This window comes from Aedes aegypti, chromosome 1 (genome assembly GCF_002204515.2).
Source record: "Aedes aegypti strain LVP_AGWG chromosome 1, AaegL5.0 Primary Assembly, whole genome shotgun sequence".
NCBI lineage: Eukaryota > Metazoa > Arthropoda > Insecta > Diptera > Culicidae > Aedes > Aedes aegypti.
The window spans coordinates 155840519-155962414 of NC_035107.1; the positions used below are offsets into that span (position 1 = coordinate 155840519).

The 121896-nt window shown below is 39.1% G+C and overlaps 2 protein-coding genes across 2 annotated transcripts; one reads left to right on the forward strand and one right to left on the reverse strand.

The window, feature by feature from the left end:
- Positions 1–43785: 43785 nt before the first annotated feature.
- LOC5575471 (transmembrane protein 120 homolog) lies at positions 43786–87277 on the reverse strand. Its single transcript, XM_001661936.2, has 7 exons — positions 87004–87277; positions 86510–86628; positions 63950–64225; positions 63807–63882; positions 44304–44669; positions 44089–44241; positions 43786–44020 (listed from the first exon to the last, which is right to left on the reverse strand). Exons 1-7 carry the CDS (start codon positions 87070–87072, stop codon positions 43961–43963), a joined length of 1119 nt encoding a protein of 372 aa, XP_001661986.1. The 5' UTR covers positions 87073–87277; the 3' UTR covers positions 43786–43960.
- Positions 87278–89599: 2322 nt separating this feature from the next.
- Positions 89600–119191, forward strand: LOC5575470 (cytochrome P450 315a1, mitochondrial). Its single transcript, XM_001661937.3, has 8 exons — positions 89600–89803; positions 90465–90671; positions 90727–90929; positions 100576–100782; positions 100843–100979; positions 101044–101256; positions 101314–101529; positions 118465–119191. Exons 1-8 carry the CDS (start codon positions 89649–89651, stop codon positions 118576–118578), a joined length of 1452 nt encoding a protein of 483 aa, XP_001661987.3. The 5' UTR covers positions 89600–89648; the 3' UTR covers positions 118579–119191.
- The last annotated feature ends 2705 nt before the right edge of the window (positions 119192–121896 follow it).

The window sequence follows — 121896 nt, forward strand, 5'->3', positions numbered from 1 at the left end:
CCCTTAAAAGGGAAAATCGTCCACTGGCAGCATTAAGGTGTCGGTGTCTCTGAAAAAAAAAAACTAATTGCATAGGCTACCGATTAGAAAACGATCTTTAACAGTATCCGTGCAGTACTGATTCTCAAAATGAAATGAGCCCTCTAAGCCCCATGCCATTACGAGACGTTTTGAAACAGCTGATCGGCGCAACGGCGTCATGAGACACCTGGGATTTTGGTTTTACAAAATTCGGCGTGATTTTTAACAATGCCTCATATTATCAAACGAGGACATGGAGGAAATGGAAAAAAAATCCAAAAATGCTCGTTAACCTATCCATTCATGACCGATTTTTCATGACCAAATTCTCGTGCTCTTTTGGCTTTTATTTCTACAATTTTCAGCAGATTTAAATAACATTTTGACACAACACCACAACACTATTCATGTTTCATCAAAAGTCAAGTCATTTGAGAAATTTCCATAATATGTTTGCACGGTTCAAGCAAAACTACAGTTTTTGTAACTGAAGCCTAACTTGCTGCTGAAAAGCAATCGCTTAAAAAATTTCTCACCAATTCGTCATAAAACGTCAACATCCCACCGCAAAATCGCTAGTGTTTGGAGGGGATTTTAACCTCTAAATTGCCAAATAACCTCTAAATCATCACCTCCAAGTTAGTTCTAATACCCTCCGTTATATGAAATATGGTGGCGCGTCGATCATCGCAAGTTTATCGTTAAACAGTCAATTCCTTGCAGAAATTTTCTACAGCGGCTCCCGTTTGAACAGTAGAAGCATTAGCCGTAGAATGCTAATGTCGCGACTGTTCGTGTGACCAACATCTAGTTTGCCGCGCTCTGACAGCTTTAGTACCGGATCTATGAGTGTCAAATCTAAATTTTCAACCAGAGGCGCGTCCACGTTCTGAACCATGGGTAGGACAAACGTTAACAAATATTTTGTCCATAGTGAAGCAAAGAAAAATTTTAACCCTTTGGAATCCTTGACTGGAAATTGAATGTTTTAATGAGCTGAAGCGTAAAGGGTGCCTGTCGTTACTACAAGATAAAGAAAGTTTTCGTCTTGACATGGCTGGTAGCTACTGAGGACCTTAAAAAAACAAGAAATTAGACTTAAAAGGAATTTAAAGGAGGCCGAAATAAGATTGAACAGGTTTCAAAAATACAAAACGAAACCTAATAGGAGCCAGAAGATAAGTGCTCGATACCATTAGAGCACATATTTATCTAAGATCTAAGACTCCTTTTGTGAGAATTTCTCGTGTCAAGTATGTGTATGTGTTTTTTCATGATCTTCTCTAAAAATTTCATCAGAAATTATTTCAGGTATGTTCCTCCGGAAATTTCTACTGGAGTTCATTAAGTAATTTTTTCGCAAGGAATTTCTACCTATGGAAATTCTCCAACAATTTCGTTTAAGATACCTCAAGAATCCAAGAATGGATTTTCCCAAGGAGTACCACAGAAAAGAAATTTCTCCTAAGATTATCTCAAAAAACTTCGGAATTCCTTCAAAAAATTTTAAGATTTTCTAAGAAAGGCTCTAATTTTTCCAAGATTTTACTCAGTGATTTATACATCGATTTCCCTGGCACAGTCCAAGGTTCCTGGACAGAACATCTCCTAAAATTCAACCAATTACTTCCCAGACATTTCTAGGAATTTCCTATGATTTGAACTGAAGATTTCTCTGGCGATACCTTCAGCAATTGCTCCAGAGATTCTTTCTAAGAGTTCTACAGAAAATTCTACACTAATCCTATGAGATTTTCTAAGGTACATTTTAAAACTTTATTTTTAAGGAATTCTTCCAGGAAAATCCCAAGAAATTTTGTTCAGAAATATAAATCCGTAAGGAACTTCTAAGGAAAATCCTAAAGTAACCACTGATAAAACCTGTGTAAGTTTTCAAGTCATTCTTATTGAACAAGGGTCTCTGAAAAAACTCCTGGACTTTTGACGTTATTTAAGTAGATTTCATTGGTAAAATACTTCAATCTTTCATTGATAAAATCAATGAAAACTCGGGATTGTATTCCGCAGGATTCTCTGAAGGAATTTTTCGGAAAAGGAGGAACTATTGGTAAAAGTTCTATAGTATTAACTGTTGTAAAACTGGTGTAAACTTTTGAAGATTTTTTTTTTACTATTGGAGTACTTGGATACTTGGATGAAATGCTGGAGAAATCCCTAGAAAGCTCAAGGAATTTTGGACTTCTGGGAGGAAACTTGGATGAATACTTGAAGGAATCAACAATAACAGGCGGAGAAATTTTTGCAAGGTTCCTTGAGAAAACCCTTTAGCTATTCGTATTTTTTTTTATCAAACACCTTGAAATTTTTTTTGTAGATTTCTTCGGAAGAAATTCTGTAGGAATCTTTGGAAGATCTCCTAGAGTAACAACTGGAGAATTCGGTTGAGGGAATAGTGAAAAATAAAATATCTGGAGGAAACTCCAGGATATTTTTGGGAAAAAAAATGTTAAAATAATAAAGGAAATTACTGGAAGTAGTAGTTTTAAGCTTCTCATAGATTTCCTGGTGCAAATTGTGGAGAATTTTTTTTTTCTAAATTCTGGAGAAATTTGTCTGCAAATTCTGGGGAAATTTTCTAAAGTATTCCGAAAGTATTCTAAATAAAATCACTATAATAATTCCTTAAGCTTATCCTCGAGAAATCTGAGACAAAATTATTGAAGAAGCTGTTTAACCTGTTATAGTCTCTGGAACCTGTCAAATTTTGCATCAGGATTTTATACAAGTATAATAAGGAACAAATAAGAGTATCCTTTATATTTGAACCCTATCCAACCAAACTATCAAATGAATTCTACAAAAATAGAACAAACTGCTTGCCTTTACAACCAGCGGAATTGTTATAATTTTCTCATCTATCTCTAAATAACGAATGGATGAGCAGCAAAAATTCTGTTAATTTTTGTAGCAATGCTTCAATAGATTATATCAAGAGTAGCATGTTTGGAAAATCGCTAGCACCAACACACTCATACTCATAAAACAATACGATTGATCTTAGTTTAATCTACTACTTTCTTCCAAATATTCTTTGAGTATCTTCTGATAATTTTGTAAGGATGTTTCAGAAACTTCTCGAAAATTACTTCTAGGAATGCACACGGCAATTTATACCAGAACATATACAGGGTTGAGCGTACATCATCCCTAGACTGATAAATGCCAGAGAAGATTGCTCCATTTATTTTTCTAATAGTTAAAGAAATTTCTTGTTACAATTCTTACAATTAGTTTCCCAAGATTTTCATTATAGATATTCTCAAAAGGTGCACAAACCATGTCACGCTTTACTAAGCATGAGAAAACAATGAAAACAATATCGTGTCTTCTATTCTCCTTAAGAATAGGTACGATTTTGGTATATTGAGCCTGTTCAATTGTTTAATTTATGGTTCAAGCTTTCTGCTGATCTAGTTTTTTTTTGTTGGATCGTGAGTAGGACAATACATTGGCTGTCCTACCCAGGTGTTTTTGTGCGTAGTACATGTCCTACCTGTCCTACCCACTTCCCGCGCCACTGTTTTCAACCATAATAAAACATTCTCTTCAACCTGGCACTAAACAGGGGAAGTGGTGGCAAAATGAACAGGGGTGGTAATATGAACACCGTGCGTTTTACCTAGAAAAAAAAAACAATTTTGATAAAATTTATATCACGCACGGACGATTTAGAGCTTAAAACGGAGAGTTGGGGTTGATACGGAGGTCAATTGAAGTGAAAATATCAACGAAAACTAAGATTTTAGAAAACTACGTTTGAAAATAAGAACTGACGTAACTTTCAGCTCGGAAGTCTTGAGGTTTTTCAGTGAGGTAAATATCGTTAGAATATGATGTCAAATCTGATACCCTTAGATTTCTTTTTGAATGGGTTAAAATCATTATCGGATATATTTTCGAGAAAGCAATGAAAATTTTCAAAAATATTTGTTTTGCTCACGTTTTTTGCATAATGTTCATTTTACCACCAACAGCTGTTCATTTTACCCACATAGTGCAGGTAAAATGAACATTTGCATCGTTCTTTGATAGCGATAAAAATATGTGGAAATTAAGCTATTTCAGTCTGACTTCGTGTCGCTGCTATACATAACATCTCTATCTTTGATGTTGTGCGATAGAACCATACAAATTCCTCATTTTTCTATCAGAAACAAGATGATATCCTTAAGGTGTTCATTTTACCACCCCTTCCCCTATTAATAAAATAATTCTGTATTGTGATAACAGCGCCACTAGCGTTCTACTACTTATATTTCTATTGTTCGAACTGACATTTCTTTTCAAATGTGTACTGCGATCAGAAAACAATGGTTTCTTGATCGATTCCTTGCAGGAGTTTCCCATAATAGAAGTAATAAACCAAACCATAGAAGAAAAATGTCGCTGGCGTCGCAGTAGGAACATCTTTTGCTGGCGGAGATAGGCGGGGCTATAAATGTCAACGCGAAAATGTATGCAGTTTGACACTTATGTACCCAACATGTTTCTGAGCGAGAACAAAGGGAACACCAGCGACATTATTCTTCTATGGTTTATTATTTCTATTTTTCCCATGCATCAAGATAGGCCAAGCAATGAATTACCTGCTTTGCTCTTGTTCACAGTTGATCAGCTGTAGTTTTCTCGTTTCATTTTGTATGGGGAAAGACATCTAACTACAAATTTATCGTAAATTAAAGCATTAATCGAAAAATACTTGGTAGGCGTGATAGTCATTATCATCACGTACAACCGGTACCAAATATTTTTCGAAAATAGTTCTCAATTTTGAGAAACAATTCGTTAGATGTTTTTCGCCGTACAAATATTTTTCGCTTTACCTTTTAGAGATTTTTTGCGCATAGACACTAGCGCATGTGCGTTACTATGTGACGAGTAGCGAATAGGGGCATGCATGTAACCCTTTACCTGTAAGCAGCGAATCAGGCTTGAATCGTAAACCAATCGTATGTTCCGAACCATTCTGGCCGGTTCTGGATTTCCTGGAATCGGTTCTTGGGACATCATTTGAGAACCAAAATTTGATCAGCACACATCACATATGCGACACATCAATCTTCAAAAATTTCCACTGGAAGGGTAATTCAATGCGTATTGAGTAATAAATAATTGACTATGCAAGAAACGTACTTGTAAATACTTCCGGTATATTCTGAAACCTACAAGGACCCTACAAAAGAACCTACAAGATAACTAGCTGGCCCTACGTGGCTAGCCACGTTTCAACAGATTTCTAAAACAAAAAGCTGAGCTGAGAGAGAGGAGGTGGCTTAGATTGCGAACTCTCAAAAGTCAAGGGAACATGTCATTAACTGTCACCGGAAAACCCGCACATTCAAAGGGCAGAGCGTGGAAAACCGTCAAAATTCAAGTAAATGTAATTAAAATTTGGCAAAATGGTATTGATTTTTTTTATATTCATATTCTTTTCATAGTGCACAACAAGAAGTGGATATGATTTTGACCAAAATGAGATCATCTGGCCGTTGTGCACAACCCAAAAATTATAGAAAGGTCAAAGAAGGCAAGAAAACATGCCAACTGCCAGTGAGCTGTCTTCTCTCCCTCAGTGCTCTGAAAACTGAGATGTTATGTCAAGAAGTAGAAGGTAATGATTATAATCTTGTTTAAAATAGGTAACGACTATTTATTTTGATCTTAAACGCCAACAGTTGGCACCAGCGGCAAAAAGTACAGACTACCTTTCGAACATTCAGTTTCTCTCGCTGGCCGCCGAGCGGCGACACTGATGTGTGTATTCCACTCACTGATCGCGCTGCGCTGGATTCTCAAATTTCTCGAACTTCAAACACAAGCGCATGGAAGAATGGTAGTCGAGAACTGTCAAAACGTATAGAAAATAATGAGAAACGTAAATTACTAGCAATGGGTTACATGCATAGCCTGATTCGCTACTCGCCACATAGTAACTCACATGCACTAGTGTCTATGCACGAAAAATCGCTAAAAGGCAACGCAAAAAATATTTGTGAGGCGAAATGCATCTAACGAGTTGTACGTAATGATAATGACTATCACGCCTACCAAATATTTTTACGATTAATGCTTTCATTTACGAGAAATTTGATGTTAGATGCCTTTCCCCATACAAAATTAAACGAGGAAACTTCTGCTGATCAACTGTGAACAAGAGCAAAGCAGGTAATCCATTGCTTGGCCTATCTTGATGCATGGGAAAAATAGAAATAATAAACCATAGAAGAATAATGTCGCTGGTGTTCCCTTTGTTCTCGCTCAGAAACATGTTGGGTACATAGTGTCAAACTTTCGTTTTTGCTACCACTAAAAAATAGCCATCTATTGCCTTTTCAGTTTTGCATATCGCACTATTATGCTCTAACCATATTCATTAATGCTGTTGTAAGGTAATGCAATGTACTTATCGCCTGAAATGCTGTTATAATGTTTTTCTTGCAGTGAAATATTTTTAAAGTTCCAGAGCATTCTGCAACTTTCAAGCTTACCCAGTGTGGCTGGCCACGTTCCATCGAAACTTTACAGCGAAGAGCTATGCGTAGTCTTTCTAAGCGCATGACACTAATGACCGCAAAATCGCCTTATTTTATGCTTTGACCATGCTCCATGGAGCACGTGGCCTGTTGTAACTTTCTAATCTGAAATAACTATACACGCAAACAAATTTTGTTGTGTAATCTACCGAATCCATGATAGAATTAACACTTCAATCGTCGCGCTGTTGCATTTTGTACAACACGTGTGAAAAAAGCTCGCTTTTCCTTCACAACAGCAGCGTGGTGGTCCTGACGGCGACAAACCGCGCGACGACTGGAAGATTAAGAACTGCACCAACTATTTTCAACCGACTACAAAAATCTGTTAAGTTTACTATAATCTGATACAAATCACAGAGCAGTGCAGTAAATGTCCATAGTAGCATTCACTACAAAGCAGTGATTTTTTGATTACCATTAGTCTTTTTATATAGTTGACGTGTCGATTGGATAAAACGCCCGTTTCAAGCTTTTTAAAATGAACCCGCATCCCCTCTCGTTTGTTTACTTTGTGTTTTTGAGACTTGCAATTTAGAGATAGTTTACTCTTTTGAATGAAGTTCTTTACCACTACAAAATCAGTAGTGGATTTTTTAGCTATTCGTTTTTCGTTAATAGGTATATTGTTTTCCCTTTCACTAGACAGGTGCATCGTGTTTTTTTTTTTGCTTGATCGAAGCTTGCTTTACGTGATCGTGGTAGCTTATCTTGCAAGTTCCAACCGAACATGAGTTCAGCAGAAGTGAAATTGGTTACTGATTGTGGTGTTGATCGATATGCATGTCTTGTGGGTCGCATTTCCAGTCGCGACCCATCGCAAAGCTGATTTTACTAGATCTCAATAGGGTTCTATTTTGCCTTTCTACTTATTCATTTTGAAAAGCTGCATATGGAACAGAATGTTTACTCTTCAGACGCAAATGGTTTGCCATTATCACAAACTATTTCTTCGGGATATCCAAATCGTGCAAATATTTCTCTGAGTTTTGTGATTATTAGTTTAGCTGTACCGTGCACCCCCGCTGATTTGAACGGTACCTCATACAAACCATCGGGGTTGATTTTTAATTTGAACATCTAGTCACCCTAGAACCGTGTTTCTGGTTACCTCTTTCACTGTTTTGTTTTGTAATCAATTGTGTTCCGTTCCACAGCGTTCCATTTCACTTCACTCCATTCCATGAGCGAAATGACGTTTGAACCATTTTTAATCTGAATGATGGGCAAATTAGCGGGGTACAAATTAAAAAGTGTATATTGATTTAGAGTAACTACTTCGAAATATCTTGAAAAATATACAGTTACAACCAACAAATAGTGTCCTCCTGAGATTTTCAAGAAATCCATTGCAATTTTTCTCTTTTCTTTCTTGTATTTCAGTTCATGTGATTTGTTGTGTCTCCGGATTTGAAACTAAAACGCATTTCCAACCACATTTTCAATCATGGAGTCCATTCCAGACCACCAAACCTTTGATCACAGCCATCGTTTCATTGATTGCTTGCCAAGATGAATTTTGTGCGCTAGAACCAATGTTCGCTTTTGTAATGTCCTAGGGTCTAGGAACAACTACTTTGTTATCCTTCATCACGACTTTTTGGTTAGTCGTAATGCAGCTTGAAAGTTTTTTAAATCTCATCCAATGATAATCTCGAAAGGGGTTCAACTATATTTCCTTTTCTTGGTCTATACATAATTTTGTAGTAGTTTCGTCGTAGTTTCCATCTTTCTATATGGGGGTAACGCGGGTAAGATCACCTTTTCGAGGTGCGTTACAGAGTAAGATCTACCACATTGTACTCTTGTTGTATCTGTTCTTGTTAATACCGTAATCCGGGGTAACATTGATCATTTTTTTGAATATTTCTTAAATATTTCGTTTGAAAATGCAAGTGTTTCAAATTTTATATTTTTAAAACAAGTATTGCCACCCATAGCTCGTGACTATATACTGCATTTTGTTGTTTGAAAGATTTAAGCATGTTTAAAAAAATGTTTTAAGTGAATTTTTGACTTAGCTGATATGGGGTAACATTGATCACCTATGTAAACAATGTTCGGTAATATTGAAAATGAAGCCGAATATGAAAGACAAACGCTTACAAGTCATTTACTTTTTAAGTTATTTTAAAATTAAAAACACCTCAAACCACGGAATACGCCTAAAAGTAGGCAATTCCCTAAGGGAATTCTATATTCTTAACAGTAATTCGTCAATGTTGCCTAATTGAGTATACTTATGAAAGTTTTAACAACGGAATCGTTTTCGGCGATGCCATTTTTAGTAAGAACCGCATTTTCCTTGCTCATATCGTTTGCATAACTTATGTGAGACGTGAATGTTCGGTAGCGTCATCCTTACCCATTGAAATAATTGTTTCGAAAAGTTGACAAATTTACGCATAAGGTAAATGCAATTTGTGCAAAAATCTTCACTTTCATTATCTTATGAATATAAAAAAAAGAGAAGCACCATTCATGATTTGAAAATGTTCTTTCAATAAATGGCGATACGAACTTTTTACGAGATGGGTCATTCCGATCAATGTTACCCCGCTGATCAATGATACCCCGGATTACGGTACTTATAAGTTACGGTCAGAAGAGTATAAAAACGAGCCACTTTGTCCTAGCTGATGAGTAGGTCGAATTGGAAAAATGATTCAAACAGCATCTGAGGCTGGTTTCAATTCATGAGACAAGTTCTTTTCGAGTTCAAGTGCTTATCCATCGATATCCAGGAGGTAAACGATTCCGAATCAGTGGAGTAGCAGACCTCCTGCCTTCTAAAATAAACTTCCTGTTTCAAGGAATCTAAATGACTAATGCGATGAAACCTGTTCAAAGTTTCAAAAAACGACTATGAACCTTACAAGTAGAATCAATAATTTGATAGGGTGATGTGCTAGTAATTAGTATCCATCGTATTAAGCTTTGATCAGTGAGAACCTGCAATTTTCCCAGTATTGCAGTGAATGATACTGATACAAACCGATGCCAAACAATTCTTTCCAAAAACGGCTTTCTCATTGTACAAGATTTTTATAAATCTTGATCGTGTTTTTGGAAGTAATGCAATGAAATTGCATCTTGCCGTATTCTCAATTCGTCGTATCGTTTTCATTTCTGTCGCAATCAGTTTTCAAATTCGTCGCACATCTTACGGCAAATACAGTCACCCACAATTTATGAATCAGCTGATTTCAAATGACAAAACTATTATCAAACTTATCACAAAACATCACAGATTCATTTTTACTGATAAGCAACACATAGTGTTCAGCCATTTCAAGGCTTTTTAGCTCAGTAAAATAGCTTTTGATCGCGGTATGAACCAACAATATTGCTGAGTTCTTTTTGTAGCTATTTGGGCTGTATTTTTAGCCAACTTTGTAAGCCGTGTGCCTATTGACGCCTAACTAGGAACGACGTTTTAAAGTTTGTTTCAATGATTTTTTGTGACAGATTGAGCCCCAGACAACATTTACATATTCAATAAACATAGCTTTGAGAGATAAATGCGTATTGATTCGGATTTGGTTGAGATTTTTGAGTAAAATACTTGATCAATAAATTGTGGGAAATATACACACCAGCCACAATTTAATGATTCTTAGTTTCAAATAATTTCCAATGAAACATTTTGTTACGGGAAGGCAGAGGTGGTTTGGGACCGTTCACAAACTACGAAAATTTCTTTTTTAGTGGAATATGGCATAAAAATTGTAGAGGTTATTTATGTAAGGCCTCAAAGATAATTATGTTGAATAATTTAGGGATAAATAAAAAAATCCCTAATTTGTGAGGAACAAAATAAAACGGTAAAGATGTAAAAAATTTAATTTTTTTTTTGTAGATTTTGAGAAAAATCTACACGTCAAGATTGGTTGTTTAACTTTAGATTTGCGCAATGAGGAAAACCACATGACTTGTGGGGTAGCCATATGGATTTCGTCGTTGACTTCACGGTATATTGCGGCGCTCATTTTAAATCCACATCCAGCGGCGGCGGTAACGCGCAGAAGATTTGCGCGCAATTCAAACGCAACGTCAAAATTCAAGTAGGGTTGGATTTTTTCGTTCTTCATGGACGCAAATGTTTCGTATTTGCTAAATCTGAAACATTTGGTGATTTTCATTATCACTGCGACGGTATATCGACATTTTCAGATTATCGCATTACGTGGATTTATCTTGCAGAGTACAATAATAACATGTGTATCAACATTAAGTTGTCATGTGAAGCAAACATGAATGTCTAAATATTAAACCCTACTGATTTGCTCATTGAATTCGAAATATAGTGAAATATAGATAGCCATGTGCGACAGAGCATGAAACTGAAAGAAAAAAAAATGGTAGAAGAACTCTTGCTCCCCAAAATGTGGATTCATGGCTGCTTGTCGCAAGCAATAAGGGAATATCCATTAATGACGTAGCAATTAAGGGGGGAGGGAAGAGTCATATACGTCATTTATGGACGCTGCCTTAGCGGGGCGCAGCAAATCCTTAATTTGGGAAGCCCTGGATTAGCATATTCCATTTTTTTTTTTCAAAACTGAGATCCAGGGAAATCTGTTATTATAATCCGATTTTTCTTCTAAACCATACATTATATTCTATATTTGTATAAAAAGGTAGAATCCTCTTATATCGGGCATTTTTTCTAGCGAAAGAAAAATCGAATTCACAAATTTTCATCAACACTTCCAGCTTCAAAATTTGCTTCTTCTCATTGGAAGCATGATGATGACTGTCATTCAACACGAGGTTCAACCACAGTTCTGTTCGCTATGGGTTGATCACAAACAATTTAGAAGTTTTAAACACGGAAATGAATAGCAAAGCTCAACGATTTCATCATAACAAATTCATTGCGCAAATCGATTAAATGACCAACATGAACATGATGACCTTGACACAAGTTAACCAAAAGCAAAACACACTGAATCCGTGTTGGGTGATGATCTATGAGTCCATAGGCAGAGGGGCGACGTCCTACTTTTTCACTATGGGATTTGACAGATCAAGTTGTGCCTCCTTATCGGGAGCATAATTTATACTCCACACGGAGAACAAAATATAATGTTCGTTATCATTTGTCCGGTCGAATTAACTATATTTTTAGGTTGTTTTAGAGATAATAATAAATATTGTTGATTTGACAATATATTGTTCAAAATAACTATACCGTACAGTTGTTAGCAACTATATTTTTTATTGAATTTACAAACGTCAAACGTCAAAATTTAACTATATTTTAGTTGACTCAAAGCAAATATAGTTGAGTATACAATATTTTGCAATGTTTACGCAGCAGTTTGCTCTGCTTTATCACATATCCAAAAAGATTCATAGCTGCTTTATCGACTTAAAAAAACGAATGGAAAAATCAAAACAAAGTGCAAACCTAGACTTGATAAGTGGTCTCCTGCGTGAGTGCCGGTTATATTGTCACCTACACTATTTCTCTCAAGTTAGAAGTGAGTAGATTTGTGTGCATGACTTGATGTCAAAAGATGTAAATGTTTTCGGATATTGGTAGTTAGTAAGATTATGATTGAAATAAGCACAAGTGGAAAGCAGAATCAATGAAGTGTGTCAATTTAATTTGACGGTAAACTTGGTGTTGAAGTGAATAGTTTTTCTTTCGAAACAACTATTTGTGCGTAAGTAAAATTAATCAATGGGATATTAATCTCAACATACATAAATTCTTCTCCGTGCAGTATCAAATTCCACTCACACTTGTATGTTTTTCGAATGTTTACCTTCCATACGAGGGAGAACAGTCCAAAACGCATGGAGCGCAACAAAATATGCTAGAGTTGATAAATGATAATAAGCTAAAGAAACCCAAATATTTCGTGACATAATCAAACCACATACAGTAGACAAAACAAAAGAAGTGTGAATCGATTTCTTCAGAACGACACGCGAGTTATGTGTTGAATTGTGTGTTGTGTCATTTCTCCACATTCACCCCAGCTATTTTGTTGATGTTGTGAACAATGCACATTCGTGTGGGTGAGCTCTGCTATCGATTTATAAGAGACAACAAAAAGAGGTACTCGTAGCAATCCCCTGTCCATAGGTTAACGCATACGAATCTGAAAGGAAAGTTTCGGGAACTTATGTGGGAAAAATATGGAATCCCTCTTATCAATGAAGCAAAACAAAGGAATTTAATGTGTAACACACACGAAGTTTGCAAGAAAATCACAGTAAATCGATATGGACGTTCATGAATCGATTTATAATTTTAAGCATACAGATCGAACGTGTGGATTTTTATTAGTACAGTAAGGGCAGTCGAAGAGTCAAGCATTTACGAGTTCTGCCATCTAGATTTCATGATTGTCTGCTACACTATCTGCCATCATCCTCCAAATAAACATGCTCCAGAAGCATATAAATCCACAAATTCAATGTTCACTAGGCCCGATCAGTAGCTAAATTTAAAATCAAGCAATGTCGTGCAGATTCTTGAAATACTTGGTTCCGGGTCACCCCCGGATATAATAGACCATATCCGTTAATTTTTTTTTTATTGGCTTATATGCTTTCTGTCAATTTACTGAACAAACTTTCCTAAGGAACCGATATGTTTTGGAGCCTTTAACTATTAGAAAACAATGAAAAACTTGCGGCACGTTAGTTCACCCCTCGGTCCCTACAATTTGTTTCACCTCGAAAAAATGCAGACCCCTTTTTCCCCTATGGTTTTGCCACCACGTTGTGGTGAATTTACTATCAGCTGGCATGACCAGATGATTTTTGTTTATGTTTTCATTCATCATAATGGACTCCGTTGCGGTTTCGCTCCCTCCTTCCTTCACGGCTCCTGAAGTCTCCGTAATAACCGCGGAAAACACCTTCCGCTTCGGCCGGTTATGACCGCACCCGGCGTACACTACACGGTTCTGTAACGCAAGGATTGTAGTCGACAGATGCCTGATCTCTCTGCTTTGTGCCGACGAGGATTGAAGGGATTGAATATGCCGGAAGATTCCCGCCTAGAGGCAGCAACAGCCGCTCAAAATTTCCTTACGCGGCTGTTGGTGCCTCAAGGCGGAAATCTTCCGGATCAACAGCCAACAGATAGATTAAGGCATTTGTCGGCATGAATAGTAAAAAATAGCCTCTAATAGAACTAGCGGTACCGCAACTGCTGGGTGGATGAGAGATTTGTTGTTAGGGGGTGGTTTTGGATTTTGAATCTGTGGAGGAAAATATATTTTCCTAAAGGAAGACTTGAATCGGGTTGTGGTTGGAACTGTGATTCAGAACGGGTTGCGCCAGTTCCAAGATGGTTTAAAAACGTTTGTTTGAGTAGTTTCGGTGGCGCTCCTGTTTGGGGCGCCCTGACCGGGATCACGGTCAGTTTGAGCGCGCACCTGATTTGACGTTTGCAAATGTAAACAAGCATCCCAATGCAGGGGTGGAATCGAAAAACTGTTGCAAAATCACCACGCTGATACCCATAGGGTTGAACAAACTGTGCCGCATCTCGAATTATTTTTCAAAATGTGGTGAGTATCCATGTTTTCAAAAATTTGTAAGAAAATCAGGAGTGCATATAAACAAAATCTGAAAGCGTTAATATTCATTAAAAATTATTGTCTTTCGAAGAAAAATACAAAAACTGGGGGTTAGATCTGACGGAAATCTATTAACGTTGTCCGAGGCAGTGTTCTAATAAACATATGAACAATATAGCATTTAATTGTAAAATAATTGAAAGTAAACAACTGATTCATAAATCGTGTTCACATTGATTCATATTTGAGGACAATTTTTTTGCCGATTCATAAATTGTGGTTTTAGACAATGTTGAAATAAATGAAAATTTCTAATGTTGTCATTAACTTTAATGACAACATTGTGCATGAACTGCAGGTATATACCCCACTTTACCATTCGGCATTGATATAATAAAAAAATATTGTTTATTTTGCTCTCTATAATTTTTCAAATTTAAGCAGAGCCTCAAATGATTCATAACTGTGGTACCAGTGTACAACATATCAACGCTGTTAAAAAATTTTTTACTAGAATATATAGATCCACGGGTATCTCCCTCCATTCCTTCAGCATGATGAAATATATTAATTTCCTTTGGAATTCATTGTTCGCCATAAAAATCCAGCTCAAAGATATAAACGGTGTCGGATTTGGGCCTCGATGGGCCCGGGTTGGAACTCTTAGGGGACCCTTGGTACAATGGTGAAAATAAAATTTCCAAAAAACTCAAAAAAAAATATTGCTTGAATTCAATTAGAAATTATAAATGCTCCTGTTGAAATCAAGACAACATGATTATTGGGATTTGGATAACTTTAGAAAAAATAGGGTTCAACAATAATCTTTTAAATGCTCAATTTGTTTTGCGTAGGTTGGTAAATGGCTGGGCATGGCGTGCCATTGGTACCTCGCGTACCTGAAAACAAAATAGACCCATCTATGCGGTCCTTAGCCTCCTGCCCAGCAACTGCTATCCCTACCTCCTCGCGGTACTGGGGTATGAGTAACCTTAGGAAAGTTCGGGTAACCAACCCCCGGTGGGAACTCTGGTCGTATGCTGACAGGGAAGGGGGGATTTGCTTTTGCTTCTGCAAACCTGAAGCGTCTGTACTCCATGTTAGGAGCGGTTCACAACAGCGTCTGTTCCCCATGTCAGGGGGCTGATCATCGTCCGAGTGCCAGAGAAGGATTCTAAGCTAAACTGTGCACTATGGCCCTCCGAACATTTAGGGGGAATGGTCCTCCGGAAATCATGGAGGTTGCTGTCAGGCCCTGCAAGCCAGCCGTGAAAAAATCAAGCAACGAATAATCAGCAAGAGAATACGAATCGGGACAATCGGCTAAAACCACAGCGACGTAAAGGGACTAGCGATTGGAAGCTTGGTACGTGGAACTGTAAATCTCTCAACTTCATCGGGAATCTCTCAACTTTGGAGCATACTCGCCGACGTGCTGAAGGACCACGGATTCGGCATCGTAGCGTTGCAGGAAGTGTGTTAGAAGGGATCAATAATGCGAACGTTTCGAGGTAACCATACCATCTACAAGCTGCGGCAACACACCCGAGCTGGGAACAGCTTTTATAGTTATGGGTGATATGCAGAGGAGAGTGATCGGGTGGTGGCCGATCAATTAGAGAATGTGCAAGTTGATGCTCAAAGACCGGTTCTTCAACTTCAGCATAATAAACGTGCACAGCCCTCACTCCGGAAGCACTGATGATGATAAAGACGCTTTTTTACGCGCTGCTCGAACGCGAGTACGACAGCTGACCAAGGAACGACGTCAAAATCATCATAGGAAATCTAAACGCTCAGGTAGGCCAGGAGGATGAGTTCAGACCGACTATTGGAAAGTTCAGCGCCCACCGGCTGACGAACGAAAACGGCTCACGTCATTTATGGACGGCTCCATTCGCATGCACTATAGCTGGTGGATTATCGTGTCATTATCGATCTTCTATGAAAATGACAGGCCCGTGTTAGCACCGGTCCTTCGCTTATGTAAACAAATGCATAGACGGACCTGTTACATGAAAAGGCCTGAGGAGGTACTGTCATAACTAATTAATCTCAATTAATGAATCTGAAGAATTTTAACTGAGATAAATGAACTTCATTGTTACTCAGATTAAAATAATATTCTAATATAAATCGGTCTGTGCTAAAAACATCTTTTTCAAACTTTTTATCCTCAGAGGTTAACACTGATTAGGAGGCCCGGGGCAAATGCCATAATCCCTCAAATCCAGGCCAGCATACAGTTATGTAGTTACAACTGTAATTTAGTTGGAGAATCTCTAAATAAAAATAAAAAAGCCCCGTTGAACGATATCGAAAAAAAACATTTGCAAGAAGCCTTGACAGCATCCAGTAAAGTCTCACCGAGGCCGATGATAAAATCTAGCTATATTTAAACCATTCGTCAGGAAGCAACCCATAATCGACCTACCGATTTGTTATGTTCCCATATAAAACAGCAAATCCATTGAAGAATTTTACCCAATAGTATCCATCGCCAGAGTGCAAAAAAACACCCCAAACTGAGCTGCTGCAAATTTGCAAACACAAATAACCTTATAATTATCATAATTTAGGCCGATTTTGCTTGTCTTCCCATAGAGCGCCGGCGATCTCTTTAAAGCGTAAACTGTATCCCATCCAATGCTGCAACAACGCTTGGGGATCGAGCGGTATTTGCGGTGCATCAAATTTGTTCCAATAAAATGAACCCTATAATTTTTATGATGATTTGCACTGATGAGAAGCATGGGAATGTACAAGCTTGTTATGGGGTAGATATAAAAAAAAATGAATGACGATAAATTCATTCAACTTTTCTGAACAAACTTCGATATAACTTGCTACCGACGCAGTCGACGGTTTCAGTATATTAATTGCTTTGGATGCTTATAATTCATTAGATATTGAAAACGTTAATTTATTCATGTATTGTGCTACAAACATTGACCCTTTTGGCGCTAGGCGAAACTATTAAATAACTACAGTTCTGCTAATTGTAAACGAAACTTCATACATAAGGGGTTCAAAACGACCGCATGGATGGGGTAAAATGTGATTTAGTATGGAGAACGAAGAGTCAGTAACCAAGATTGTCTATGAGTTTGTTCTGTGGCATGGAAACGCTTATTCGTCAATAAAATCATCGGAAAAACTTGCCATTTTGGCAAAAAAAAAGTGAAAAATTGTTGAATTTTATAGGAAAATTGAAGGAAAATCTAACTCTAACATCGTTTGGCAGAGAATACAAATTAAAGCATTCTAGGAATGATCCAATGAGTCGAGCCATTTTACCCCATCCATGGGCTATGTTCCCCTACTCCCCTACTCGAAATACATTTTCAATAGAAAGACATCAAGTTGAAGTTGACCAAATTTTGCGCATCTGAGAGGCAATGAGTCCCGAACTTTTGCACGATGACTTGAATGACTGTTTCATTGATTTTTAATAGTTTCAGATTTTTCCGCCAAAATTTCGTGAGTGCTCTTCAAAGAATATAAGATCTTTGTCTTGTTCCATCAATTTTGAACTAAATGTAATCAATAAATAAACAAAAACCCGAATTTAAGACTGTAGTTCCAATAGACATTGGATCCTCTGACAGATACGCGTATTTCGACCTAAGGCCGTCTTCAGTGTCGTATACTAGACTCGACTTAGTTAAACAAAGCGGTCTATCGATGTTAGATTCAAGGAAATAGGAAAAGCTAAGAAGACGATAGACAAGGGGATGAATCACGATTTCAAATCTAAGGTAGCAGAACAGGTCTTTACAAAAGGTCATTCAATTACGAAGGCGGATATCAAAATTTGACGAAATATTTCTTCACCTTGGAAATTGGATGTAGCTGAGAGCCAGGAAATTTACAAATACGACGCTACTCAACAGAGACCAAGGCAACGGCAATACATAGTTTTTAAATCTTGGGAATGGGTTATGACTATGCTCAAGGATCGGCGATTTCTGCTGATCTAGGAGGTGCGCAAATATCTTTAAGATCAACTAAGGGATGTCCTCAAGGAGCAGTGTTATCACCCTTACTGTGGTCTCCTGTTAGCGTTAGCGTTAGCGTAGTTACGGTATACTTCGTAGATTGGATACTAGCAATATTTATGTTTTTATTTTGATAATCTTACCCAGACTGCTTTCAGGAACAAAGTTTGGAAGTGAGCCTTGATCCAATCTTAGAAAAGAATACCAAAACCATAAATATCGCTATTCCCGGACACGTCCATCTTTACCGTAACTTGGGAAAGGGGAAGGAAATGTTGATGTAGCACTTACTTAATGAGAAGCCATCGACTCAGCGACGCCCTCATAAGTGCTACGGAGTTGGAGATTGGGAGGGATATTAGGTCAGGATTCGCCTGAAAAGCTGGCGATAGACCCAGAACATTTGATGTTTAATTGTTTTTGTTCTAATCTTCTGAATGCCGGCAAACAAAAGAAAGAAGGAATGCTTTATTTACAATGTGAACAATATTGTATCGCGCCAAACAAACAAAAAAGAGAAACGATCACACGTGTAACGCTAGTATTTTTCTGCTAATTAAAATGTAAAAACAGAACCGATCCTTTCAGGGTTATCGGATTGTACAGACGCGCAAACCGAAAAAAAGTCGCACTCCGAAAAAATGTCATCCGAGCACCTACGATGGATGGCCAACTCCTTGAAAAGCGAACGACTGAAACAAGTGTATTGTACAAATATACCACATTCCGAACAAGCGAGAAAAACGAAAACTCACACAGCCCCGTCAGCTTTGTTAACGAAGTATGACGCACTGCGGAACGTGAAAATCTTCGTAACATCTAAAACGAGCTCCGGGTTTTATTATAAAGGAACGAACTTCCCACATTCCAGCAGTCTCCTAAAAATGTGCCCACAGGATCAAAATACTCCTGATCCCAAAACTGCTCTGTCTGCTCCGCAAAAGCGGTAATTCATAGATTCACAAACTAAATTAATGAATTCTAAATAGCTATAACTGATATTATTCTCCATCACAAACAATCTTAATTCACTCACAAACGAGAAAAAAACACTAATACGGGTGGCGTAGAACCGGCCGAACCACCAGCGGAATTATGTACGCAGAACGCGAAAAAAACGTGACAGTACTTCAAAACACAACCGTTCACGTCACAGCCTACTGCGATATTCCGCCCTTACTGTGGTCTTTTGTAGCTTAGCTTAGCTTAGCTTAGACTGACTACACATATCAATGGTTGCTATTCCGTGATTGACCGAAGTCAGTGAAAATGCACAAAGAATCAACTAGAAGTTCGGCTGGGATTGGCCATAATCTTCTTCAGTGTGCATAATTCAGTGCCTCTATTTATACAGGGTCAATAACGGCGCCGGCCACGTCCTTGCAGTCAGGTGGGATTGGGGGAAGGAATGTTAGTGTGTAACCTTTGCTTTTTGGAGACCGTGTTTGCCTCTGCATCTCCACAAAGGTTACTGGGAGGGATGTTTGTTAATGGGGAGGATCGTTGGGTCATAGGATTCACTTTGATAAGCGATTAGACCATGATAAACAATGATTTGTGAGATATATACATGCTTATACGTAAATATAATATTTTCATTTGATATGAACAATTTCTATGTAGAGGAAAATTATGCCGAAACTTGAGGTGACGAACCATTCAAAGTTTGTTGAACAAATACCTAAATGTAACATTCCTACAGCTGTCAGGACGAAAGCATGTGTTATTATATTTTACTCATTTGAAAAGAAACAAAAAACTCGATTGGTTGGGACATCATAGAACACTCTTATTCTTATGCCGACACTTACAGTGGCGAACCATCCAAAGTTTGTTGAATAAAGTGAACCTTTCGCAAGTCTACACTTGTAGTGTCGAACCATTCAAAGTTTTTTTAATTACAAAAATAAAGGTATATAAGAGGTGTTCTGAAAAAAAAATGTTAAACATAAATAAATCATGAATCAGAGTTTGTGTCGACACTCACAGTGACGAACCATTCATAGTTTGTTGAAAAATCATATTTACATCCCACCATTGTAACGATTGAATGTGCAGTCATACATATTTTATAGATTAGAAATAGTAGCATGAAACGAGCTCACCAATTGATCCATTATCCTTGACTGAGCAGCCACAATCCACTTTCGGCTTCACTCGTTTGCTCGGCTATAAAAAAGCTATAAAAAATAAGCGCGCGACCCAAAAAGAATAAAAAAAAAACTGTTCGGGCTTTCTTGACGCACTGCCCAGGAGCAAGCGTCAAGGTCGAAGGATCAAACAGAACTAACCGATCGCGGCACTTTTTCAGTTACTCCAACCGAACTCACCGATCACGCCACTTTTTCACTTACTAGAACAACGCGCGACATGTTTGATCCTGCCCTCGTCGCTCGCCCCGGCAAAAGCAAGTGTCAAGGTCGAAAGATCAAACAGAACTAACCGATCGCGGCACTTTTTCACTTTCTACAACCGAACTCACCGATCACGCCACTTTTTCACTTACGAGACCGACGCGCGACATGTTTGATCCTGCCCTCGTCGCTCGCCCCGGCAAAAGCAAGTGTCAAGGTCGAAAGATCAAACAGAACTCTATTCCGCCCTTACTGTGGTCTTTTGTAGTAGACGAACTCCTTAGAAATCTAAAAGATCAAGGTTTTGAGGTAATTGGTTATGCCGATGATGTGACCATCTTGGTTCGTGGAAAGTTTGATAACCCGATTTCCGATCGGTTGCAAACTGCGTTAAACATTACTCTCAAATGGTGTTGGGTGTAAACCCTTCACAAGTACTATCGTGCCTTTTACCAGAAGGAAAAAGGTAAAGCTTACACAGCCTTCTTTGAATGGAGTTCAAATTCAATTTTCGAAGAAGTTAAACACCTTGGGGTTACTTTGGATAAGAAATTGAACTGCAACTTTCATCTGAGCAAGGTCCTAAGCAGGTCCGTCTTACTCGGGCTCAGATTGGGTACCACTTCTAGTACTGCATTTGGTCCCTCGGTAGTGCAAAAGGTACCTAAGTTTGACAGATCGCAGTACACTTTTCACGGCATTCTAGATTACCTTATGAGCTATAAAATTTTGGGCAACTGCAAGGGATATGGAGGTCTTTAATGTGTCTTTGTCCTAAGTAAGGGTACTAATGCCTTATGGGTCTGCAATAACGCCCTAGGAAAAACTTGTGGACTGCGACCTAATATGGTAAACTGGATTTATTCAGCAATACTTATTCAGCAATAGTCCGACCAAAAATTACTTATGCTTCACTAGTATGGTGGCCCAAGACAAATGAGGTAACCGCTCAGAAGAAACTGGCTAAGTTGCAAAGAGTTGCTTGTATATCAATGACAGGGGCAATGAAAACCACACCATATCGGTTGCCTTGGATGCCCTTCTAAATATACTGCCTTCGTATCAATTCATTAAACTGCAAGCTGCAAAAAAACGCCTTGCAGTGTATTCGTTATAATAAAATACTAGATGGTGATTTGATTGGTCACAGCTGAAGTTCATCAAGGAATTCAATTTGAATTCAGATATGAGAACAATAGAAGATTGGATGACAACGAAGACCAACTATGATGTTCCCTTCAAAGTGGTTAAACCAAGCCACTATATTTGGGATTCTGGTGGGCCAAGTTTACGTCCAGGTTCTATTGTATTTTATACCGACGGGTCAAAAATGGGCGACAATACCAGAGCTAGAGTTTTCGGCCCTGGTATCAGCAAGGAAATCGCTATGGAGCGCAGTCCCACTGTGTTCCAAGCTGAAATACAAGCCATCTTTGACTGTACAAATGTTTGTCTCAAAAGGAACTATAGGTTTGCAATGATATGAATTTTCTCGGACAGTCAAGCAGCTTTGAATGCTCCAAAGGCATTAAACATGTAGATCAAAGTTAGTGTGGGAATGCATTCTTTCTCTGAAGCAATTGGCCAGTAGGAACAAAGTTACATTGTACTGGGTGCCCGGCCATTGTGGAATTGAGGGGAATGAAATCGCCGACAATGTAGCAACACAGGGTGCAGCTTCGAGCTTTGTCGGCCCTGAACCGTTCTGTGGTGTTCGCGAGTGCACTCTCAGGATGAAACTGAAAAATTGGGAAATGTCCATGGTAGAATCCAATTGGAACGCCACGGATACATCCAAGCAGGCGAAAAGATTAATAAAACCCAGTCTAGCTAAAGCCCGGGCTATACTGAATCTTAATGAAGGAAATGTTAGGGTAATAACTGGCCTGATGACCGGTCACTGCCCAAGTAGGTATTATCTTAAAAAGATAGGAAAAATCCAAACCTCTGAGTGTCGTTTTTGTCAAGCTGAAAACGAAACTGCTGAGCATTTACTCTGCAACTGCGGAGCATTGCTTAATCAGAGAATGTTAACATTTGGAAAAGTGTCTTTAGAGCCCTTGGAAATTTGGCAAGGTAGTCCTAATAGGGTAATAGGCTTTATAAAACGAGTTGTGCTCAGTTGGGACAGTGTAACACATCAACCAATGTCAATCACATCTCAATTGTGAAAGGATATTTGATGAGCATCAAATAAAACATGGGTCATACCACAATATTCCTAAATAATGGAAGCAGTGGTTGAAAGGCTCTACAGATGAGGAAAAAAATGTTTTTTTTTTCTCTATCTCTCTGATATGTTGCAATTGATGTTTCTGTTGATCCCTCAATAGAAAGTGCATCAATTGTTCGGTTTACCTCAGACTATGGACATGACCTATATTAACTGCAGCGATTGCCGATAGACTATGGATGTCTCGGGCCCAATCCATCTGACAAGCCATTTAGGCCCTTTGTCACCATAGAAGATGTTGTTTCCTTCCATGTCGATATCCTGGTTTATCTAAACTCAGAAATAAAAATAGTTACCCAAATACTACGCGCAGCGAACTGGACTATCGATGTTCATACATTTTGCCTTATGAATGATGGAACTAATATTGCAATACGAACGCTTTATGTATTGTTTTAGCATCACTCCTCATCAAGGCGTCGACACTCGACAGGCGCGTGGTGTACGCTCGGGCCTATCGATTACAAGGTTCTTGGTTCGACTCCAGGTTGATGCGTAAACATTTTTCGGTTTTCAAATTCTTCATAAGGTTATAAGCAAATAAGGTTTCATAAGGAAAATTTATGAATTTCAACCCGAATCCTTGTGGCGAATTTTCATAAGGGGTTTCATACTTCGATAGTCCATTTATTTGAGTGTAAGGATTATGCATTGACGACTATTTTCTATCTGTCTATCTGTCATTCTGCTGTGCATGTTTACACTAACTGTCATTTCGACTGGGCTGAAGCTTAGCGATGTTTCATTTCAGTAAAATCCATCACATTGGTTTCAACTTAGGAGAACAAAGAGCGTGAAATTCACTGCAGAATGAAATAGAGGCAGATTTCTATCGTAAATTACTAAAATTTACACGCAAAAAAATTGTGCGGTAAAAACTACCATTTTAGGGGGTTAACTTGAGCGCTCGCACCGGCAATTTTCAGCAGACCAGAAATGCGCTTGATTTTACCATGTCTGTAGTCGAAATCAGATTGTTGTAAATTATTTCTGTCAAATGTACTAGTAATGTGGTGGGATGTACCTTAAACATAGTAAATTGGTCTGAAATCGCATGATAGTTTCAAGAATGGGCGTAGTCAACTAAAATAGTAATTTTTACCACAGAATTTTTTCCCGTGTAGTAATTCTGTGACTGCCCGAGTTTCTGAGTATACCATATGATGTGTCATCCCCTGGGTTATTGCAAACGAGTTGTCGTACACTTCATACAACTACGGTGTACTAAATTAAGAAGGTGATATATTCCGAAAACTGACAGCTATTCGTCGACGTCATTCCTATCCACCTTGAACAAATTTGCGAAAAAAAATGATCTAGTGGTCCGGAAGGTATATGGTACGATAGGAGTGACGTCGCATGTTTACAATCAAACTTGATATTAACTTCAGTAGAGTCTGCCTTGTTAATTTTTATGCCGTGTCATACAACACTCGTGCACTGTCTTCCGAAAATCGTAGGCAGTAGGGTAGAAGCACCGGTTTTGACCATATCGCCAGTCGTTGCCATAGAGTTTTACATAGAAAATCAGCGTTTTGTGTTCAGTTGACTACCTTTACGTAACAAAACTAAATTCATTTACTCATCCGAATTGATTCAAAAAATAAGAGATATAGTTAATTTCACCTATAAATTAAACACCTGTCCGAAACTGGTTCAGGTGGCCAGTTTCGACATTGTTAATACATATTATATTGCTGTTTGCTTTTGAGATGCAAATCTTGAAATGCGGTAACACAAAACAATCGAAGGACACCTAGCAACAATTATAGAAATCTCCGCCGCCCTAGCAAGAAAAATCTATCTCTGACATCGCATTTATTGAGAAAAATCTTATCGCATTTGATATTTGCATTTCAAACGCACACAGCAATAGATTTAGAGCTTTCATTTGACGCATTTGGATATAGGACTTCCCATAGCCGAGTGGTTAGAGTCCGCGGCCACAAAGCAAAGCCTTGCTGAAGGTGTCTGGGTTCGATTCCCGGTCGGTTCTGGATCTTTCCGTAATGGAAATTTCCTCGATTTCCCTGGGCATATGTGTATCATCGTACTTGCCACACGGTATACGAATGCGAAAATGTCAACTTTGGCAAAGAAAGCTCTCAATTAAAAGAAGTGCTAATAAAAACACTTCGCTGAGAAGCAGGCTCTGTCCCAGTGGGGACGTTATACCAAGAATAAAAAGAAGAAGAAGAAGAAGAAGAAGAAGAAGATAGGACTTCCCATATATTCTAAAATATTTTCTCTTAGGCTGGCCAATACCGGTGCTACCCTAATACTAACGCTAATCACATCACATGGAACCCATTGTTGTATTTTTTTCAATATTTGCTCCATTTCAGATACCTGTTTGGATATGCTGATTACCGGACGAATGAACTCTTGTTCTCAGCAGACGGCGCGGCTCCGTTTTATCACGTTTGTTTTAGGAATCCGGGTTTGTTTAAATTTATTTGATCAAATATACACTACTCGTGTTCCCGAAAGACGACAAGACGTTAGATAGGGGTCGTTCATTTATTACGTATAAGGTTATCAGAGAAAATTTATTATGCATCATAAATTTCAATTGTCTTAGAAAACATATCCACTATGTGGGAAGAAGGTAATCGAAAATCTCTAAAATTATTGTACACACTTAATTTAGAATGGCGAATTTCGGCTGATTTTAACCAGATTTGCACAGCAGAGTCAGACATTGTCCCATATAGATGCGCTACATCGCGCTTGAAACCGGTCGGCAGGGAGGTAGAGAAGAAATCTGAGTATCAGTAAATCACGCTTCGTAACTTGGAGTTATGTTAGCGGAATTTCGGTTAAAATTGAAATACCGAGATTCGCAAAGCCTAGCTCGTGTAGAAAACTGAGAATAGAGCTTAGTGACATTTGAATACACGAATACTCGCGTACGCTCGTCATACACAGTTTATTTTTGTTTTCTCTCGAAAAACTTGCACACGCTTTCCAGACTCACCAAAATGCATATTGAAATATTACCCAATTTGAAAACTCTATACCTAAATTTTTTGAGTTTTACGAGACAGAGTGCTTCACAAACGGTTCTATTGCGTTTACTCATATTCTCACTAACCTTATAAAATTTTATGTGAATCCTGCTCAGGATGATGTAATCACCCCTTAGATTCTGTGATAATCTTACTCAGGATCCAGTGAAATTAAACACAAGATTCATTCATAAACCGTAGAAGACTTTGTGAGAATGCTGTCCAGTTTTATGAAAATCATAAAATGAAAATTCTAACTGAAACCCATTAAGATTTATGTAATCATTATGTCCCAGATGTATTTCCTTCGATTCTCTGAAATCTGTGATGAAAAACGATTTCAAAACTCAACAAATAGGAAATTCAGCTTTCAATTTAAAAATAGTGGTCCTGTGGATCCTCTGCAGATTACATATATGAATGGACGTATAAAATATACTTAATTTTGCTTATTTCGTCATTAACTTTTAAATGAACTATGAGTACAAAGTTTGACTGATTTTTTTTTTTTATTTCTACCAAATAATTATCATTTTGCACTGTTTTTAAACTTCCAATTTTATTAATTTTGGCAGTTTTTTCAAACGCTACTGAGCCCATATTTGGCCGTCATATGCATTTGTATTGAAGAGCTTTTTGGTGGAAAGATTCAGACAATTCGGCTAAGTAAACCCCTCATGCCAAAAAGAATCAAAACCCAAAAAGGGTAAAAAATTTGGACATGCATATAATTTAGACAGGTTAGTAGTTCTATGTTCATTTCCAATGATATGGTTGGCAATATGTTTACGGAAAACCACGTATTGCATTACTTTGACACTATGCTACTAATTTATGATGATCATTTTTATAACAATCACAAATTGGCTTCAAAATTGTAAATTGCATCAATAGAACATCTGTGAAACCTATGAATCAAGGGCATTTTTTTTAACAAGCATAAAATGCAATAATAGTGCTCAAAATTGGCTTTTATAAAAAATCAAAATGCGAAATGTAATGAAATATATCAAACATTGGTAAGGCATAAATCAGGTGATGTCCAAAATAGATTATTGTTTTTGTGCAGTTGATATAATTTGACCAGCTGAGGAAGCACACAGGAATGTCGCATGCATGAATACTTGCGGGCGTATTTCGGGGATCTGGTGATATTTGCGTGTATTAAATGAAATTATTGATTATCTCTAGAATACACATCTATATGGTATAACCGTAATTTTAAGGAACCATAAATATTGAGATAACGCCCCTGCCCAAATTATATTCACATAGGTAAGAGTTGAACAAAAACCAAAAATTGGTGTGCTTTTTCTCCACAGAATTAAACTCAAAAAATAGTAAGACATTAAGCATATAAGTAACATCACAGAGAACAGACATGGAGGCTCGAACAAAATTTCATCTGAACCATGTGTAAAGGTTCGAATCAACCATGAGCGCCGCCAACGCAGACAGCCCGACATACAAACTCGTTTCGACAACACGATGTCACTAGTGAACGTCAAAATGCATTAGCACACAAAGCAACGCTAGCGACTAGTGGCAATTTTTGATATCGACACTAGCGCCAAAGTGTAAAAAGCGGCAAATTTGTAGCGTTCTCAATCTGACGACAGCGCCACGTAACAGGAGCATAACGATATACTTTGAAATGACCAATACAAGCTTTACACACGCTGACGAGAAAAGATGAACGTCTGTTCTCTGTGGTAACATTACGTAATCATATATTAGTATCTTATGCAGTAAATCGATCGCCGTTTCTAGATTTATCATTAACCTGTTTAAAATACATGATTCGCTCTAGTTTTTTTACCTTATGTTCGAACATAATCGAATATATAAATTTTATCCCGCTTTGACCTAAAACACATCTTGGCACCAGGCCCGGATTTGGGGGGGTGCCAAGGGGGCAAATGCCCCGGGCCCCCGATTAAGGGGGCCCCCCGAGGAACCAAAATGAAAAAACGAAAAACATTTTGAAATACCTTTCAATATTTTTTCTTTAGATATTTGAACAATAACTTTCTAATATTTAAGTTTTTTTACCTAATATTTGAATCTTACTGTATGGTTTCGCCAATGCTTATCCTTCAATGTAGAATAGAATATAGAATAGAACTTTGAAATTTAAACATATTTTCAATTCTATCAGCAACTTGAAGTGTACAGAAATTCTTTTGTGTTTCTGTTTCATATGCCATGATTGATGAAATATTCTTTGAATTCAGTATAGGCTTAGATTTGAATATAATCCATACAATATACAGTACAGGTAAGAAAAAAGTACATTAAGGCCGATCTTCATACAAAATGTTCAAGTTTATTGAACTGTATATTAGCTTCTAATGAATCGTTTGATTTGAAATTTGAATTGCATCTCATGAATAACTTGAAATTTGATTTATGGGAAATTAGAAGAAATACTATTTTGAAAAAATGCCAAACATTTTAAATTGGAATATTTTTGCAATGTGAATATTTAGAGACAGGCGTGATTCTGCATTTTTTCACTTAGAAAAAATGCAGCACTTTTTAGAAGATTATACTTATCGTAAATTATTTGTTTTCAAAATATCTTTGTATCAAAATTTTGACATTTTTGTCGTAATGGGCGAATTTTAAAAGCTTAGACGCTTTTGCATAGAATTTTATTATTTATTCACAAATCTTATTTGAAGTTATTTCCAACATGCAGTTCAAATTTCAGGTCAATCAGTTTGCTAGAAGCAAAGATCCAGGTCTCCAAATTTGACCATTTTGTATGAAAATCAACCTTTGTGTACTTTACTGTTGCCAGTAACTGTTAATACTTTTTCCAACTAGATGCAAACTGGAAACTTGTTGTAAATAGAATTAAAAGGAGCTTTGGAGAAAGACGGCTTAGAAGATTTTTCACTCCATACAAATTGTATAGAAGCTGAAAACAAGCCAAATTTTTATGAATTGTTTTATTTTTCCATTGGACGGAAAAATCAACTAAAATCACTATTGTAAAGCTCGCTTAAATTCAAAACGTTGGTTTGTGGAATCCTCAAACGTGCTGAATTTTGTATAAAAGGGCCCCCTTTGTGAGATCTGACCCGGGCCCCTCGAAGTCCAAATCCGGCACTGCTTGGCACTTTACGTTTTAATGAGCTTTGAGCGTATTAAGAAAATCAACTCACAGATTTCTCAATGTCGTTTTCTTTTTTTTTTTGTTGAAAAGAAGAAATCAATCAATTGCAATTTTTTGTAAGTTTCCAGTGTGATAACAAACCATCATTTTTGCCCCACGTCAATTGAGAGACATTGTTACCCACACCATCAGTTCAGTTGTTCGATACTAACTCTTATTATAGATCTCATAATTAGTTGTTGATACCGGAAAATCGTCATTACCGATTGGATAAAGTCCTAATCGTGTGGGAGTACAATTGCGAAAACAAGTTACGCATCAATACTTCCCAATTATGAATGGCTTGCGATCAAGCACAGTTGCTAGTGGTAATGATGTTTGGTGTTAAATAATTTATTAAACATATTCTTTAATCACGTCAGCAAATACAGAACAGCCTTAACGAGCGAATCAAACCATTAAGAAAACGTTACGCTTATGGAAACTGAAATTCGGGTTTTCCGCGGGGTGGAACGGGCAGAATAAAGTAGTGTTTGGACCACCCCAGCTGAAACATCTTTATGCGAAAATAAAAAAGGCGTGAATGAAGTATAAGCACCGGCTTTGGTTAATCTAAAGGGAAATATAAAAAAAAATATAGGGAAGGTGTACCGGTATTCGTCATGTACCAGTTATTCGCCACCCCGGATTATATACCGTTTTACGACATATGTGATTGCCAATTGTTTAGAGATCGTTAAATTGCTTTAAGATGATACGGAAACATTCTTAGAAATCTCAAAATTTGCTCAGAAAAAAATCATTTTTCTTAAAATGTTTGCTCCTTTGCACCTTGTTTCGCCATGGTGTGCCTGATTCGCCACCCTCCATAAGAAATCAACGTAGATAGCGAATTTAGGAACCGAAATTAAAAACGTACCGTAAAATGGGGTGTCAAGGGATGAAAAAAAATTTCGACTCGAATTACATTCGGCGGATGGTGCTATGCCACGTGCAAATGTTCTGTTTTTCAAAGTGATAAAAGTGTGTTTTTTCGGGAGATGATTTGCTTGCGTTTTGCTCGAAAGTGCTCTGTGATATCTTTAGCAATTCAATTCGTTTCACGCGACTCGTTTTTTTTATCTCCTGTGTGTGTTAAGCGTGTTGATTGAAAAATGGAATGTGAAAAGCGACGGATTGCAGCAGCGCATGATCACAATGCATAAATATTAACCATTTGTCGGCCAGAACGTCTACCAATCGTAACCTATGGCACTACCCTTTCCATCAACATTCCACAACATCCCGTAACATCTATGAAAGGTCGTACAGTTCTCTGCATCTTGCTTAAGTAGGTGTTCAATCAATCATCCTTTCCCATTCTCCAGCTTTAGCAAGGACGTGGCCAGGACAGCTCTCGATTATTACTATCAAATTTAAAGACGATTTAATAAATAAATTTAATAAAACTTTTAATATTTAAACAAAACCATGAAAATATTATTACAAAATTATAAAAATCTGGCGTAAATGGGAAACTACAGCAGAATATGAAAATATCGATTTTTCGGTAAAATTCCAGAAATGTTGGATAGAATAGTAAAACCAAGAAAACGTATGAATTTCCGGATATCTTCGTCTTTTAAGACAATTACAGAACCTAGAGCACTGTAATCATAGTAGCTTTCCAGAGAGCTGTGACAACCTGCTGTATATTAACCCGAGAAGAGTTTTAAGCTTGATGGTTTAAATTGACATTTTTTTTTTAACTGAAAAATTCAGACAAAAATTGTATGGGATTTATAATAAATAACATAACAGCTGTTAGAAATCGAATCGAATTAGTATTTTAGATTTGAAATCATAAATCTAAAAAATAATTCGTTTTTTTCACTACTCGGGGGGCCCGGGGCATTTGCCGCCTTGGCGCCCCCCCAAATTCGGGCCTGACCAATATAGGCTACCATAACCATTATTGACCATGACCACATTCGTAATGTCGATTCCTTATTTCGCCAATCACATTGATTTCTTATGAGAGTGACCAATTTGGGAGTACCATGGTCAAATTAGGTATATGGGAGCTAATTTTATGGAAACAGAGTTATTTTCGTTATCTTAGGGCTGGTAGCAGTCAGACAGTAAAATAATAGTGACTTTAGTGACCAAAATTATCAAAAAAAAAGTGAGCAACTAGTGACCAAAAGGTGACTTGAAAACTACAAGTATTAATAAGATGACTAGAATTAAATTACGTTCTATGTATATAATAATCAATCCACATATTAGACGAATTGATAATGTAGAGAACTGAAGTAATTTCAAATCTTTCTTAACAATTATCTGTCCGAAATTACTATGCTATGTTTCTGATTTCAGTGGAAAAAAAAATCAAACACTTGACCTCCGGTAAACAACCTCGCAATACTGATAGATTTTTTAGTAAAATTCCTGTTCATAAGGAACTTACTGGCAAATATTCATTGAAGATTTTTAAGTAGAGATGCAAAACGAATTACTTGAAGCATTCCTTAACAATTCTGTGCAATAAGGTAAACTTTTGGCGTTTATCGAGAATGAATTGCGACGATAATCGAGAATAGGGGGGTCCGTAGCCTTGAGGTTACGCTTTCGCTTCATAAGCGGAAGATCATGGATTCAATTCCCAGCCCCTCCAAAAAATAACCCGTCCAGCCACCAGAAGACGCTGCACGGAGGACCGTGCATAGGGGAGCACATCCATCCTCCGTCAGTATCAGATGGCAACTGAGACAAACTGACCCACTTCGCAGGCAGCTAGCCTCAAACGACTCAGGAACACGGCAAAACGAACCACCGCAAGAGCAATGGACTATGGCTTATGGAAATCAATTGGACCAACAGCAGAGCACTCTCCTACCTGCTCGGTGTGAGAGCAAAAGAGCAGAAGAGAGTGAAAGCAGATGTAAATATAGACAAGTTAAAAATAGAACTGTATCGGTAAGGAAGATACAGATAAACTTATTCCGGCACAGTAGTGGCCACAAGCACGGAGTGCCTTAAAAAAAAAAAAAAAAGATAATCGAGAATGAATTGCAGAGAATTCTGATAAAAAATCCTGACAGAATTCAAAGTTCAAAAACAAACGAAAAATAGAAACTCATGCTAAATATGTGGCAGAATTTCTGTAAAATTAAACCATTTCTTTCAAATAAACAATAACTCCAGAACACAATTGGTTATTGACGAACTCTAGACAAACCGAATTAGATGGATGCCGTGCTTAAAAAAATATAATATGATTCCATGCGTACTTCAAATAGGTATCTATATTTCAACTAAACGTTTCAATATATTTATTATTGAAAATAATCATCACTCAGTGGCGACTCGTAACCTCACGTTTCATCTGATCTACGACCTTGAAAATGACTAATTTTGCATACCGAAAAATGGGGTGTTAAGGGATGAAATTTCCAATAATTAAACAAAGGACAGCCCTACCATTATATCGTCAAGTACCGTAAAACGGGGTAACTTTGATAGTTTTTTCGAAGAAAACTTGAATATTTATGCATGCTGTTTAAAAGAATTTTTATTTATATTTTTAAAACAAGTACAGGCATCCTAGCTATCGATTGCAGTTGATAGAATTGCCAAAAGATTTATTTAAAATGGATATATAATTTTTCATATAATCGAAAGTCGGTTTTCTGTTTTGGGGTAACTTTGATAATGGAGTATGAATCGAACAAAATTGAATGAATTACGAACATTTGTAGGGCTTTGCATACCTCTAGGCGTTTAACGTTATATGTAAATTTCTGACTTAGATTACAAAAATGGTCCCAGTTTGTGAAAATGCTTTTCGTTAAGAGATTTGAGACCGTATTCAAGTTCTATGATAACTAGGCTGTCAGAGATAAGTGGCCAACTATTCAAAACTACATCAAATAGTGATCGTAGAACAGATTGTTTGTAAGCGTTTCAGTATCAAATTCCAGATAGAATTATGAGGATCCTATGACAGATAGGGTAGGTGTACCAGTTATGGACATAGTGGTTCCCTATTTCGCCATACGTAATAACTTTAATGTCGTCAAATTTTGAAAACTTTTGTGTGTTTTAGTAGTTAGATTTAAGATATATCTTGATGTTAAAACATTCAAAAAGATTTAAAATGTGAAAGTTATCAAAATTTCACATGTGGCCAAATAGGGAACCACTATGGTCATAACTGGTACACTTTCCCTATCTGCGATAATTGTGAAAATGTGTGATTTTTGACGGAAATGCAAAATGGGGTGTTAAGCAATTTGAGTTTTCGTAAATAAAACAATATTTCGCCAACCACAAAACATAATCCTTTTGGTCAATAACTTTGATGCTTTCATTCAATTTCATATGTTATGTTCAACCTTAATCAGATAATACATCAATATTATTGAACTTGGAACTCCTGCAAACGCAAACCGTTTTATTTTAACTGCTAAATCTTTCATAGTTATTGACCTTTTTTGGGAACTATCAATACATCGTAAAACTGTCTTCAAATGATTTTTATACTTATTTGCAACAGGATCATAACCTATTTGCAGTTTAAGAATGCTATAAACTATGCAGAGTAACTTCATAAATAACCTACCATATGAGAATAATTTTTAGGGGCCTTCCTTAGCCGATTGATTAGAGGCTACAAAGGCAACAAAGAAAAAGCCATGCTGGAGGTGTCTGGGTTCAATTCCCGGTCGGTCCAGTATCTTTTCATAATGGAAATTTCCTTGACTTCCCTGGGCATAGAATACTCGTTTTTAAAGTACTGGACGAATTTCTGACAAACTCATTGATTTTTTTGGTTCCTAGCAGTCTGGCTTATATGTATTTGATGATGTTCTGATGATGGAGTTTCGGTGATGTTCTTTCAGAAAGCTGTTTTTTTGCCAAAAAATTATAAAAAATTTCGAATAGAAAACTCCTCTCAAAATTGCCAGAATCTTTTTCAAAAATTTTCCCAGAAAATGTCTACATTTTTCGTTGGAAATGTCTACGGAACATTCTCTTGAATTCTTCCAGAAAGTTAGCCGGGAGTCCATATTTTTCTTGATTCAAGAATCTTGACACTTTGATTTCAAAATCACACTATAGTTGTCTTAATAGTAACAAATTTCTATTTTTTCTGTTTGTGTTTGAAAAGAACTAAGCCTTAAATTTCATTATCATCAGATCACGAAAAAAGTGACTTTAGTGACCATTTTCCTGAAAAAAGTGACTTTAGTGACTTTTTGTTGGAAAGAGTGACTTTTTAGTGACCAGGTCGAAAAAAGTTATCAAGTCCCTGTTATCTTTGGAATTTTCTTGTGACGTTTCAATCCATGTAGCTGTATCATGTGAACGTGATCTATTGAACACGAAGTGATTCATGCTGGTGTGCTTCATGAAATGGTGATAATCCATTAGGGAACATTCCTATACCTAATACATGGTTCGTCACAAAATAGTAGAATTCCTCCTCCCTCCTAAAATGCTGCGTCATTTATGGACGCTCCCTTATGGCAACTACTGGTGCTATGGCCAAAACCGGTGCTTCTACCCTAATATTTTTGAATAATGATTTGATTCGCAAAATATGAACGAAATCGTTCGATTCGAGATCATTTGAGACTTGAAACTCGAATATTAAAAGTTGATGAGATTTTAGCATTTGAGGCTTTATATTCAAATATTAAAAATCATGGGATTTTGGCATTTTTTAAATGTTATTAACAATCCTAGGTTATCAAGTAATTTTACTGCTAGTTAGATTATTCATAATTTCGTAAAGCGAGTTTGGCAAATGTAAGTTGGGAATACAACAAAATTGAAGGAAAACAACGTTTCAGGATTAAATTCATTCAAATTTACATAACCAGTCTGCTTATACATGATCATGAAGGTCAATTCACTTTTATATTCATTCAGCATGGTTATTAAATTTAAAAAAAAATCTTGGGAATGTGGTAAAGATGGACAAGTTATGATGAAAATCCACTTGTTCATGTGGGACCCTATCGTCCCATATGAGCACGTGGGTTTTTTTATAATTTGTCTATATTCACCACGTGCAATGAGTAAATTAATTGGATTCGCTTGCCTAATTAATCCCATTAAAAAGTACGAAAAAGTGTATTCTTTGAAAATATTTGTATTATTTATAAAAATAATTCTTTTTCGCAGCGGTTAGGCTAATTCCTAAGACAAGATGTGCCAAATCAAAATGCAAAATCCAAACCAATTAGGTCGTTTTGTAATAAAAAAAAGTTACTCTTGTTTGTAGCTTGATCTAAAGACTACGTTTAGCTAAGTATTTAAGGTACCCCGGGGCAAGTGGGACCTTCCGTCATAGCTCATTTAGAAACAGTTTTTCAAGTGGATATTCTTCTAGAAAGTTGAAGATTCAGTTATACGAAATGTATTTAGTACAACAAATATTGTTATTGTTATTACCATGAGCTCCATGTGATATTTGTCAATTCAACGCCATTTTTAACCTGCATGATGAATTTTGGCACGTTTCACGTCTTGCATTGGCGCGCAAAAAAAAAATGTGTTATACATCGAATTACCATCAGGAAGCAACTGTTTTAAGTATTATTATTGAGATTTTTTTTCACCATTTAGACTTTAGTGATCTAAATTTTGTCTTTCTCAGATTTCGCTGCCCCTGCAATGATCCTGATGTTCATGACAGTTTTCTCCGGCCGGCTCATGGTTTAAACCCAATAATGACAAAAATAAAATTACACTAAATTTGTAGTGCTTCTTTTTCTTCTTAGCAATGGACCAGTGCACGCGTTCACTCGTTGACTTTTGAGCGGTGCCGTGTTATTTACGTGACCATAGCAACGAGTGAATTCGGCACCGCTCAAATGTCAAATTAGTGGAATCGTGCATTGGTCCATACGTCCCCACTGGGACAGAGCCTACTTCTCAGCTTAGTGTTCTTATGAGCACTTCCACAGTTATTAACTGAGGGCTTTGTTTGCCAAATTTGAAGTGCACAGGTTAATAATTAGACCACGCGACGCTTCTGCGCACAAGTAAACGATTTTTTATGTAAATTGTTATGCGACTTCTGGTTGTCTGGGTGGCCACGTTGGATATGCCTGTAAAAGGGCATCTACGGCTATAGCATCGCTTTCGAGGACAATGTGCGACTTCTGGTTGTCTGGGTAGCCACGTTGAATATGCCCGTAAAAGGGCATCTACGGCTATAGCGCCGCTTTCGAGGATAATGTTCTGCTCTAATTGCCAAAATACGTGAGTTTCTGGCAGGCGTGACGCTATCCGTACCAAAGAAGTGAGGATCAATCTGGTATAACGTGCAGAAACACTTAAGCTGTCACATTTGTCTATCCTTACCACTTTTTCGAACTGCAAGATAACTCCAACTTGTCAAAGACAATCAAGGCAGACTTGATGAAAATCGCTAGTTTTCATTTGGTGTATTCAATCAGAGTAAAAGGTGCTCTCGCGACTGATTCTCATTCGAATTAAGTCACATTTGAGGAAATGCAAAAATTGACCAATTACGAGGTTTCATCATGTTAGTCCATTGTTAATGTTCCGGCTCACAGTGACAGTTCGTGACACCAGAATCTCGGCTCACCTTGACGTACAGAAATTTTTTGTTGGTGATGACGTTTTCGTCGCTTTTCGGGTATGTTTCTACTCGATTACATGTTGAATGCTATTAACAGATGAAAGAAGTTCTTCTCTGCCTGCTGATTTTAATTTACTTGGAAAAATTGAAAAGATCTTTGTACGCTATTATTGAATGAGCTCCTTTCAAATGTAACGCTAGAAGAAACGTACATAAATTGGCCCGCAGGCAAGTTTCAAAGCTGGTAAACGAACTAAAAATATGTGATTCGAAACGTCTCGTGAAATGGCTTATACAGTTTATGATTGATAACAGTTCGTGGCACATCGCATTCGGAGAGCACTATGAATGTTGATATTCGCTCTCCCGTATGGTACGTGATAAGAGAGCGTTAAAGAGCATTAACTCTCATATACGTTGTCACATTTTTTTGTCATTGGTGACTTTAATGCCAAACATCGGTCATGGAATAATTCTCAAAGTAATTCCAACGGCAGAATTTCATTTGATGAGTGCTCTTCAGGATATTTCTCAATTCAATACCCTGATAGCGCTACGTGTTTTTCCTCTTCTAGAAATCCATTAAGTAGCCAATTATTTTCGAGCCGACTGGAATATATATATGAAACATATATTGACTCTAATCTTGATGTTAACATTTCTTTACAAACAAAACTTGAAATTGACAAAGCTCTTGAAACTTTAACAAATTCCATTGTTGAAGCCAGGAGCATTGCAATTCCAAAATGTGAAGTAAAATATGAATCCGTGATTATAGACGATGATCTTAAACTATTGATTCGTCTTAAAAACGTGAGGAGAAGGCAATTTCAACGCACTCGCTATCCTACTATGAAAATTATATGGTAGGATTTGCAGAAAGAAATCAAGAAACGTTTTGCACAATAAAGAAACAAAAATTTTGAAAATAGGATTTCTCGATTGGACCCTGGCTCTAAGCCCTTTTGGAAATTATCTAAAATTAAAAAAAAAAACTCAGAAGCCAATACCGGCATTGAAAGAGGAAAACAAATTATTACTAATGAATTGCGAAAAAGCTGAAAAACTTGCTATGCAATTTGAAAGCGCGCACAATTTTAATTTAGGACTTACTAGTCAAATTGAAAAACAAGTTACTCAGGACTTCGAAAATATTCTCAATCAAGAGAACATTTTCGAAAATTCCTGGGAGACTGATTTGGAAGAAGTGAGAACTGTTTTTAAGGCTAAGTAGCCCGTCATTCGTTTTGGCAACAATGATGATTTTTTAGCTTGCATTTCAAAGTGATAAAACTCAGTCTTGATAGTTTATATTGACTTGAAAAAGTATCACTGTACGCGATTACATGCATTAAGTATGCTAATACTTTTTCAGCTGTGTCAGGGCAAAACCAAATGATTTTCTTTGATATGAATTCGTGAGATGAATTAGCAACAATCATCAACGACGCGTACAAATTTCAATGACGGCCTACTTCGCCTTAAAAAATCAAAAATATATAAGCTCCTGGCGATGATGGAATTTTCTACATCCTCTTCAAGAAACTTCCAGAGAGTAGCTTATCATTCTTAGTTGATATATTTAACAAATGTTTTCAATTAGCATATTTTCCTGACAAATGGATAAATGCCAATGTTGTACCTATTTTAAAACCAGACAAAAATCATGCAGAAGCTTCTAGCTTTCGTCCAATCAGTTTGCTTTCCTCCATCAGTAAACTTTTTGAAAGGGTTATTTTGAACAGAATGATGGTCCACATCAACGAAAATTCAATTTTTGCCAATGAACAGTTCGGATTCCGCCATGGACATTCGATCACTCATCAACTTTTACGTGTAACAAATCTGATCCGTTCCAATAAATCTGAAGGCTATTCTACTGGTTTTGCTCTTCTAGACATAGAAAAAGCATTCGACAGTGTTTGGCATGGAGGCTTGATTGTAAAATTAAAGAACTTTAATTTTCCAACATACATTGTTAGAATAATTCAAAGTTATCTGTCAAATCGTACACTTCAGGTTAATTGTCAGAACTCCAGGTCTGAAAGACTTCCTGTAAGAGCTGGTGTTCCTCAAGGCAGCATTTTGGGACCAATAATCTTTGTTTGCGGATGACACAGGCCTCTCCGCCAAAGGACGAAGCCTGCGTGTCATCTGTAGTCGATTGCAAAAAAGTTTGGATATTTTTTCTTCATACTTGCAAAAATGGTAGATTTCTCCTAGTGCTTCTAAAACTCAACTAATAATATTCCCACATAAACCACAAGCTCTTTATTTGAAACCTTCAAGTAGACATGTTGTCACGATGAGAGGGATTTCAATAAATTGGTCAGATGAAGTTAAGTAGTTAAGGCTTATGCTAGATAAGAATTTAACTTTCAAAAATCACATTGAGGGCATTCAAGCTAAATGTAACAAATATGTAAAATGTCTCTAGTCTCTATGCCCTTATTAATAGAAAATCAAAACTTTGTCCTAGGAACAAGCTTTTGATATTCAAACAAATTTTCGGGCCAGCCATGTTGTATGCTGTACCAATTAACGATTAGCTCAATAAGGATTGGAATAAATTTATACGCCCGTTTATCTAATCAAATATCAAAATAAGTGACATAAGGGTCGTACTATTGAAAAAATCAACTAATCATTGAAAAACAATCAAAATTTTGTTTAGTAATTTTGAATAATATATCTTTTGTTTACGCACTTTGTTTTAAACCCATTTTGACAATTCAATTGTCGAATAAAGCTGTGGGAATGAAAAGGTTAAGGTTACCTATTTTTGACAATAAAAATTTGGAGTTTGACAGTACTTTTAAAAATATAATTATTTTATTCTTTTTTTGAAAATTATATTATTTTTCATGTAGCTAACGGAAAACTGTTTTACTGTTTTTTAGTAAGTTAAGGACTATCATTTTTGATTTAAAATTTTGACACTAGGCGGCGCTAGTGAGCATGAAAATTTTGTTTGCAGATATCTCAGGAGCCTGACCACTTAGAAAGATGGTGTCTTCGGCAAAGTAGTTTGGTAGCTCAAGGGCTATCATTATTTGAGCCAAGAAATACGATATTTTGCCATCAAGCGGCGCTAGTGAGCATGTAATTTTTGTTTTGCGGATACTGCAGGATCTTGACTTTTTAGACAGGCACCTTTGGCAAAGTTGTTCAGAAGCTCAGGGACTATCATTATTTTAATAAATCTTAACTTTAAGGATTAAACAAAGAAAGAATTTGAGCTACTGAACACCTCTGCCGAAGACACCATCTTTCTAAGTGATCAGGCTCCTGAGACATTTGCGAAACAAATGTTTTATGCTCACTAGCGCCGCCTAGTGGCAAAATTCTGAATCGACTAGCTCAAACAATGATAGTCCTTGAGTTACCGAACAACTTTGAGGAAAACGCAGTCTTTCTAAGTGGTCAGGATCATAAGATCTGGGAAACAAAAGCTTAATGCTCACTAGCGCCGCCTAGTGGCAAAATCCAGAATACTCGCGTTACAAAAATTCGCGCGACGACCGAAAGGTTAATGGAAGGAATTTGATCAAATTCAATGTTTTTCACAATTATGTCAAATGGCGATTATGCCAAACGACCGTTATGCCAAATGGCATTATGCCAAACAACTATTATGCCAAACGACTGTATGCCAAACGGCATTATGCCAAACGGGGTAGACCCGGGTATTAGAGGGCTAATGTAGCATCGCTTTGGTCGCAAACATTTCGAGAGGGATTCGCGATAAGGGCCTATCTGACAAATCAATAACAATGAGAAAATAAGCAATGAAATTTTCATGTGAAATTTTTAATCCCAATTGGAGAAAATATACTCAAACTTTAACCTTTTCACTTTAATACACATTTCATAAACCTAGTTTCAAAATCCTCATCAATACCACACACATCTTCTACAATTTCCCTAGCTATTTCGTAATAAAAAAAATATTATAAGGTTTCGCCTTAAACGCACTCAAGAATGCCAGTATCGCCCAATGTTATGAGCCTGTAATCGATATTGTTTTCAGTGTCGCCTATTACTTTTGCGCCGTGTTTTCATTCTGGTTTCAATTAAGCCCGCCATGTACGCCTTGTTTATTTTTTGTTTGCAGTGTCGCCGTTTACTCTCGCCGTGTTTTAATTTCGATTTCAGATGCGCCCATCACTTTGATAAACAAAAACACAGGCGTAATCAATACAGTGTGTGGTTTTGCATCAGGTGAAGTTTCGTCTTCTACAAATTTGCGTTTTTTTGAATAGTTAAATCTGGACAAACATTTGAAAAGGGCTCAAGAGGTCTTGAGCCTTTTTCCAGAAACGTCGTTGATGAGCCCTTTTTAGCCCGCAAACTAACGCCACTATCAGAAAGATTGGTATTAGCTCTTCCTGATAGTGGTATTGGTGAGCGTGATCGAGTTGAATTGGGCTCAACAGCGTCTTGCAAAGCCAAAGTTTACCAATGTCGATGTGCCCTTTTGAAATGTTTGTCCAGAAATTATCGATAGGGGAAAAGTTCAAGTGCAGTGAATAGACAATCAAGCTACAATTTCAACGCTAGTTTCTTAAATTGTGTACATTTTGTCAGTTTCGCCTAGTTCACGAATCTTTCTAGATTTGTGCTTAATTCGGTGACGACTCGCTCCCATTTAGCATTAGTTGTATCACGTCACTTGAGGGGAAAGCGACTCACACGCCGCGCTGAATAAGCACGATTGTACAGAAAGTGGAACAAATTCGCTTATGGTTCTTGATCAGAGAGAGAGAGAGAGAGAGTGTCAAAGGATGTAACACATGGTGACACACATCCCAAGGAACACACATGTTATAATTGATGCAGATTAACTCTTATAAGACTATATTTAGTCATATATCAGTTGATATGCCTTAATTATAACATGTGTGTTACTCGGGATGAGTGAATGCGGGCGCATACAAGGGACAACATTATGCTTTGTGTATCAATGATCGTTAAATTTTCCGCCTGGGTTAACGGGGTTAACGGAAATATCAAGTGTATCTCGATAACCTGGGTTAACGGAAATATCGAGATACACTTGATATTACACGGCTCAGAATATCGATTAAGGGAGAGTTGACTCTATGTGAAGTAGTTTCTGATGAAGTTAATTAAAGAAAACATGAAAAATACATACATATAGGGTGCAGAGCTACTTGGACACTTCCATGATTCATTTTTCTCGGCTGAATTGTCTGAAATTTTGCAGTAAGAAGCACTTCAATACGACGCACAGTGTGATCAAATATGAGCTCAGTAGCTTTCTTTACCCCACTACCGAAGTGAATCGAAAGTGCTAAGAATAGGATCGGGCTCCCTACAGTATAGGAGGACACTATGATTTACTCCATCAAAGTTTACACCAAACCCACAGAAAGGCCTAGGGGTGCTTCGTATGTCAGCACATACCTTGTGGGTTCAATCTTTGCATGATGTATACCCGGGTAGAGGTGAATAACAAAATAATGGTAAAATAAGAACAAATTATGCAATCATATCTACTTTAACCATTATTATGTTATTAATGTATGACATTAAATATCTCATCAATAGCAAAACATACAATCATAGCAAAATTTATCATTGATATGTTATTTTTGAATGTCATGTAATAGCTAATCAATAACAAAATATACTATCATGGTAAAATTTGTTATTTGTGCAAAAAATACTAAAAAAAATTAAATATCTAAAGAATAACAAACATCGCCATCACAGTAACATATGTCGTTATTTTGATATTTGAAAACTTTATTGAAATAATTCATGACAACAAACCAATATCAAATTTTACCATAATACAGTTAACTCTCCCTTACTCGATATTCTGTATCTCGATATCGAGTTAGAGAATCATAGTAAAAGTTGATTTTCATGGCTACTTCGATAGTCCCTTAGATCGCATTTGTACTGGTTTTGTGTTCTATAACTCGATACCTCCCTAACTCGATGGTCCCTTCAATATCGAGTAAGGGAGAGTTGACTGTAGCTCATTTTACTATTCGTATGATATTCATTGAAGATTCAAAAAGAAAAGTTTTTTAGCAGGAAAGCAAAAAGTTTATTTTCCAATCATGCTAAATTAAGATATTAAAGTCAAAGAACTAAAATTTCCATTATTTTGATCTACTTGTGAATAGCTTATTTAGTTATTATTTTGTTATCAATATCTAAATAATAACATATTTTGTTATTTACGGTTGCCTATATTTTTGCTATTATTTTGTTATTACAATGGCAAAATATGTTATTTTTTAGTTTTTATGCCATACAAACTTAGTTATTATTTTTGTTATTTTATCTCTTATTTCAAACAAACAAAGAACAAATTTTGCTATTCAAACATTCTATTTTAATAGTAAATTTTGTTATTCTTTTGCTATTCTCCTCTACCCGGGTAGCGTATGAAGCATATTGGCAAGATCATTGGTCAGTTCCATAAACTCCTTCTTGGTCAGCGCCATATCAGTCGTATGTTGCACTAGCGGTTGCTTGTATATAGGTGAGAATATCCTCGGGAATCCATCTTGTTTGTAGTTCTTGACAATTTCTTTGTCAGCTCGATGGTTTTTTATGCATTAGATCCCAGTTATTAGGTTAACATTTTCACTGTCCGGCCATAGAGGACTTGTAATGGTTTCACAAAAAGGTCGCTTTTCTTTGAAATTCTAAATTTTCTAATGAATTTTGCATTGAGATTGATGCAAAATTTACTGAAGTCCACGTACGAAGACAATTCAACTTAAATTATAAGAATTATTTGTGGCTACACTTATATGAAATTTTTTAGTTTCACATTTTTTCAATAGATCGAATCAGGGTGAAACTTTTGACAACTAATGTTTGTTTACGGTTGGACATGAAAATGTCATAGTTTGTATACATTTCAAAAATGCGTTTTTGTATAGTCCTAGAATAATAAAATCTTAATATCATTACTCGTTTTGGAAAATTCAATTCAAACATAGAGGACTTCTCCCTAACGAACAATCACTCGAGTAATGCAGGTCGTCATTTCCAAAACAAAAAACAGAAATTTCCTTAGAGAAATTACTGGCAGGATTCTCTGACGAATCCCTGTGAATACTTTTATTTTTGCTTCCTGTTGAATTATTTTTGATTTTTTGATTTTATGTATAATCTCAATTTTTGGCTCTTGTTTTATTTATTTCTTTCATTTTTTTTCATTCATGGCGAAATCCAACATAAAAAAATAAATAAACTGTTGGAAAGCGATAACAACGAAATGATCATCACAACAAGGGGTAGGCAAAATCAGGTGCACATTGCATGACAATAACCGAAGGGATGTTCACCAAAAAAAAAATAACATGAAATAGCTGCCCACATGTAGTTTATTCAGCTACCCTTTAGTCAACAATACTTTTTACATGTATAGATAAACCTTTTTAGCCTGAGGTAATTATACATTTTTGTTTTAAAATGTCAAAAATCCATATGTAGAATTGTTAACCCACATCATTCATGTAAGGATAGTAGATGATTTATAATTTATTTGGTTTTATCACATTCGTTGTTAGAACCAGTCGTCTCCATCTTCGATTTTTCGCCCTGAGAAAAAAAACAAGAACATTATGTCGTTTGTAATGCATTTCACATCAAGCACTTTTTTCTGTTACCTTAATTTGGTTGCGTGCTTTCAATGCCCATGATAAACTCTTCAATCTGTATTTTTCCTTTATACGATCTCTTAGCTTCTGCGGGACAACAAGCATTGTTGTTGTAGTATTACCAATGAATAAAATCAAGAATAAAACGCTCAGGACCGGAATCTATAATATAAAGCAAGGTGATTACTTAATATAACCTAAGTCGTTGCAAGCATTTTACGTACCTGCCAAGTTGCATCTGGATGTTCTGCAAGCTTATACAATGTCCATGCATTGTAAGCTTGGAACATGTAACCAATGAACAGGAACGGAATCAGGAAGCTCAGACCACGCCACATCCAAGAATGGAAACCCTCGATCGTAATGTCCATGTCATGTCGTTCGCCCAGAGCCTTCAACCGGTACAGAACTCCTTTTTGATAGCCAAACTGCATGTACTGCACCAAGCTGATATATACGTTGAAGTACATGAACTGAGTTCGGAAAAGTTGCCACGGTTCACCTTGCGGCCAAACCAATAATACTCCTGCACACACCGTAGAAATAAAGTGATGCACTCTCCACCATCCTTTGATCCGCGATCCGTTGACCTAAAAAAATAATATTTATGACAATAATGTACCATCAGTGCACCAGTATCCGCTCATGCCCCTATTTCCGCTCACTAGTGTAAAAATTGATTTTTCGTGTCAAAAACCAACATTTTTCGCACGGATATATGTTCTAGGTATATTAACCCGTTATGCCTGAGCGAAAGTAAAAATACTAAAACCCTTACCGCAGTGCTCCCCAAACTTTTTCATCTTTCGCTCCCTTGAGGCCAACATTTATCTGGAATCGAACCAACCAACCACCCCCCCCCCTTGATATGTGATTTCAATATTTTATTTTATTAAGTGCTGTACGTAAAACAATGCCTTTCACTCGCATATCCACAGAATCATGATACAATAACTATTTTGTACATTTAAAAATATTTTCTTAAATATCGATATCCCAAAATGATTTGGAATGATTTACTAGATGCAATTTATAATAGCAATTTTAACAATATTTTGCGTGCATTACAGGCTACTGAATCAGTTTTCGATACAAGCTCGGCCCAGTTTGAACTAATTGAATGTAATATATGCATAGGCGCTAACTTGTGGCGTAGTTGGAGGATGATTCGTTAATGGTGATTTCATACTGATTTATCTTTTATTTCTAAAATTACTGCAATAATTTTCAAAAATTGTGAATGATAAATGGTTGACGTTTCTGGGATTTTTTTTTTCATTCAATTCAAAAACACTGACAAATATATGAAAATCCAGAGAATTTTTCATTTCATATTTCAATGCAATATATAAAAAAGGTAATTTTTCTAACACCAAGAAAAATCTGTCTCTAAAATGATTTGTACCATAAGAAATGCGTGCAACCGAAACTTCAAAATGGGTACTGTAGATGTTTTTTTTTTCTGTGAAAGAGCTTGATGCTAATGAAAGAAATATTAGCTTCGTAACCTCAAAGTTCCCACATAAAAAAAATCCTTATATAATATATATTGGGCATTTGCAAAAAGTTCTAAAAATTCTCAGATTCTTGTACATTCAAAATATATTGTGTTTGTAATATTATCTGTGACTAATCATCCAACCCTGGAAAAATCTGAAATACCGGCCATTCTTAAAACTCACATGATATTTAAAATTTGGTTTGACAATTATCGACCATAATTTTAAAATTACCCTGATTGGAGATATATCGATCCGAGCTAAAATATTCCTGGAATTAATTAAGTTAGGAATTGATTAACCTTCAGATGTGTAACCAAAAAAGATTATGAATAATTATTTTCAAATGCTCCCGTGTTAGCCTTTTCGCCCCTTTTCTGGATTTTTCGCCCCCCAAATTCTGTTTTACAAATTTTCGCCCCTTTAAGCCTTTCGCCCCCTTGGGGACGATTTCGCCCACTTTGGGAATCACCGCCTTACCGCTCAGCGAATACTAACCGGATTCAATTAATTTTTGTCAGTATGCTGGCACACATATCTAGTTTCAAAATGTGGCCAAAGAATCTCGGGAATGTTCCTGTGGTCGGAGATATGTCGGTAAGTCACTGGGTCAGGTCGGGTAAAACCGGTCTTTTTTTTTTGGGGCACGCCAAGTTGTCTTTATTTATTTGCAATGGCAATCATTTTAATTTGCATAAATCATTAAGATCTGATATTCTACATTATAAATGAAGGGGTTAGCACCGTTTAGTATGTACTGGATGTGGTCATTTGGGCTAAATTCCCTGAAGAACCGACTATAGATTTGTTAGATCAAACATATTAGTTTACTGATATTGACACATGTGGTCACTTTATTGTAAATTTGAGGCGTCCTGGGGACCCAGAAATCGTTCTAAAAGGTTTACGCTGATGCGTTTTTCATTAAATTCCTTGATACCGTGACCTTCTCTAATTCCGTGTGTTGCCTAATACCGTGTATTTGGGAATTATGTGGATTTTTAGCATATTATATTATTTATTTTTCTAAATGATCGTTACAAACGTTATCATATTAAGTAGAAGCCATAACAAATTTGAACTCAAATTGCACACACAAACAAACAAAAATAATGTTAGAATACAATCGCCTGGTGTCAACACACGGTATTAGGACACGGTTGCTTCTGAGTTCCAAATACCGTATTTCAGCTATAATTCCAAAATGGCTGAGTGAAATATTCCACCAAGATGTATTCTGCCTCTACCGAAGATGACGGGTCCACGCGTTACAAAACGAAAACGCCGAGTGGAAAAGGCTGAGGATATAACTTCAGACGATTATCGTCAAAGCCTGATTGATGCCAAAGCTACGAAAGATATTGCGTCCATCAAGAAAAGCAAGAAGGCGGCTACCAAACGAACCTCAAAACGACAAAAGGTTGACAGTGCTTTGGAAAATTCACTGTGTGATCGTTGCGGTGATTGCTTCTCAAACTCTTGTAACGGAGACGGATGGATAATTTGTACGACATGCAAAAAGTGGATCCATAATCAATGTTACGAGGGCTCCGATTTGATTTGCTTTTTCTGTTCTTAGTAAGTATTTTGCTGTCACCCCAGCTAAAGTCCAGAAAGTCCAGCTATGAAGTGATTTTTTTTTATTCGTTGAACTCATTTTTTTTGTTATATTCTCAATAAGCTTTAAATTTTGCTTGTGGGGTTTGAGCTAAAAGTCAGCTAGCCCGTCTTGCTAATATTTACTTCGAATTGAACTCGATTTATTTTCAGGTTTATTTAACTCACATATCTCTGCAAATGAAATTAATAAAATTGAAGCCATAAACTGTTTAGTTTGTTTCCTTTTTATGTAAAAGATCCAAATTGAACCCTTATCTACATATATCCTCTTGTTAAATACGCATGACAAAAGACTAATCAAATGACGACATTTCTGGTACAAAATTGGTTGAATGACAACAAAAAACCGCATTTGGTGGCCGTACCACCCATCGTATTATAGGGAACGTAGCTGTATGATGTGAAAATCGCTTAAAGCAGCCGCAGTTTTCGGTACCTGTTCCAAAATCCCATAATAATCAAATTAGGGGTCGTCCGTAAATGACGTAGCATTTTAGTGGGAGACAGTTGTCTCAGATTTTGTGACCGGTCATGTCATTGGTATAGGAAAGCACGCTACAAGGGGCAGGGGGTCTAAAATCTTCGAAAAAAATGTTACGTTATTTATGGATCGCCCCTTACAACGCATCTCAAGTTATTAAAAGTCATTGATAATGTTAACAAATGAACAGTTAAAATGATATAATGAAAATCATCTTGGGTGACGGTGTTACCCCCTAGGGGTGGCGGTCTTACCCACACCGAATTGAATAATTCTGTTTTTACTAAGTTTACAAAACGTACCTAATTTGTCAAAATAACCATATTTTTACAGTTGTAATGTACAGATTCCATAGCTAACTACCTATACAAAGAGCCTGCGTAGGAAAAGTAATAATTATTGCCTTCCTATATTTTTAAACAGCTCTAAACCTTAGGGTGTCGGTGTTACCCCCACCTCCCCTATACTGACAAAAAATAAGGCACCGTGGGACAAGTGGGTAATGGATTTCGCATAGTTGGGCTTCTTCGAATTCTAGAGACTTTAATTTAAAACAAATGAGGTCGCGTATATTTTTTAGCTTGACTCCCACCAAATATAAGCAGGATGCTGAAATTGATTTTTATGTAAAATTAAAAAAAAGTACAGAAAAAGTTTTTGAAAAACGTCTCTTTACTTTTCACTTGCACAAGTGGGGCAAGTGAAAAGTTTATCGTTTTGAGCAATAAATTCAAAAATATTACAGTTATATTCACGATTTCTTTTACCTTTAACATTTGTTAAGGCGTCCCAATGAACAATAAGATAAGTAACATGTAAACAAAGACAATTTTATTCTTGTTACCTTAATTTTCTTCGGTTCAGTTATGTATGTTGAAATGATTCGACAACATTATAGCTGCAATATTTCCAACGTTAGTTCTTACATCATGGGACAGCAATTGCATTGCTCTGTAGAAATTCCACCGCTCGTTACTTGTTTTTAAGAATATCGGATATGACGTCGGATAACTCTACGGGAGAAATCAAACGGTATCCTTCAATAAAATATTTAGAAACTTTTTTATGTGGATAGAGATATACCCAATTTTATATGTTTTGAACTAGCTTCACATTTCACGAGATTTCCGTGCGTTCTCTTATACCTATTGGAACTTTTCAATCAACGTCTTCCTGTTAATCGCCTGTACGAAGTAAACATATTAATATCGTGATATTTGACAACCTTTTTTAGGGAAGTTCCATGATTTTGTCATGATAATAGATTTTAACGCTTTGAGTATAGTGTTTCTTGAATTATCAGCACGTTCTGTTGTTCTATGATGATTGCGAACCTTGTTTACTTATAGCTACCTAAAGAGAAAACACAAATTCAATCTCTAATGAGAATCTTTTCACTTGCCTCACGTGATTAGAAAATTGACGGTGTTTTTTTAGTTATTTTAGGACTATTTCGAATTAATTCTAAAACTTTTTTATTGCAGTTTGTTACACTAAAAGTGGAAAGAATTATTATTCACTGTTTGATTCTTGAGCTATTTTTGTTACAGTGTAAAGTAAAAACATATATCTAAATTTTTCTCTGTGTGCTACCAGCGCAGACGACAGGAGATGTAGAAAGAGAGGGTTTGTGTAGATTTGGCGCGATGCGAACGGAAGTAGGAAGGAGAAAAGGAAAGAAGGAAATCATAAAAGTAGAAAATTCCGTCGAGTTAAGGGCGATGACATATTGCAGGAGTAGAGAAGGGATAAAAGGAGAGAAGAGAAAAGAGTCAAAGCTCTCTCAATGCAAACTATATGGAAAACGCGCTTACCTGGTATACTGAAGGCGAAGCAAAGAGGTTCAAAGAGATCTGTGGAAATCATTTGCTGCTTCGACGCGCAAGAACGCTAGTGAACGCTAGAGAAATATGATATGACTGCGCTCGTTTTTGGCGTAAATGGAGCACGGATCAGAACGTTTGCTAGTAAATTAAATCCACAAATAGGCAATTTTATAATTAAGTGAATTAAGTTTTGTAACTTATCATAATTACAACTGATTTATTGATAAACTGTTAGCGCGATAAATCAAAATCCGGACTGGACCAATATCCGGACACTCTGGTGAAATGCAATCATTTCAATGTTAAATATCCTTCCTAGTGTGAGAATATTATTCCTACTATTAATGTTAACTATGTCAACAATAGTTAACATGAATTGTAACATGAATTGACATCAAATTAGCCTTGTAAAACATTATTAAAGACAAAAACAAAAGTCGGTTCCGCTAGGACGCGTTTGCTTTCAAAATTAACGATAACCAAAGAAATTCTACTCAATGCGCCATCGCGTTTCGGCGATTCATCACGCGTTTGTTACGTGCTTATCATATGTGATTCATGTTCTGTAGTGATTTGTTTGTATTTTGTTCTCGGTAAAGTCAATAGTTTCGAAGAAATTAATGAAATGCATGTAATTCTGTGCCAGAAGAAGACTGTCCGGATACTTATATGTGTGGTTTCGAATCCTGACACAGTGTGTTAGCATACAATTTTTCAAAGTTCAAAAAGAAATATAACATCATAATTGTTCGAAAACCTGGAAAATTCATTGAACGTTAACCGTTGTGATTTTTAATAGTATTAACTGAAAATGTTTGTAAATTATGTGTAATTATTGGGGGAACGATGCACATATCACAAGTATCTTTTGAAGACTACAAAACCTACGTTTTATGATGTTTCTGTATAATCCAACAGAGGAACAACATTATTTTTACAAATCCATGAATCTTTGTATCGTGATATCAAGGTATGTTTAATGGTTTTTATTTTTTTTTTTTAAAGAACAACTGCGATTTTTTGAATGTCCGGAATTTGATGCACCGATGTCCGGATTTTGATTCATGTGTCCGGATTTATGGACACGACATTATGCAGAATTAACTCAATTTTCATTAAATTCATTGTAAATTTGGTGAAAATTATCAAGTTCTAACCTAAAAGCTATCATCTCAAAGTAATACATAATAAAATAACGATTAACCAATCGTATGCAAGCATTTGAATATGTGTATCATCTTAGGTGTCCGGGTTTTGATGCATCACAGTAATCAGTATTTTTGTTTTCTATATTATTTTATTGCTTTCTCCAGTTGATAACTACTTCGAAACATCTTTTATCATTAAATGTGGTGGAAGAATCCCTACTTGATATTGTTGGCGAAAATGAAAAACTGTTTTTGATCGAAATGGCATTTGAATATAAACAAGAACAGGGGTGAATAATATTTTGCTTGTTCAGCACTAATCTCTCTTTTAAATATCTAGATTTTTCAACAATTTTATTACAATCATGAATAATTATAATTCGTCAATCATCTATTCCTTATTTCTATTTGTCTTGTTTCCTGTATACATTTTCCTTATAAATCGAGATAAAAAGATGTCGAAGAATATGATCAGTTGATCATGTAAGCTCAGGCTTTGATTTAAAATTTCATCAGTTTGAACATTCACTCTTGTGTAATTTTCAGAGTACTCTTGGCTTTATGTGACTCCATTTTGCTGATTTGAAGAGCAGATTGTTCGCTGTTAGATAATTTGACAGCAAATAAACAGAAATACAGAATAATAATACTGACATCTAAATTTGAAAAAAAAAAAAATATTCAGATGGATTTTCCATCGAAAATAGAAATTCAAGGTAAAAGCAATATTCTCCGTCCCAACCTCACCTCCCAAATAATCTATCCAGCCCAATGTGAAACAAAACAACGCCATTATGGGTTCCGGGCAATTCGATCGGATAAACCTTAAGTAACTGTTTGTAAAACGCCTCAAAAAACAGGAAATCTTCCTAGAGTTCTTGATTACGATTGATATAAAGCACCAGTTCAATAAAATTTTGTGAAATACAGTGATACCTCCATGAGTCGATGTTCCATGACTCGATATCGACTCATGGAACCATACTAAAAACATAATTTCATGGTTACTATGATGGTCCCTAGAAGCAGCTTTCCAAAGAATTGCTGTTCCATGACTCGATATTTCCATGAGTCGATGGTCCCTTCAATATCGACTCATGGAGGTTTCACTGTATCTAGATATTTTGTGCAACACGTAAAACAAACTTGCTCCTTGTGGATCACTTGTCAATGCGGTATATAAAAAATCGACAAGGCATGTTTGATAAAATCTCAAACTATATTACTTAGTACAGACAGAAAGCGAGGATGTGAAAGAGGAGCGTACGCGTTGAAGGTCTCTCCATGCATGTTGTATGAAAATCGCGCCTACCTGGCATACTGAAGCGATGCGAAGAGGGATGGAAAGTGTGATCAAGCGTGAAAGCAGTTCGTATGGTGCTTCGACGCGCGAAAACGCTTGAAGATAATTTGAACTATTATTAGCAGCACTAATATTGCGCGTGAATTTCGAACTTATGAAAACAGTTGGAAGTAAACTAAATTAACAAACACAAAAGAAAAGTTCTTTTTTATATTTGAAAAAAAAATGTGTGCTTTGTACCACTGAACTGATCTTATACAATAAAATTCCCCAACTCAAAATTATCACTCGGCCATTCCGTAGAAAAAAAGAAAACCACAATGTTCCACGACTTATAAATAAGAGAGTCGATTTGTTATCAATCATTAAAACCATAGCTTTCACTTTAATAAAACGGGAAATCGCTCTCAAATTTGATCGATTATTACTCGTTCGGAAAATCAATATTTACTTGAAAATTAACTGCAATTGGAACCATTCGTGTTCTTGTTTATAATATCGATGATTCAAGCTTAGAAAAGATTCCCATAAAACATTTACAGTACTCGTAGAAAAGGTATGCAATTAACATACTATTTCATTCCATAGATACAAACATGATATTATATCTATAACTAGTGTATTGTTTAATCTTCCAGTCGTCGCGCGGTTCACCACCGTCAAAACCACCACACTGCTGTTGAGGACGAAAAGCGAGTTTTTTTTTCAAAAGTGTTGAACAAAATACAACATCGTGACGACTGAAGTGTTAAGTGAATTTAAAGAAATTATTCGTTCATAACAGCAGAAGTTTAATAATTTAATTTTGTGTGGAAAATGGCATTCAATTTCAAAATTCTCGAAAATTATAACCTTTTTTGAAAAAATATTCGGTAGGCTTGATAGATATCATTTTTTAAATTTCTTTATAAGTATCATTTCAAATATTACATATATTTCTTCTGTGTGTTCTGTGTTGAATTCTCTGTGTTTTATTTTTAATTCTCTGAAGAGCTTTCTTCCTGGTTACAATTACAACAGCTAGTCCATATTGGTACAGCATACAACATGGTTGGCCTGAAAATTTGTTTGCATATCAAAAGCTTGTTCTTAAGACAAAGTTTTGATTTTCTATTAATAATGGGATAGAGACATTTTACATATTTGTTACATTTGACTTGAATGACCTCAATGTGATTTTTGAAAGTTAAATTCTTATCTAGCATGAGCCCTAGATACTTACCTTCATCTGACCAATTTATTGGAACCAACATGTCTACTTGAAGGTTTCAAATAAAGAGCTTTTGGTTTATGTGGGAATATTATTAGTTGAGTTTTGGAAGCATTAAGAGAAATCTTCCATTTTTGCAAGTATGAAGAAAAAATATCCAAACTTGTTTGCAATCGACTACAGATGACACGCAGGCTTTGTCTTTTGGCGGAGAGGCCTGTGTCATCCGCAAACAAAGATTTTACATCCCTGAGTTAACTCAGGTAAGTCAGATGTGAAAATATTGTATAATATTAGTCCCAAAATGCTGCCTTGGGGACACCAGCTCTTACAGGAAGTCTTTCAGACCTGGAGTTCTGATAATTAAGCATAAGTGTACGGTTTGACAGATAACTTTGAATTATTCTAACAATGTACGTTGGAAAATTAAAGTTTTTTAATTTTACGATCAAGCCTTCAGTACCAAACACTGTCGAATGCATTTTTTATATCTAGATAAGCAAGACCAGTAGAATAGCCTTCAGATTTGTTGGAACGAATCAAATTTGTTACACGTAAAAGTTGATGAGTGATCGAATGTCCATGGCGGAATCCAAACTGTTCATTGGCAAAAAATGAATGTTCGTTGATGTGGGCCATCATTCTGTTCAAAATGACTTTTTCAAAATGTTTACTGATGAAGGAAAGCAAACTGATTGGACAATAGCTGGAAGCTTCTGCAGGATTTGTGTCTTGTTTTTAAATTGGTACAACCCTAGCATTTTTTCATTTGTCAGGAAAATATGCTAATTGAAAACATTTGTTAAAAATATCAACTAAGAATGATAAGCTACTTTCGGGAATTTTCTTGATGAGGATGTAAAAAATTCCATCATCGCCAGGAGCTTTCATATTTTTGAATTTTTAAATAATAGTACTCATTTCTTCCAAATCAGTATCCCAGGAATTTTCGAAAACGTTCTCGTGATTGAGAATATTTTCGAAGTCTATTTTGAAGAACTTGATTTTCTATTGGACTAGTAAGTCCTTAATTAAAATTGTGCGCGCTTTCAAACTGCATAGCAAGTTTTTGAGTTTTTTCGCAATTAGTTAGTAGTAATTTGTTTTATACTTCCAATGCCGGTATTGGCTGCTGAGGTTTTTTTTTTCAAAATTTTAGATAATTTCCAAAAGAGCCAAGGTACAATTGAGAAATTTTATTTTCAAAAGTTTTTGTTTCTTAATTGAGAAAAACGTTTCTTGATTTCTTCCTGCAAATCCGGCCATATAATTTTCATAGCAGTATCGCGAGTGCGTTGAAATTGCCTTATCCTCACGTTTTTTTAAGACGGTTTATCATCATAGTCTATAATCACGTATTCAAATTTTACTTCACATTTCGGAACTGCAATGCTCCTGGCTTCAACAATGGAATTCGTTAAAGTTTCAAGAGCATTGTTTATATCAAGTTTTGTTCGAAAGAAATGTAAACAGATTAGAGTCAATTTCTTCTTCTTCTTTCTGGCGTTACGTCCCCACTGGGACAGAGCCTGCTTCTCAGCTTAGTGTTCTTATGAGCACTTCCACAGTTATTAACTGAGAGCTTACTATGCCAATGACCATTTTTGCATGTGTATATCGTGTGGCAAATACGAAGATACTCTATGCCCTGGGAAGTCGAGAAAATTTCCAATCCGGAAAAGATCCTCGACCGGTGGGATTCGAACCCACGACCCTCAGCTTGGTCATGCTGAATAGCTGCGCGTTTACCGCTACGGCTATCTGGGCCCCTAGAGTCAATTTATGTTCCATATATATACCAGTCGGCTTGATAGCTATCATCATTATACACAACCATTACCATATATGTTTTGATTTATTTTTGTTCTCTTGAATTAATTAATTTAACTTTTTAGTAGTTGTTTTGATAATATGTGATAGTGATTCATATTTAAAAACTATGTCACGAAAATCTATTCATTGGTTATTTAATTAATGTAGTCAATCGTGTATTCAATCAGATTAACAACAACTTATTTATTCTGTTATATTTTTTTTCCAATTTTTATGTTGTACCATGCCCACACAGTTACGGATCACCCACAGTGACGGATCACTTTGGCGTTCAACATCGAATAACTTGCCTAAAACATAAACGTTGACGTAAAACATATTTTTCCCATGTTATACTATTTGTCTTCTACCATTTTTAATGTCAAGCACAACATTGAACCGCATAAATAACGGTGTATTTGACAAATGTTTAGTTGGTACCACACAGCTATCATTATATGGTCGTTTTCTGTAAGAAGTGCCGTCAGCATTCATAAGCTCCCACAGGTGGTAAAATTCAAATGTTATAGCATAAAGCATGCTTGTTCGCTTCGATTCAGTATGAATTCATCATTGGAAAACATTTTTCTTGATTGTTGATTCTAAATACCAAATATTAGCACTTCTAACTAGTGATCTATAATATGGACCAGGAAATGATTGTTTACCATGGATATGGATCACATCCAAAGAATGTAGATTTCTGCCATTTTAAGCATTGGATTCGACATTTTTAGACAAAAGCACTTAGGATAAAACTAATAAAACATCAAGGTTTGTTAAATTCGGTTTTTAGCAGACAAAAATGGGTGGAAAACTTGGTATGGAGCGAAAACAGTTCATGTCTCAGTTACTACAATGCAGTATTACAAAAAAGGGCATTTTACCGTTGTTTCCAGCACTAATACTGCTATTTTTTTGCAGTAATTTGTGACACATTGTTAACTTTCGTCAAATCAAGCAAAACAGATGCATTGAGTTGAAAATCTCTTGATTTTGCGCACAGATCCGTAATGTGTCACAATTTGATCCGTAATATGAAAATTGATCCATAATATGGTTTTCAGAAACCGATACAATTTTTAATTTTTATGCAATCCTATGTAAATATTACATTCAAAACAGTTTACTATATGAAGATCCAATTTGAAACGATTCAATTCGTGCTTTAAATTACGTTTACTATGTAGTTTTATTGAATTTTATAGGTTGGACTCCACACTATTTGATCCATAACTGTGGGGTCATGGTATATACTCTGAATGATAGCCTATGGTTGCTATTTCTGCTAGTTTCATCCAAGTTGTATCGGCCCTACATTGTAATTTCTAGCGGACTTGAGTGCGGATGATGACGAAAAATAAACAAGCTTAGTGATTTAAATGGTTTTCTTCGCACGCCATCGAGAAGCAGTCTTCCTGCTTGATGAGAAATGATTTTAACAAACTTGCTACATTCTACAGAGTCGCCTTTACAGGCCTCTGTTGATGCGAATGGGACATGGGAAAGGAGAAGAAACCGAATAAAGCAGCCGTGCGCGCTCTCTCTCTGGTCGCAGGCAGCATGCTGTTGCCGAAGCACAAAATCAATGATAACACGGAGCGCATTGAAACTCTTTCGAAACCTCTCCCAGTATGCCATACCATTTTTACCTCTTCTCTTCTCTTTTCGCCAACACTTCACTTCACTTCTCTTCTCTTTCAATATGTCATCGCCCTAAGACGTGTTTGTTTTCGTTAAATAAAATTCTTAAAATACAGTCCACTTGCTTTTCATCCCTGAACTATCCGAAGAACATTTTGGTCCGATCGTGCCGGATGTCGGATTAGTGGATGGAAGCAGTTTAGATTCTCGGTTCGTGCGCGAAACGAGAAAGAATCGACGCGAGTTTCGGCAGTTGCGACGGTCGAATCGCGAAGTGAATCCGATTGCATGCGTTGCATCGGATAGTGTTTTCCGATAAACGTGGTCGGAAATTGAATTCTGTTCCCGATTGAGTGGTCGAAGAAAGCTTCCGGTTACTTGCGCGTTCCGGAAGTGTGTGCTGCTAGTCGGACGGCAGAATAGAACTTTGAAAAGTGGAGGTCAAGCCTCAACGAAGAAGAAGAGCGTGAAAATTGTGCGGTAGTGAGAAAAAGAATTAAAAGAACTATTCACATGTAATGTTTTTGCGTTCTGGTAAAGTGAAGAAAGTGTTGTTTCCGTCGACGCCATTTTCAACCCCGACCGGTGAATTCAGTGTGCCTCGTAGTGTGCGTGAGCAGAAGGAGGAAGCTGAACAGCGGCAGAAAGAGAAGGAAATGGCGGAAAGTGTTGTTGCGTTGGAGCAGTGTTGCCACGCTGCAAGGTCGAAAGTGGTGCGAATAAAGTCGGCCATTTTGAATGCAGAGCAGGATCCGGAAAAGTTCACGCATCATGGCTTGAAGCTGTATCTGAAGACGGTCGATTCTTCTTATGAGGAATACAACAATTTTCAGAATCGTATTTACCTCACCGATCCACGGAGGAGAGAAGAATTCGAGCCGAAATTCGTCGAATTTGAAGAGCTGTACGAGTTCGTTCGAATTTCCCTCTGTGAGATGATACAGCACTACGAAGACATCGAGAAGGCCATAGCGAACGAGGCAGCATTGGAGCGAGAGAAGCAGCTGCTGGCTGTGAAGTTTCAAGGTAATGCTGTAGCAATCGAAGATCGTGCTGGATCCAGTGGCGTACCAGAAAGCGTCGTGCCGTATAGAATGCCACCATCGTTGTTGTTGCAGCAAACACCATTGCCAACATTCGACGGCAAATACGAGCACTGGCACAAGTTCAAGGCGCTATTTTGCGATATTGTCGACCGGTGCACCCAGGATTCCCCGGCCACGAAACTCCATTATTTAGATAAGGCGTTGGTCGGAGAAGCGAAGGGGGCAATCGATGAGCAGACCCTCAACGATAACAACTACGAAGGTGCATGGAGAATTCTGGTCGAACGTTACGAGAACCTCTCGATGGTGATTCATGGCCACGTGACAAGGTTGCTGAACTTGAAGCAGATGGCCAAGGAGTCGTCAGTGGAACTGCGAACGTTGATCGACGACTGTACGAAGCGTGTGGAGTCCCTGGAGTTCCACAAGCTCAAGATGGACAAGATGTCTGAAGCTATCGTTATCACGTTGCTAGCGTCGAAGTTGGATCCGAGTACCCGAAGAAGCTGGGAAGCATCTTGTGAACACGGTAAGTTACCTGTGTATAAGGACACGATTGCATTCCTGCGAAAGCATTGCCATGTTCTGGAGCGATGTGAGCAAAATGTCATGCCAATCAAGAGCAAAATCGTGCCGATGAAGACCCAGCCATCTATCATTACCAGTAAGACGCACACTGTGATGATTTCGAAGACGACCGATGGATGTCCCGTGTGCGGAAGTGCTCATTCGATTGATGCATGTGGAGCGTTCAAAAGGTTGAATGTTGACGAGCGGTATATGAAGGCGAAGCAGCTGGGATTATGCTTCAGCTGCCTGCTACGAGGACATCGAACGGTAGCCTGCAAGAGCGGTAAAACGTGTCCAACTTGCTCGAAGAAACATCATGCACTGATGCATCCGGAAGAGAAGAAGCCTGTTGCAGTTGAATTCCCTCAGCCACCTGCGGCAGAGCAAGCAACGAGTTCCTCCCATCCACTGACAGCAGCAAAGTGCACGATTCCAATCGAGCCAATGCAGCCGAAGCAGATTTTGTTGGCGACAGCTATCGTGATGGTGTATGATTCCAACGAAGTAGCGCATAAGTGCCGTGTGCTGCTGGATTCCGGAGCGATGGCAAACTTCATGTCAACCAGAATGGCGGAATTGTTGCGACTGCGAAAGGAGGGTGCAAACGTCCCAATCGATGGAGTGAATGGGATGAAGACTGTCGTGAAGTACAGAGTGAACGCTAGAGTGACATCAAGAACAACTGGTTTCCAATCGTCGTTGGATTATCTGGTTGTGCCCCGAGTGACCGGTGCATTGCCGGCTACTAAGATCGACCCACACAGCTGGCAGATTCCCAAGTCGGTGGAACTAGCAGATCCGCATTTCTACGAACCAGGTCGCATTGACATGCTACTCGGTGCGGAGCTGTTTTTCGAAGTGCTGCAAAAAGGTAAGATCAAATTGGCCCCGAATCTACCATTGTTGCAGGAGAGTCAGCTTGGATGGCTCGTTTCTGGACCGGTGTCCGACTCTGCGGTGATCGGAACCGTGAAGGTGTGTCAAGCTGGAACATCGGTGGAAACCGACGAGCAACTGTGCCAACTGCTGCGGCGGTTTTGGACTATCGATGAGTTTGGAGGTGATGCGTCGCCAAGGCCAGACGATAGATGTGAACTAAGTTTCCAGGAGACGCACAGTAGAACCAAGGATGGTCGTTACGTGGTAATGCTGCCATTCCGCGATAATGTTGGAGAGCTCGGAGAATCCCGAAACCAAGCGATGCGACGATTTTTTTCCTTGGAGCGTCGCTTAGAAGGTCTGCCGGAGTTGAAGCAAATGTATATTGATTTCATTAGCGAGTATCTGACACTTGGTCATTGCCGAGTTGTGACGGATCCCGAATGCGATAGGCCTGAGTCTGTCTACTATCTTCCACACCACTGCGTGATTAAACCGGACAGCTCAACTACCAAGCTGAGAGTGGTGTTCGACGCTTCGGCGAAGAGTAGTTCAGATTTGTCGTTGAACGATGTGATGGAGATTGGGCCCACAGTGCAAGAGTCACTCTTCAATGTGATATTGAGATTTCGCTTGCATAAATTCGTCTTCACCGCCGACATCCCGAAAATGTATCGGCAGGTGATGGTTCACGAGGCTCATCGAAAGTATCAGCGAATTCTGTGGAGAGAAGATAAACATCAGCCAATGAAGGAGTTGGAGTTAAATACTGTTACTTACGGTACAGCTGCAGCGCCTTTCCTGGCGACACGATCGGTTGTCCAGTTGGCTAGAGACGAGCAAGAAGATTTCCCAGAGGCGAGCGAGGCAGTTGAGAAATGCTTTTACGTCGATGATGTGATGACTGGTGCTGACACGCTTAGCGATGCTAGGCAGCTCCAGCGAGATTTGATCGCACTATTGGATAGAGGTGGATTCCAGCTCCACAAATGGTGTGCGAATGATGAGGCGTTACTCGAGGACATTCCATCTCATGCCAGGGAGAAGCAGATGAACTTCGAAGACTGCGAGATCAACGGAGTGATAAAAACTCTTGGCATTCTTTGGGATCCCTCCAGCGATGAATTCCTGTTCCACGTGAAGCCAATTAGAGATGGCTCTGAATTTCCCACGAAGAGGTCAGTGTTGTCCGATATGTCAAAACTGTTCGATCCTCATGCCTTACTAGCACCGGTGGTACTCATCGCCAAACTGGTAATGCAACAGCTATGGCAACAGAACGTAGGATGGGATGATGCGATTCCAAAGGAGCAATTTCGTATATGGAACCGATTCAGATCCGAGCTTTGCCGTTTGAATTCCCTCCGGATCGATCGGCGGATTACTATTGACGATACGGTGGCTGTGGAGTTGCATGGATTTGCTGACGCTTCCAAGGTGGCGTACGGATGTTGCATCTATATGAGAAGCGTGAAGAGTGATGGTGCTGCAGAAGTTCGACTGATTTGTGGCAAGTCACGAGTTGCCCCAATGAAAGAACTACAACGAGACATCAAGGTGGACGCAAGCCCTGATGAGATGACGATCCCGAGGCTAGAGTTATGCGCTGCGTTGCTGCTAGCTGAACAAGTGGATAAAGTGCGCGAAACCTTAGCATTAACAACCGCAAAGGTGGTGCTTTGGTCGGACTCGAAAATAGTGTTGAACTGGTTGAAACAAATGAAGTCAAATACCCCAGTGTTCGTACAAAACCGCGTAGTGAAAATAAGAAAACTTTTTGCGTGGCACACGTGGCACTATATTTCGACTCAGCACAACCCAGCGGATTTGGTGTCACGTGGTGTATTCCCTGAGAATTTTATGAGGTGTGATGAATGGTGGTTTGGCCCATGTGTGATTCCTGTTGTTGAAGACGATGAATGTGGTGTGGTGGAACCGGAAGAATATGCCCACCAAATTGTGACGACTTTGGTACCGGAACGAGATTCTGTAATACCGAAGAAACATCTTAAGCCGTACGAAGTGATCCTGAAGTACAGCAGTTATCGAAAGCTGCAGCGTATTTTCGGGTACGTGGTTCGTTTCCTACACAACTGCCGCTTGAAGGGAAACAAGGCGACGCGCAGAAGTGGTGCACTGAATAGTGAAGACTACACCGAAGCACAGAAGGCGATGGTGACCATTGTCCAGCTGGTGGTCTATAAGGAAGAAATCAGTTGTATCCAAGCGAACCAACCAGTGAAGGGAAAACTGCGCAATTTGAACCCAATCTACGACGACAACGAAAGGCTGCTGCGAGTTGGCGGTCGCATAAGGAACTCCGACCTGCCGAAAGACCAGAAGCACCCGATGATTTTGCCAGAGAATAACCACTTCACGGAGGTGCTAATAGAAGCGTTGCATCGTGAGCATCTTCATGTCGGTTTGAATGGACTACTTGCGGTGGTCCGACAGAAATTTTGGCCAGTGAACGCGAAGCGAACTATTCATTTTTGGCAACGGTGGTCGAATGAGTACGTGACGGGTCTTCAGAAGCGCAGCAAGTGGTACAAGGACCCTACGTTGCTGCGAACTGGATTGCTGGTGATCATGAAGGAGGACAACATGCCACCCAAGACCTGGAAGTTAGGTCGTATTGTTGAAACGCATCCAGGTAAGGACGGAGTTGTACGTGTGGTTACGATCCGCACTGGCAACAGCATCTACAAGCGCCCGACGACCCAGATCGCTGTGCTTCCCATCGATGACTGCACAAATCAAGCAGAGCCCAAGGATAAGTGAGACCTTCGCCTCACCCGGGGGAGTATGTTACACTAAAAGTGGAAAGAATTATTATTCACTGTTTGATTCTTGAGCTATTTTTGTTACAGTGTAAAGTAAAAACATATATCTAAATTTTTCTCTGTGTGCTACCAGCGCAGACGACAGGAGATGTAGAAAGAGAGGGTTTGTGTAGATTTGGCGCGATGCGAACGGAAGTAGGAAGGAGAAAAGGAAAGAAGGAAATCATAAAAGTAGAAAATTCCGTCGAGTTAAGACGTGTTTGTTTTCGTTAAATAAAATTCTTAAAATACAGTCCACTTGCTTTTCATCCCTGAACTATCCGAAGAACACAGTTTAAAATTACAGAAAATTATTTTCCCCAACTTTTTTCCACTGAAAATGTTGAAATAAGATTGCACGTTGCCAACTTGTTACGGAGTGATAGTTGACAGGTTAACAATCTTTCGCTCTATTATGCAATAATGGCTGAAAATCTCAGAAATCTCTTACCTATCGTAATGTTCTCAATGGTCTCAAAGGTTTACGCATGAGTTTAAAACATTAATTCACATATTCAGTAAAATATAACAATTATTTTCACTTACCCCATTTACCCATTTGCCCCGCGGTACCTTAAATTAAATCCGTATAGTACTCGCTGAGCGGTGAGAGTTTTAGTTATTTTCGCCTTCACTCAGGCCTATACGGGTTAATAACTTTCAAATGAAGTCGTCTGACATTGTATTCATTTGATAAAATAATTCTTTATATTGAAAACACAAGACCTCGTGAGCGGTTATTGGATAACGAGGTATTTTTGTGTGTTCCAATAACCGCTCATGCAAACAATTAAACAAAATTTTAAATAAATGTCGATTTTAGTATACAGCCTTCTTTATTGCAGTAGTAGCTATAGTTTGATCATAAAAAATATCAGGATAAGTAACGAAATTCGAAATAATGGACTTTTAGTAAGTTTGTCACGAAATCTGTTTACCGTGAGCGGAAATAGGAACACTTAGATGCAGTAACAAATGCAATTAAATAACTACATTGTGCCATAAAAATAGTATTGATCGACACAATAGTTATTTTATAATAAATATTTGAACACATAACTTCCCTTAAATGAGCGGAATCTGGCGCACTGATGGTACAACCGTTGCCATGAATCATTCAACAATTTGCAATTTACAATTATATTGAAATTGATTTTTGAGTGAGTTTTAGAAAGCTTTGAAAATGTTACAAAATTATTCCACAGATAAATTGACTTAACAATTAGGGTATATTGGCTTTTGGTATTACTATTACACCAGGAGTCGGGGTGGCTCATTTTTTTAATAACACAGTATTCCCTGAACTTCCTTTTATACTTTCGGTTGAAAATTTTTCCGTTGTCAAAATACTGTTAATATGGACAAAACACAAAAAAAAAGTTTACGTAAAATGTTAAGCTGTTGTTTTGTTTTATCAAGAAGAAACAGCAAACAAACCCAGAAGTCTTCCAGACTAATATGAAAAATCTTCCAAAAACCTGCAGATTGTGATAGGGTAGGTAACCTTATAGAGCGGAATTTGGCTTAATCCAGCGAAAGATGTACTACTGTCTTAGAAATTGCTTTAAAGAAACTCTCGTTGATATTCCCATAATTTTTAATAATAGAATTTTAATTATTTCCAAGCTTTCCAGCCCTAAATGACGGTTTTTAATTACGAATTAATTTCAATTCAAAAGTTCACCGGCATCGAATCGATTATCGACGCTATCGGAATTGTGCCGATAATTACCAATATTATCGGATTGATCAATATCGGCATAGTCCTGTAGAGGCTCAACAATTTGGTTTACGTTACCTTTATATCTGCGCTCAACATCAAACTAACAAATAAAACATATTTTTACAGACGTTCAATAAATCTTACCTTCAAAATGGATTCCCTTATCGTTAATGTGCAATAGTACCACACTAGAAGAAAGATAAATGCAAGTTCCAGAGCCCTAAAAAAAAAACAATTGAAAATCACCATGGCATAATAATACAATAATGAACGGTGTTGGCACATACCTATAATTAACAACGATATTCAGGAATGATAAAAATAAGCCGATAACGTTCAAAATCAGTTTGAATTTTTCGTAATCATCTTTGTAACGCACCTTATCGCTTCTATTCAAGATAGAAACATTGACGTCTCCAAGAATGATTTTCAAATAAAGACTATTTTTTTGCGGCAAACCTTGTTCGATTTCATGTAACTGAGCTTTGCGCTTCAGCATATTTTTGTTCAGGTCCTCCAAGGTATCTTTCTCCTCTGGAGTGAGTCGCTTGTTCTTTGTACATCTGGAATATAAAAAGAAAAGTAATTACTTCCTGTCTACGATTTTTTACAATGATGTGAATGGAAAGCAATGCTTTATATGAAAGAAGCCATTTAGCACAGACTGTAAACTCAACACTAGACAACGAACAAGCATGCTCCAATGACACAACCGAGGAATATTCTTTACGACAAAATCGAACCCACAATCCATGTCACGAGCATGGGCATTTATGACCGTACAATTCGTAGCTGCTAATCCGTGATTGACCAAAGTAATCAAAATTGCACAAGGAAGCAACAGTTGTAGCTTGGGAGTAGCTTTCCACCTTCAATGCACACTGCCCCTACTCGTATAAGAGTTCCATTTTCTATGGGATTTCCTACATAAATGGGACTGTAATGTGAGTAGGGGCAGTACTCTTTCAAGAACTTCAAACATTATAAAGTCAATAAATGCGGCGGTCCTGTCCTTACGTTTATCGGGGAAGAGGAGAAAGTTGAGTATATTGGTATGACATAATTAGTAGAGACTGAGATCATCTCTGTATCTACATGGTTGTCATGGGAAGAAGTTTTGTTAGTAGAGAAGGATAATAGCTGCATGATCAGGATTCACTTTCGTAAAGAGACGCGATTCATGCAACCTTAGTTCAAAAAGTGAACCCTTCAAAGGATTTTTTGTAGTGATAAAAATCAGGTAAAAGGAAAAGGTATGGGTTTTATAATGTAATGTGGTTAGGTGGGTCAAGATGAGCACTCTAAATATAAGCGCGATTAAACCTTACTGAAACGTTCTTATTTTAGTAAAATTAATAGCCATCCCTATCCTTTACAATATTACTTTGACCTCCAACCATTGAAAAAGTGATTCCAAATAACACGTTAGAAAATAGCTATTTTATCATGGGTCAAAAATACTCCGGGGCATGATGGACGCCCCCATGAAAACATGAAATTTACTAAAGAAAACTATTATTTTTCAATGCTTGTAATATCCGTAGATATTAAAATTTCTGAGATTTTACTTAGAAACGATTGAATTTGTTGTTTTGTAAAATAGTATACCGTAAATCAAGCCCACAGTTAAATGTGGTTCTATAATTTCACACTTTTACTTACACACTTAGGATTGAACACAGCATTCTGTAAAATAATCCACAGATTCGCGTTCATTGAAATATGATTTCACGGATTTTTCGGTGAAAAACAAATGTTTTCAACAAAATTGTCAAAAAATCAGCAAATGTTCGGTAAAGGTGGAAAATCACAAAACTCTGTGGAACTTTCACATTTAGTTCGGTGAAGATGGAACATTTTACTATTTTCACCAAAATTCTGTTAAATCAATTGTCGGCCATTTTGACAACCACGGGCTGATCCAGAATTGATACTTGTTTCATCTAGGAACGTTAAATAAGGTTAAAGTGGTCGATATTTCTGTAGTTATCAGCTTTATTGTTTTAAATTTGAATAAACATGAAGAGTGGAAAATAGAGATGGTTTCATTTTCAAACACCGTTAATTCCAAATATCGCGTTGGAGCGTTGTTTTACGCGCGTCATTCATTATCTCGAAAGCAGCATCTCTTCGAAGTGAATGGAATAAAAACAGATCCCTGAACATACGAAGAAAAAAAAATGCGGATGGGACTGACTTGCGATTCACGGCAGTGCACCTCTGGTTAAATAAACCGTACTTTTTCCTGTGTAGTGATGTTGACTATGTTTTAAAGGGTGTCCACGATGAGATTGCCACACACAAAATTGATTCGCAAAATTCGAGTTTTCATTCGATTGCCATCAAATTTTCAGGGATTGAAAAACAACTATTAAACTTCATTTTACCATTTTACTCGTATTTTATTTACAGTCCATACGCAAATGCCCGCACCTTAGCCTTAACCCCAGCCACAAGATACTGCACAACCTGTGAATCAACCGTTTTTTGCATGTAAACCCATACTTTCTTCAGTTCCTCGACTGTCTTCACTACCTCAGGTCGTTTAAGAAGGTGCTGCTTCATAATCGCCCAGTACTTCATGATGGACTTGATGGGGTTTGATCGGCACGAAATTGACCTAATTGTCCGCATACCACTTCAGCACGTCCTTGGAGTAGTGGCATGAGGCCAAATCCGGCCAGAAGATTGTTGGGACGTTGTGGGCCTTCAGAAGAGGAAGCAGTCGCTTCTAGAGGCGCACTCTTTCATGTACACCTGTCCGTTCATCGTGTTCTGGGTCACGAAAGGTGCACTCCGCTTCCCGCACGTGCAGATGGCTTGCCAAACCAGGGATTTCTTCGCAAATTTGGACATCTTCTGAGTGCGGACATGCTCCGGAACGGAACGCTGAACTTATCCTTGGCCGTGAAAAACAGGTTGCAGGGGAACTGTTTGAAGACGGCCTTCACATATGTTTCATCGTCCATGATGCAGCATTTAACTTTCGTCAGCATGTTGAGGTACAACTTCCTGGCACGGATTTTGGCGGATTTGTTCTGCTTCTCGTCGCGATTATGGGGCTTTTGTACCTTGAACGTTCGGAGCCCAGCCTTAGTTTTGGCCTTCTGTACAAAACTTCGGCTTAGGTGCAGGTGCTTAGCCACATCGCGAACGGAGGCGTTCGGGTTTCGGTTGAAGGCCCCAACTACGCGGTTGTGATTTTTGGTGTTGTACGGAATACTTTTTCCTTCACTTCTGGGCTTCCGATTGGTGGTCAATCGTTCCACAAACCGCTTAATCACTCGCGGCACCGTGGAATTCGCGATTCCCAACGTTTTAGCGATGGAACGATGCGAGAGATCCTTGTTCTCGTGATGAATGCGCCAGATTTTATCACGCACGAGCTGTTCTTTCGACTCCATTTCCGCGAGTTTTGATCACAGGACTTCACGGTAGACACAACAAGGTAGGCTATTCCCACGTGTAAACAACGATTATCCATCAAAATATGTGTCGTCATTCCTATCGTCAAGCATGAGGCCTTGAGGATAGTAAAGGAGAGCAGGCCTTGCTTTCTTTTGCACTCGTTAGAGTTTGCGATAGGAATGACGTCACTGCCAAATGTCATTTTTCGGAGTATAATACCTTGCTTCTTTTTACCGTGACAGGACTTTAAAACTTGCAGGATGTAAATAATGCGCTATGAACTAAATCCACCCAAATTTTCATTAAATTCTACCCAACGGTTAAAAAGTTAGAGCAATTTCAAAGTGTGACAATTTCATCGTGGACACCATTTAGTAGAGTTAACAGATTGATGTTGTCGGTGGAAAATCGTTGATGCCGTTCTTAATTTTACCATGGATTTAGTACAGTCGCAGTTGAATCACCCATAATTTATGAATTAGCTAATTTTAAGAAACAAAATTGTAATGAAATTTATTACAAAACATCACAGAAACATTTTTGCTAACAACTACACAATATGTTCAACTATTTCAATGCTTTTGATGACAGTAACAACTCTCTTGATTTCGGTCCAAACAAAATAAATCAATGAATTATTTTTGTACCCAATGAGGATGTGTTTTTAAGTAACTTCGTAAGACAAGTGCCTGTACACTAGGGTGCGGCTTATTTTTCAAAAGTTCTCAAAACCAAAAATTCGTGTGCTCTACTGAATTCAAATCACATTAAAAGAGAAACCTCAAAATCTGAGCCAAAAATGTTAACATTTAGGGGTGGCGCAAGCGTCTTGAAGGTGAATTTACAAGTTATAAAAAATAACCTATAGTGAAGTAAACATAACTTTGTTAGTTTTCAAGCGATTTTTTAACTTTTAGCATCAATACCTTCAAAATTAAATTTACAAAAACTTTTTGAACATCAAATTTGTCTAAAATCAAAACAAGTTTAAGTTAAAAGTCATTTATTCCAATTTTTTCCTCATTTTACTAAAAATTTCAACTTTGTTTGACCATAACTTCATGATTACGCAACCGATTCCAAATCTTTCTACATGTTTTTGAAGCTATTTCAATTTTTATCAAACCTTCCATACAATACATTTCACTAAAAAATGTCTTGATCAAGTTATTCAGCAAAAACTGCACAGAAACATGATTTTTTAACGAAAAATGCCAGTTTTTTCAAATTTTTGCCAGTTAAATATTATCTCTAAAGCTGAAACTGGTTTTTCTCATATGTTAAACCTTTGAGAAGGACTTTGCAACAATTTTTAAATGAGTTTGAAACAAATATATGTTTGCATATGTTGAAAATTATATGCACTATTCAACTCGTAGTAAAGGCACGATGCTTTATAAATTTAAGTTTTATAGAAAAAATGCAATTTCCGGCGGGAACACTTAAATATTCAAAAGAAATTTGATTTTTTCATTAAAAAGTCATGTTTTTGGATAGTTTTTGGTGAAAAACTTAGTCAAAACTATTTTTTAGAAAAATGTGTTGTATGAACAGTTTGAAAACAACTAAATTTGCTTCAAAAACATGTAAAAAGATTCGGAATCGATTGAGAATTCAAGAAGTTATGATCTAACTAAGTAGAAGTTTTTAATAAAATGAGAAAAAATTGTATAAAAGTAGTTTAAACTAAGTCTAGTTTTGATTTTAGACAAATTTGATGTTCTACAAAGTTTTCATAAATTTAATTTTAAAGATAATGATGCTAAAAGTATTGAAATTGGTTGGAAAATAACAAAGTTATGTTTACTTCACTGAAGGTCATTTTGTATAACTTGTAAATTCACCTTAAAGACGCCTGCGCCACCTCTAAATGTTTATATTGTTGGCTCAGATTTTAAGGTTTCTTTTTTAATGTGATTTGAATTCAGTAGATCACACGAATTCTTGGTTTTGAGAACTTTTGAAAAATAAGCCGCACCCTACTGTACACGACTATCTAAAAACAACATTTTAAAGGTTATTACGTAGATATTTATAGGAAAATGAGTTGCAGACAACATTCACAGATTCAATAAACATGAATCTATGAAAAAAGCGAAATATCAGAGATTAGCCTGACATTTTTGCATAAAATACCATCAGTGCACCAGATTCCGCTCATTTAAGGGAAGTTATGTGTTCAAATGTTTATTTTAAAATAGCTATTGTGTCGATCAATACTATTTTTATGTCACAATGGAGCTCCAAGTATAAGAAATAAATTGAAAAACTTTCATTAAAAAATATTTAATTGCATTTGTTACTGCATCTAGGTGTTCCTATTTCCGCTCCAGTAAACAGATTTCGTGACGAACTTACTAAAAAATGCATTAATTCGAATTTTGTTATTTATCCTGATATTTTATGGTCAAATCATGGCTACTACTGCAATAAAAGAGGCTGTATACTGAAATCGACATTTCTTCAAAATATTGTTTATTTTTTGCATGAGCGGTTATTGGAACACACAAAAATACCTTGTGACCCAAAAACCGCTCACGAGGCCTTGTGTTTTCAATATAAAGATTTTTTATCAAATAAAAATAATATCAAACGACTTCATTTGAAAGTTGTTAATATTGCTAAAAGATATTCGTGCGAAAAATGTTGGTTTTTGACACGAAAAATCATTTTTTACATTAGTGAGCGGAAAAAGGTAGTCAGATTATATGTGTCTCTAGTAGCTTTGGGGTTGCTGTCACAATTTTTAGCTGCAGGTCGCCAAAGTTGTATAAAACACTGGTTTTATTGATGTTTACATATATTTTAAAGTATGATTTATCAACTGTTTTGTGATCTAATCCACCAAGCATGCAAAATTAGACTTCAATTATAATTTTAGGTATTGCGCTTTTTTTTCACCACTCGCAGAATATTTTAAAAGTACGGAAACGCTAATAAAAGTGCGCAATGGCATCAAATCGGGTAGGTGTCTTCGGGGGACTTATTCTTCGCAAATCCGAGAATAAGTGCTCTGAAGACGCCAACATGATTCGATGCAATCCCGCACTATTATTCACACTTTCGCACTTGTGAGGCCGCACTTCGCGGTCCAGTAGTGAAAGAAATACACAATATAATTTGCTAGAAATTTACGATTAAATTTAAATGTTATCGATTTTTTCAACATGCTTGCAGTCTCCATACAAAATTCTTCGTTTCTCTTATTTATTTTTGTTGATAAGTATTGTTATACAAATGAAGTCTGAATTCTGTGGCAAATTAAGCAAATAAATGGCCATAAAAGCTGATAAACTTGCATTTTCAACCGCTAATATCTCAAGAACTAGACGTGCTATGATATTTTTGAATACGGCAATGGATTCAGCATCCTTTTATTAAATAAATAGCGGTATTTTGATGCTTGAGACAAAACCGTGTTCCGCAGTGTTATGATTGAAGAAAAGGATTTCTGAAGAATATATGGTGTGCTTGATAGATGCTTCCTTTTTCTTGTGTTACGTCGCAACTAACACAGAACCTACTTCTCAACTGATTGTCAACAAAGCACTTTCACAGTTATTAACAGATAGCATCCTTTGTCAATTGGGCCTTCCTTAGTTGAGTGGTTAGAGTCCGCGGCTACAAAGCAAAGGCAACTTAAGCAAAGGAAGCTCTCAGTAAATAACTGTGGAAGCGCTCATTGAACACTAAGCTGAGAAGCAGGCTCTGTCCCAGTGAGGACATAATGCCAAGAAGAAGAAGAGGAAGAAGAACCTTTGCCAATTGACCTGTTTGGGCGCACTGCGCAAGTAATTTGTAACCGTTTCACTATCTCAATATCATTGGCCCATCAGGCAACACTGTAGAGGAGAAAAATCAGAATAAACCGAATCTTTGTAAACCGAAGACGCGCGTGTTTGATTCTCCCTTCCAGAACCATCCAATTTCTGCGGAATTGTGTTTTACTGAGCTATCGATGAACATTTTTTGGTCCGTTCTCTCGGATCTTCGGAGAATTTGGAGTGGTTCCCGGTATTCGTCGGAACGCCATTAGCCCGGTGCAAATTTCGGATAAGTGTGAAGTGAACTTTGGTGGAGCTTAGCCCCCAGCGAAACATCCAGTGAGTGAATGGCAATCGGAATTCCGATGCAAGGTGTAGGGTTGTGGTCGCAAACACCACAGTCTTCTGTATTCCAGCGATACACGTGCCACCTCAGTTCCAGAACAAAGTGATGAAGTAAAACAATCCCAGTCAACGATTCCTTCGGCACCAATCAGCAATCAAGCAACCGTTACTGACCAGCAAAATGTAGCGGTGTCCCTTGGTGCTAACGTCGATAGGAGCAAGCGCCAAGTACTACTCTCAACGGCGGTAGTTGGACACGGCGATATTGTCTGTTTCATAGGTAACAAAACGCGCCGCCAACTTTCAAACAGACCGACAAAATCGTCGCCAGCACACGAATCAAAGGAGGTGATTTACCGTTGGTTGGTAAGACTGATGAAACATCACATTCGCAGCGGCTGGTTGGCTCGCGACGATTTCGGCGACGGTTTCACTGGCGACGATTACAAATCGTCGCGTTCGATAAGGTGCAAAATTTACAATACCATCATCAGATGTCGTGCTTTGCTAGACTCAGGATCTGATAGCAACCTAATCACCGAAAAGCTAGCACGCAAAGTGAAGCTTAAAATGGATCACGCGAATCTGCCAGTTTGTGGTCTAAACGACATACAAACCCAAGTTGAGTATCAGCTGTCCACGAAGTTCATTTCCTGCATTAATTCTTTTGCCTTATCCATCCTAGATTTCCTGGTCGTAAAACGAATAACGTCGAGCTTGCCCGTGATTGAAGTTGACACCCGATCCTGGCCCTTACCACCAGGACTGAAGCTAGCTGACCCTCAGTTCCACACCCCTGGAGAGATAGACCTCATTATCGGAAACGAGATTGTCTTCGATCTGATTAAAGAAGGTCGCCATAAGATCGGCAACAACTCGCTTACGCTAGCTGAGACGGAATTGGGATAGGTCGTTGGCGGATCGGTGCCGACCAGGAAAGCCAAACCATGCCCGCATGTGTGCCAACTGAACCGTTTGAATAAGAGCTGAACAAAACGATGTCGAAGTTTTGGGAAATAGAATCCGTCCATCCGGAGTCCGAACTGACAGCAGCTGAGGCTGCCGTTGAAGAACACTTCACTATAACCCATACTCGTGTTGACGAAGGACGGCATGTCGTCTGGCTTCCGTTCAACAACCAACTGGGTCAACTAGGCGACTCTTACAACAATGCCCGGAAGCGTTTGGACAAACTAATGATGGCGCTGTCCAAAAATCCATCGAAGCACGACGAATATTCCTCATTCCTGGTGGAATATCTCACATTAGGTCACATGAAGGAAGTCGAGCCCATCAACGACGGTGGCTACTATATTCCGCACCATGCAGTCCATAAGATGTCCAGCTCGACTACAAGAGTAGTATTCGATGCATCAGCGAAGACCACGTCTGGTCTATTGTTGAATGACACGTTGTGTTCCGTCTGGGGGAACGAGCAGAGTGGAATGTAACACTTTTCCGGGGGAGGATCGAAGCCAGAGGGTAAGGATCACTCGCTGGACGCTTCGTCTTGTAGATACACTTTACGGCTCTTTCGGGAGGACACTTCTTCGGAACTAGGACTGGGTTACTGGGAAATGATCTTGAACACTGGATTTTGTACTTAACTACTCTTTAATTAACTAAATTAACACGTAAGTTTGTATTGTCTTGGTAACACGTCTTTTGCTATCGACACTTTCTTGAAGACTGTACTTTTTCACAGTTCCTTCCTCTGCACAGAGCCTTGCGTGGCGTGATCGTGCATGAAGGTGGGGCGTGGAAGAAAAGTCTCCACACGCGCGGGATAGAAACGGTAGGAAAAGCATTGCAAAATATGTTCACGCATCACATGACTCCTTCCGTACACGGAACATTCACCGCCGCGTTGAAATGTCTATTTCAATATTTGAGATGGGCCGAAGTAGGCCTTGTTGTCTTCTATCGGCAGGACTGACAATTTGTTGATCGGGCGGCGAAACGTTGACTGTAGACGTCTACGGCTCGTACTAAGCCATCTTCTCCAGGAAAGGTCTTGGTTACGACACCCAGCTTCCATTGTAGAGGGGGCAAATTCCGGCTGTGCACCGGAACAATCATTCCAGGAATAACATTCGATTTGAGTTTCTAGGCTGCAAGCTGCTTAGGTAGTCGCGGGACCAAGCCTTCCAGAAATGCTCTCGGAGCATTTGCAGGTGCTGCCACTTATCCAACCGGTTGGCTTGGATGTCTTCATACGACGGCTCTGGTATTGCGGTGAGAGGACGCCCGATAAGGTAATGGGCAGGCGTAATCACTTCGGGACTCTCCGACCTTGATGATGTCACGAATAGCGGACGAGAATTCAGGATCGCTTCAATTTCTGTCAGGACAGTCACATACTGCTCGAAATTCAGGGATGCATTCCCAACGATCCTCTTCAGATGACTCTTCATGCTCTTGACTGCCGCTTCCCATATACCACCAAATTCGGGGGCATCTGTCGGAATAAATTGCCATTCAATTCCCTTGGACACGCAGAACGACTCGATTTGGTGGGTATCTTGCTCCTGTTTGAACGCCTGGTAGAGTTTATTCAGTTCATGATGTGCACCACGAAAATTGGTGCCGTTGTCGGGATGCAGCTGATGCACAATTCCACGCCGACTCACGAACCTCTGTAGCGCAGCGATGAAGGCACTGGTAGTCATATCTGACACCAGCTCTAGATGCACGGCTCGAGTAACCATACATACAAAAACCGTTACATATCCCTTAACTGTGGTCACCTTGCGCAAGCCCTGCTTGATATGAAATGGCCCAGCGTAATCTACGCCAGTGACGAAAAAAGGGGGCGCAGGTGTCACGCGACAGGACGGCAAATTTCCCATATACTGACTTGTATCGACGGGCTTAACCTTGAAACACTTCACGCAAGGATCTGGTCAATCCACGAACAGGGGCCCAGATAGCCGTAGCGGTAAACGCGCAGCTATTCAGCAAGACCAAGCTGAGGGTCGTGGGTTCGAATCCCACCGGTCGAGGATATTTTCGGGTTGGAAATTTTCTCGACTTCCCAGGGCATAGAGTATAATCGTATCTGCCACACGATATACACATGCAAAAATGGTCATTGGCATAGTAAGCTCTCAGTTAATAACTGTGGAAGTGCTCATAAGAACACTAAGCTGAGAAGCAGGCTCTGTCCCAGTGAGGACGTAACGCCAGAAAGAAGAAGAAGAAGAACGAACAGTCGCAGCAGCATTGATTAACCAGAATTCTCTTCGGATCACATGAACCAAACCAGTTGGTTCCCAGATGCAGATGCTCCTCATGTAAAGCACGAATCAGCATTCGCACAATCCTACTTTTACACGGCAGGATGATCGGATGCTTTTCACCATACGGTAGCTTGGAATGCTCTGAACGTCCTCCGACTCTAAGCACACCATTTACAAGGATCGGTCCCAACGAACCAAGCTTCGACACTGTTCACCCGATTCGACTCGAGCAATCTCATCGCTGAGCTCTTCTCGTTGTATCACTTTCACAATAACGTCCATTGCAAGACGAAGTTCAGCCACGGTAGGGATAGGCTTATTCACACGTGAAGCTGAATCCTTCTTTTTGCAATTGCTGGCGAAACGCAACACCAGCGCAATTACACGTTGTAGCTTTCTGTATGAGCTGTACTTCGAAAACACTTCTAACTGTTCTTCTTCAATTACAGGTAACACTGTTGGAGTAACACGTAGGTCCGGAATGTCTTCAATAATCTCTTCTGGTGGCTTATTTTCAATGTTCACTTGTTTCAAAAAGTCTGGTCCATGCCACCACAACTCATTTCTCACTAATTCGATGGGCATTTGCCCACGCGACACTATATCAGCCGGATTGGACTCCGACCGGACGTACATCCACTCGAAATCTTCTGTTTCTTCTCGGATTGCAGCAACACGATTGCGCACGAACACTTGAAGCTGATCAGGAGATTTGCGCAACCAAGCCAGAACAATCTGACTGTCCGACCAGAGCACCACACGATGAAACGGCATTTGGATTGACTGCAGAACCTTATTCACCAAACGCGCAAGCAGGAGTGCCACGCACAATTCCAGCCGTGGAATCGTCACTGCCTTCAAAGGGGCCACTTTGGATTTGCTGCAGAGTAATTGTAGTTGCGCCGACTCGTTGAATACGCTTCGAATGAACACACACGCTCCATAGGCCGACATCAAAGCGTCAGCAAAACCATGAAGCTCGTAGCATTCAGCATCATCAATCAGCACACGGTTTGGAATGTGCACCTGGTTCGTTGCTTCAAGGGACTTCTTCAGCTGCATCCATTGTTGGCTTATTTCGTCCTCGACAGGCTCATCCCAGCCCACCTTGCTACGCCACAACTGTTGCATTAGTAACTTGGCGAGAACAATTATGGGCGACAAGAATCCAAGTGGGTCATACAGCTTGGCAATTTCGGACAATATCGTTCGCTTGGATTGGCTTCGGACTCGGAATTCAAATTTGGAGATTTGATCGAGAATAGAATATCATCGCTGTGAGGATCCCACAAAATACCAAGCACTTTGATGACAGTGTTGATACCTTGCTCTTCGAGGACCTTGGGAGTTTCACGATCACTTTCTAAAATGCATTCCAGCAACTGCTCGGAATTGAAACACCACTTATGGATCGGGAAACCAGCACTGGCCAGCAAATCCTTAACTTGCTGTTGTCGTTCAATTGCTGCACTCAACGTATCGTCGCCAGACAACACGTCGTCAACGTAAAAGTCTTCCCTCACAGTTGACGCTCCCAGGGGACATTTCTCTTTGCCATCTTCAGCCAACTGAACCAGGCAGCGAGTTGCGAGAAAGGGTGCACTCGCTGTGCCATATGTAACGGTAGTTAGCTGATATACTTTCAACGGCTGTTCGGGACTTTCTCTCCAAAAAATTCGTTGAAGTGGCTGATGCATCTCAGCAACCATGATTTGGCGATACATTTTGCTTATATCAGCCGTGAAAGCATATATGTGCTTGCGGAATCGCAGGACAATATCGAGAATATCGGATTGGACAGTACCACCTACCTTGAGGACATCGTTGAGGGAGAGGCTGTTCTGCGATAGCTTTGCAGAAGCATCGAACACTACTCGACACTTTGTCGAGGAACTATCTGGACGGATGACAGCGTGGTGCGGTAGGTAGCACTTTTGGACGTTGGGAGGATCCTTGCATGCACTTACTTGCTTGCAGTGGCCGAGCTGTTCATACTCCCTGATGAATTGCACGTACTGCTCACGGAGACACGGATTTCGAACGAGGCGTTGTTCGAGAAGGTGGAATCTCTTCAAAGCGACCGACCTGCAGTCACTCAGCTGGGAGGCGTTTTCTTTCAAAGGGAGTTGCACAACGAATCGCCCTTCGTCGCTGCGTTCATGTGTGTACCGGAAATGCTTCTCACACTCTACTTCTTCGGGTGTCACAGGATCTTGATCAGCTACTTCTTCTTCGCTCCATAAACGTTGCAGAGCTTCGTACACATTTTCGACGGTGATCGTGTGGGAATACGATGGACCTTGATGGAACACTTCTTCTAGCTCTCCCGTGAATACCCAACCAAGATGAGTATCACGCAGCTCTGGTAGATGCTCTGCCAACTGGTACTGACCGGACTTGATTATCTTGAAGAAGAGCTCATTGCCAATCAGCATGTCAATCTCTTGAGGCACATTGAAGTCTGGATCCGCCAATTGGAATCCGGGTGGAATACACCAATCGGACACATCGATGTTGGTACTTGGAATTCTTCCAGTCATTGCTGGGGTGATAACACACTCTACCGTGGCACGGTAATCACTATATCGGGATCGGAACTTAACGATGGCCTTCTCCATGCTAGTTGTCGTTCGATTGTTGACGCCGGAAATCTTCACACTTGCTGATGAAATCTTCGCTCCGATGGCTTCAGCCATTTTCTTCGTAATGAGGTTCACTTGGGACCTGCAGTCTAGCAGGACTCGACAACAGTGAGGCTTACCTTGGGAATCGTAAATGTGCACCACTGCTGTTAAAAGGAGGACGGTTTTCTTGGTTGGAGCTGCTTGGATGGAACACGATGACGTCACGCTGTGTGAACCTTGCGGTGTGGGTGCACTGGATGTGCTTGCTTGGACTTCTTTCACAGCTGGTCTCGGTGTGGACTCTAATGAAGCTGTCGGTTCAGGCATCTTGCTTTCAGGCTGTTGGGACTTGAATCTTGTATCGTCGTGAAGCTGAGTATGATGACGTTGGCGGCACTTTCTGTCGGATGGACAATCCTTCAGCCGATGACCTTTCCTCAAGCAATTGAAGCACATGCCTAAGGAACGTGCTTTCTCGACTCGCTCAGGTACGCTCATGTCTTTCAGCTGCTCACACTGGAAGTTCTTGTGGGATTCGCCGCAGAAGTCGCATTCTTCACATGAAGCACTGCCGCAGCTATTAGCGGTTAGGATTTTCGGATTGAATCTCGGACTTGACTTCGACTGGTCTGCGGCTTTCACGTTCGATCTTTCGGCACGAGGAGGAGGGACTTGAGCTGATGTTTCGCAATTCTCCAGGATGTTACACTGCTGCTTAAGGTACTTCACCATATCGCCATATTTCGGAAGCGTTCCACGGACGATGGTAGCTTCCCACTGCTTCCTGGTAGTGGCATCCAAGGCTGATGCAAGTAAATGCACCACGATCAATTCCGACACGCCGAGGAGGTCCTGCTTCAGGTAACGAAGGCTTTCGACATGCCCGGAACAATCGTCTAATAACTGGCGCAACTCACGATAGGACTCCTTCGTAATCTTCTTCAAGGATAGCAGGCCGCGGATGTGGGTGTTGATGATGACACGGGGATTTTCGAATCGCTCTGTGAGAATGTTCCACGCCTGAGCGTAGTTGTTCTCGTTCATTGTTCTGGCATCGAGAATCCCTGCTGCTGCTCCGACGAGAGCCTTGTCCAAGTGATACAACTTGATGGCATCAGTATCATTGGACTTGTCCATAATGTCTATGAACATCACCTTGAATTTTGGCCAATTCTTGTATCGGCCATCGAATGTTGGTATCGGTGCTTTTAGCGGCTGCTGCTGGACGATCACTTGGGGCTTGATGTCAGGTGTTTCCTTCTTCGTTGCATCCATCAGCATCTCTTCGATGTACGCCGACACCTCGTGGTAATCCTTTTCGAATCTGGTGTATGCTTGATCCTGGTTATCCATTTCAACTTCCGGCAGGATCTCAGCAAGTTGGTTGTGGAAATCGTTGAACTCGCTGTAGATGGCATCCACGTTTCTAGCATACACCTTCAGCTTCGGTACGGACACGTCGGCATCGTCGTCGATCAGAATTCCTCCGATTCGCTTAATTTTATCAGCTGTCTTGGAACGCTGGCGGCTCAGGACACTAATCTTCCGGATCAGCGATTCTTTTGCGCAGGCGAAACTATTCTGATTTTCTCTTTCCTCTTCTTCACTTGTGTCGCCGTGTTGCGTTCCCGAACGGGTCTTTTTAGGACTATGCACGAGCGACATTTTGGTACACTTTCACTTCCGGTTTCGTCAACTTCACTTTTTCAGAGTCTGTCTCTCTTTTCACAAGTAACTCAGTCCAAGGAGAATCACACACACACTAAATCACTACCGGATCACGTATCCGGCTCGAAGGACCAATGTTCCGTCTGGGGGAATGAGCAAAGTGGACTGTAACACTTTTCCGGGGGAGGATCGAAGCCAGAGGGTAAGGATCACTCGCTGGACGCTTCGTCTTGTAGCCGATACACTTTACGGCTCTTTCGGGAGGACACTTCTTCGGAACTAGGACTGGGTTACTGGGAAATGATCTTGAACACTGGATTTTGAACTTAACTACTCTTTAATTAACTAAATTAACACGTGAGTTTGTATTGTCTTGGTAACACGTCTTTTGCTATCGACACTTTCTTGAAGACTGTACTTTTTCACAGTACCTTCCTCTGCACAGAGCCTTGCGTGGCGTGATCGTGCATGAAGGTGGGGCGTGGAAGAAAAGTCTCCACACGCGCGGGATAGAAACGGTAGGAAAAGGATTGCAAAATATGTTTACGCATCACATGACTCCTTCCGTACACGGAACACGTTGTCTGTGGGGCCCACTGTGCAAAACGACTTACTCTCAATCATATTGAAATTTTGTACACACCAAGTGGTGCTCACAGTAGATATCCCAAAAATGTACCGGCAGGTCAGACTGCACACGGAAGACTGCAAGTATAAACGGATCCTATAGCTGGATGACGACAACAAACTAAAAGTGTATGAGTTACAAACTGTAACGTATGGTGTTGCCAGCTCACCACACCACGCAACAAGGGCACTGGTACAATTGGCATCGGATGAAGGCAAGGATTTACCACTGGCGTCGAAGGTGATCATCGAGGATAGTTACATTGACGACCTTTTAACTGGTGGTTCATCGACGACTGAAGTTATTCAAATCTATACGGAACTAACCCAGTGCGCATCGTACCTTCGTGCTGTGCGTACACGAATACTCTCTGCTCTTGGAAGTTTTCTTAAAAACTACCTGAAGCAATAAAACAGTACTTTTCAGTGCTAAAATTAAAAACGGTACTTTTCAGTGCTACTAAAACAGTACTTTTCAGTACTATTTTTTCTACTATTGATCCCTTTACGATCCTTGTTTGGACCCGTGCCTTCGATTTTTCGTTGGACCCGTTGGCGAAAGCTAGCGGTGGTAATCCTTCTTGGACACCGTTGGGAAAAAACCTCTCGAAGGTCACGTCTTTCTCGTTTATTAACTAAACATGGTATCAACAACTAACAAAAGGAAGGGTGAATCCCTGAATTCACTACTTCCTTCCAAAAAAGTGGGTTTTAAAACTGTCACTACACGTGGCAAGAATGAAAGAAAGGACGCTTCCCCGGAATGCGAAGATTCTTCCAAGGGTGAAATGAATAATTGTATCGAAATGAGCAATCAATTCGATGCTCTAGACAAATTTTCCGAACACCAAATCGAAGCAGCGTCTAGCCCAGGCACTTTGATTCAAGTGAGGAAGCAAAGAGTACCGCCTATCGTGGTCAGTTGTTCCGAATTTGGGGGATTTAGGCAGGAGATCTTGAACTCCATTAGGGGAATCAAGGTTTCCTTCCAAATCGCAAAGAAAGGAGACTGTCGCGTTTTGCCGGAAACTCTTAAAGATCGTGAACTTCTTCTCAGACATCTTGAAGAGAAGAAGCACAATTTTTTTTACTTATGACGACAAAACTGAACGTTTGTTCAAAGTCGTCTTGAAAGGTCTCTCAAAGACTATAAGTCACCTGAAGAGATCAAAAATGGAATAAATGATTTACTTGGATTTTCCCCAGTCCAAGTAATCATTATGAAAAAGAGAACCCAATCTGGCATTGTTCGGAAAGGGCTTTCTCAAGAATATTATTTAGTTCACTTTAACAAAAAAGATCTAAATAATATTAAAGCTTTAGAAAAAGCAAAACTTTTGTTCGATGTCCGTGTGACATGGGAACATTTCCAGAAACCTGGAGGAAATTACCAGAACCCCACTCAATGCCGTCGGTGCCAAAAATGGGGTCATGGTACAAAAAATTGTCGCATGGATGCTAAATGCATGATTTGCGGAGGTTCTTCTCACGCTAAGGACGTCTGTCCTGTGAAAGAAGATACCAGAAAGTTTGAATGCGCCAATTGCAAGGGCCCTCATAAAGCTAACTTTTGGGAATGCCCTTCACGCAAAAGAGTCGTTGAGGCTCGTGCCAGGCAGATGAAGGATAATATTCGTTACGATAACGGTCGTTTCCGGAATTTGCCTGGTAGAGTATTGAACAATGCTCATTTTTCAGTTAACGATCGCTTGATTAGGAATCATACCCACCAGGAAGATCATAATCATGCTCACTCACAAACAAATTTTAATCCGTCGGGTAGCCGTTCGAATCTTTCAATTTCGAATGTATCTACCCACGGAAAATCCTTTGCCGATATCGTAGCAGGTAATTTGAACTCGTCCCCTATTCGTTCCATGAGTACCCATTCTACTTGTTTCAAATCAAATGGAAAAAAACCCTACCGCGACAGGTAATTCCTACTCCACTTCATCGTCTATCGAAAATTCCAATGGGAAATCATCAGATGTACCCACTTCTAGTGATGTGTCTGCCTCTGATTTTAATTTTCTAACTGAACAATTGAATCTAATGATTGATGCAATGTTCAAAGCCACCACTATGACTGAAGCAGTCCAAGTAGGTGTAAAATTTACAAATCAAATTGTTATTGGATTACGTTTTTCTAATGGATCCAAATAATAATTTAAATATTTTAAATTGGAATGCTCGTTCTCTGAATGGTAAAGAGGACGAGCTGTTTAATTTTCTTACAGCTAATAACGTGCATATAGCAGTTATTACTGAAACTTATTTAAAACCTGGATCCAAACTAAAAAAAGATCCTAACTTTTTTGTTTATCGTAATGATCGACTTGATGGGGCATTTGGGGGAGTTGCAATCATCATTCATAGGCGTATAAAACATCAACTGTTTTCGTCATTTGAAACTAAAGTTTTTGCAACTTTAGGTGTTTCAGTTGAAACATAGCTTGGTAAATATACTTTCATAGCTGCCTATTTGCCTTTTCAATGCTCTGGACAGCAAGTTAATTTGCTCCAAACTGACTTGCGAAAACTGACTCGCAATAAGTCAAATTTTTTTGTCATTGGTGACTTTAATGCCAAACATCGGTCATGGAATAATTCTCAAAGTAATTCCAACGGCAGAATTTTATTTGATGAGTGCTCTTCAAGATATTTCTCAATTCAATACCCTGATAGCCCTACATGTTTTTCCTCTTCTAGAAATCCATCTACGATTGACTTGGTCTTAACCGACTCTAGTCATCTTTGTAGCCAATTAGTTACTCATGCTGATTTTGATTCTGATCATGTGCCTGTTACATTTCAAATATCTCATGAAGCGATTCTCAATCCTATCAGCTCCACTTTTAATTATTTACGAGCCGACTGGAATATATATGAAACGTATGTTGACTCAAATCTTGATGTTAACATTTCTTTAGAAACTAAACTTGATATTGACAATGCTCTTGAAACTTTAACAAATTCCATTGTTGAAGCGAGGAGCATTGCAATTCCAAAATGTGAAGATTTGAATCCGTGATTATAGACGATGATCTTAAACTCTTGATCCGTCTTAAAAACGTGAGAAGAAGGCTATTTCAACGCACTCGCGATCCTGCTTTGAAAATTATATGGCAGGATTTGCAGAAAGAAATCAAGAAACGTTTTGCAGATTTAAGAAACAAAAATTTTGAAAATAAAATTTCTCAATTGGCCCCTGGCTCTAAGCCCTTTTGGAAATTATCTAAAATCTTGAAAAAACCTCAGAAGCCAATACCGGCATTGAAAGAGGAAAACAAATTATTACTAACTAATTGCGAAAAAGCTCAAAAACTTGCTATGCAGTTTGAGTGCGCACAATTTTAATTTAGGACTTACTAGTCCAATTGAAAATGAAGTTACTCAGGAGTTCGAAAATATTCTCAATCAAGAGAACGTTTTCGAAAATGCTTGGGAGACTGATTTGGAAGAAGTGAGAACTATTATTAAAAAAATCAAAAATATGAAAGTTCCTGGCGATGATGGAATTTTCTACATCCTCATCAAGAAACTTCCAGAGAGTAGCTTATCATTTTTAGTTGATATATTCAACAAATGTTTTCAATTAGCATATTTTCCTGACAAATGGAAAAATGCTAAGGTTGTTCCAATTTTAAAACCAGACAAAAATCCAGCAGAAGCTTCTAGCTATCGTCCAATCAGTTTGCTTTCCTCCATCAGTAAACTTTTTGAAAAGGTTATTCTGAACAGAATGATGGCCCACATCAACGAAAATTCAATTTTTGCCAATGAACAGTTCGGATTCCGCCATGGACATTCGACCACTCATCAACTTTTACGTGTAACAAATTTGATCCGTTCCAACAAATCTGAAGGCTTGGTCTTGCTCTTCTAGACATAGAAAAAGCATTCGACAGTGTGTATGGCATGAAGGTTTGATTGTAAAAATGAAAAACTTTAATTTTCCAACATACATTGTTAGAATAATTCAAAGTTATCTGTCAAATCGTACACTTCAGGTTAATTATCAGAACTCCAGATCTGAAAGACTTCCTGTAAGAGCTGGTGTTCCCCAAGGCAGCATTTTGGGACCAATATTATACAATATTTTCACATCTGACTTACCTGAGTTACCTCAGGGATGTCAAAAATCCTTGTTTGCGGATGACACAGGCCTCTCCGCCAAAGGACGAAGCCTGCGTGTCATCTGTAGTCGATTGCTAAAAAGTTTGGATATTTTTTCTTCATACTTGCAAAAATGGAAGATTTCTCCTAATGCTTCCAAAACTCAACTAATAATATTCCCACATAAACCAAAAGCTCTTTATTTGAAACCTTCAAGTAGACATGTTGTCACGATGAGAGGGGTTCCAATAAATTGGTCAGATGAAGTTAAGTATCTAGGGCTCATGCTAGATAAGAATTTAACTTTCAAAAATCACATTGAGGGCATTCAAGCCAAATGTAACAAATATGTAAAATGTCTCTATCCCCTTATTAATAGAAAATCAAAACTTTGTCTTAAGAACAAGCTTTTGATATTCAAACAAATTTTCAGGCCAGCCATGTTGTATGCTGTACCAATATGGACTAGCTGTTGTAATACCAGGAAGAAAGCTCTGCAGAGAATTCAAAATAAAATTTTGAAAATGATTCTGAGGCTTCCTCCCTGGTATAGTACAAATGAGTTACATAGAATATCCAATGTTGAAACATTGGAACAAATGTCAAATAAAATAATCAATAATTTCAGGCAAAAATCGTTGCAATCTTCTATTGCCACGATTAATGCGTTATATGTTTAGGTTAAGCTAGGTTAAGTATATTGAAAACGTTTTTTTTTTCTTTATAAGCAGGTGAAAAAATCTGAACTGCTACGGCAAATGAAATGTAATATGTTGTTAACAAAATGTTAATAAAATCTCAGATTTGTTTTACCAAATTAGGATGATAGTGTTGTCTAATAACACAGAACACCTAGATATAAGAAATAATGAATGTAATGTTTAAAATGATACTAAAAAAGAAATTAAAAAAAAAATATATACGGAACTAACGCAGTTACTACGTCGAGGAGGATTCGGCGTACACAAGTTTTGTTCCAATAGCGCCGAAGTGCTGTAAGCGATTCCAGCCGAGCTGCACGAGAAACAAGTTTATTTCGAGGATGCTGATATAAATGATTTTGGACACCCACCCATCCCCTCGTAACACTTTCTGTAAGGTACCGTGGGGCAAGTGGGTAATGTAATTCGCATAGTTGAGATTCTTCCAATTCTAGAGGCTTTAAATTGAAACAAATGAGGTTGTGTATATTTTTTAGCTTGACTACCACCATGCAGCATGCTGAAATTGATTTTTATGAAAAATTGAAGAAAAAACTACAGAAAAAGTTTTTGAAAAATGTCTCCTTACTTTTCACTTGCCTCAAAAGTGGGGCAAGTGAAAAGTTTACCGTTTTGAACAATAAATTCAAAAACAAACAGTTATATTCACGATTTCTATTAGCTTTAACATTTGTTAAGGCTTCCCAATGAACAATAACATAAGTAATATGTAAACAAAGAAAATGTTATTCTTTTCACTTCAATTTTCTTCTGTTCAGTTATGTTAGTTGAAATGATTCGACAACATTATAACTGCAACATTTCCAATGTTAGTTCTTACATTATAGGACAGCAATTGCATTTCTGCTTTGTAGAATTTCCACCGCTCGTTATTTGTTTTTGAGAAAGTCGGATATGACGTCGGATAACTCTTTGGGAGAATTCAAACGGAATCCTTCAATAACGTATAACGGTCTTTTTTTATGTGGATAGACCTATACCCCATTTTTATGTTTTGAACTAGCTTTACATAGACATTCCACGAGATTTCCGTGTGTTCTCTAATATTGCAACTTTTCAGTCAACGTCTTCCTTTTAATTGGCTGCCCGAAGTAGACATATTGATATTGTAATGTTTGGCAACATCTTTTAGAGAATTTCCATAATTTCTAAAAGCTTTTAACGCTTGAGTATAGTGTTTCTTGAATTATCAGCACGTTATGTTTTTCTAGGATAATTGCAAACCATGTTTACTTATGGCTGCTTGAAGAGAAAACACAAATTCAATCTCTAATGATAAACTTTTCACTTGCCCCACCTGATAAGAAAATTGACGGTGTTTAAATTTAGTTATTTTTAGGTCTACGTCGAATTAATTCTAAAACTTTTTTTATTGCGGTTTGAAACTGTCACAGAGGACAACTAAGAAGTGGTACAGGAAATTATTTTCCGCAACTTTTTTCCACTGAAAATATAAAAATAAGATTGTACGCCGCCAAGTTGTTACGGAGTAACAGTTGACAGGTTAACAATTTTTCACTCTATTATGCAATAATGGCTGAAAAATCTCAGAAATCTCTTACCTATCGTAATGTTCTCAATGACCTCAAAGGTTTACGCATGAGTTTAAAACGTTAATTCACATATTCAGTAAAATATATCAATTGTTTTCACTTACCCCATTTACCCACTTGCCCCGCGGTACCTTATGAATAATTTACAAATTTTGTCTGAGCCGTAACAAAATGAGGACACCCACCAACCTTCTTCAGCGTTATGAAATTTGTGAATAAGTCCTATATTCTCACATTCCATCGAACTATCGTTTTTGTTCTAGTTTGACGGTTACGTGCTACTGACTGTCGTGTTCTACCATGATACGACCATATTTCGCACGCGCTTCAAATTTTTGTCACGCTTTATCCATATTTTTAATACATATTGGATTACACAAATGATTGTATGTTATGCAGCCATGATTGAATCTGAATGATTTGAAATACTAGTCAACAAAAATTTCTTTTGCAAAACATGAGAGAAATTAGGAGCGTGCGCGATACATGGGTACTTTACGGTAATTGTTTTGTCTGTGTGCCTGTGGTTTTATTAGACATTTGGCTATCAGCACTGAACGAAAAATAGTCTAGTTGCAGCTGCGGGCGGCAAAACGCAAGGCGAATTTCAATGTTGCATGCGATTTACTCCTTAGCCGAGCGCGTTTCGTTCACAAACGAAAAAAAAAAACTGATCTCGTTCGAACCAATTATCTTATCAATGTACCAGAGCCTTTGATACTGAATTGTTTGAACGTGAATATAATTTCGAGAGATTACCAATTTCATGCTAGGTACTTACAGCTTTATGTTTTTGGAAATTTGCTGCATCCGATAGCGTTGATGCTTGATTTGTTTTGTACATTGCTCCTGCAACTGTTCTAAGTTTTCCAATAATTCCAAATAGGTTGAGTTGGTTGTCTGAAACATTGAAAATCTAAGGTCATTCATTCATTTAAACAATGTTTCAATAACAGTGACCCGAAAAGTACATAAACAATTTACGAATTTGTGATATTTTTTCAAAGTTTACCCATTTAATTATATCTTCACAATTAAACTTGCAATATTAGCACTATATTGGTAAATCCTAGTTGGAATCTAGGAGATCTGCGGTTTCTATAACACTATATAGAATCTGCGAGAAGTGTTTCACTGTAACACAACAATTTCCGTGAATGTTATTTGGAATCAATGTGCTTTAATGCTTTATACCACATTGATTTGGAATACATCGAATCTCAATAAAAAAAAACATTTCACTATTTCGAGCCACTGTGTCGTAAACTAGCTTACCTCGAGATTTTTGTACTCGTTTGACAATTCGGTCCACTCTTTCACGTAGTCGTCTAAATTCACTTCCATAATGGCAAAACAAACCTCACTGGAACGCGAAATAACTTCGTTTTATGGCTTTTTCATCAAAGTCAATATCTTATCTCAACACCAATGATAATTATCCAATTCAACACATATTTTTCTCGCACAAAATCGTACCCCGCAAAATGCTTCACAACACGGCGATCGGAGAGCTGATGAATGAATGAATGAAGAGTGCAAAAGGTTCAAAGCTCAAAGGTTGGTGATCGGTAAAATCGACCCAAGCGGTAAGACACGCGGAGTCCCGAATATCGGTTTGCATCTCTATTTTGTGCCCCATGCGGTAAAATTTAACTATAACGCTCGTTTCGGTTTACTCAATTTTGAGTAATTTTCACTCAAAATAATATTTATTTTTCAACATTTCAAAATGCTTTACTCATGTACGTATTCTCATACAGGAAAGCGTCTGGGTTCGATACCGGTCAGTCCGAGATCTTTTTGAAATGGAAATTTCCTTGATTTTCCTGGGCATACTAACAGCGTATCATCGTATCTGCCACACTATATTTTTACGAATGCAAAAATGGTAACTCTGGCAGAGACAGCACTCAATTAATCCTCAAAGCCCCGGGACAGACCTTTTATTTTCAATCGACTGGTTCTCAGAAACAAATAAGTTCAACGAAATGCGGTTTTCGCTATGATCGATGGGATGAGTTAGACTTCCTGCGAGTGGGGTTTTCAAACCGGAAGTTCAGGTCTGGACATGTTTTTCAACCGGAAATAAGTGTTCCCTATTAACATATTTTACAACTTTAACAACGAGACCAATGTCAAACGATAGGCTTTAGCCCTTTTTAGAAATTATGTATCGGACCAAGGCTAGAATACATCATTTTGTTTATTTTCTAGCATGGGACGAAAGTCGAAACCTGTTTCCGGAAGTACTTTACGGGTAGGAGCCGAGGCCAACCCAACAAACATTTTAGTTGAATAAGAGTTGAAAAAATCGATCTGAAGCATAATTCAGCTGAAGAAACTGATGTTTAGCTACACTGATAGGCAAAATAAAGTGCCCACCTTACCAGTTTTCGAATTTCTTTCATTGATTTGGTTCAAATTAAAGTTAAAACACTTAAATCTTTATTGATATTTTATTTTTGATGTTCTTTTAAAGTTGCACTTACGAAATTTTGATAAAAAAAAAGAATTTTACTCAAAGAAAAAGAAAATCAATTTGCATTGAAAAATAAAAGTGACAAAAAAAAGTGCCCACTTCCTTCTTGGCCTCAGAAAAGATGATTTAAGAAAAATAAAAAGCAATTTAATAGTTAATGTGTCGTCCTTTGGCCTTAAGGACTTGCTGGAGGCTCTTCGGCATGCTTTTCATCAGGTTTTGTAGGTGTTGTGGATCTAGTTCTTCCCAGGCGCGCTCCAAGGCTTCAAAATAAATATTTTTGTTGGTAACACCAGTTTTTTCAACCCTGGCATCGAGAATCGCCCACAAATTCTCGATGGGGTTCAGGTCTGGGCTTTGTGGAGGCCATTCCAGCGGTTTAATCCGACAAGACCGGAAGAAAGACTTGGCCTTCTTTCCAGTATGCTTCGGGTCGTTGTTCTAGAGAAATATGAATTTCTCTTCAAGGCCCGTCTGGATCAGCGAAACCTCCAGTTTTTCCCACAAGATGTTAATGTAGGAATCTGCCGTCATTATTCCGTCGATTTTCACGAGGCTTCCTACTCCACCCCATGAAAAACACCCCCAGACCATCACATTTCCTCCTCCATGCTTCACCGTTCCTTGGATGTGGCGCTCTGCACCACACACGAGCCCGCCGCTTTCGGTTAGACAGCTCGAGCTTCAGGAGCGCCACATCCAAGGAACGGTGACGCATGGAGGTGTGATGTGATAATAGTAGTTTACGGAACAAGTTACAGAATGATGATTTTTACAGCACGAGTCGTAAATTTATCCTACGAGGCTTGCCGAGTAGGATAATTACGACGAGTGCTGTAAAAATCGAGTTCTGCAACGAGTTACGTACAACATTTTTTGCAATTTCGTTGAAGACCACTCGAGGGTATCAGAAATTATATAGGAATGCATACACTAACATTTTACAATTTCTGAGAAATTGTTGTGTTATGATTCATTGCGCAACTCAAAACAGTTGCGTAATGAGAAAGCGTTGCGTAATGAATCATTACAGCACTGGTTTCAGTTAGGTAATGACTATTCCCGCACTGCATACTTCAGTGCAGGAAAGTGGGCCGTTTCATGACAGATTGGCGTGATGAAAAACAGCCTATTACGATGAGAAATTGCAAAAAAATGTTTTCATTCCCATATGGTGTATTTTTAAACTGATAAGTTGAGCTAAAATTACCGACGAATGCGATATGCTCGTATCATAAATATCATAAAAAAACTGTTCAGTCAGAACCACTTTGGAAATGAAAACAAAACACAGCTACAACTATAAATACAAATACAAAAGCAAGATAGAAGATTGTTGTATTCAACGTTGGTTTCGATGTCTGTAGGTCAAAGTCAATCGCGCTACATTCCAGTTCCAGCAGTTTGATTTGGTCTGTGGAAGAAGCAACAACGGAAAAGCATGTGCTACGCAAGCAAAGTAATAAAGCCGCACATGAAATTAATGAGCAGCGTGGCAAGTGGAAAGGCTCGACCTTTTCAAGATCTTCCGGGTCCTAGACGATTCCCATTTCTTGGAACAATTAATGATATCATTCATTTAGGAAACCCTAAAACGTACGTATGTATATACATAATTTATTGAAATACCTACGCTATCAGTTAGGCATTAAGTAAATGAATGCGACTTGGTATAAGCTGCTCAGTTGAAATATTACTTATTATTTCTCTCACATAAACTATTCACTAATCCACTTATTAAATTTTAACATGATGGCTTACTTTCAGTTCAGTCAATTTTATAAACAGTATTTTATATATATTTTAATAAGACAAGCAAAAATGCTAGTCACCGTCACTCCAGCAATTTTAATCAAATAATTCTCATTGCAGGCGCTGATAAGCGGCTATTTGAAATTTAGTAATTCAGGGTGAGGGTACCTGTGTTTGGCCCAACATTAATGTCCCTTCCATTCGTTTTAAATTTTCAAGAATTGACATAAATTTCTCCCAATGTTGAAAATCAGTGCCTTTCACTCTATTCTTAATAAATATGAGCAAAATTCACGAATGTGGATCTGCTAGAGAAAGATTCAGAATAATGTTGTTTTGGAAATCGTTCATAAAAAAAATGAGAGTGATTCATGATAAACAAAGAAGACACCATCGGCTGGTTAAGCTCTAATAAGCAATACAACCCTAGTTGTATGACATTTTTGTTTAAATTCATCGAAGCAAATATATTGTTTTGTAATTATGATTGTTTATTTCATTTTAGGCTACATTTAACGATATCCAAGCATCATATAAAATATGGACCATTGTTTAAAATTCAAATTGGGAATGTTAATGCCGTTTTCATAAAGGATCCTGACATGATGAGAAGTGTGTTTGCATACGAGGGTAAATTTCCAAAACACCCTCTGCCGGAAGCGTGGACTTATTTTAATGAAAAACGAAAATGCAAACGGGGCTTATTTTTTATGTAAGTACAAATAGAGTTAAGAATTTTTGCAAATCATCCTGAGATATTTTTTTAGGGATGATGAAGAGTGGTTGCATTATCGTAAACTGCTTAATCAACCATTGTTGCGCAATACAAGCTGGATGATTGGACCAATTAAACGAGTGAGCGACAATACAATCAAGAGCTTACCACATAACGCAAAACATAGTGATTGTAAAGAAAAGCGATTTGAACTGCACAATGTAGAGTCTGTATTGTACAAATGGTCAATTGAAGGTATGATTATATTGTTTAATATATCTGTAAGGAATTGTGTGAGTAGGAACATCGTTAAGATATGTCATTTGGTAAATGTTTGGTACAGTGAAGACCGATTTTCATTCAAAATGCAGTGATTGATATGGTTATTTTTGGGAAGTTACCAATATCCTCAACATTGTAACAGATTCTCAGCATCGTTATACCAAAAAGTTCAATTTTAGGAGCAACTGCAAGGGTAATTTACGGCTTCGATACAATTCGACTATTATCGGCAATTCAAATTTAAATGCCAAATTCACCGGGACTGTACAAACAATTTCTCCAAATAAGTTATTAATTGAAATAAATACGCCTCAAAATGCGGATGATTTATAGTTGCTGAACAGATTATCAGCACACAGTGGGACGAAACTAAAAATTGACGGTCAAAACCTCTTAGAAGCGTTTTAGCCCATAGTAACTGTTGTCTTCGGGACATTGTTTTGAATAAGCGTCCCGAGTAATAATAATAAAAAAAAAATAAATTTGACTGAATGGGGCACCCGAGTAGAAAATATTTTTTTGAAACTATTTTTTAGGGTTATTATTACTTGAGTTTTTGAGTAGGAACATCGTTAAGATATGTCATTTGGTAAATGTTTGGTACATTGAAGACCGATTTCCATTCAAAATGCAGTGATCGATATGGTTACTTTTGGGAAGTTACAGATATGCTCAACTTTGTAATAGATTCTCAGCATCGTTATACCAAAAAGTTCAATTTTAGGAGCAACTGCAAGGGTAATTTACGGCTTCGATACAATTCGACTATTATCGGCAATTCAAATTTAAAGGCCAAATTCACCAGGACTGTACAAACAATTTCGCCAAATAAGTCATTAATTGAAATAATTATGCCTCAAAATGCGGTTGATTTATAGTTGCTGAACAGATTTACCAGCAGTTCTTATGGGAAAGGCTGTCGAAGAGAACGAGGCTGCTGAAAACGCTGACAGTAGTCACACTGACATGAGATGTTCGAAGCGTTGTGGAAACGTTTCCAAAAAGTTTTTTATAAGTCTGTCGCTGTCAGTGAGCAGCACATAAGTGTAAACAGACAGACACGTAATTTGTGTGCGTATGCCCGAGAAAATTAAAAAAAAAAACCAAATTAACACCGTCTTCAGCCAGAGGCTGCACAGACTGAACATAACTCACATAAGACAACGGACACATGGAACGACCAGTGGACCAATGAAGAATTTTTCGTTTGACGAAAAGTTTTCTCCGACTGGGGCGGGAATCGAACCCACACTTCGTAGCACAATACGCCTAAATGACTGACGCCGCTAACCGCACGGCTACGAAGCCCACCAAGAGTGTCATCAGCTTAGACTGCCAAAAATACGTAAATTTTCATATCTGTCATGTCTGTTTGGCTGTGCATGTGCACTGTTTTGATCTAGTATGGGAGTTTGACGCTTAGTGACCTTGTTGGCTACTAGTGTCATGTTAGGCTGTGAACCGTTTCGCCAGTTCGTTTAACTTTTAGTTAAAATTTGACAGCTCGATAGTTATTTCCCCTCCGGTTAAAAATAACCCTGCTCTGGAGCATGGTTAAACTTGACAACTCCAAAGTTATTTTCTGCTCCCGTGAATTTGAGAATCACTATTGTCGCACCGCCACCAAACCGGATCGCGCCAGTGAGACTCGCGACGCGCCTCAACTCGCGCGATTTTGAAATCAGTTTTTGAGTGTGGCGCTGCATTCTTACGATGTTTATGAACACAGCGCACTATTGAAATATTAGTCCCAACGCTTGAAGATTGAGGAAAAATAAATGTTAAAAAATTGGTTGTCCTTATTTCTACCGGATCCATAATTTTAAATTTTGACAGTAGGCGGTATCGTAACGTGTGAAAGTAACAGCAATATCATCAGTGTAAAATGGACTATTGAAAAAAGAGTGGATTTCATATTTGACAAATAAATTATAAAACCAGTACTGCCGTTATACGCATAATTGTCCCATGTTCCAAAACATGCAATCGAGAAAAACTCGTTTTAAGATTTTAACACATTTAAGCCTCGTATTGACTAGGTGTGTGGTAAATTAAATTATAATCTTTACAATAGTATAAAGAATAACGTGTTTGATAGAGTCAAGAGTTTGTATTATGGGAATAAAGTTAATTAAGCTACAAAATTCAAAGTGGGACTGTTATGCCTAGAAATTCGGGGTTTTTGGTGAATTTCTACGCATAACAGTCCCACTGATAGTAGTGACCAATTATGCGCTAAGCATACTGCTCTAGATGACCGTTCCTACGTATAGATTGTACCGAATGTAGAGAACGTATATCTCCAAATCTATGTTAAGGCACCTTATGTAGGCTCAAGTGACATGTGCCAAATGGAGCCACGTGTGGAGAAGTGAAGAAATACGATTTTATAGTTTGGGATGGAAAACAAAGTTTTCTGTATGTGTGATAATGAGAAAATGTATGAGTTAGTGAAAGAAAGAGTGGATGAGTAAGTTAGATAGTTAATAAGACGTAATAAATTCCTATATCGACTCTTCCAGCTGCAGGTTTGACAGAAACTCATCTGCGAGTTCAAGGTTAATCTACGGAGTAAATATTTCACTCAAAATTCACGGCACAAATCTTTACACAATTTGACATTCTTTTGGACTTTGTTTGCAAAATCATGATATTTGATACATCGCAAATTAAGTTTTAGAACCACCAACATATTTGCCACTTGCACCGAAGAACCAATTATGTAGAATAACCCAGTATGTGGCCAGATCATCAAAAACCTTTTGAACTATTCTTCTTTTGACTTGACTTCATCAAGTTTGATATGTCGCAAGATAGGTCTCAGGACCGCCAATATAATGGCCACTTCCTCTGGGGAATAGGGTATCCAAAACAACCTGGCATGTTATCAAGTCATCCAAGAACCTCTGAATTACTCTTCTTTAGCCTTGATTTGGGAATTTATGAAGTTTGATGTTGCCAGAACAACCAGTTTAGAGGCCGAAATGGCCCCCAGGGAACCTGGAATTCGGAGCATTTCGACATGTGGTCAAGTCATTCAAATACATTTGAGCCACCTTTAGATTTTTTTTTCCCAGACACCAGCTAATTCAAAACTGACAACTGAATGTTTAGTTCGAGATCAGCGCAGCGAATTGTATAGTGTGACAGTTATGCGTAGAAATACAGTAGTGGGACAGTTATGCGTGGAAATTCAACAATGGGACAAATTGACTTGGCTTGTTTTTCATTGAGTTTCCGAACTAAGTTAATTTTTGGTAAGTGTTTTCTAAAACTATACGTAAAAATAAACTGTTTAATGACAAAAAGTCAAAATGCACAAAAAGTAACATGGGACAATTATGCGTACAACGGCAGAGTATTGAATACAACTTTGACGTCCTATAGCACAAAATTATGACGTGGACGAAAAATGCTCTAGTTTCTGTGAGCGCCAGCGGATTCCGAATTCCACGTGAAAAGAATATGGACCGATGCACGAGTTCACTAACTTGACGTTTGAGCGGTGCCGAATTCACTCGTTGCCATGGTCACGCAAATAACACGGCACCGCTTAAACGTCAAATAGTGAACTCGTGCATTGGTCCATTTTGTTCCGCTGTGTAATGTTTTACGATATATAGAAAAGAATTGTAATAAGAGCCAATGGTTGAAATTGTTATTATTTATTACATTTGGCAGAATTGATAGAGATTGTTATTGCCTTATTCAATTTATGAATTAGTTCCTTCGGTAAATCCTTTTCCTTTTCTTGCATATAATCTCTCAAAGACAAAAATGCCATCGAACAAAAAGCATGTTGTTTAATATTTTGAAATTGAGACTTATATTCCAAGACATTCTTTAGCTTCACTTGTAATGCTGACTATATATTGTCGCACCGCCACCAAACCGGATCGCGCCTCAACTCGCGCGATTTTGAAATCAGTTTTTTAGTGTGGCGCTGCATTCTTACGATTTTTATGAACACAGCGCACTATTCACATATTAGCTGCGACGCATGGGGCCCGAGAAAACAATAATTATAAATAAATGTTGGTCTTGATTTCTACCGGATACATAATATGATTGATATTTCATGATTAACCGAATACAGTGAAGATGCACAAAGAATCAACTAGAAGTTCAGTGTGCGGGAATTATAAATCCCCGGAAATCGACTTTCCTTGGAACATCTTCCCGAAAACCCTATCTATGATAAAACTTAAAACATTACCTGAGAGTGTGTCATCGCTAATATAATCCAAAAACCTTTCTGTGTGGTATTGATTCGCTGTATTGTAACCCTTTGCTCCCAATGGCATTATGATAACTCTTAGCGACAACATAGTAGCCAAAGAACGTGAAGATGACACCCAATCGTAAATCAGACAATCTAGTAGGCATAGCGTAAACCAAAACGTCACTCTTCCAGTAACGTCAAAAGCAGCGCGTCGTAATTTAGGTGGTGCTCCCGTTTGCCCACTTCGATTCCGAGCTCCACATTTGGCGAACCTGCCAGAATTTAAAACTAATTTTCGTGTTCCTCGAGAGCCTGGATTTGTTAGCAAACGGGAGTGTCCACAGGAGAATGTGTTTGTTTCGACACCGCGTGTGAAAGTCAGTGTTTGTGGAGTGATTGTGGAGTGAATTTTCAGCCTGAGGAAAGATTTGAAAAAAGAAGGATTTCTGTAAGTAGGGAAAATTATTGTTTTCTGAGGACAGTTATAAAAATACTACGGCTGACTGAGGAGATAAGGTGAGAAAATTATTTAACCGCTGCACTACACGTTGAACCAGTATTTCTTGCTCTAAACCAGCATCTTCTCAACAGTTTCAGTTGCGCAAGAGTGCTTTCGAAGGGTTTTCTTTTGATGTGCTTGAGAAAAAAAATCAAACAGATTGCTTTGATTGAAATAGTCGAATATACATATTTGACAAAAGTACATACACTATTTCAGACCAATTTAATCAATTAAAAATGATATTCATTTTAAAAACCCTAGGGCAAATTCACATCAGATACGAAGTAAACATTCTGCTAAAAACGGGAACTTATTTTATAGCATTGGTTTATTGAAAAAAAAGGTGAGCTTAATGGAAAGAGAGTTTTAGAGCCGAATTATTTTTCCAAAGGAGTCGATTGGATATGTCCGTGCAAAATTTGTAAAATAAATTTGATATGTTTCGTAGCATTTTGAAATTCTTTTGTTGTTTTTATCGTCGATTTTGTCTTAATATATTCATTTCAATTGCTATTTTGAAGATAACTTTCCGTTTTACGGTTGAACAGAAAGCTACCGCAGCTGTCATATTACTGATTTTTACGTAGCATCATCAATCGAATGCAATGATACTTTGGAAACCACACCGATGACTGTTTTTTTTTTTTGCTGTTTTATGCGCATCTTGTTATACTACTTTGTTGTGATTGAATGATTTAATTCAATGATGGCAAGATTCTCAAGCCTGCGATAGATCTATGCAGCTACCGCAGGACGGAATATGTCCGAAAGGTCCGCACAATTACAAATCCCTTCGTATTTACTATTTCGAAAGAAATTATTTGTTTGCTTTTTGTGGTTATATTTCTATAGAATTGAAATGAATCGAATGAAAATTGAATGTTGGTGAGTCTGAGGGATTGTTGTCTTTAACCCTTGCTTCAGTACATTGCGTATACAGTAATGTTTCACCTAACAGCTTGAATATAAGGCTGACTGATTCGGTGGATTTTTTATGAAAGTTGCATCGATAATCGGTAAGATCGAGCTGATTATTGCCTTATGCCCTTTTTTAATTAGCACCATATATCATATGACTATTGTTTTGAGGCAAATAAAAGACTTTTCTACTAATAATACTACTATACAGTAGCTGTTGAAATGTAATAATCCATAAACAATAAAAATAGTAATTTTATTTAAAAATAAATTAAGTTTGGTGGTTGCTATGAAAAAAATGTTCTTAACGCGACTGATGGTTGCGATGAAGAAAAATGTCCTTAATGTGACTGGTGGTTGCAAAAAAAAAAATGCCCTTAACCCGACTTGTGGGTGCAACGAAAATAAGTTCTTAACGTGGCTAGTGGCCGCAAGTTTGTTCTTAGCAAGTTTTATTGATGCTGCTAGCGTGACTGGTGGTCACATATTTGTTCTAAGGAATGGTGGTGTTCACTTGCTATCACGACTGGTGGTCGCAAATTTGTTTCTAGCAAGTGTTATTGGTGTTGTTAGCACGACTGGTGGTCGCATATGTGTTGTAAGCAATGGTGGTGTTCACTTGCTACCTTGACTGGTGGTCACAAATTTGTTCTTAGCAAGTATTATTGATGTTGCTAGCTCGACTGGTGGTCGCAAATTTGTACTTAGCAAGTGTTATTGGTGTTGCTCGCTCGACTGGTGGTCGCAAATTTGTTCTTAGCAAGTGTTATTTGTTGGAATAGAGGTAGTGTCGCACCTCAGGTAGAAGAATCGTCGGTTGAGAAGCATGCGTCGTCGTAGGTAAAAGTGTGGAAGATTTGTTGTGAGGTATAAAATTTGTGTAGGATGTTGAATTGTAAAAATAGATACCTGGTTTGAATAAAGAGAGTTGCAGCTGCTGATTGAGGTATCAGTCAGTTAGCTGCCCAGTTGAAGGAGACATCTACTGTATTGTATTTCTTTATGATTTGCAATCGGATGTGGATGGGCTAGCCTCGCTAGGATCTGCGTGGTCTTAGCGGACTAGCTCTTCAACAGGTTATGGGCCCAGGAACGTGTTCTTACAGCATGTATCGTTCTGGAGGAGGATTGGCCGCATAAGCCGCGTGGCGCAGTACGGAATCCTCAGGCTGGATGGATTGGCCGCAACGGAGGACGGGATCTATCGGGAACGTAGGCGATACAGGACACTGGATGGCAGCTGGCTGGTCAAAGGAGCTCGTGGACAGGAACGAAGTCAGGAGGAGCTCGGATGGAGAACGGAGCATGTACGAAGTTCGGAACGAGGAGGAGTTTCGAGACAGGAGGAGACGATCGTGAGTCGAGGTTGCGACCCTAAGGAGGAGTGTTGGAATAGAGGTAGTGTCGCACCTCAGGTAGAAGAATCGTCGGTTGAGAAGCATGCGTCGTCGTAGGTAAAAGTGTGGAAGATTTGTTGTGAGGTATAAAATTTGTGTATGATGTTGAATTGTAAAAATAGATACCTGGTTTGAATAAAGAGAGTTGCAGCTGCTGATTGAGGTATCAGTCAGTTAGCTGCCCAGTTGAAGGAGACATCTACTGTATTGTATTTCTTTATGATTTGCAATCGGATGTGGATGGGCTAGCCTCGCTAGGATCTGCGTGGTCTTAGCGGACTAGCTCTTCAACATTATTGATGTTGCTAGCTCGACTGGTGGTCGCAAATTTGTTCTTAGCAAGTGTTATTGATGTTGCTAGCTCGACTGGTGGTCGCAAATTTGTTCTTAGCAAGTGTTATTGATGTTGCTAGCTCGACTGGTGGTCGCAAATTTGTTCTAAGCAAGTGTTATTGGTGTTGCTAGCTCGACTGGTGGTCGCAAATTTATTATAAGCAAGTGTTATTGATGTTGCTAGCTCGACTGGTGGTCGCAAATTCGTTCTTAGCAAGTGCTATTGGTGTTGCTCGCTCGACTGGTGGTCGCAAATTTGTTCTTAGCAAGTGTTATTGATGTTGCTAGCTCGACTGGTGATCGCAAATTTGTTCTTAGCAAGTGCTATTGGTGTTGCTCGCTCGACTGGTGGTCGCAAATTTGTTCTTAGCAAGTGTTATTGATGTTGCTAGCTCGACTGGTGGTCGCAAATTTGTTCTTAGCAAGTGTTATTGATGTTGCTAGCTCGACTGGTGGTCGCAAATTTGTTCTAAGCAAATGTTATTGATGTTGCTAGCGCGACTGGTGGTCGCAGATTTATTATTAGCAAGTGTTATCGATGTTGCTAGCTCGACTGGTGGTCGCAAATTTGTTCTTAGCAAGTGCTATTGGTGTTGCTCGCTCGACTGGTGGTCGCAAATTTGTTCTTAGCAAGTGTTATTGATGTTGCTAGCTCGACTGGTGGTCGCAAATTTGTTCTTAGCAAGTGCTATTAATGTTTCTACCATGACTGGTGGTCGCAAATTCGTTCCAATAAAGTGTTATTGATGTAGCTAGAGCGACTGGTGGTCGCATATTTATTTCAATCAAAGAAGGCGTACACTTGTTACCACGACTGGTGGTCGTAAATGTATCCAAAGAATGGAAGATATAAATCCAACTATGTGTGATAACTCAAATTCACAATCAAATAGATCAAGATATGATAAATTAAAACATTTAATAAAAGTGAAACAGTGCTACGAATATGTGTTTTCTTGAAATCACTGCCGATTTTATGTCTAGGAAGATGAAAGTCAAACGCTGATGCTACTCTGTTGAATATGCTTTTCTGTCCATTAATAGCGATATTTTGTCCCAAGTTAGTTAATTAATGTGTGAAACGACATTACCCGATCCAACCATTTCAATGCCGTTCTATTAGTGTGGGTACGATACAGTGGAACAATATTGCAAAATCGCATGTACAAGAGAAAAGTAGAGAGATTTGAGTCAGTATACAAGTTCTTAGCAATTCACGATTACGTAGGACATATAATGCATGAGTGTTTGTTGTGAATCCAGAATGGTACCCAAATCCTTCACGTGAATACACATGGAGAAGTATTTTCTACAGACAGCTGGTGGTTGAACTAGACAGGGTGTTTTCTCCGAGAGAACGATAACACAATACTAGGATTCCTCGCTATGTGATTCAAAGTACACATTCCAATAAGAGCATCAAAATCATTTTGAAGAGTCTCAAAATCATTTTGAAGAGCCATCACAGATGGAACGTTCACATATTTTAAAATGATGGGCATAGCTTAGTCGTGGACCTTTAATTCATAATTGACATCAAAGAAATATATATGTCTCTAGCAAGAATGGTTATCTAACTAACCCTTGACTTTCATAATAAAATTATATAATGAAGTATCAACTAAGAATACAGTCATATATGCGCATGCTAATGCTTATGAAGGATTACTGCAATCAATCATGCATTAATATTGGAAGAACAAAAAGAGCATTAATATTAAAAAAAAAAACAAATAGATCAAAATGACAATTCTACATATATTTGTGAAAGTGAGTAATATGTACTGATTCGAGAATATGATCATGTTTTTTTTTCAACATTTTTTATTCCTGAGAAAAGGGAGGATGTGTGGTATTGATTCGCTGTATTGTAACCCTTTGCTCCCAATGGCATTATGATAACTCTTAGCGACAACATAGTAGCCAAAGAACGTGAAGATGACACCCAATCGTAAATCAGACAATCTAGTAGGCATAGCGTAAACCAAAACGTCACTCTTCCAGTAACGTCAAAAGCAGCGCGTCGTAATTTAGGTGGTGCTCCCGTTTGCCCACTTCGATTCCGAGCTCCACACTTTCAACGGACTCTTTATTTCCCACCCGTTTCCATTGAAATTCATGTCAACGCATTTTTTCTCTATACATGAAATTTCCTTCGTTCATCATTCGGCAGAAATTAAATGAATATCAGCACAAACGTAACTAAATAGAGCCGAATGATTTCTTTCACCGCTATGCTTATTTCAGTTCTGCTCAGTGTGATGCTCGGAAGCTCATATAATGAAATTAATGCAATCAAATTAAACGAATTAGTCGAACAGTTCTCTCGAACTGTGTACCAAATCTTCATGTACAGTTCGAAGCTGATGGCCGTTCCTCCTGAAATAGCCGATCGTCTGCAGCTAGATGCATGGAAACAATTTGAAAGGATAGTGCCAGAATCCCTCGCCATTGGTAGGTATATGTAAGGAACATACTCTAGGTATTCTAACTAACAAGATAATTTCGTTTTAGCTAATAAAATAATCGACATATCTATAGATGACATTGAACGTGGTGATGGACTTCTATCAAAATTGGAAGACTGCATCCCCTCTCGAGATAGTATAAAACGAATTTTCTCAGACTTTATCATCGCTGCAGGAGATACGGTAAGACCAAAACTTCTTTGAAAATTGTACAACTTGTCCTTTATAATGTTCGATTTGCTTATAGACTGCATTTGCCACATTGTGGTGCTTGTATCTTCTAGCCAAAAATCAAGCTGTTCAAACAATGGTACGAGACGAAACCAAGCATGATTTTCTAGAATCACCGCTTATTCGTGCAACAGTGAAGGAATCTCTCCGTCTGTTCCCTATTGCTCCATTCATTGGACGCTTTTTGGCTACTGATGCTATTATTGGTGACTACTGCATTCCAAAAAATGTTCGCATAAAATAATTAAAACCGAGAACGTCCTGGTTAATTACCTTTCTATTTCAGACTCTTGCATTGCTATCGTTATACTCTGCTGGCAGAGACGAGGTAAACTTTTACTTGCCGAACGAATTTCTTCCGCAAAGGTGGTTACGAAGGGACGATAAAAACCAATCGATTATACCGTTCAATGCCAATGCTAGTTTACCATTCGCTATTGGAAGTAGGAGTTGCATAGGGCGCAAAGTTGCATTGATTCAAATGCAATATTTACTGTCAAAGGTAATTATTAATGTTTTTTTCATCTCAAAATGAAAGCATTTGTTATCGACGGGTAACATTTTCTATAATAACTCATATTGGTGCAGTAGATTGATAATAAGCAGAATCCAGTCATCGGTAAATTCAAATCTTGCGGTGGCGGTGGCATATCTTCCTTACCATCCTAACCATAAAAATAGTGTTCTGAGAAATTGTCAGCTTTTTCGGTGGTGATTTATAGGTGGCCCAAAGACAATGTAGGTTAATATGGGAATTACTACGGAGTAATTTTGAAAAAATGTTCGAAACATATTAGCACGGTAATTTAAGTAAAAACTTATCATCCTTTCATTGCTTACTAGCGCCAAAATTTTAAATCAAATAGCTAGAACACCAATAGCTCTTGAACAACTGAATAACTTTGCTGAAGACGCCATCTTTCTGAGTGGTCAGGATATTGATATAACCGCAAAATAAAAGTATCGAAATCCGCAAAATAAAAGTCGCAAAATCTCGAAATTTTGGCTTAAATAATGATAGCCCTTGAGGTACTGAACAACTTTGCCGAAGATGCCATATTTTTGAGTGGTCAGGCTCCTGATGCTATCTTTCTAAATGGACAAGATCCAAAAATATCTGTAAAACAAAAGTAAAAGATTCATGCACATTACTGCCACCTAGCCGTCAAATTTTCAAATTAAATGAGGTACCATTAGATAGCGCTCCACCTCCAGAACAACTTTACTGAAGACTCCAAGACATCTGGATTTTGAGAGTTTTCAAATTGTGATCTACTTGAACCGTATATAGTGCATTCATTATTATGCTGTAATTTTTCAAGCCAAGTAATTCAAAATTTTGTCGTCAAGTGACGCTAATGAGCATGAATCTTTTGTTTTGTGGACTTTTCCAGTTCTTGCTCAGAGTTTTTCAGTAGCTCAAAAGCTATCTTTATCTAAGCCTTGAAACTCGTAATTAGCTTTAATAAAGATTGCCATGAACAACTTTGCCGAAGACGCTATCATTCTAAGTAGTCAGGATCCTAAGATACCCACAAAACGAAAGGTTCATGATCGCTAGGTATTACATGTTGAACATAAAAAACCAAGGGTGATATGCAAAGTACAACAGCGTGGCTACTCACGTTATAAAAATTCGCGCGGCAACCGAAAAGTTAAGAACCTCGAAATGATCACCTCAAGTCATATTTTTAGAACAATTTATTGAAACATTCATTATTTATTTATTTCTATAATCTAGCTGCAAACTCTCCTCAACATTTTTAAAGTTTTAAATAACGACTAAACAATTTATGAAATCAAGTATTTTAGAGGAAGTGGTGGTAAAACGAACAGCTTAAGAATGTCATCTAGTTTCCAATGGAAAATCAAACAAAAACAACACGCAACATAAAAAAATAGGATTGTTGTCTAAAGCAGCGTTGCCGGAAGAGGGCGAACTTGACGAAGCCCCTCTTGAGGACTGCTGGAGAAACATAAAAGCAGCCATCAACAACGCAGCCGAGAGCATCGTCGGGTACGTGGAAAGAAAAACATGTAACGATTGATTCGACGAAGAATGCAGGCAAGTTTTGGAAGAGAAGGATGCAGCGCGGGCTGCAATGCTGGAGCAAGGAACGCGACAAAACGTGGAGCGATATAAAAGAAAACGGAAGCAGCGAACCCGCCTATTCCGGGACAAAAAGCGCCGCCTGGAAGAAGCGGAATGTGAAGAAATGGAACAGCTGCATCGTTCACAAGAAACGCGAAAGTCCTACGAGAAGCTTAACGCATCCCGAAAAGGCTTCGTGCCGCGAGTCGAAATGTGTAGGGATAACGACGGAAGCATCTTGACGGACGGACGTGAGGTGATTGAAAAGTGGAAGCAGCACTACGATGAACACCTGAATGGTACGGAGAACACAGGTGCAGAGGGTACGACAGCGGAGGAAATGACTACGTCAGCACGGCGGATGAAGGAAACCAACCTGCCCCCACATTGAGGGAAATTAAGGATGCCATCAACCAGCTCATGGACAACAAGGCCGCTGGTAAGGATGGTATTGGATCTGAACTCATCAAAATGGGCCCGGAGAGGTTGGCTGCCTGTCTGCACCGGCTGATTGTCAAAATCTGGGAAACGGAATAGCTGCCGGAGGAGTGGAAGCAAGGGGTCATATGCGTCATAGGCGACAAACTGGAATGTGAAAACTATCGTGCGATCACTATCCTGAATGCCGCCTACAAAGTGCTATCCCAGATTATCTTCCGGCGTCTATCACCAATAGCAAATGAGTTTGTAGGAAGTTATCAGGCTGGTTTCATCAACGGCCGCTCGACGACGGACCAAATCTTCACTGTACGGCAAATCCTCCAGAAATGCCGTGAATACGAAGTCCCAACGCATCACCTGTTCATCGACTTTAAAGCGGCTTATGATAGCATCGACCGCGAAGAGCTATGGAAAATCATGGATGAGTACAGCTTTCCCGGGAAGCTCACAAGACTAATAAGAGCAACGATGGACGGTGTGCAGAATAGCGTGAAGATTTCGGGCGAATATTCCAGTTCGTTCGAATTCCGCTGGGGACTTCGACAGGGTGATGGACTTTCGTGCTTGCTGTTCAACATCGCGCTAGAAGGTGCCATGTGGAGAGCCGGGTTCAAGCAAATGAGTTTGTAGGAAGTTATCAGGCTGGTTTCATCAACGGCCGCTCGACGACGGACCAAATCTTTACTGTACGGCAAATCCTCCAGAAATGCCGTGAATACGAAGTCCCAACGCATCACCTGTTCATCGACTTTAAAGCGGCTTATGATATCATCGACCGCGAAGAGCTATGGAAAATCATGGATGAATACAGCTTTCCCGGGAAGCTCACAAGACTAATAAGAGCAACGATGGACGGTGTGCAGAATAGCGTGAAGATTTCGGGCGAATATTCCAGTTCGTTCGAATTCCGCTGGGGACATCGACAGGGTGATGGACTTTCGTGCCTGCTGTTCAACATCGCGCTAGAAGGTGCCATGCGGAGAGCCGGGTTCAATAACCGAGGTACGGTTTTCACAAGATCCAGTCAATTTGTTTGCTTCGCGGATGATATGGATATTGTCGGCAGAACATTTCTGGTGATGAATGCGTCCAAAACAAAGTACATGCTGATAGGCGGAACCGAGCGTGACAGAACCCGCCTGGGAAGCAGTGTTACGATAGACGGGGATACTTTTGAGGTGGTTGATGAGTTCGTCTACCTCGGATCCTTGTTAACGGCTGATAACAACGTTAGTCGTGAACTACGGAGACGCATCATCAGTGGAAGTCGCGCCTACTATGGGCTCCAGAAGAAGCTGCGGTCGAGAAAGATTCACCCCCGCACCAAATGTACCATGTACAAAACGCTTATAAGACCGGTGGTCCTCTATGGACATGAAGCATGGACTATGCTGGAAGAGGACCTGCAAGCACTTGGAGTGTTTCGAACGAAGGGTGCTTAGGACGATCTTTGACGGAGTGCAGGAGAACGGTGTGTGGCGGCGGGGAAAGAACAACGAGCTCGCTAGGCTCTACGGCGAACCCAGTATCCAAAAGGTTGCGAAAGCCGGAAGGGTGCGCTGGGCAGGGCATGTTGCAAGACTACCGGGCAACAATCCTGAAAAGATGGTGTTCGCGTTGAATCCAGTTGGCACAAGAAGGCGAGGAGCACAGCGAGCGAGGTGGCTTGATCAAGTGCAACAAGATCTGGAGAACGTGGGCCAAAATCGAAGTTGGAGGGACACAGCCATGGACCGAGTAAATTGGCGTAACATCGTAAACGAGGTTTCATCAAATTAATTGATGTAACACCAACTAAATAAATAAAATTTAAAGCAGCGACACAAATCCAGACTAAGATAGCGAATTTTCCACATATTTTTATCATTAGCATAAAATTACGGAGATGTTCATTTTTATCTGCCCGTAGTGGATAAAACGAACAAAATACGTGGGCAACACGAATATTTTTGATAATGTTCCTTGCATTTATGAAAATTATCCATAAATGATTGTAATCCATTCAAAAATTAATCTGGAGATATCAGATTTGACATAATATACCATAACGGTATTCACCTCATTCAAACGTGATTTTTCTAAAATCTTGGTTATCATTTCATTTCAATTGGCCTCCGGATTCGAACACTCAAATTCATGCTCTATGCCTCTAAATTTTCATTTAAACTTGTTTTTCGTTCACGGTGTTCATTTTATCACCCCTGTTCATTTCTTCAAATCTTCCCCCAAATACCGTGGTAAAATATTAGCTTGCGACTAAATTGAAAACTAAAACAGTTCGCCTTGATATGTTCTATCTTCAAGTTGGTAGACTAGTCAACGGGCCAAATATGAGAAGAGTCTTCAAACATGTATCTAATGTATCTAATGGGGCAATCCCTGCTCTGCACAGGTGAGACTCCCCTCTCTTCAACTGCCTCAGGGTCGGCGTACGCGCTTAACTATCGCGACCAAGAATGCACTAACTACGTTTACTGAACACAAACTCGCTTTATTCCGATCTTGCACAAACCTGTCCCACTTTCTTACAGTCTAGCTCCTACATCATTTCTCCTTCTACTTCTTCTTGTCCCGCTACTTCACCTCTGCATCCTCCTCGACTTATCGTCGCTCCAGCTGGACGACCTTGTCAGGCATTTCGGACCCTGGCTGACACTTCTCCTCTTCACACTGCCCTTCGGCTCCTTATCTTCAGGCCGTTCACAAAATGGCCGCCTCTATTCTATTGTCTCGCTGTAGCAGTCTACGGAGTTGCACACCTATCGACTCTAGGCCAACTCCAAGGTATGAAGGGTTCACGTCCAGCGATACTTCGGACGGATCCAAGTTCCGGCTGATCTGGAATCGAATGAGTGGTGTGGAGCATATTCGATTTTTTTACCACCTTAATGAGTAATATACAAGGTTTTAAGGTGAAGATGAACCGAAGCCAAAACTCAAATTTTCAAGAGCACAAATCTGGAGAACCGAACATCCGTTTGAGCTGAAAACTTAATCGATTGGTCACTTGCTGGTGGTAACCAATCGATTAAGTTTTCAGCTCAAATGGATGTTCGGTTGAAAGAAAAAAAAAGATGGCCTTCCTTAACCGTCTGGTTCGAGTCCACGGTTACAAAGCAAAGCCATGCTGAAGGTGTCTGGGTTCGATTCCCGGTCGGTCCAGCATCTTTTTGTAATGGAAATTTCCTTGACTTCCCTGGGCATAGAGTATCATCGTACCTGCCACACGATATACGCATGCGAAAATGGTAGCTTAGGCAAAGAAAGCTCTCAGTTAATAATTGTGGAAGTGCTCATTGAACACTACGCTGAGTAGCCGGCTCTGTCCCACTGGGGACGTTAATGCCAAGAAGAAGAAGAGGGATGTTCGGTTCTCCAGATTTGTACTCTTGAAAATTTGAGTTTTGGCATCAATTCATCTTCACCTTAAACGTATATGGATCCCGAAAATTGTAGCTGAAACATATTGGTTGCTTTATGGATAATGGTATTATAATGGTCAGTAGAGGTAAGTTTATAATCTAATATACCACCTAAATTTGGCCTGTCCAACCTTTTTGAACCGCGGGCCAAATTTAAGAAACAATATTATGCAGCGGGCCAAACTTTTCTGAATCCAGCACTTCATTTTTTTTTACTGATCGAAATAAAAGTTATGAAAATTTCTTAAATTTAAAATAAAAAATATTAAAATTAAAATATTTCTTAAAATAAGCATAATCGTTTACAAATTTTCAAAACCAGTTTTTTTGCTCAAAATTTAAGCAATGTTCAAGAAAATCTATCATTGCATTACACTTGCAATCTGTCTAAGATTGAAGTCCTGGATTTTGCGTTCATCCTGCATAGCATTCTGTGAAAATTGTTCTCAGAATTTTGTCAGACCCCCACCTTCAACTTATTCAAAAATCTTGTTTTAGAAACTGGAGAAGTATGTCTTACTCAGGATTCTGCAAGAATTTTATTGAGTATTGTGTAAGAATCTTTCTAAAAATAATATCATGCATTCAGTGGCATTGTTATCTAGCATTCTGTTAAATCATAATATGATTCTGTGACAATCTTGTTCAACATTTTGTGTTAATCCTACCTAAGTTGTTCGGATAATTTATGTGAGAATTTAATTCTATGAGATACTAATCTGCCCAATCTCGTGTATAAAATTCATGCTCAGGAATATAATTCTTGCTTGATTATTAATTGAGATATGCCTTAAACTTTTTGTAGACAACATTTGTTCGAACTTGATACAAATTCATTGTCGTTGTCGACTTTGATATAAATGTTGAAAAAGAAAATTACATTGGCGACATCCTCATAAAATTAAGTTTTTTTGCAAATGGAACATTTTCAATCATTAAAAAATCAAGCAAATTTAGAAAGATCCAAAAAAATGAAGAATCTTCAAAATAAAATAGCATAAAATTGAAGAATCTTAATTTTTAATAATCAACCTTGGAATGTTCAAACAAGTTTCTAGAGCAGTGAAAGGGCCAGATATGAGAAGAGTCTTCAAGCTATTCACGGGCCGCACAAAATGAAGCGGCGGGCTGGATTCGGCCCGCGGGCCGTATGTTGGGCAGGCCTGACCTGAATCTCTAATCTTATCGCACTTTTGAACGATTTGATTTCCTAAAGAGACAGTTATCTGTGGTATATTTCGTTTTCTTCTGTATGTGTTTAGATTACATTTTTTGACTTGAAGTAAGCTTTTGCTGCACCATTTATCAAATATGCTGAAATAAACGGAGTTTTTTTGCTGGTTGTTTTTATTTGCCCACCGCCGCACTGCCACCACTGCCAACTGCTCCACCGCTACCGTCCAACCACCGTTCTATTGCTCTACTGTAATCATCTGCTGAATACACCTGCGTACCCATCATCGTCCTACTCCGACACATCTGAAGATGTTCCATCACTATCCGTGTAAGTGTGTAGGTAAGCATCACACAACTCGATCGGATTACGTTGACGTTTGGCCACATCAGGCAACCCTGCCGCGTAGTTCCGGCGTATAGAATAGAACTACGGACGACCTGTTCCGGTGGTAAGAGTCCACCAAACGGGGTAACCCCAATTCAAGGTTTTTATATCCTGTGAATAAAGAATAAAATAATTTGTTGATCCGTCCACAGTTCGGGAAGTATAAAAAATACCGTAGGTACGAACAGATAAAAGGTACCAAGTCGAAAGGTAGAATAATTAATATTACTTGAGATATTAGACATGACAGTCCTTTCCCCTTTAGAAACTTTCTAATAACTCTTTAAAAGCCACCTACAAGTTGCAACAACTCATACAACAAACAATCGAAAATATATCCAAAGAATTCCACGATCTTATCTGAAATGCGCAAATTTGCTAATTCCATGACTACAATAAAACATTTAAATCATTGGATTTACTGCTCAACATTTGACAAATTCGCCAACTCTAAAGAACAATTTCGTTCATCTCAATACAGCAATTGCTTCACAAAAGAACAACTATGTTCACAATAAACGACAATTTCGTCAGCTCTGAAGAACAATTTGGTTCAACTCAAATCGGTAATTTCACCACACTTTCAAAAACAGATACAATTGGTAATTTCACCACACTTTCAAAAACAGATACAATTGGCAATTCGCCACCCCAAAGAAAATCAACACACGTTTCCATGATCCTCGTCGCCACTTTTATATCCTGTGAATAAAGAATAAAATAATTTGTTGATCCGTTCACAGTTCGGGAAGTCTCAAAAATACCGTAGGTACGAACAGATAAAAGGTACCAAGTCGAAAGGTAGAATAATTAATATTACTTGAGATATTAGACATGACAAAGGTGTGATGCGAAAAACCGTGCTGAGGAATGAATGGTCGAAGGGGTGAAAAAGATGTTCGGCCATTAACGGAGCCTGTGGGGCACCTGGGCACCCCTCACAGTATTTTGTCCCTTACCGCGTTAATGCAGGGCTCTGGCGTGGTGGACTTCTTTTCCCGTGCTACTCGTGGGATCCAATCATGAATACAAATTTAAACCAAAATCAAAATAATAGTAGTAGTGCAGGTAGTAGCAGTAGTAGGGAAGCGAACCCCTTCGCAAGAAGCGGGTTAGCTAGGTCTCCGTTGAGGAGAGCGGAAGCAGGAGGAGGCAGCAGTGCACGTAGTGCCAGTGCTGGAAACCATATTTCATCCCCGGCTAACGCATCGGGTGAGGTTATGGATGGAGCGTGGTTGATGAGGGCCATTAATAAAAGTAGAGATGGGCTCTCTGCGATGGAAGTGGCTGCACAGCAGCTCGACTCCATAATTGACTTTGCGTCCTCGAAGTCTAACATCAGCAAGGACCTCAAGCAGGCCCTGTTCAGACTTCGTAAGTCGATGTTGGCGGCCAAGCAGAACCATGCTGAACCCATGGCGACTGTGGCTGCGGCAGAACCCGTGGAATTGAAGGTGCCGAAGTCTACCCAGACGGAGCCCTTCGTCTTCGCGGGTAGCCCCAAAAGTGCGGAAGCGAATGCTTACAACAAGCAATCGCAGAAGCGCGCGAGGCAGCCGTCAGGGGAGGAGCTACCCGGCGGCGCTCGCAAGGCCAGGCGGATATTAACCCCGAAAACCGGCAGAAGTGCCGGAAAATCGGACCCCAGCCAGGCGTCCCGGAAAGCCGAGAAGGGTGGGCCCGAAAAGGCTGGCCCCTCACGGAGTGATGGGAACAGGGGGTTGCGACCTTTGAGAGGTCCTCAATCACCACACCAGGGGACGCCCCCTGGACAACCGTAGTGAGAAAGAAGAAGAAGAAGGAGAAGCAGGAAGTTCAGGAGCGCAGGGATACCAGGCCTAAGAAAAGTAGGAGGGTAGGTGCCAAGCGCGAAAAGGGTGATGCGATCATCATCAAGACGGAAGAGTCCAAGTACTCGGAAGTCCTGAAGGCGATGCGCAGTGACGCGAAGCTCGCAGATCTTGGAGCCGACGTACGCAGTGTCATACGCACTCGTACAGGTGAAATGATTCTCGAGCTTAAGCGCGACAAGGAGCGCAAGGGCGCCGCCTACAAAAGTTTGGCGGAAGAGGTCCTTGGCGAGGGTGTCGAAGTGAGGGCTCTGACGCAGTCAGTGACTCTGAAGGTGATGAACCTTGACGAGATCACCAACGCAGAAGAGCTCGTCACAGCACTGCGGCAACAGTGCGAGATTCAGGTGCCCACCTCTGACGTTCAGCTACGGAAAGGTCCGGCAGGTACTCAGGTGGCCTTAGTACACCTACCTGTGGCGGACGCAAATAAGTCCGCTAAGGTAGGCAAGATCAAGGTTGGTTGGTCAGTATGCTCACTGAACATACATGAGCAACCGGTGATCTGCTTTAGGTGTAGGGAACCAGGACACAAGTCCTGGGGCTGTACCGAGTACCCGCCGGCAACGGCAACTGGGTCGTGGATGGATCCGGGAAAATGGCGGCGATATGGACGACGGGTAAATACCCCATCCAGGAGTTGGTGTCTACTACCTACGAGGGCTTCGTGATCGCCAAGGTAAACGGGGTCCTCTTTTGTAGCTGCTATGCGCCTCCGAGTTGGTCGACCGAGCGGTTCACGCAGATGCTGGACTGCATGACGACCGTGTTGACAGGGCGAAGGCCAGTAGTAATAGCGGGTGACTTCAATGCCTGGGCCGTGGAATGGGGAAGCCGTATCACGAACCAGCGAGGTCAAATCCTGCTAGAGGCACTGGCTGTGCTAGATGTCGATCTGGCTAATGTTGGTACCAAAAGTACCTTCAGCCGAAACGGAGCGGAGTCGATTATCGACGTTACTTTTTGTAGTCCTGGCCTAACGAATAGTTCGAACTGGAGGGTAGACAATGCCTACACTCACAGCGACCACCTGGCGGTTCGCTACAGTATCGACTACAAAACAGCAGGCAGCGCGTAGAGGAAGCGGCTAGGTCACGGCCAAGCCCTCGTAGGTGGAAGACATCGTACTTCAATGACGAAGTACTTAGGGAGGCGCTCCGTCGTGAGCGTAACCTACTCGGCCTAAGCGGGGACGAACTGGTAGCGGTGCTTTCGCGTGCGTGCGATGCGACCATGCCTAGGAAAGTCCACCCTAGAAATGGGAGACCACCGACGTACTGGTGGACTCAAGCAATTGCGAACCTGCGCCGTGCCTGCCTACGGGCCAGGAGGCGGATGCAGCGAGCACGTACCGAGCAGGAGCGTGAAGAACGACGGGCGGTGTTCACCGCTGCCAAAGTCGCGCTGAAGTCCGAGATAAGGGCAAGCAAAAAGGCCTGCTTTGAGGGACTCTGTCAGAGTGCCAACGCGAACCCGTGGGGTGGATCGTTATGGCGAAGACAAGAGGTGCAATTGCTCCTACGGAGCAATCTCCACAGATGCTGGAGGGGATCATCGAGGGGCTCTTTCCGCGCCACAACCCTAGCCCATGGCCTCCTTTTGTAGGACAGCCGGGGATTGGGGCTGGCGATGAGGATAGAGTAACCGATGAGGAACTTGTAGGGATTGCAAAATCCCTAAGCATGGGGAAGGCACCAGGTCCGGACGGAGTTCCAAACCTGGCCCTCAAAGTCGCAATCTTGGAGGCTCCCGGTATGTTCAGATCTACTATGCAGATATGCCTGGACGAGGGAGTATTTCCAGATGCGTGGAAGAGGCAGAGCCTGGTACTATTGCCAAAGGCGGGGAAACCACCTGGTGACCCGTCGGCGTATAGACCAATATGCTTGATTGACACGGCGGGCAAGGTGCTTGAGAAGATCATCCTCAACAGACTGTTGAGGTACACTGAGAGTGTAAATGGTCTCTCAAGCAACCAGTTCGGCTTCCGGAAAGGGAAGTCCATCGTAGACGCTATTCTGACGGTTAAGAAAACTGCTGAGATAGCACTCCAGCGTAAGGGGAGGGGGATTCGCTACTGTGCAGTAGTGACTCTGGATGTAAGGAACGCATTTAATAGTGCCAGTTGGGCGGCTATTGCCGATGCGCTCCTGCGTCTGGGGATACCCGAGTACCTGTACAAGATTCTCGGGAGTTACTTCCAGAATCGGGTATTAGTCTATGACACAGAGGTGGGTCGGAAGTGCTTTCACATAACCTCAGGAGTCCCGCAAGGTTCCATCCTGGGTCCGGTGTTATGGAATGTCATGTACGACGAGGTGTTGAGATTAAAATTCCCGGCGGGTGTGGTCATCGTTGACTTTGCCAGCTTACCTTCGGTAGCCACGTCGATTATGCCTGCAAGAGAGCCTCCACAGCTATTGTGGCACTGTCCCGGATGATGTCCAATAGCTCTGCGGTGTACGCCAGCAAGCGAAAGCTTCTGGCCAGTGTCGCCTCGTCCATACTGAGGTATGGTGGCCCGGCTTGGGGCACGCCTTTAAGTACCAAGAGCTACCGTAGCAAGCTAGAGAGTACTTATAGGCTAATGTGCCTGAGGGTTGCGAGCGCGTACCGTACCGTGTCACACGGTGCACTCTGCGTCATCACCGGTATGGTGCCTATTGGTATCCTTATCATGGAAGACATAGAGTGCTTCGAAATGCGCGGCACAAGAGGCATACGCAGGACTGCCAGACTGGCCTCCATGGTCAAATGGCAGCGTGCGTGGGACAGTTCCACCAAGGGAGTGTGGACTCACAGGTTGATTCCGAGGTTAGATATCTGGGTCAATAGGCGCCATGGGGAACTAACATTCCACCTGACACAGGTCCTTTCGGGCCATGGTTGCTTTAGACAGTATCTACACCGTTTCGGTCATGCGGGTTCTCCTGAATGTCCAGTTTGTGCAGGTTTAGAGGAAACGGCGGAACACGTTTTGTTCGTGTGCCCGCGTTTCCGCACAATGCGTGACCGCATGTTAGCCACATGCGGTCGGGACACGACTCCGGACAATTTGGTCCAGAGAATGTGTGAAGACGAGTTTGGCTGGAATGCCGTTTCATCGGCTATCACCCACATCGTCTTGGAACTGCAAAGGAGGTGGCGAGTGGACTCGAGGAGTGGCTAGTGCAGACGCTAAACAACAGGTGGTCCAAGGGTTCGCAGTCGGCAACGTAGGTCATACCGGTGCCCTACGGTCGAAATCGACCCTTACAGCGATTAAGTGGCCGCGGGGAGAACATCCTGGTAGCGCTGCTGACGTAGCGCCGGCCTACTGGGTTGGTACGAGCCTCTGGTTGTTCGGGGCAGGTGGAGGCCCCTTCGTCAGCAATCCCAGCTGGTGCTAGCTGATAGGACCTGAGCCTTCAGTAGGTCAAATTGCGAAGCCCGCAGTATCAGTTCTTGATACCTGCGGTGCAGCTGTGCGCGGGCGTAGTGGTCGACCCTGCCCGCTTTCAGCGGACAACGGGAGGTGAGGAGCACCTGGGAAGCTGGCAAAGCGCCAGCATGCTACCTTGGTGGACCCCCCTAAGCGTGTCATCGATGTTCGTTGCTGCATGGCTACGCAGCTAACCTGGAGGATGCGATGTGCAATAGCCTCTCTCCGAAGCAATGCCTTCTTGGTGGTCCCGGAGAGACGAAGGGTTTGGCGGCAATGGAAATGGTTTAGTGGGTCGGGGGTGTAGTCTTGTTTACTGCTTGCATGTAGTAAATGGTCCCCAACCCCACACGGCGTCTGTTGAGCAGATTATCCCCCCATTGCTTAGAAGAAAAAAAAAACATCAGGGAACCACTACACCATTGTTTGGTTTTTCAAAAGCGCCATCTTTTGACGAGCATTTCAACATTTGACGAGCATTTCAGTCTTGTCGTAGCATAGAAGAGTTGCCAGATTTGATTTCTGAATACTTATCGAATCATGCTGACAAGGTACTCGCTAATATCGAACGAAGTCAACAGTTTTTATCCAACAAACATGACGACTTCGTTGATCAGCTACTGTGTTTAAGAGCAGAAATAAGTAAACTTAAAATTGAAAATGAGCAATTGAAAAAATCCTTAGCGTGGTTTCAAATGAGACAGCTGCAGTTTCTGTTGCAGTTTACAAGAATGAAGTTGATTTGGATTTGCACCAACGAGAAAAATTAACAGCAAATGCAATTGTAGTAGGCATTCCACGTGTTCCGAATGAAAACACAAAATCTCTCTTCGATGAAACTTGCCGTACATTGGGTCTTGAATTCAGCAACAACTCAATAGTTTCATGTGCTAGGGTATCAGCTGCCAAAGGTGAATATCAACCGATCAAAATCACTTTCAATGATATCCGTGATGAAGAGGCACTGATCACGAAGAAAAAACAGTTTGGTCCGCTAACCGTAACTATGATCAAAGGCGTACGTTGGCCCCACGGTTGGACTAACAAAGTTCATATTAGGGATGATTTGTCTCCACTATCGATGGACATCTTCCGAGAACTAAAGAAGCATCAAACGTCGTTGAAACTCCAGTATGTTTGGCCAAGTAGAAATGGTACCATACTTGTTAAACAAAAAAAACTTCAAAGCATATTAAAATTCAATCTCGAGCTGATTTGAATAAGCTTCTGACCAACAAGCTGTAATTCCTTCACGCTCCAGTTGGACATAGACTAATACAACAAGATGGAGCAAATCAATCTTGCCATAAATCAACAGTTAGACAACGCATCCATACCGATTGCCTCCTTCGTAGAAATCACTATGTTACAAATTAATGTACGTGGTATCAACAGCTACGAAAAGTTAGACTCGCTATGTATTTTTCTACGAAACTTAAATTCAACAATCGACGTTTTTTTTTCCTTTAATCATTTATTTGATAGGCTCAATCGCCCGAAGGCATGCGGAGCCGAAAATCCATATTTTTCATTAAAACTATTTAACAAGAAATATTTATGTTTGTGCTTTTCTTGGCCGAAGAGTTGGTCCAGGTGTTCGGTTATCAACGCCAATCTGACTGTCGTTCAGAGAAGCAGAATCCGAACATATCTTCTTCCTTTCGTTTGCCTTCCTCGTTGATAGCCGCCGCTTGTTTGTTTCACTGGATGTGTTCTCGTTGCCGTCGTCGTCATCGTTGCTACTGCTTGCTGTTTGATTGTCGGTCGTCGTAGGTACGGTTGTGACTTGTTTCGGCGGGGCCGATGGTTGTTGATGTGGAACTGATTGAATGGGAGGAAAGTCTTCGGTGTTGAAGCAAGAATTAGTTTCACTTCCCGATGGAGCGGAATTTGCTGGTGTTTGGGTAATGTTGGTGAAGCCATTAGCTGCCACCGGAACTTGCGGACATTTCTTGCCCGGATGAGTAGCCTTGTGGCACTGCCGGCACGTTTTAGACTGTCCTGGGTAGACGATGGAGGTTTCGAACCCGCCAATTGTAGCGAAAGATGGGATCGGGCGTCTGATTCTCATATAGAGAATCCTAACGCCATTATAAACGCCAGGAAAAAAGTTTTTCCAGCGCTCTCTGGTGATTGATATGACATCGCCGTATTTCAATAAATAATCAATCACGGTGGTATGCTTCATCGCCGGTGGCAGGTCTTGCACACGCACCGGCACAGCTTCACACTCCACAAAAACGGGAATCTTGAATCCTTTGTCTTCGTGGTATATCAGATGCTTATTATTGTGCAGGTTTTGATAGCGAGCAGCAGTCTCGCTATCATTAACTTCAATAAGCACGCAGTTTCGAATGTTGTGCAGCTGAATGTTTTTGACGTCCTTCAGTTGGAGTTTGATTTCTTTCTCCAAGAACTGATGGACCCTAGCTGCATCCGGACGCACTGGTAAAATGTTGAAATCAACAACCAACGTATTCTCTCGCTTTACACTCATAGCGAATGGAAAAAAAATGCGAAAAGGCGATGAAACAGAACACGTCCGACGTTTGCGAGCGGTAGCTATCAACTGAATCGACGTCTTGGTAATAGGAGAAACGTGGATCAAACAAGGCAGATCAAATTTTTATAACATTCCTGGTTATAACAGTACCTATTCTTGTCGCAACAACTCATCCGGTGGCCTAGCTATATTTGTTCGAGATGGTTTAAATTTCCATGCTGAGAATAACTCTACGGATAACGGGTATCATCATATAGCAGTTGAATTACTGTCTAGTGTACGTATTATCGTACATGGCATCTATCGTCCTCCTGGCTATGATGTTAATCACTTTGTTAGTAATTTAGAAAATATTATATCGTCGGTGGATTCCAAATGTCCCTGCTTCATACTGGGGGATATGAACGTAGCAGTCAATGATGTGGAGTCTCTAGGGACACAGAGATACCTACAACTATTATCATCTTATATTGTGCTCTGCAAGATAAATCCACGTAATGCGATTATCTGAAAATGTCGATATACCGTCGCAGTGATAATGAAAATCACCAAATGTTTCAGATTGGGCAAATTTGAAACATTTCTGTCCTTGAAGGACGAAAAAATCCAAGCCTACTTGAATTTTGACGTTGCGTTTGAAATGCGCGCATATCTTCTGCGCGTTACCGCCGCCGCTGGATGTGGATTTAATATAAGCGCCGCAATAATATGATCGTTACAAACACGCACATGACACGTCCTGTCAGCAATAACCTGCTCGATCATGTAATTACTCAAACCAACCACTCCGAATGTGTTGAAAACTTCACAATTGACTGTAATCTGAGCGACCACTGCTACATTCTGACTCAGTTTAGTACCAAAATACACAAGACTAGCAAAACACTGAACAAAAGAATGGTGAATCATCGGTTAGTCAACTTCAACTTTCAAATGTTTCTCCAATCATTCGATTTCAACTCATTGAATCCCAATGATCGTATATCGCTTATTACTGATCACTATGCGCATCTGGTAAATCGTTTCTCGTCTACAGTATCAGTTAATGTCAAAGTTAAAACCACTACCTGTCCTTGGTACAACTTCGACATTTGGAAACTAAGCAAAATCTCGAACAATTTGTTTCAAAGATGGAAAAGAGATAGGCTGAATCAACAACTACAAAGCCTTCTAGATCACGCAAAGAAAATGTTAGCTAAAGCCAAACATCGAGCCAAATCAGCTTATTACCAACGAATCTTTTCCTCTAGCAACCCTAAGCAACTATGGAGTAAAATAAACGAACTTATCGGAAATACTTCAAGCAAATTTTGTTTAACGACTGCTTTGGCTGAGGTCCTCTTCAAAAGTGGCCCGAGTAATTTTCTTAGCGCCTAAAGCTCCCTCTATCGTTCAATAGGTCTTACTAACTCTCCTTTTTTCTCTCTCTCCCACTGAACTCTAACTGTCCTATTTCTTCCAGCAGGTTTTCGTGTAGTGTACTGTGATAATAAAGTGTACTAAATCTAGGGGTATATGTAAGGCATTCTGTTTAATTTGAATTTGAAAACGAACGACATGCAAATAATAATAATATGAAAAACAAAAACTTACAAACTAACAGTCTTATTGTTACAAACGGTAAACACTTGAATCGTACATCTTTTAGCATTCGTATAGTTTTTACATTTGTTTGTTTGTTTTTTTTAATCTTTATTAATGTGAATTTAAGCACAAAACGGCTAGTTCTTCACTCAGGTTTTACAAGTGTTCTGTTGATAAAGTTTACAATTTTGATATTTTTGAAGCCAATTTGTAATTTTTATGAAAATATTCCTTATTAATAAGTAGCATAGTATTTAAATAATGCATTACATGATTTTCCGTACATATATTGCTCACCATCTCATTGAAAATGAGTATAGAACGACTAACCTGTCCAAATTATATACATGTCCAAGTTATATACGTTACAGCCATGACAGCTAAAAGTTCATGGCAAAAAGGAGCTGACGAAATCGGGCTCTTACTGTAGTCATTTTCATTGCCTTATAAACATAATCCTATAAATGGAAGTAAAATAATATCTAAAAAATAGATTTGACTGTCTTTGACAGAATTGGTGTATGTGGGAAAATATTAATGTTTTTTTTTTCTTGTTGTTTCAGATACTGAATGAATACCGTTTGACAGTATTGAATGATGAAGAAGTCGATGCTGAACTTAAATTGGTAACAGTTCCTAATAAAAAGGTTAAGCTCGCATTTCATAAACTTCAATAGTGATAGTGATAATTACTGACACATAGTAAACAGATTTGCAAATGTATGTAAAATAAACGAAGGATTGTAGTTTTTTTTGTTTGTGCCTTATTGGTGCCTTTGTCATACTACATGCGAATGCGGAAATGGCAACTTTGGCAAAGAAGGCTCACAGGTGGACTGTGAAAGAGCTCATCGAACACTAAGCTGAGACGCAGGCTCTGTCCCAGTGAGGGCGTTATGTCAAGAAGAAGAAGAAGTGTAAGTGTGTTACCATTTACTTTGTTTTCCTTACATCATTTTGAAATTGGACGTCTGTTCTCTACGGCGTAAAATTTCCAAAAACGCACATTTGCCCAAAATTCCACGCGGTGGTCATGGCTCATATAAGAATGAAGTAAAATTCTTCGGGAAACGCCGCATGCAATTTTGAGCAAACGCGTTAATATGGTCAATGATTCTAAAAACTGCGCGATAGTTTGTATCTAGTTAAGCAAATGTTTTGTAAGTTTTTAGTTTTCAGTATAAGCTTGATATTGCCAAAACATTAGCAAAACTGTCTTAGGAAAATCTTAGTTGTATGTAAGTATAAATTATATAAAGTAAATACATCGTTACATTGGTTGCAAATATCTGTCCACAAATGTTTTACCTATACAAATTTCGAAAGCCTTTTATCCTTAATCTGTTTTTATTTGTAAATCTCAGATATTTCTTAAATTTTGATTACCAGAGAGTTACATTTTAATTAATAACTCTTCAACATCACACGTATTTCATAATTTGAAAATATTTCTAATGTTATCTGAGGTCACAAGTTATTTTCTTGAAAAATTCTTAGCCTTGCTCAAGTCTATCCCAAGTTAATAAAATATAAGAGCATCATAATGAGTTTTTCCTATTATGCTTTAAACTTCATTCCATACCAAGTGTCTACAAAAAAGTACAAACGTGTAAACAACCATCACCGGTGTCAACCAAATTTTGGTCGAATGTTTATTCACTTGATATGTGTAAAAAGGCAAACTTGTATTGCAACCGGTCCACTCCTTGGCCCATGGGACCATCCCCCGTGATTGAAAATTTATCAAAAACTCATGATTTTGCTTACCTTTTTTGATATATATTTAATTTTTGGGCAGGATCCGGGGTGGATCCGGGTAGAATCCGGGTAGGATCCTACTAGGATCCTGTTAGGATCCGGGTAGGATCCTGCTAGGATCCGGGTAAGATCCTGTTAGGATCTGGTTAGGATCCTGGTAGGATCCGAGTACGATGCTGGTAGGATCTTGGTAGGATCCGGGTAGGATCCTGGTAGGATCTGGGTTGGATCCTGGTAGGATCCGGGTAGGTTCCGGGTATGATCCTGGTAGGAGCTGCAATATATAATTAATTTCCGGGTAGGTTCCTGGTAGGATCCGGGTAGGATCCTGGTAGGATCCAGGTAGGTCCCTGGTAGGATCCGGGTAGGATCCTGGTAGGATCCAGGTAGGTCCCGGGTAGGATCCTGGTAGGAGCTGCAATATATAATTAATTTCCTGGTAGGATCCTGGTAGGATCCTGGTAGGATCCTGGTAGGATCCTGGTAGGATCCTGGTAGGATCCTGGTATGATCCTGGTAGGATCCTGGTAGGATCCTGGTAGGATCCTGGTAGGATCCTGGTAGGATCCTGGTAGGATCCTGGTAGGATCCTGGTAGGATCCTGGTAGGATCCTGGTAGGATCCTGGTAGGATCCTGGTAGGATCCTGGTAGGATCCTGGTAGGATCCTGGTAGGATCCTGGTAGGATCCTGGTAGGATCCTGGTAGGATCCTGGTAGGATCCTGGTAGGATCCTGGTAGGATCCTGGTAGGATCCTGGTAGGATCCTGGTAGGATCCTGGTAGGATCCTGGTAGGATCCTGGTAAAATCTGCTGAAAATTGCCGGTGCGAGCGTTTAAGTTTGTTCGAGAACTAGCAGAGTCAGAACCAGGTTCGGGAGCGAAAAAAGAAACACGTCTTTACTACTGAAAGGCTACACGCCAAGAGAACGAATTTTATTTAAAATTCCATAGCATAAGAAAAAACAGATTGCTGCGATTGTTTCCCATGAGTGATTCCAAGCAACAGCACCAAAATTTGGTAAATTTTTTAATTCATTTTTTTCTATTGAGCTGAAACTTTGCACAGTTTTCCAGTTCCATCTAAATCGTCATTTTCCGATATCAAATCTTCAAGTTGAGTCACGACTAACTTTTCAAAAGGGTGTATGTGAAAATGGTTCAAAAATATTCAAAAAGCTGCACAGCAAAAACGGTTCGTTCGATTGTTAGACAACTAAAGAAACAAAGTTAGACAACTAAATAAAGATTCCAAAAAAAATACACACAGTAAAAAAAATTGTTTTGCATTAAAAAACATAATTTTTGACACAAAAACTCAAATATCTCAAAACCCTATCGGAATACCAACGTAATTTTTTGAGGGAAAACGGTCCATTATATTAGCTATCTACCATAAAAATTTGGTGATGGTAAACCAATAAACAAAAAAGTTATGACATTTCAAACATGTCACAATTTTCACATTTAGTAGAAAAAAACATTTTTTTTTTGGTGTAAATTATTACGGGAACCGCAGTTTGTTGCTGATTTTATTGTTAAGGGCCTTGCGTGATTAAACAAGTCGTTTTCATGTATTCATTAGTATTATGTATATTATATGTATAAATATTATGTATATGTATAAATATTATATGTATATGTATATATGTATAAATTAAAATGAATTAACAGATTACACGAAAATATTTTTTTTTGTTTACCAGGATATTTTTTTTTAGAGTATGATCGATGAGTTTCTAAATGTTATATATAAACTTTAAAAGTTTTGGATTTGGGTATGCGTTATGAGATCATGAAAACATTTTATTAATACTTATTTATTTATTTATTGTTATTCATTTTTTTTACAATATCGAACACTTTTGCATCATTATCAGTACAGTTCGAGTATAGTTTTGCTTTAATTTTATTTTCTGACAATGGAATGAAACAGTGAAATTTTTGGGTTCCTTGGATCGTTTTCGCGTTATTATATTGCTCGCTGAGCTCTGATGCCGTTAATTCGTACTCTTCAGTAGTAGTAAAACAAAATGATAATTTTGTTAAATTTTCTTCTTTTCTGCGATTCGCCCAATCAAATAGTTCTTTTGCAGTTTTAATTGGATGCTCACGTTCTTTGGCTAAACTTGCTCTTGTGGCCATGCGCTTTATGGTTCCTCCAATAGCATCACAAGGACCTTTGCCATGTGACGTAGCAAAGAAATGCCATTCTGCATCAATTCCGTACTTTGATTT

Coding starts and splice junctions, on each gene's coding strand:
- LOC5575471 (XM_001661936.2), bottom strand. CDS start 87,072: ATGGAAGTGAATTTAGACGACTACGTGAAAGAGTGGACCGAATTGTCA. Junction 64,226..86,509: donor ATTTCCAAAAACATAAAGCT/GTAAGTACCTAG, acceptor TTTATATTCCAG/ATGTACAAAGAACAAGCGAC. Junction 44,021..44,088: donor AAGCACGCAACCAAATTAAG/GTAACAGAAAAA, acceptor TTTTTTTCTCAG/GGCGAAAAATCGAAGATGGA.
- LOC5575470 (XM_001661937.3), top strand. CDS start 89,649: ATGTGCTACGCAAGCAAAGTAATAAAGCCGCACATGAAATTAATGAGC. Junction 100,783..100,842: donor GCCAGAATCCCTCGCCATTG/GTAGGTATATGT, acceptor ATTTCGTTTTAG/CTAATAAAATAATCGACATA. Junction 101,530..118,464: donor TGCAATATTTACTGTCAAAG/GTAATTATTAAT, acceptor TTGTTGTTTCAG/ATACTGAATGAATACCGTTT.